Source organism: Ambystoma mexicanum, chromosome 7q (assembly GCF_040938575.1).
Source record: "Ambystoma mexicanum isolate Mex_15411 chromosome 7q, UKY_AmexF1_1, whole genome shotgun sequence".
NCBI classification, from domain to species: domain Eukaryota; kingdom Metazoa; phylum Chordata; class Amphibia; order Caudata; family Ambystomatidae; genus Ambystoma; species Ambystoma mexicanum.
In genome coordinates, this window is record NC_090941.1 from 228,571,768 (window position 1) to 228,715,946 (window position 144,179).

Below are 144,179 nucleotides of genomic sequence, written 5' to 3' on the forward strand. Positions count from 1 at the left end.
GTTAAAAACAGGGAGGTCGAAGTCTGTTGTTTAAGAGACTTGACAGTTCCAGTTAGGACTTGGTTCAGCATCCAAAGAAGAGGAAGGGCATAGAGTCTGGGTCCGGATGCCAGACAGGAACAGGAAATAAGGAGAACTACAGAGACCATGGGGAGAAATGTAAAATATAGTTTTAAGAAGAAAAAAAAAAATAAAAGAACTGGCAACTGAAAGTTGTATGACATTTTCTGTTATTTGTTGAAACTGCTGAAGAGTGGAAAGTAAAGATATTGAAGTATAATGCTCGCCTCCTTGTCTTTGATAGAATCAAGACTCACTGTGCAGTATGCAGGGGTAATCTCCATTAAAATGCTCGTGTGCTATTAGCAATAAAACACAAATTGGCTGACCCAACCGGATTTTATTGCTCTAACATTCATGTTTTGGTACTTTCTACCCTGCCACTAAACAGTGGATACGAAAAAAAAAACATCTTACAGCCGCCGCATTGACATTTTTGTGCCCAGTTATTTACCACTAAAATTCTAAATGGCAGGCTATCATTTGTGAAGTAAGAGGCTGAGTGTGTCTCTTAAACATTCTATGTAAAGTTCTCATTTGTGTACAATACAAGAGTGGAATTCTGTGGATGCGGACAGGCTAAATAAAACCGGCAGGCGTAAAGTGAGCAAAATTAATATTAGTGAGAGCACGGAAGTGGTGATTCTAGTGAAAATTCACAGATTATTTTAAACTACAAAATATGATGAAAACAACCTGCTTGCATGATGTTTTTAATCTTCAAACTACAGAAGGACATCAGTCTTTATTAATCACTCCACCAAAATGTATATTTCTGTTCATCCACGTTGAGTAATTTGACAACAGAAACATATTTGATAAATCATACAATGGACAAACACCTTTAGATGCCACTGTGTACATGTTGGGAAGGTGAAATAGCTGTTCTGGAAAATCAAAGCAGCTCTAAGGATGTTAGCCATGAGCATGATATAAAGATAATTTTACCAGTAATTCATACATACCTGCAGGAAGGTACAGAAGGAGAAAGTATATTTTTTGCTTGCTTGGCAGCTGAAAAGGGAGACATGCCTGTGACTGGTGACATGTTATTTTGGCATCTATTCATGGCTCCACTTTGCTCATAAAATACAAAAAACAAGAAATCAACAAGAAAATGTTGCAAAGGGAAAACAGAACCCACTTTTCCAATGAGGCTCATGTCTGAAAAGGAAACACAAATGAAGGAAGATATAAATCACAAATAATAAGAAATGCATGGATTTAGGGTGTGCTAGGTTGCATGTGACGGGATCAGCCAAGTCTGTATTGATTGTAGACACGGACAGTAGTACTTATGATGCTATAAACGGCAGCACTCAAAGATAAAGATCTTAGTCTAATAATCATCATAGCAAGCAAAATAAGACTACGGGTGGATATTTGAGGGTTACATGGGTTTCTACAGACAGTTTGGCTTCTTCCATAAAGTAAGAACATTGACGCACAAAATTTTGGTGGATCATCCACAAACAGAAATGATTTTGGGCAACCAACCAGAGTAGGATTTAGAAAATATCAGTAAATTAAGTGATCTTTTCCCTGTTGTCAGTAAATACCAATCTTCAAAGAAGTTCTGTAGACAATAACAATCCTTCCTATTGTTCAGAACCAGCAACTTTAAACTGAGGTTTTAGGTGCAAGTCAAAGGACAATCCATTTTATGCTCACTTGGGGAAAACCAAGAGCCCTATTTTTTGTGTGAAAACCAAACCCATAGGCATTCTAGGCCTCTACTCCTTGGGCAGCGGTAAACTTTTGAGGTCCTATGCTACTATTGGTGAGCCAACAGGGCTGGCAAACAGCCCTTTCTAATCCTATTTGTAAGCACACTGCTTGATAGCATATTGTGAAAGTTCATCTAAACAGTCATATACTTCAAGTAACTCACTGTTTACACCTCTCCGAAAGTTGGTTTGTATGTTTTTAATATGTTTATTCTTGGTTGCTTTTTCCAGAGTAAGTAATTTTCTTTGGGCAGTCATCGAAGCATATGTGTTGTAATGATTTATTGGATGGCCACTCTCAACTAGGGGAGATCCTTCCGTCCCAAATCAAGATGTCGCACAGTAAAAGGCTTGACAGATTTAGGTTTGGCTAGGTTCCAACCTGTCTAATACCACCCAGCTTCCTCCCCCTTTGCCACCAATAAGCCAGGAGCCAGGCAGATGTATAGAAGAAGGTAACCTTGATTTATTTAAATTACAGAATTAATAATAGCTACAGGACAATAACACAAGCCACCCACTCCGTGGCACAACACAATCACATATGAAATGTACCTGCCATTCTTTTTCACCACTTAGCAAGCCCTGCCCACATGGTACCCCCTGCTTGCTGCTCTTTTTCACCACTTAGCAAGCCCCGCCCACCTGGTGCCTTCCTGCTTGCCGCTCTTTTTCTCTACTTAAGGATCCCTCCAGCCTCTTTTCCTTTGCAGATGGGGAGCAGGTGCAAGTGGATCTAGGTCAACTGGCCTAAACCCCGCCCACCTTCTTAGACCTGCCTCTCCCTTCCTGCTCTTAACTATTAGATCAAGGGCGTCTCTCACCCGGGCATCTGCAGTGATGGGCAGACAAAGAAAAGGGCAATTCCTGTTCGGACCAGGAGGACCCAGGACCGACCCCTTGCTCAGAGAGCAGGTAAGCATGCACCAACATGTGTTACCCCCTCTCTCCACACAGGCCATCCGCACCCCCTCTGGTCCGCCTGTGATGTTCCCTTTTGCCCCCTCACTTCTCGCACACAGGTGTTGCCTGTTTTGCTTGTTTCTTCTACCCTGCTCCCCCTCAAACCCCAGCAGCCTACTTCTGCAGGAGCCTGTTCTGATACATTCTGGTTTCACCATCACCGTCTTGTGGCCAATGCTGGATTTGACTTTTATGGACTTCATTCATTCACGGTGAGTCGCCCTTTCTCAACTCTCATGCTGGACTTTCTTTGCATCTTGTACTCATGGTGGCCCCAAATCATGCTGTTCCCATCTTCATCTTGTATCCTGGCTTGCAACATTATGTGTTACTACTGACTTCTGCAATTATATACACTCTCCCCTCTTCTCCACTATTTTTGACTGCTTACTCTCTGTTCTCTCCTCCTCTATTCCCTTACTTTCTTCTATGCACTTACTCTATCAGAATTGTCCCTGGAGCTAATATGATACCAACCTCATCTGTTTCCTCCACCCTCCCGTTACTGTGTTTTTCCTTCCCATCCCACTCCAGCACTATCTGAAATGTCATCAGGCCTACTACAATAGTTAATTTCACATCCTTACTGTTCATGACCTGTAAGAATGTCATTGGGCCTCATTCCGAGTACGGCGCTAACCAATGGCGCTATTAACGCCTTGCTTGACGCCGTACCCAGACCGGCAGCGCCTTGGTGGATGGCGGAATTACCGCCCCATTCCAAGGTTGGCGGGGCGGTAATTCCCCAATCCCCATTTACCCTTCCCCATTCCCATTTTTGCCCCATAGGGCATAATGGGAGTGGGGAAGGCGTTAATTACGCCACCGTAAATTACGGTGGCGTAATTAACATCAAGGTCCCTTAGGGCCATGGTTTTTAACACCTGCTAAAAGCAGGTGTTAAAACCTCCATGGCGCAAAGGGAACTCGGAGTATGGCGGTAAGGGATTACCGCCACCGCTCTCGTTAGCGGTGGCCGCTATCCCTTACCGCCATACTCGGAATGAGGCCCATTGTATTTTCCCTTGTTCCCTCCCTTGCCTTGAAGCGCTTTGAAACACATTGTGTATAGGCGCTATATCATATCATATCAAACTATCATATCATATCATATCATTCGTAGGTTGGCATGTATTTCTTAGTAAACTTACAGTTGCAACAACAAAACACTGGTTGAATTTTAAATCAGATCACACATTGCATTTCTGGGCACATTAACACATAGGAAACTTTAAAACTACACATGTATTAATTTGTTTATCAAAATTGTATTTTCTTCCAGAAGTCCCCCAGGCATCAGTTATATGTGACACCCTTCAGTTCAAAGGCAAGATTTAGGGACTGGGAATATATTGGGAATTTCGTTTTGCTTTTTAATTTGAAAGGCAAGGTTTTGGAAATGAAATCAATGAGAACATGTGTTTGGGAACACAGCAAATTCAAATGAAAGTCAGGACTTTGTGTATTTGAAATGAAAGGGAAAATGTGTTTGGGAACACACACATTCAAATGAAAGGCATGTTTTTTTGGATTCTTGCTTTGGGACCCAGGACTCCCATCTTCTGTAAGGAAGTTATGGGTTACAGGAAAATAAGGTCACCCAATGACTTTATCAGCTATAGTGACTATGACACACTGGAATGAGATGTGTTAATTTCACATTTTTACAAGAATCATCCTGTGATCTTTTCTATAGGGTAATTAATGAATTATTTGCAATCAAATGGGCTAAGGGTCTACACAGTTTTGCTGCCCCACCCACAATTTAATGCACAGGATTAAGGCATGTAGTTTCCCCACACATTTGATAGTTTTGAGATATATCTACTTACATGGGAACTCTTGGTTGTTAGCTCAGGACGTCAGCCAGTTTTTAGGACCCTCTTTTGGGGATAGGTAGGAGTCAGCTCACACCACAGGTATGGACAGATCAGCTATTCTTAGCAGGGCCCAGTCAGGTTTGAAGGCGGTCTCCCTCAGACAGGGCTCCCACTTTTCCAAGCTCCAAGCACATGTCTCCTTTCTTTTCTCCTTCTTTCTCTCTGTTTCTTTCTGTCTTTCTTTTCCCTGCTCTTTCTCTCTCTCTCTCTCTCTCTCTCTCTATATATATATATATATATATATATATATATATATTTTTTTTTTTCTCTATCTGTTTGCCTTGTCCAGCCTCTTTTGTCCCTGGGTCATAAGGTAATGCTATTAATTAGTACTTAGGACACACCACATTATGAATGTTCTCACTCATTGGATTGGATATTCCTTTTCTCCCCCTCCTCTCTAGTCTGGCCTCTGCAGGCCGATAGGGCACGTGTTTTAGGAGGTTTGGTTTATGGATAATGAGACAAGGAGAGAATGCATCCTTTTAAAATTACACTTAAAGTTGCATTTTTCTCTATCAGAAAGTCACAACATGACAACTTTCTTCAATGTAACCCCTTAACTGCCAGGCTATAATGCAAGTCTTTACAAAAAGGACAAGCATATTCATCCTTGGCACTTAAGGGCTTAAAGATAACCACCATAAAATATATATTTTCTGATTCAACAATTTATATCAGGTCTGGGGACACCGCAAGACCTTCCTGGAGTGAGATATCATTTTTCGCAGCATATTCATACACCCAGTTATGAACATCAAACTTCACAAAACACACATTCATTTTACATTCTATCAGCTCACCAAGTTTTGGATTTCTGTTATTTATAGGAGTGTCACAATCCCATGTTTATCTGTAGCTCAAATTACACACATTGCATGCTGTTGATATTTACACAGGACAGACAGCCTTTTGTGATCCTTAATATGAGTCCTGGATGAGCTCAATGGGACGCACAGTTCTCTTTTTATTAAGGAACATGAGGCCAATGTTATTCAAATGGCAATTAATTGATAAGGGCATCCATAAGTTTCTATTCTGCTTGGTGTTCTGCATTTCCATGAAGTCACATGTGTTTTGCTCAATGTTTATGTAACAGTCATTGAAGTTCCATTAGAATTCTCTGTTTGAAGCTGAGAGCCAGTTTATTTGGGCCATAACAGTCCAGGAGGTCAGGTCTGTATTTCCTTATCTGCCCTCTCCCATGGATTTTATCTTGCAAATGTATTTTCTTGCATTTCAAACAGCACTGGAAACCACCAGGGCTGCACTCCTGTCACACTGGCCAAAGGTCTCTGGGGTCAGAGATTCAGATATACAGTCCAGAAGTTCAATGGGGAAACTGCAAAAATAAGCCTCAATCACATTTGCAAGCTGAAAACAGTGTCCTTTTTAAATCAATGAGATGTGTTTTATATGTCATACATTTTTTTCCATAGATTGCATTTGGGGTCTTCTTTCCATGGGTAAATATATTTCCTGGATACTCTCATTCAGGGCTTGCCTCACACTTAAGGTGATACTCCCTCCCACCAAGTGAGGATATCAACCATATATATAATATATTTATGAGAAATAATATTTTTGTATTGTGTACAATGTGTTTTTAACATATTTTGGTGTTTTCTTTAAATAATGAATTAATTAAAAATTGATGTTTATGTTATATTGTTTGAAATGTATGATGTAATATACATGGGTTTTAAAAGATGTTGTTGTGACACCTAGTTTTTTGGATATATTCTGAATATCACACCTATAAAGAGTTATTTGTCTCCTTCCTTTGGTTATATATATAAATATATTTCCTTACATAACAGTTGAAAAGACATGAGTGTTTATTCTGAATTGTTCACACATTGGCCATTATTGAACATGGCAAATCAGTGTTCATTTTAAAACAAAGTAGGCCTTTCCATTTAAATAATGTCAGTTTGTGTGTTGGAAAGGAAGTGTTTTTGATAGTGTTAAATGAAATATGTCACTTGGCTTCGCTTTCGGATATAAGTCACTTTTCTTTTTTATTTTCCAAATGCACTGCATTTTAATGTAGGGCAGTCTCATTTATCATGCTGATGTTTATTTTTATCAGTCAAAATGCCCCTTTTCCCATTTTACATGAAGTCAACATATGCAGTAGCACATGTCTTTGGGAATCCATGGGGCACATTCAGCAGTATTAAGTTCTAAGGCATACTTTCTTTTCACCTGGGTGCCTTCCCATTTTAGTAATGTTGAGTGAGACTTACTTGTCGCATTCACTAGGCTTCATGTTGGGAAGTGTTTTGGGCTGACCTGCATTTTCCAATGGGTCTCATCCATCAGCAGGTTTAATCTCGCAGTAGTAGCCTTGATTGGCCTCTCAGCTCATATCATTGTTTTTCTGAATATATACCCAACAAGTCCCCCAACCCCCTGCCTCTTTGATTTGGGTCACTCATAGAAAAGAGAAGGGAATAGTGTTTTTTTTTTCTTTTCTCTGTTTTTATTTTGGCCTGGCCTGTCTTTGGCCTGCATCCCTCTCTTTGGATTTTTGGGGTATGGTCTGGGAAACCCTCCCTTTTTAGAACCTGCTCCCCCCAGGCTGTGAAGACAATGGAGTTATTGGGTCTGTACAGAGGAGTAAAAGAGCTTAAGAATATTTTACACTACCCCTTTCCCAGGTAAATAGGCATACAATTTGAAAAACAAAACAACATTGCATAACTATAACAACCAAACAACACATTGATATGTATTTGAATTACATGAAACCTTTACCTAAAACATTATTATGTTCAATCCTTATTAAGGCATTTAAGCATGTTGTATACTTACTCCATCTGGGTTTCCATTCTTCCCTTTCATCCTTCAGATGGTTGCTTGGCTCTACCCTAACTGGACTCCTCAATTAGTCATAAAGCTTGTCTAGGGTGACAGCTCTTTAATTGATTGATATGGTCCAATTTCTCTTCTGTGTGTTCTTCTTTACGGATGCAGATCTTATAGGCAACGGGTGAAATTGAATCGAAACTTTCAAAGGCACCACACCAAGATGGAAGGAACTTCCGCTCCTTGGTTTGGCTCCTTTGAAAATTATACAGGTAGACCATATCTCCTATTTCTTACTGCTTCTTGGTGGTCTTTGGGTCGTAGTAGGTTTTCATTCCTTCTGCTGATTTTTTTAGGTTGCAATGAGCATAAGCAAAATTGTGCTGGAGTTTTTTCTTTGCATTTTCAATGTACTCATGGGTAGTTGAAACAATTATCAGTGTCTGCTCTTGATTTCTGTAGAGCAGGTGGCGAGGTTGCACCATCTTTAATCCAGTCATGAGCTCAAATGGCAACACTTGTGCTGCATCAGAAGGTGAGGACCTAATATCCATCAGGACAAGTGGGAATCGGATGTCCAAACAAGGCCCAGATTAAACCACAAACTTGTTCTAGATGCCCACACTTGTCTTACTGTACCTCTCAACACTCCCACCCGAGGCTGGGTGGTGGGCAATGTAGAGTTTTCTTTTTACCCCTAGAATCTCCAACATCTTGGTCATCAACTCGCCGGTAAAAACACTTCCTCAGGCCAACTCAATCCTTTGTGGAAAGTCGAAATGAGAAAAGATGTGGTTGATCATTAGAGCAGCAGCTGTCTTCGCCTTACAATTTGGGGCCAGAAGACATTCTACCCATTCTAGAAGCATGTTATGGTAAGAATGTACTTGTTTCCTCTAGAGGAGCGAATCACTGGCCCGATGAAATCAACTTGCAAATCCAACCAAGGCAGTGACAATCCACTTTTCTGTAGGGGAGCTCTGTGTGCGAGAGAGACTGAGGCTGGAACTGATCACAAGCAAGACACCCCTTTCAGTAGATGTCGAGGTCCTGACCCATGTGTGGCCAGTATGCAAACTCGCACAAGATTTCCAATGTCGTACAAAATCCCCTATTAACGGCAGTGGCTGTGTCATGGGTGTGACTCAACATCAGGCTTCAGAAGGAGGTAGGTCCCACCCACTGGTCACATCCAGATTGGGATCTCCATACCAACAAACTGTCTTGGATTCAGAACATTCTGGAAAACTTCAGGAACACCCAAAGATCCTCTTTCCCGATATAATCCGATTTGGTCAGAGGAAAATTCATTGGGTCTTCAATATGTTGTTATAATTTTCAAATGATCTGGTCCTCTGTTTCTGTAGTAATGGAATATGAATCTGGGGTTTCTTTACTCCACTGGGCAGTTTAGAGTTCATTGTTGGCATGGGTTTGGGACCTGGTGACAGCAGTGACTTGAATTTCACCCAGCAGGGATTTGGTTTCTATGAAATCACATGGAGAGCTTTGGTGTTAGCCAGTTGATCAGCCAGGTCATTTCCAGTCTTCTCTGGTCCCTCTATTTTGGAGTGACCTCTGATCTTTTTCCTATGGATGGTCATCTCATTAGAGGTTACCAGATCATCAATTTATTACATTACTTTTCCATGTCATAATGGTTTATTGTTTACACACAGCATGCCTCAATTTTTCCAGTTAATCAAGTGTTCCGCAAACCTATTCCTGACGTAATCAGAGTCAGTGATTATGACCAGTTCTTTGAGTTGGTGTTGTGCTGCAGTGAGGATGGCTGGATGTACCACCGTCAACTCTGCTACCTGACTATTTTGGGGACCAATTTTGTAACCAGTAGAGTGCTCTGGGGTATCATTCACCCAGGCATTCCCAATGCTAGCAACTAATTCCTTTTCCCCGTTATTGTCAACATTGTAGGAGCACCCATCCACATAAACTGTGGGTATCCACTGACATGTGTCTTCTTCATAGACTTTGAGCAGGGAAGTAAGGTACGCCTCCATATTGTCCTTGGTGATTAGACTGTCATCCTCAACAAAGTTTTCTTGAGCACAGTCATGCAAGACAGCCAATCCTTGTGCTAGATGACTCTTCTTGTTTTGGCCATATCTGGAAAGCCTTGTATTGACAGAATCCAGGAAGTACTTTTAGAAGTACTTATGTTCCCTGCTCAGATTCAGTCACTTTGTAAGTATTTCAAGGGTTGGTGAGGAGTCTCCACAATGATGTGCTCCCCTGGATGAAATAGTGGTAATTTTTCAATGCCCAGGCTGTTGTCAGGAGTGCCTTTTCACAATCATTGAATTTTTCCATCCACAGAGGAAAACATTTTACTCATGTACAAGATTACCTTGTTAATCTTGTTGTGTTTTTTACACAATACCCATGTTAGGCAGGTAACTGATAACCTTGTCTTCAATAAGAACTCCCTATTCTTGATGGGGTAAGCCAAACAAAGACCTTGGGAAAGGCATCTTTTTAGTTGTTTAACTGCCTGGGTTTGTTTCGTACCCCACCTCTACTTGACTCCGACCTTTAACAAATGAACCAAAGGTTGATTGAACTCTATGTAGTCTTCAATGAACTTTCACATATAACCAGTGAGTCCAAGAAGGTTTCTCTATTCTCGAAGAGTTGTAAGGTCTTTCACTTTCAAGAATACTGCCACCTTATTTGCCTGGGAACTGAGACCCTCGGGGTGATCTTTTGCCCTATGAATTTCACACTGGTCTTACACCACTGTGCCTTCTGGAAGGACAGTTTTGATCTGGCTTTCTGCAACTGGGTCAGAACATAGCACATTTCTGCTATGTTTTCCTCCACATTTGAGCTTTTGATTAAGACATCATCTACATAGGCCATGTTTCCCCTTTTGCAGAAATCATGCATGGCCTTATGCAGAAAGATGTTGAACTAATTTCCAGAGTTTATATATCCAAACAGAGTTTGGGTCCACATGTATTGCTACCTCCGAAGGTGAAGGCAACCTTCTATTTATCTTACCTACTCACGTTTACAGTCCAGTAGCCGTTAGTCAAATCAATGGTTGTGTACACATTTGACCCTTGGATCTGTTAGCCCTTGATCGATGTAGGGAAATGGCAACCTTGACATGTGGACCCATTTGTTCAACTCCCTCAGGTCTGCACATAGTCTCAATTGGACGTTGGGTTTGAGTATCCCTAGTAGCGGGTTGTTAAAGGTTCTGTGGATTCGTCGAATTATCCTACGGATTTCAAGATTTTTAATAATCTCTGTGAGTGACTCCATGGATGCAAGAGGTAACCGGTATTGTTTCACAAATACTGGAGCCATCTCAGGTTCCCTAAATATGGTGGTTGAATGCTTATCTGTGAGTCCACAGTCATATGAGTTCACTGAAAAGATTTAATGGAAATCCAGGAACACCTGTTTTAGATTCTGTCTTTGCTCCTCGGTCTCACAGGCATCAGCAAGATTGATCCATTCTTCAACCATCTGATTGAAGCATGGGAAGAACTCAGGCTTGGCAATTTCAGTGGTATCCTCCAGTTGGGTGGGTAAATGTCTTGTTACGGTTTTGAGCTCGACGTAAGGTTCCAAGGATGCAAAGTAGTCATTGTTGAGTCGGAATACCACCTCATCCTTCCTGATGTCACAGGTCATCTCGTCCACCCCATAAGGGCAGGAAGAGTACACCAAGAAATCCCCTCCTTGTCTGGTGAAAATCTTTTCAGGAGGGATACCGTTGTTGATACTGAAGCAGCCATTTGCATTTCGGATTGGTACAATGATTTAATTCTCTAAATCAATAGAATAATGTTAGGCATCAACCGCCATTCTAATAAAGGTGTCTGCACCCAAAGTGATACTACAAGGGTCGCTATTATCCACCAATATTCAAATGGTGTTTTGTTCTAGGTTGACTTGTTTGTTGGATGTAAATACAAACCTTGTTGTTGGAGATAACAATTTAAATGTATATAGCTGTCCTGAATTTTGAGGTTCTGTCCTTGATTAATTTTTAGGGGAATTGTAAATGGTCACACCTCTCCTGGCATGGTGACCTCTTCTCTCACTTGAGCTTCAACCACATAAGGCAGCAATTGAGGTGACTGGAATGCTTTTTAAGTGTTGTCAAAGTCCACAGGCTTGCCCCCCAGTAGTGACCGGGCTTTATAATTAATCAGGTACAAATTCTTTGTGAATGGGTTGAGAATGTCACTACCTAAATAAAAGGAAGAAGGGACATCTCACAACCCAACAATTATGTTCTATGAGTTTGTCACCAGTGGGTAGTTTTAGCATACACTTGCTAAGCAGGAGATGTTTGGAATTTGGGGTTTCCAGACCTACTTCCCATGTATCAATCAACTTTAATTTGGGATTGCTTTGATCTTTTGGGAATCTTCCTGAATAATCTATTTCTGATGAAGCTTCTTCCCTTATTCAGGCATACTATGGGTAGAACAGGCTCCGCCCCCTCATTTATCAGAATGGGGAGAAACAACAGTCCATCCTTTTTCTTAATGTAGATCAGACTTTGAGTCCGTTTTTCATCGTCTTTTATCATGGAATTCGGGTTTTCTTCTGATTTTGTATCTGTATAGCATTTCATAGCATTTCCTTACTGGGTGAAATGCCACTTAAAACTGCGAGGAAGGTTCATTTTTAAGATTTGAAATTAAATCCCATCACCAGTTTGTTTTTTGATTTTTTTGTTTGTTTTTTAAATTTTTTATTTGTATTTGGTTTATCATCAAGCCTTTACAAAACCTAACATAAAAAAAAAACATTTACACATTCTTAAAACAAAAACATTTTCCGATAGTATGTAGGTTCACATAAAACAATTATTAAAACAATTATTAAATTGATATATTGTGAGTCTCTCAGATTCAATTTAAGTTCATTTAACTTTTCGAGGTTTCAGTCACTCAATCTTGGGTTAATTACGTCAAACAGTGATTTTGCATATCTTTAATACTTGAACCACTGCTGATGTTAGTACTGCATTTTGACCTAAGATTAACTTATACCAAAAGAATTATGAGAATAAGTCTTCCTCATGGCACACACATTTCCTGAAGAGCATTAATCATGAACTCCATGTGCCTTCGCATTCCATATGTAAATGCCTAAGCGATTGTTTTGCTGGAACAATGCATACTTTACAACGTTATTTTGCTCCCCCTGATTGCATCTTTCTAGCACTTCTCCACAATGTACCAGGTTCAATCGAATCCTTAGGAAGTTATTACGCAATGCTCTGTCTGGGAATTTCATAAGATAGAAGGATAAACAACCAAGTTTCTTATCACCCCGTAAAAAAGGCTTTTTAGATGGGGACATTCTGACCTTCTCTATGTTCTCAATCCAATCTATAGCTTCCAACTTCTTTTTAACTTTTAATGGATTGCAAATAAGGGTTTCTAAATCTAGATCAACCTTATACAGAGCCGTATTCACTCTACTTTCCAAGGCTGCTAAAATTGCAGACTTAGATTGCAGCATGTGACCTCTAATGTCTCCATAAAGACTGGACTCCTTTGCAGTAATGATTTCCCGGTATAGCAAAACTAACTTCCAATTGGCAATACAGTCCAAAGACTTCAGTCCTAGTTCGAACCTAATACATGAACCTAGGGCGCAAGCAGGGAGACCTAATGCCTTCTTCCACAATTGGGCTTCAGAAAAATGCCAATTAATGGACCAAATCCGCGGTTTTGCCTCCAACCAATAAAGGATTACAGGAACTACTTTTACCAAGTAAAATTTAACCAGCAGCAAAATTGAAATCTTGCAAAATTTGGAGTTCAATTTACGCATTTGCAAAGCACTCTGCACTATCTTTGCGGCAACCTTGGCCTCCAATTTTTAAACAACAGGGGAGGCATAAACATTATATCCCAATTTTTTCACCATCTCTACCCTTTGTATCCTTTGGCCTTCTAAAACCCAGTTTTAGAATTTAACCTTACTTTGTGAATGTCTGAAAACTACAATTCTCTATTTTATGGGATTTATTGAGAGATTATTGTCTCCTGCATACTCAGACAAATTTGTTAACAGTCACTGGAGCCCAATTGCTGCTCTGTCTAACAACACAATATCATCTGCATAGACCAGCCAAAAGATCTTTCTGCCATTTAGTGTCATGATGCCTACCCCCAGGCATCCAACAAAGCCCATCAGCCCCGGGAGCAGGCATCTAGATATTTAGTAAAACCTCAGCAGCCCCGGCTAGGGGCTATCTGGGTTCAGTCCTGGCGCCTTAGCCGCCAGGCTCATAGAAGGAATCAGTCCTGGCGCCTAAGACGGCCGGCTCATAGTCATTACTTACCTCAGGCAGACCATGCTGCAAATGACTCCAATCCAACATGAAGCCTGAAAGGGACTATTTTTCTACAGGGACTATTTTTTACTCGGGTGTGGTTCTAGGGACTTCTTACCTGGGACTACTTTTGAGGCTATTTAAACCACGCCCGACCGGCAACACACGCTTCGCGTTATTCTGCATCCAGCAGCGTAACACTCACCGTGCCTGCAGCCTGCATCCAGTCTTCTACCACGCCCGCCTCGAATCCGGAGCTCCTAAAATAAAGAGGAAAGAAAAGGACAAGGTTAGAAAACAAACTTATTTCTATTCCACACCTGATTCTAGATCGATCTTGTCTCTGGACCTGTAAAGAACATCATTTCTGCACGCACCGCACCTCCAGCTGCAGGGCCGCGCCATACTCACCAGTCTTCACAGCATCCTTCGGGTCAGCGCTGCCTCCATCATTTCTTCACCGAACTTCGGCACCTAGGAGACAAAAGAAAACCTCAAGGTGAGCCGAGAGAACCAACAAATATCATTCTTAACACCATAGACTTACCTGATTTACCACCGGAGGCATCCTTTTGTGACTATCCATATTTTCTCCATCTGTAAAGAGAGACAAAACGACACATTTTCCTCGTGCAACATTTACCGGACAGCGCCGGGTAATACAGACTCTTACCTGAGCGCCACCAGCTGCCACAAGACCATCTTTTCACGAGCCAGCTGCAAGACAAGAAAGGAAGGGGGGAACAAGAGTGAACATCGGACATATTGAACTCTATGAACTTAATACTTACTGGTCCTCACCAGGAACCTCAGAGTCAATACTCTCCGGAACTCACCTGAGCCTTCAAACCAGTGAAGTAACTGGAATCGACGCGCCCCTGCAAATCCACGCAGGATGGAGAGCTCATCTTTCAAGAATATAAGGGGAGATTGCTGTGAGGGCATTTCGGAGGTGATTAGTTGGGGAGGACTGTGGGGGTGCCATTGCTTGAATCCACAAGTGGCTAAATCGATCTCTCCACTTGCAGGAGAATATTTCTACGGGTTAAGCAGACAAGATTAGGAGGGCAGATCCAGTCAGTCATCGCTGCACTACGCATCACGTGGGTGGAGACCGCAGCTGTCCGGGTCCGACCGATGCCCCTGTGGGAGCCAGGTGAGCGTAACATTTAGCATAGGACTGGTCAATGCAGATGGTTCCAAGGCAGTGCCCATATTTGCAAAGAAATGCCACTTAAAATTGTGAGAAAGCTTGATTATTAAGATTTGAAATGAATTCCCATCACCAGTGTGTTGTCCTATAGAGATGACAGTGATTGTCTGGGGCCCGATTGTTCTGTAAATGAAATTCCACATTCGCATTTAGCTTGATTGGTCGGTTAGTCTGAGTCCAGAGAACCTTGTTCACACAGTCAATCAGGGGTGATAACCACTGAATGAGGTAATTCCCCAGTAGACAAGGTGTGCCTTCTAGAGTCACAGGGTGTTTACACTCTATATCGCCTGATTTTTTATTTCCAGATCCGCAGTCCCTTCGACGGAAATATCATTCCCGTCAAAGTTTCAGAATTGACTGGCAAGAGGAGAATTTGGTGACTCTCCCCATTCCTGAGTTCGGTAGGTCAGATCATCAAATGCCTTTTTTGATAGCAGGGGGGCTTGGGACCCAGTGTCCACCAGTTCTGATAATGAACCCTGACCATGTACCTTTGACCGGAGCATAACATATTCCTTCTTTCTCCTCAAGTGGGCAAAGAAAATTAGAATAATGTGCCAGTTCATTGGTCAATGCATTTATATTGAACCCTGACAAGGTGTGATCTTGGGCAGTTTTCTGTGCCGGAGTTTGGGGGTATCTGTCAAAAAGATTTTGCACCCAGAAACAGGTGGAGTTTGGGAGTCCCCTTTTTTCCCCGATTCTTGGCTGCCCCCCTTATCCTGGAGACAGTCTCCAGATCCTGTCTAGGGTGAGGATACCTCTAATATTCCTGGGTCATCTGGGTGACATTGTTGGGGTTTAAGAATGTCTTGCCCTGAATAGGTCTCCATGTTTACCCAGTCAAAATCAGGGTCTTTTGGGACCCAATTTCTTTGGGAGGGTTCCTTCCATCCCAGAAAGAGAAGATTGTGTTGCAAGGGCGTAATCTGGAGTTCCTCCATAAAGTGGGTTCTCTATTGCTTTCTCCAACTTACCCTCTGTTCTTTAGGTTCCAGCTTTTCAGGGGTAGAAGATTCATATTCAGGCTCAGAGGTTTCCGGGTTTTTATTTTCTGGTAAAGACAGGTAGCACCCTCTAGGGTTTGGCACCTCCCCTCCTCCTGGGCCCCATTCTTAGGAACCTGTTGGTTGTCCAAATTTTCTTTAAGTCATTTCCCGCTGGGGCATCAGACCTGGGCGTTGGATGGTTCTGAGCATCAGGTCTTAGTTGAGGAGTTCGACTGAGCTCTCAGCATGCAACCCAGGTTTTTGGTTAGTTGTTGGACCTGTCTCTCCATCTTCTCTGCATCCATCTTTAACTGATGCACCTCCTGAGACCTTACACTATTCTCTTGGTGTAACAGGTCTTTCTCCTTCCTCAGCTGCTTTTTCTGTGTTTTCGAGGTGTTCATACCTTGGTGCATCTGATCAAAATCACTTTATGACTCAATACTATTTTCAGTTTGAACTGTTTTATTTGTAATTGAAAGGCCATATTGTCCTCCAACAAAACTCTATTATCAGTAGCCTGCTCATTTAGCTTTTGCTGCAGTGCGCTCCGATTTTCTACACACTCTCATGCTCATCTTACAGTGCAGAAAAATGCATTGCACGCTCTGCACTCTCTTTTTGCTGTGTTTATAACTCATTCTTTAATTGCACAATGATGCTTTGTTGTTTTAGCTCAAATTTTGGCACTGCTGTGCTTTATTTTCTAATTGCTTGAGTTCTTTCTGGGATTCATTCAACACCACCATCTGATTCTGCACACAGGCCACACTGTTTTGATGTTGTTCTTCGCTATCAGCAAATGAAAGTACATATAAGGTGTGGGCTGAACCATTTTAGCCTGATCATCTCTAGTAGTTTGTGTCATATTAAAGTCTATTAGAGCTTGATGTAACAGACCATTATCCTGCCACATGTCAGCGTTAACTTACACAGTGACATCACCAAGTGTATATAAAGGGACACCTCAAAAATAGCAGACAAACATAAGGAATACTGACGTAACATTCAGACTCTTTATGTGGTTTCCAAATGGTTTCCAGATTGTGCTTATCCCCTCGTAGTTGTATCCCCTTGATATTTTTCTCAGACCCCCTATCTAAAACGGATAATCATCATTTTAGTTACATTCAAATAATTGTGAAGTCTTTCTCTTAATAAAAGGCTCCTATCCCATTCATGATTCAATAAACACAAGATGAATCTGCCTCATTTATCCAGAGGTATGTGAGTTAAGAATTTAGCTATGCTTCACAATTGTTTACATCTGTAACAAGATTCTATGCGCTTGGCTATTTCATTTTTGTTATAGCCTTTTAGAAATTATAGATGTATCAGTCACAGATAATAGGCCTACAGAGGTGACTTGGGCAACCAAACATATTTTGAAATACTTCACAATGATTACCTCTAAAATTAATGAATGACCAAAAAAGATATATATTAAATGAACTGCATTTGAAGACCAAATAGATGTTTTTCTGATTCTGCATAGCGTCCCTGATATTACACTTTTGGTCCTGAGGAAGGCATGCAAAATGCACTACGGCAAAGCTTCATAGTCTTGTCGACACTTATTTGCCAACTGAAAATCATCTGTAGAAGAGGAACACATATCTTTGCTTTGAAATTCGTTGTAGTTTTTCTCTTTAAATATTAAGATATAACAGCCTTTTGACGTTTCGCATATGTAAATATATTTTGGGTATTTTCATGTACTTTGAAGAAAATCTGTATGTATATTGTCATCACTGTATCAAATGTTGGTTTGGCAATGCCTTAGATGGAATTGAATGCCCTTTGATAATACCCATTTGGTTTATCAAATTGTATCATTGCACCAGTTCTCTTTAATGGAAGAAAACAGATCAAATTAACGTGATTTGATTAAAAACATTCCTAATAGGAACCAACGTGTTGTGTTTAGATGACATATGACAAGGGATCATGCAAATTGTGCACTGCATTTAAGTACTCTGCAAGGCATTGATAATTCGAACAGCACAAATCACATGTGAGGTTTAGTATATTTAGACATGACATAGACTTCTTTCCAAAAGATTTTCTGACAGCCTCGAAAAGCAAAATTGGTCAATAACACACTGGGTTTTGTACGTCACCTTTTTTTTTTGAATTGGGACCATTATGGCTAGTTTCCATAAAGTGCGATAATAAAGGTATTCACAATTGCATTGCATCCAAAAGGACATAGCAGGCTTGTATATATTCACCGGGCACACGTTTGGGACTGGGCTTTTACCTGGCATGTGTTTCTCAATAGCCATCTTGATTTCAGTAGCGTTGAAGCTTAGACTGTCTGTGAAGGATGCCACTTGCCCGCTAATCCCTCGGTTTTTCAAATCAAAAGTATCGACGTTAGACCTACAACCATAGAAATGGGAGACATGCCCCCCCCCCCAACACTTCAGAAACATTAGCATTAAGTCCTTTGAAAGAATTTGGTTAGCTAGACGTGTCCCCTACCATGATCCTGACACAATGGGAATCTTTTGTATCAATGACTTGCATAAATAAGGGCGCCACGTGCTTTTCCTTTCCCCAGGGCATCGTTCAGGAACATTGAGTTACGTGCTTGGAATGAAACACTACATACACATGTGTTATCATTCTGCTGACCTCGCAGTAACTATCTTTAAGTACAAAAAGAAAATTCATGAACCACCTGATTTGCTGAATTCATTGCAAGTTCAGCTATAACGTGAAACGTAAAAAAGATTCCGTTGGCTAAATATTTAGTTCACTTGTCTACCCATCTAATGCAAAGCGTTACTCTAAAGAAAGTGGAGGTCAACCCTGTATGACCCGTTTTACGATGTTGTAGCTATTGGCCTCGAGTTTTCATCACTGTACGCACGGCATGTGCCCGTCTTTTTCATACAGCTAACTAAACATGGGGGGACATCTTGTGGCGTGGTGCGGGAGGGGGGGGGCATGTCTCCTTTTGAAAGACTGTTTCCATCCCATCTAGGAATCTGGACTCAGCGTGTAGGCAATAAAAAGTCGTGCAATTTGGCAAGCACATTTCAAAATACTGCCTTCACTGCTTAACTGTTCTCTTGCAGGTAAAGAACGCGAATTCTCTTTTGCAGCCAATATGGTGGGAGTGATAACTCAGCGAGTTAAGTGCTCGCTTAAGAGATCTATGTGCAATATGAGGTTCCATGTTTTTCTCACAACTGTGCCTAATCAGCCCTTCATCCTTTTGATGTTGTTAATTGAGAAGCATTAAGACGGGTAATAATACCAGCCAGCATTATTTTGGCTTCAAGTGGAAGGAACCTGGTATTTGGCGTTATGGTGTTAGCAGTTATCATAATGCACAAAAGCAGTAAGGAAGAGGTAGAGAGCTTAATGAGGAACAGCATCTCTACAGATAAGGGGAGAGAGATCAACAAGGAAGGATAACCCTACTGATAAGCGCTCTACTCGACACTGTTACTCCCTTAAAAAAAGCAACGACCCCCCCCAAATAAACATGGAGTAAACATACACCGAACAAAACGGTGAAATAGCGGACATATGCCTCCACTGTCGCATCTCTAATCTTTTTTTTTTATTCGTTTATGACTCGCAAGTCTTTACAAAATGATTAAAACAAATACAATTAGTATAACAACATTTTTCACCAGTACATAACAATCGGACAAAAAAACACAATAGCTAGTTAATTTCACTTTATAATTGATGTTACTGCACTTGCCATAATTTATTTTTGGATTCTCTTCCCTTGCTAATATTAAAGTCTTGGAATTTTCGAAAAGATGATATGGTAGGTTCGTAACACACGTACCACCGCTGCTGTTAATGCGGCATTGCAGCCCATGACTATCCTGTCCCAGAAGAAGTCCCAGACAATATCTTCTTTGTGCTGCACAAACACTTGAAGTGTGCTAGGCGTGGGCTCCGTGTCCCTTCACAGTCCATAAGCAGGTGTCTGAGTGTTTGCTTTGCTGGATTAATGCATATTTTGCATAATTGTCTTGCTCTGTCTGCCTGCTTACGCCTTTCCAGTACTTCTCCACAATGGACCAGGTTTAATCTGATTCTTCGGAAGTTATTGCGTGATGCGCTGTCTGGGGACTTCGTAAAATAATTTGAAAGGCAACCTAGTTTTTTCTCGCCCCCGTAAAAAGGGGTTTGCAGGTGAGCTCGTTCTCACTGTTTCTATAGTTTTTACCCAATCCATGAGTTCAAGTTTTCGTTTGATTTTTAATGGATTGGAAATAGGTGTGTCTAGATCAAGGTCGACACTAGAGAGGAGCTCTTCGCCATGCATCCCAGAGATTTTAAGCCAAGCTCGTATCTCAGACTCCAACTAGGCATGCAGGCAAGGAGACCTATTATTCTCTTATGGCCGACCTTCAAATATATCCCAATTGGTGGTCAAAAGTCGAGGTTTAGCCTCCAAACCATAAATAATGACTGGTACTATTTTTGCCAAATAGTATCTCACTAATGGTAAGATAGAGAATTTACAAAGCTTCTGGTTTAGTTTCAGCATTTGCGCTGCACCCTGCACCACTTTTGCTGTAACTTCGGCTTCAGCTTTATAAAGGGCTGGTGAGGCATGGATGATGTATCCCAGATATTTGATCACCTCCACCTTTTGTATCTTTTGTCCATTTAGTACCCAGTTAGCGTATTTGATTTTATTTGTGTGGATGCTTAAAAACCATAATATTTGAGTTGGCAGGGTTTATAGAGAGCTTATTGGCTTCTGCATACATACTCAATTTAGTTAACAGGTGCTGTAGCCCAATTGGCGTCCTGTCCAGCAGCACTATGTCAACTGCATAGCCCAGCCAAAAGACCTTTTTCTCATTCAACACAGGGTTTGCCAATGCAGATGGCTCCAAGGAGATGCCCATATCTGACAGGAAGAGGTTGAAAAAAAGTGGAGCTCCTAGGCACCCTTGCCTAACCCCTCTTTGTACCTCGATGGTTTCTGACAGATGCCCTAATCGTCCAAGCGGACTCTTAGGTTGGTCTCTCTATGCAGGCCCCACTGTCTCAGTTTTTTCCAAAGTAGAGCCATGTCCACCTGATCGAAGGCTTGATCAACCCACGCTCCAAATAGGGGCAATGATCTATCTTCTTATGCTTGTTCACTTACCAGGTTTAGTATAAGGCCATTTAAAGCTCTCGACATGCCTTTCCAAAAACCTGTTTGGAAGCGAGGCAAGATGCCACGATCTTCTACCCACTGTGTTAGCTCATTCAACAAAAGCTTCATGAAGATCTTACTTTCTATGTCGAGCAGGGCTATAGGTCTATAATTAGCCGCTGCTCGACGATCACAGGATTTGAAGAATGGAATAACCAGTGCAGTTTTCCAGGATACTGGAAATAGATGCCTCTCGAGGATCTCACTAAACAGGCTGAATAAAAGTTAAAACCACAATACCGGCTCTTTTTTGAGTGTTTGATATGTCATGCCGTCAGGTCCTGCTGCTCTTGAAGCAGAAGACTTGTTGATTACCTCCTCTATGTCCCTCTCACTAAACCTCAATTGCCAAGGTGTGTATGGCTTTACTACAAATTGGGAATCACTGGTGTTTCTAAAAACCTCTGTTAAATATTCTACCCACCCTTTCTCGGAAACCAGGTTGCACAAGGAGTTACCAGTTCCACCCTCAAAATGATTGATAAGTGCTCAGAAATGTTTTGTGTTCCCTTCCCTGAGTAATTTAAGCACTTGTTCTCCTTCATTCTGTAGTTGGGAGGCTTTCTGAAGAAGTGACCATGATCTATAGTTGGTCTTTTCACTACAAATTTCTACTTTATAGGCCTCTCGTGAATGCCCTGCCAGCTTGAGTCTCCGCACGGCTCTTCTGTGTTCTCTTTTCCTTTTCTGTGTTTCTTCATCAAAAACATGGGCATGTGTTTGCTTAACCAGACTTGCTGTCTCATTGGGAGCAGATGTAGCCCAAAGGAATTTGATAAATATTTGTGGGTGGCATTTTGTTTCCCAAATACTTCTTGGAATCTTTTTCAGCTGTGAGTTTAAGTTTTCACCATCATGCCTATATTTTACCAGCCTGACTTTCCTTTTTTTCCACGCAACAGCTGTTTATTTACACTTTGAGAGGAGATGGATAGGTCAGGAAAGTATAGCTCTAGCCTACTGTGATCAGTCCCTCCATCATGCTTCACTTGCATTGTCGAGGGCAGCGTATACAAATACTGAAAAACAAAGATATAGGGCCTCATTACGACCCAGGCGGTAAGGGGTTAAAGGCAGCGTTAACAGCGCCGACCCTTACCGCCTGAGTACGAGGTCCCTTAGCGCCATGGCGCTTTTAACACCTGCTTTTAGCAGGTGTTAAAATCCATGGCGCTAAGGGACCATGGAGTTAATTACGCCACTGTAATTTACGGTGGCGTAATTAACGCCTTCCCCACTCCCATTATACCCTATGGGGCAAAAATGGGAATGGGGAAGGGTAAATGGGGATTGAGGACTTACCGCCCCGCCAAGGTCGGAATGGGGCGGTAAGTCCACCAACCACCATGGCGTAAACGTAGTTTACGCCATGGTGGTAAAGTCACGGCCCAGGCGGTAACTTACCGCCTGGGTCGTAATGAGGCCCATAGTCCAGAGTGGAGGAAGAATCCCCTCTATGCCATGTTTTGGATGCCACCACATCTTCTTCCGAGCTACCATTCGTCATCTTTAGATCCCAATGTTCCATGAAGTCCACCCAGAGTCTCCCATTTTTTGATTTGCTTAAAGTGGAGTGTTCTCTTTTGCCCTCTTTTAATTGCAGGCCATCCGCATTTTGGTCACCAGCCAAGATTATATTACTATTTGGTGGGCCTAGTTTTATTGTTTCTAACAATGAGCCCAGGAGCTCCAAAAACACCGCTCTTTCCTTTGTTGGACCTTTGTGGTAGACTCTACAATCCCACCACAATGTTCCGGATCCACTTTGGACTCACTAATCAAGATTTCCAAACCATATATCTCCAAGTCGCCTGCTTCATTCAGGATAGCATTTCTTGCGCTAGATGACGTAAATACCACTTCCACTAGGTAGGGATCTTGTGCCAAGGGGAACGTGGCACTTTTTGATATCGTCTGATGAAAACAGATACACATTTCTGACTTTCTAAATTATTCCCAGGATCACAGAACGGCTTAATGACTTATGTTGCTTCACTTTTTTGCAAAGTCTAAGCCATGCTCTTTGGGATAGCATAGTCCTTAGAGTTGTTTGGTGGTTGTAACTTGCTTGCTTGAGCTTCTACATGAAGCACTGACGCATGTTTTGCATGATTATGTTGAGTAATGAGTGCCACGGATTTCCCATTCCCATTATACATGCAATCAGTTTTTAAAGATTTTATCTAGGTTGGGTCCTGAGCTACGGCAGATAGTAAAGGTGTTTGTGCTGCCGAGAATTCCACCGCATTCTTTCTTTTAGCTGGTAAAAAGATTGGGGCCAGGTTAAGATTATTTTCAGTTTGGGTAGATAATAGCTCACTTGAGGATGCAGTCTCCTGCGTAAGAAGGGAGCTTTTCTGTAGAAAGATGGGTGCCCATCTGACCTTTTTCGCTAGGTTGTTATTTCAGCGAATTACAGGTGAAGGATTCGTGCTCTGGTGTCTTTTGTCAGGTCTTCATCCTCTTGTATTATTCTCAGCCAGGTCATCCTTTGTAACACTGCATTGTTTTTGATCTTTTTGAGAGCCAATGCTTATATTTGTTATTTTGACAATCTCATCCATGGTGGCTTGCATAGTACTTTTGGGCCTGCTTCTACCATTTTTCATTGTTCCCTTAGGTCTTGCTTTTTCTGGGTCATCGTTTTTTCCTGGGTAAACAGACTCGTCTCTAGGTCCGACTGCCATCAGTTGTACATCATCTCCATGCTTAGGGGGTGTCGTTTTCTGTTGGTGAGGGAAATTGTCTGTTATAATGGCATTTGCATCTTTACTTGTCACTTTTTTCTTATTCTTCTTGGAGATTGATTGTACCGTTTTTGATATTTTCATTCCTGCTTGGCGCTTTCTCATATTCCGTCTGCTTCTTGACCTTTGGCAGTAAGCCGGTTGTCAATTGGGCCCGGCCCCGGCCTGTTTTTTTGTTTCCACTGCAGGTTTTGTTTGCACTGTTGTTACTGAATTTTCCAACTCCCCATCTGCTACATTTGCCAAGCACCGAAATTCCTCCAGCACTGATTCTGAAAGAGGTGTATTATCGAAAAGTTGAACTTGGGTAGCGTCATCTGTTCCATCTGGAATTTGCAACGGGATGTTTTCTTTCAAAAATTGTGCCATTTCAGCCCAGAGTTTATTATTTCCCTCGTATGTTTCCTTCCGATTGTTTAGCATAGACTGTATTGAGGAAATGTCAAGACCCTGTTTGACTACTTCTAGTCTTAGATCTCTTAGAGGTAAGGGCATGTTTGTGTTAATGGTTGAGACCAACCCCGCCAAGGTTGAATCGCAGATGCTACTTCGTTTGTCATTTCCAGGAGTGTTCGCCCTTGTGATTGAACTTCTGTTTTCAGTAGTTCAAAAACCGAGACTAAAGAGTTCAAAACAAAATTCAAAGCCATCAGCATATCTGTACTTGGCTCAGGTTTTTCTATAGACAGTTCTAGCTGAGTTGCATTCTCTTGAGGGAAGATAATGCAGTGAGTTTTTTTAGAAGCCCCTAATTAAGGGAGGTGGAGATTCTCTGCCCCTTTCCAAGCATGCTGTATCCATTTCAATGTCCAAGTTAGCAGCGGACGAGTGTATTTCAGAACTAGAGGATGGGGTTTGCAGGGTTTGTGGCACAGTCCAAAGGATAGCAGCATTTCTCTCTGCATCATTATAGCTTTTGTGCATTTTCCTCCCAAAATGGGTTTGAATCTTTTGATGGATCCTTTTAGTTGTTAATTGTTAATGTATACTCCAGACCTCATTGCCATTGTTGCAGAAGCGTAGTTTGATGATTTCGCTCATCTTCTCTGCCCTTCGGTGTGGTAATTTTAGCCTCAGTGTGGATTTGGGCATGAGTTATTGATTGGTTGCTGAGGCACGTGCTCTGAGCAAACACTTGGGTGGAGATGGATCCCGCCTGCTCTAATTCTAGCAGGTAGGAACCATCTCCTTCCACCTCCCTCTCCTTGTCTGTAAACAGACTGCTGCGCAACTTCATGTCAGGTGCTAGGGTGTAATCACTAATGGTGCTGCAATGAGGGTTATCCACGTGACTGTCACAGCACTGCACACAAAGCACCACTGAAATCGCAGGGTTTCTTGTATATTTTTGGCGCAGCTGTAGCGGCTAAGTGGTGCATGTGTAGCTTTTCGCCAAGAAGTAGTACCAATGGGATCAAAGGAGCAAAATTCTCCAACAGTCTCCAGAACTTTCACTGAGACCTCTTTGCAGCTCTTAGGTGCTAATGGTTTCTGGTGCTTGTATTTCAAAACCTGCCTCTTGTTCCACGCCCCCTCACACACCTCCAATACAACAACAAATATTGCAACACAGTATGTCTGCTCTGTACTCCTTTCAGAGCCTTAAGAACACTGTTCCATTCTGCTGTGCTTACCGTAAGTTGTGCGGATCCGCTCCCCTGTAATGGAGTGTCTGGTAATAGAGACTGGGTGCTCCTATACCTTTTTGCCTCGCCAGCCTCCAGAGCCAAACAGCAGAAAAACAGCACAGGAATCCAAAAGTGCAACGCCCTTTACTCCACGCCCGGGCTTCACGCCGCAAGAGCTCGGTGCACTGCTTTTCACATTCCTGTTTTTCGAGGGTCGTGGCTTACACCTCCGATAGCCTTAAAGGCAAAGGCACCAGATTCAAGTTCTGAACTAATGCGCTTCCACGCTCGAACGCGCAATGCGTGTTATAATACTAACACCTAGTGCAGAAAAGTAAAGCGGGCTCCAACAGTCTTCACACCAGAACCACAGCCGCAAAGCAGCACAGGAATCCAAACGTGCACTGCCCTTTACTCCGCGGCCGGGCTTCACTAATATTGATGGAACTCTTACATTATTATTGCCTGATCTGAAGGGGAACTTCATGTTCAAAAGTGATAATTTAATCTGCATTGATAACTAGGAGTAGAGAAGCATGGATTTCAAATAGGTTTAGGATTTAGACTTAAAATATATTTTACAACTATACACTATTTTCACATGCGTAAAGTGCATCATTTCTCTAGTCCCTAAAAAATAATTGTATTCCCAATTATATAACAAAATGGCGATTAAACGTTCCCTCTTTGAAATCGTATAAGGTTGCTGTTTCAGGATCAGGGCTGGGCAAAAGCAGCAAACACATTTTTCTCCCACCCTTTGTTATCTGAAACATGTTTGCACCATGTCAAAAAATATTCAGACTGGTTTTTTATTTGTACTATATTTGCTTTGTTAGGTTAAGATAAATGTATTTACTATATTGCTTTTATGGTCCGCAGAGAACATTACATTGTGTGGTTTGGGGCAAAAGCTGTTTGCTCCATTACCTTTCATACAAGCAGCACGATTGTTGCTAAATTAATTTGCTCTATATTGTTTTTTCACAGGGGCGACGTTTATATATTTGGCCCCTTGGGGAATTGAAACGTGCTGACAAAGCGATGTTCACTAGATGCTGATATTCTACCTTAAGTAGTTTGCTCTCATTTCAGCGGGTCATAAACTTTGCTCTAAATAACCACGTTTTCGACAATGCTTATTTTAAACAGGAACTCTGTACTCATTTCTATTTTGACTGGAGTTGGTTTACCTTGTTTTCCAGAATACACAAATGGCAGCATACATTGTTCGCACGAGTACGCCAATTTATTATTACCCTAATTAAAGCATTTGATTATCCAACATGTCTATCTGTAGACTGGCACAGAACATACACTGTGCAGCGCTCTCAAATGCAGCCTGGTGTTTACAAAGTGATATATATGAGGCATCATTTGGCCGAAGTAGATATGTGGATCAGCCTTTTGAGTGCAATAATGGGAAGATCATGTAATCTTGTTAAAGGGTCTTTCATTTGACCGATTCAATTTATATTCAAAGCCACACAAGATTTTAGAGGTGGAGTCAAGTACCCGCACCAAAAGCTCCACCCCCATGTTGCCTATATATTGGGACCTAGAAATTGTGACACGTGCAGTACCAGTGAGGGTTCCTGTACCACAGAAAATCCTGGAATCAAGGTATCCATTGAGAAAACCCTATTTGCATTCACAAAGAAGTAATGGCCTGTTGGACAAAGTTCCAGAGGAAGTATGAAAATTAGTGAAAAAGAAGGCTGGTGATGTCATGCAGAGCAGAGCTGACACACCTAGAAAAGATGCACAAGATAAAAGAACATAGACGTTCTATAAGATCCGAAGATGAGATGAGCAACATTTCGGGCTTGAGATGAAGATACTCATGCTACAGAAACGCTGAAGAAAATACAAATCTGTTTACACTTGTACAGATGCAGTAACGCAAGTAGATAAAGTGATCTTAAGGCTGGCTACGTAGTGAAAAGTTGCGGCAATGCTCCAATGTTTAATACATAGGAATGTATATAACCTGAATATTCGACAGTGCACTTTAAGCAAGGCTTCTAACCGCGTCAGTGTGGCACAGTTGGAAAATAACTAAAGGCGATGGAGAAATACAAGAAAGGCTTGTCTGGCCCAGCACCAAGAAGTGGAGGCCACCGTGAGCCTGGTTGTCCATCCAGAAGTTACATGAATGTGAGAAAGAAACAAACTTCTGTTTGAGGTGGAATGGAAAAACACTGAAGGCATCAAAAGTTCATCATTTAATAGAATTAAATGCTGCAAAGAGCTCGAAAATGTGGTCTCCAAGTCACATGGTCAGATCAAAATAGACATTGGGTCGAGCTACACTGAAACCAGAAGATACGCACTTTTATTCTCAGGCACAGATAGCTTCTACAAGGCCAAGGTCAAAGCCTTAATTGACTGTCAGACTGCAAGAGTGATGATAGATGTTGGGCTAATTGGAGGGGAGGCATGATCAGGCCGGCCCTCACTGCACCTGGTATGGTAGCCTGCGTGCTGCTAGCGTGTGGTATATTGCAGAAGGGTAGAAGGGTGCCAAACCAATGGTAGAGGGCCATGTATCAAAGGTATTGTACAAAATTACCTAACCCAAAATAACCGACCTCACCGAAAGATTTACACACCACGAAAAGTTCTAACTACCAAACGTTCAAACCTTTTGTGGTGTGTGTTTAAGTATTTTAGTGAGGGCAGTCAAAAAAAAAAAGCTCGGGGCTGCAGCAGTGTCCCCCGCAACACCCCGCAGCTGCATGACTAAAAAAAAAAAAGTAAAAAACAAAAAAAAAACGGTGGCTGCAGTGGTGTCCCCTGCAACACCCCGTGCACTATGCTATAAAGTATAGTGATCGGGGGTTGCAGGGCACACCCCTGCAGCTGCACAACTAAAAAGAAAAAGTTAAAAAAAACAAGAAAAAAAGAGCCAGGGGCTCCGGGGATGTCCCCCGCAATACCCTGCTCACTAAACTACACAGTATAGTGAGCAGGGGTTGCGGGGGACACCCCCACATCTGACCTGACTAAAAGTTTAAAAAAAGAAAAAGAAAAAAAGAAAAGGACTCTGCCGCGCCGGTTCCCGATCACGGAAGTGAAAGGGAACCGACGTTGCAGGGACACAGCACATCAGAAGGAAAGGTAAGTAGGGTGGTGGGGGTATGTTGGGGGTGTGGGTGTGAGTGGGAGTGTGTTGTGGGTGTGAGTGGCAGTGTATGTTTGTATGGTTTTGTAATGGACGTTTGCATGGGAAATGTATGAACATTTTGTGTTGTGTACATTTCCCATGCAAACATTTCCGTCGCAGGTAATTTACCTGTGGACAAATCACACAGATCCGTATCAAAGAGCCCTGTAGTTTGTAACCAATAGAGTGTCGAGTATTATTGTGACACGAAAGATGACGTGCAATTGGGATGTGCTTAGTTGCCCACCTGACAGTAGAGACCCAATCACTTCCCCGTCAGTATGGAACATGTAATTAGATGTTCCATGTAGCCCTATCACATTCCAGAGTAGGCTTTTGGAGTTTGCCACATGATGTGATGTCACTTATGACAAGTTGTTACTATAAAAGTTGTGTTTTTTATAATATGCGCTGACAGAAATCGAGCGAACGTCCGTTGATGTCTGTTGTTACTCCCTGTTTTAGACAATTGCAAATAAAAAAGTCCAAGTTATGCCAACTTCCTGAATTGGTTTTGATTATTGATGTTTGAGTAACTTCTGCATCCCCATCTATCTCTACGTATTGCTACATTGTCTTAAAGGGCCCTAGGTCTATGGGTTCACAATATCTGTGTGGGATTTGTTATGATTTTGCACCACACCACTGTTATGCATTGCCACACCCTTTTTTAGATTGTATGTGTTTTGCACATTTACAATACAGACATACATTAGATTCAATCCAGGGTCTCACACCTGAGTCTCACACTCTTGCTGACAAATGGGATCAGTTTTCAACCTTGTTGAAATTTGGAGCCTTGGTTAAAAACTTGGAGCCCTCTCTTTCTACAGATTCAACGTTGAAGATCGGTACTATTGCTGATGCTCACTTGCTTCATGCTATTTTGATTTAATAAGAGCCTATATCAGCATGCATGATATGTGCTAATTCCTGATGGGGTTGAAGTGAAACAATATTATTATAATTAGGGTATTTATTGAACATAGACCTAGCATCTGGAAGCAACATAGTGCTTTATGATGATAGGGGGAAGAACAGGGTGAAGGAAACATATAAACAAGGGAGCATGGAACTACCAACAGAGGAGCAGGTGGGCAGGCAATTTTGTAGCAAGCGGCCTACAAGCAACAAAGGGAGGAAACAGTAGAGTGCAGATCACCCATGGTACATGTTGCACTCCCCATCCTACATGTTGGCATGCAATATGGGGAATGCAGAATGTGTGGACCTAGATGTTAGGGAGGAGCATTTTTTTGAAGAGGAGTGTCTTGAGCTCCTTCCTGAATTATCAAAGCAAGGGGATTGGACAGATGTTGATCTAGAGAAGGTTTCATAGTCTTGGGGCAAAGACAGAGAAGCCTGTCACCTTCTTTCCTTCCTGCATCGGCAGAGTTCAAGTATGCACATATCGTTACTTCTTTTGGTTCGCAGCCCTTTGGAGATGCTGAGATTTTCAGTGAGGTGGCTTGCGGAATACAGGCTGACGGCCTTGTAGATGATGTAGCAGCGTTTGAAGATGATACAGGCTTGCAGTGGGTGCCAGTGAAGTCTGATGAGGGCTGTGGTGATGTGTTCAAATTTACAGAGTCCTTTGATGATTTGTGATGCAGCAGAAGTGTCTTGAGTACAGAGGCTGGATAGATGTTATCCGCAAAGAATGTGGCCTTGAGGGACGCTAGTGTGGCAGATAGGTATTCCATGGTGAGTGTCTTGAAAGTTGTTAGGCAGTTATGGTTTTGCAAAAGGAGATGTGCATTGTGCTGTCAGTTGCAACTCTGGTGCCCTTGTTTTAGCAAATCATGCTGACCATGTTGATTAAGAAAGAGTTGATGGCAGTGGTTATTCAATGGACTAGGGGACGGGTGGTTTATGCAGAGGGTTTATGCAGTGCTTGAAAGATTTGAAGGAGGCTATGCTTTGATTGCTGGCCTTGGTTTGGTGTTTTGGTACGAGTTGGCCTTGACAGTGGTGATCAGTCGTCTGCATGTCAATGGACTACCTTCAGCAGGGCAAGGTCAGTTGCACTGCAGGATTTCCCCCAAGTTTTTCTTTTTTTTCTGATGGTTTGTTTGCTGAAGTTGAGTACCTAGTGTGCCAGGGTATGGAAGGATTAAGCTTGTGGGTGTTTTGTTTCACTGGGGCATGGCAGTTGATATTGGTTTTGAATGTGATGTTGAATGCTTGGAGTCACAATCCTGGTTCTTCAAAGGTAGATCAGCCCATATAAGATGGAGGTTAGCAAGGTCTTCCTTGAGTTCCGTTACTAGGATGTTCTTCAATGATCTGAAGGCTTGTTTGCTGGGTTTCCAAAGGGTTGGCTGAACTGGTGTGGTATAACTAATATCAAAGGGGATAAGCAGATGGCCTGAGCATTCGAGCGGGATTGGTGAGCTCTAATGAATGGTGGGCTGGGCAGTGATGATGAGGTTGAGGATATTACCTTTCCAGTGAGTGGGGTGTTTTATGTGCTATGTGAGGTTCAACATGTTCAGTAGGCAGTGAAGATCTTCCTTCATTGACTGCTGGGTAACCTGGGATATTGAAGTCACAGAGCAAGATGTTTCTAGCATGCACGAGAGACATAGCAGTGACCAATTCGTGAAGTCTTCGATGAAGGAGGTTTTGGGCTTGGGTGCTCTCTAGATGAGGTGAAAATTGACCGTTGGGGAGAAGGGCAAATTGCAAGAAAGGTTTTTGAAAGACCCAATTGTGGCTTTGTCTAGTTGGGTGCATGGGCCATGATGCCTTGTGAATGATGGCGAGGGGTCCGCCTATCTTTTTTGGACAGCCACAAAGTGCAATTCTGCAGATGTTGGGGATGAGGACATTGATGATGTGGGTGGAGGTGGATGTCATCCAGGTCTCAGTAATGAAGATGGGATCCAAGTCATGTGTGGTGGTGAGGTTGGCAGTGTCTGATGAATGGACATTACTGAGCATCAGTTTTCATGTAGTGGTGGGTGATGGCTTGCTGATGGGATTTACAGTGACATGGATGAATTCGTTGGGAATGTTTTAGCCATGATGTTCCCGGTGAGTGGCATGGTAGTCTATGAGTGGTGATAGTAGGGATGGGCTGGTTAGACAGAGGGGTGTGTATCAGGGGTTCTCCCAAGTCAAGTAATGACTGGATCATCAAAGTAATCCAAAAGGAGCGTACACTAAGGAAGTAACACAGTTTATTATAGGCCAAGAGGTAGCTGGGAGAGCATGGTTCAAACAGCACAGTGGAAACAAAGCTGAGTGAAGAGAGCTGTGGATGCCGCCTACATCAGGCAAACTGTTTATACATTTCTCACATGATTAACATAAACACAATTGTGGCAATTGTTGTATCATCCTACAATGCTAATTGGTGGTACTGTGTCAGTCCCCTACAGCTAAGCATACAGTAGCTACTCATGATTGGAGCAGGCCAATGTACCAGGGGTCTGAAGGCATGTCCCTGAATGCTCATGCCAGAAATGATGCAACCCGCTAGGGGAAAAAGGCAAATAAATTCTTGCAAGGATAAGTTTTAATGACACAAAAAATAGGTAGTCCAGCAAAGAACTCTGCTGCTCCAGAACATTCTGCCAAAATGTAGTGCAAGAAGAAAGTTATAAGGAAACACATTGTCACTACTGATGTCACACATGGAGTAAAAACATACGTGGCTGGTTGATGTGACCTGATACATGGGTGGCATGCTCCATAGGGGATACCAGACTGCTATTGGTCCCAGCCCCGTCCATCCATCTTCCATCACATGGGGTTAGCTGAGTTCATTGACTCCAATGAACGAAGGTCACGTTCCTCATTAGCTACTATTGCAAGACAATGCTATTTTATCATTATGGCAGGCACCTGAGAAGCTCTGTCACTGGCACACGGGGAGGGTTAAGATCATGCTGACCCACACACTCTTCTCTTATTACATGTCACACTATCTGCACCAAAGGTTTCCACCCTCACTTTGGACTATAAATTATTCCTCCCTGTACCCCGTATTACAAAGTGTGTCTTTACGAAATAAGTTGGAATGGCCATGTTCTTTTAGATATTTTTATGACCACTGGGTTTATGGTTGGTGGTCTGGAGTCACCTACTATCATGGAATTTAGAGGTCGTGTACTGGGGCAGTTGTGGGTGTCATAACTCCTGGTGTGCTGGGTGGTGGTTGGAGGTCTGCTTTTGGCCTGGCTGTGATAAACGTGCATGGTGAGGCGCCTGGTGCTGTCTCGCGGCCTTACAGGGCACATTCCTTCTTGCATTAATAAATATTTGCAAAAGTTATGGAACAAAGAGAAACGTCTATGGGACTTAGCAGCATGGGCCTTTCTGCCATAGGTGCTTGGGCCTGTTCAGGTTTCTTCGTGGGGCTTGTGTTTACCGTACAGACATGCAGGCTGACTGTTTCTACCATCGCTACAAAAAATGGTGCTTACTTCTATGAGTGCACTAGGTCTATACATCTGTGTTTCATGTAATATTGTGCTTGTGCAGGGTTTCTTAGCACAGCCTTCCCCCGTCCCCGTTACATCGCAAGTGTATCTATGGGATTTGCCTCGCTCTAAGGTCGGGGGAGGTAGAGGTTAATTTCCTTCCCAACAGGTCCTTCAGTGGCAGGTAACGGGTGAGACACCAAAGAAATCCAAAAGGGAGCGCACACTAGGCAAGAAGTAACACTGTTTATTACAGGCCCAGATGCAGCTGGAAGAGCACAAACAGCACGGTGGAACAGAACTGAATGAAGGGAGCAGTCAGCACCGCCTACTGTGGCTAAACTTTTTATAGGTTTTTACATTATTAGCATGGACAAAGTTTGCAACAAATGTTAAAACATCCTACAAACCTCATTGGTGGGACTACGTCAGTCCCCTTTGGCTAACTATGCATTACTCATTCATGACTGGAGAAAGCCATCTTGACCTCCTCTGTCCAACATCACCCCGTGTGATGTCACAAACCTTCCCACACTGCCCCATAATGACAGTCATTACATTAAATGATTGTGCTGACCACTGGAATTTTATTCATCTGCCAGTGGCCAGTTCTCATGATACATACAAACTAACCTGAGTTTGGCAATGAATAGACATTCACATGGCATCTAACCATTGAGGTGCCCTGCTCACATTGACAAGGACACAAAACACTTTTGCACTCTCCGGGACTCTGAAACATTTCAGCTGATTGACCCCCTCCTGGCTCACTACCTCACCTCATAGCCCTCTTCCCATGCACATCAGCCCTGAGGCAATTTGATAGTGATTACACCACCGTGAATTTCCATCTATTTGCGCATCTGTATTAATTAAAGGTCTTTCTTTCCCAGCGAGTGCCCTAGAACATGGCTCACTGACCTCAAAAGTATCGGCTGGACCCCATCTCCCAGCAGTCTCCTGGAAATGGTTGGCTAGCAACATTTCTCTAGCACGCTGCTGTGGCTGAGCGCTCGAGAAATTCATGTTTGCCCCAATACATGGGGCCTGTCAGTGTGAAAAACCAAGTGGCTTACTTACCTGTGGCCTATGTCTTAAGATGGCTGTTGCATGGATGTCACAAGCCTTCCCCCACAACCCCATGATGAAGTTTATTAATATTACGTGATTGTGCTGACTGCTGGAACTTTATTATCCTGCCATTGGTCAGTCCTCACGAGACACACAAGACAAAATGAGCTTGGCAAAGGGGATACATTCACATGGCATCCAACCAACGAGGTGTCCCGCGGACATCAGCAAGGACACAAAAAACGGTTGCACCCTAGGGGCACTGAAACTCTCCCGATGATTTATCCCCTCCCGGCTCACCCCCTCGTCCCACAGCACTCTTCCCAAGCCCATCTGCCAAGGGGTGATTTGAAACTACGTACCCCACAGTGATTTTACTTTTATTTGCCTGAATTGATTTATTGAATTCTTGCATTTCCCAGCAAGTGCCTAGGCTACACCTTGCTTCATGCCTCTCCCCCTCAGAAACCAAAACCCATACCCTGTCTACCCAACCCTCCCACATAAGAACCTCACTTGGCATCCTGCCTCCCCACTGGTATGTTTCACATTAATGGTTACTATGCATTTGTGGAATGACTGTATAAAGTGTAAACCCATATGTTTGATATTATCACTACAGAGAGTTAAGAAAAACAAGGCACAGTGATGAAAACTGATTTGCTCAAGATCGTGTAATGTGTCAATTGTGGAATGTGGGAATTTGAGCCCTAGTTTCCTGAATCCACAATTTGAGATTTAGATAATGTAGTTTTTAGAGTCTCCTCTCACATCTTCTCTATTAGAACCAACAAAACTTTCTGCAAAGTTGTTATTCAAGAGCAAAACTAGAACACTTTTCAGGACACTATCTATTTTAAGGACAGCCTCAACCTTCAAAGCCAAAGAAGAACAACTAGATCAACAGACACCTTTCGGCTCCTGTGCCCAAAGGTGAAGAGGGTAAGAGGAAAAGGATGTTCCTGTACTGTTCAAACTGCTCAGGTCTGGAATGGATTGCCAACTGACTTGTGTAGGGTGAACTGTCTCCTTACCTTCCGGAAATGACTGAAAACCTACTTATTTAACTGAATCCCTCTTGGTAGAAGTCCTGAGCCTGTTGTTGTTAGTCCATTTTTGTTTTTGTCTCAATGTGCGCCCTGATGCCTTCGGGCTGGGGTGCATAATAAACACATGAATAAAATAAATTAAATCTGCACTTCAAAGGACCAACTCACATAATAAAGCAACCTGACAAAATGTAAATGAAGTCTTAATTTAAACATATGTGCATAAAGTAAATATGCATCACTTGGACAGAATAAAAAGAGGTTGAGCCAGTCCCACAATTGGGTGCAGTGGTATGGCACAGACATTAACAACAGTCACTCAATATGCTGGCCTACCTTTCCAGATGTGAACCTCTGTCTCATTGACCCTTTTTTCCCATCACCCTCCAGTGTCCTTCACTTACAAAACATGTTTCATGTTACTTCACCACCCCTCTTACATTCATGTTTCCATTGCCATTTTTCTCCATATCTTAACCCTTAGCTCAATCCCCTTCCCTTGCCACACTTACCTCCCTTGCCACATTTAGACACCAATTCCTTGTCACTCACCCTATATTGCCCTGGCTCACATGTAAAAGTTAGACCTCCTTGATTTATAAGTCAGAGTCTGTCAGATATGACAAGAAGCAGTGTTACTCGTAATTGTGGGTCTGGTTCTGCACTTGGGCAATGCAGACCCAAGACGCTGAGGGACATTGGCTTTTATTATGCTACCAAGATGGAATTTTTGGAAAGTGGACTGCAGATTTCAGTTAATAATAGCAGGGGGAACTGGAAGGAGCGTCCATAAAGCATCTGATGATAAAGAGTGAGAGCAAAGTATCTTATGTATTGTTTGCCAGGAAAGTGCAGTGTGTGTGTGAGGTGAGTGTGTTTATATTAGGTTTGTGTGATGTGTTTGTATTTGTGATTGGGTAAAGTAGATGCATCTGTGTTTATGTGATTATGTATTTCTACATATGAATATGTTGTGGATTTGTCTGTGTGCCTTTTTTGATCACATAGGAGTGTCCTGACAAGAGAACAAATTAAAAGCTTGGGGAGTTATTCTGAGTTGGGTGGTAATGGTAAAACTAATGGTATTTGGCAAATGCTGCAGATTTGACCATCTACCAAATTCACGGTTTGATCAGATACCACTGCCTGTATTCCAAGGTATTTTAGGCAGACTTTCTACTGAAAATCTGCCTATTTGTAGCTCTGCTGACAACATCCAAATTGGCCCAAATTTGTTTTGCTTGTACTTCCCATCAATACAATGAAACTTTTTCTATAAGCAACATAAAGTAACATACATGGTACCATTCAGGATGCTATTAAATTCTTTGTTTAATGAACTCACCAGTGATCAAGACATTCCCCAAAGCACAGGGGACGCATTCTTACAGAATTATAAGGACAAACTCTAAGATATGGGGTCATTATGACCCAGGCGTTAACCATGGTGCTATTAGCGCCATGGTTGATGCCGGAATCCGCCATGGTGAATGGCGGAATTACCGCCCTATCACAAGGTTGGCGGGGCGGTCATTCCCCATTCACCATTGGCCCTTCACGATTCCCATTTTTGCCCCATAGGGCTCAATGGGAATAGGGAAGGCAGTAATTATGGTACCGCAAATTGCGGTACCGTAATTGCCTCCAAGGTCCCTTTGCGGGCCCGTTCCTTAACGGCTGGTAACACCAACCGTTAAGGTAGGGACCCGCAAATGGACCTCGTAATTAGGCAGTAAGGGGTTAACGGTGCCGCCACCTTTTAAGGCGCCGATAACCCCTTACCGCCTGGGTCGTAATGAGGGCCATGGACTCTTACCTCCTTGGCAAGTTGGAGTGGTGATGAGATTCTAAGGATTGTAAGTGACCAATAGAGTCTGGGCCACTTTGGTGCCAATATTACCATCCAGGACAGAACCTGTCATTTAAATGCATACATTGCCATGGATAAAATATCCATGCGCCTGCATCATAGGCTCTTCTCCATCTTACTAAATACCATTTGTGGGGGCCACCCAGATACATCTGCAACATTTCTGAAATCAAGACAGAGTTTGCTGATATCTAGTAATGGAATGCAGTTTAGATAACTTAACAACAATGAAAGAACTGGTTGCACATGAAAATATATTCTGGTTAGGTATATTCATCTTATTAGGGGCCGATTCATTTAAATGTGCGCAGAAATCCTGCAAGGGTCGCGCACCAAGAAAGACACTGCACAAGCCTTCATGCAGAATAAAAAATGTGTGCCCACGGTATTCATGGAATTTACTGCACAAAGTGACTTTATTCGCAAGTCGCACCCGGAACAAACCCAACACGCCCACACGCAAAGCACAAACAGCCAGAACAGCTACCTTTGCCCCCTTCACCAGGCGTGGATACATGCACCCTTCAAAGGTGCGTGGAGTCCCCCACAAGCAGGCCTGCATCTCGAGGAGCCTGAACAGAGTCCCCCGTAACTTTTGCTGGTACCCCGACAGCATGCATATGAAAAATCGTAACTTGGTCTAAACTCGAAAAAACTGCGTGCCAACCCCGGTAGACCATTCCTTCACCCCGCTACACTGCTTATGCGCACCCCTAAGTTAGATCGGAACCCCGGCTGTGTACACTCACACCCAAATCCGAAATGCAAACCCGCCTCTGTGCTTTGAATCCTATGCACAAGTGTACTTATGCCTGCCTTCGGGTGGCATAGTGATCGAGGGATTTGCATGGCTATTCCTATGCAGAGAGGCTGCGTGGATGTTTCCGTGAATACGTGTTGTTTTGACACAATAAGGGTGTGCGAGGGACCTGCCTGCATGTTCTTCCCCGTTTTCTGAGATGACCCCTCTTCCCAGTCCTCTGCATAAGCCACGCCCATGCTCTGCGTGGTGTCTCATTCCAGGTCTGCGCGAACTGCACGCAAGTCCCAAGAAAGTCCCACGAAGTCTGTTACATGAATCGGCAAATGCTGATTTGCATGCAGTTTGGCGAACCAGTCCACTATTTCCCACGCAAATAATTCCATGAATCGATACCTTAGTCTATTCTCTTTCCTTGAGTATTAATTAGAAATGTAAAAAATAGCAGCAAGGCTACTGATTGTACAAGTTAAGTTTTCATGTTGGCTATGTTCTCAGGAGGCCACAGTTCAACAATTCTACAGGCAGTGGGCCGGATTCATTGAATATTTGCGCGGTTCTAACTGAATTTGCACTGCTGAAAAGTGACTTGGCACTGCAGACACAAACCCTGATTCATGGAACAGTGCAAAGTGTGTTTTTGTAATGCAAAGTCCTTGCAAAGTCCTTTTGTACTGCAAAAATGACTATGCGCTGACCTTGCCCGTACTTTGCACGTCAGAAATACACTTTTACACGGTTCCATGAATCAGGGTTTGTGTCAGCAGTGCAAAGTCACTTTCCACCAGTACAAATTCACTTTTAACTGGACAAATAGTCCGTGAATCGGGCCCAGTGTGTTTTACTTTTAACATTGGTTTCATCAATTCGGTTACAGAATGCTACTGCAGGAAACAGAACTGCGCCACATACAGTGTTATCACAACTACATTCTGAAAATCCCCATAATGCCATAAACCATGAAGAGAAACAATGACTGTTTACTCTCAAACATCCCACAACATAGTAAATTATTCCTTGGATGCACTATTGAGCCTATAATTTAGAAGGGGAATCAGGAAAATGCTGTTATTAACATAGGGGACAAAGGAGTAGATTTCGAAACAATGACTTCACTTTGTTATATATTGTAAAGTGTTGTATATTTCTACAACGATTATGCACGTTTTAAGATGCATTGTGCATGTCTTGGAAAGAAAAATATATGTGTGTCATCAAGAACGAAGACCTATTTAAAAATGACTCATCGTGTGGATTATATTCAGAATCACCCACAGATTAAGGTGTGTTGTATAGGAACAGGGTGAGCAGCGCGTGTATTCTGTTTTTGCAGTCTCTCATTTGCATGCAGTAGTTGCATTCTTATTTCAGGTTTTGCATCAATGCAAATGTCCACCTCACAAACCAACACAGCATTTCCATTGATTTCAGTAACCAGTCAGTGATGAACACAGGGACTGAACACATTTGTATTTACAATTTTCATCTGAGTTTTTGTTCTGGACAGCACCTATGCTCCAACGGTGTACCCTCCATCCTCTTTACTTGCCAAACACATTGTAGTGTAGGAGGATGGTAAGAAGACATCTGTATTCAGGTAAGGCACAGGAGACTTATATATATAAAAGGAGCACATTTATTTGTAGTTACAGGGCTAGTTGGTTAGAAAGGCAGGGAGCTAAATAGATGACATCCTTTCAGTAAGGTCCTCCCATCCTGTGTTCTCAACTGTGGCTCTTGGAACCCTCAGGTCCCACAACATTCTATATGGCATAGCTGTATTCTACTACCAGCACTGTGTGCACCCAGTGCAGATAGATAACTACAATACTACACATTTCCCTCTCTTCAATTGAACACACAAACATCTCCCTCTCTTCAATTGAACACACAAACAAGATATCACAAATCAGGCATTCAGAGACTATAAAAATTACACACTCCTGCACATCTGTAAAACCCATACAACATTCACAACCAAGAAAGCGTATCCACATTCACGTAACTAACAATCAAAACAATCAAGTACACAAATCACCACCTGTCGGGACTGCCACTACCGGGCCTCACAGCTGCCACCTGCGAGCACATACGTTCCTTGCCACACTCTCAACCATCAGAGCGTATCTCCTCCCACTCCATCTGCCACCTGGAGACAAGTGTCTGCCACACCCAGAACAACCGCGTACTCACACAACAATCAGGAACTAGCTAACATTCATATGAACCATATAATTTATCCTTATCACAACTACATCACAACCATAACTACAATACACCACCATTCTTCTCAGAAACACCTGTCATTTGCGCCTTCCAGTTATTCATTCACATACACACCCCTGCCATAGAAAACAATGAAAAGCCGGAAAAGAGAAAATAGAACTCACAAAACAAAGATCACATCAAACCAACGCAGCTGGGAAAGAACAGCGCGAAAAAGGAAAACACTGTGACAGAGATCTGAGTCTAAGTGCAAATGATCTTTTAAAAAAACTGGAATGCAGTCAAAACACGAAAGCATTCAAAGTTTAAAACATGTATGGCCAAGGAAAATAAACTGGTATCATATTATATCATGCATGGGATGAACAGGTGTTTGCCGATTCCAGATAAACTGTTGAACATAGCCTGTTCATCCCAAGATAAAAGGACCCACTGAAGAAATTCTGCTGTCTCTTGACATGATGAAAATGTTTATGGCAGAGGTCCATGATGAGCCCAGCAGTGATGATGCCCAGCGCCAGTTTCCTTTGATGATGCCCAGTGGCAGTTTCCTATGAGAGGATTTCATTATAACCTATTCAAGATATGAGTCCTGCCACTTTATATGGCAGGCAGCCAGCACGCAAATACTACTGAGGATTATCCCATCCTCGTCGCCATTTGTAGTGTAGGAGGATGGTAAGAAGACATCTCTATTCAGTTAAGGCACAGGAGGTTAAAATATATAAAAGGAGCAAGTTTATTTGTAGTTACTGGGCTAGTTGGTTAGAAAGGCAGGGAGCTAAATAGATGACATCCTTTCAGTAAGGTTCTCCCATCCTGTGTTCTCAACTGTGGCTCTTGGAACCCTCAGGTCGCATAAAATTCTATATGACATAGCTGTATTCTACTACCAGCACTGTGTGCACCCAGTGCAGATAGATAACTACAATACGACACACATTTTAAAACATAGGCCTCCGTTTACCATTTCAGTTTGTGGTATTTTTCTTTAGTTATCACATTCTGCCTTCCTTTGAAGTGAAATGCGCCATTTAGTCATGATCAAAACTTTTAAAACACATCCTAAATTACCTTAGAAGCGATGGGTTTGTCCAGGTCGAATAACAGAAAAACGGTTTAAGAAGTGTGCATGAGATCCTCGCATGGGCTGTAAAGGACACACATGGTTGCAGTTTTCAGTCTGAGCAACTTTCAGAGAGGCAGGAGTTTTCTGCTGTTTGCAGGCTTACGAAATGTAAAGGAGAGTTGATAATCTAAAGTTAGATTCATTGTGTGAGTAAAAGGATAGGCAAAAAAGGCAGTGCGAATTACAAGTTCCCTTAAAGGTAGGCTTTGTGTGGGCATATGTTTGATATTGTTCAGCAGTTGTCGAAGTGAGTGGGAACGGTGGGGAGCAGTGTTCCACTACAGTGTTCCACTACTTTTATATTTTAATCCTAACAGTTCCACTACTTTTTGCAACACTTTCCAACATTCTGGAACTGTTCTTTGTGAAGTTAAAGCACACTTCCCCACTTTACTACCCCCTGGCAGTTACAGATAAACTGACATCTGTTTCAACTCAATTACCTGTCAATCAGCATGGCTGTAACCCTTTGAAAATTGTGCTGCACGGTGCTCCGTTCCTCCCTACTATGTCCCCCGCCAGGGTCACAGTTCCACTACTTTTTTTGGTATACTTCTAACACTGGTGTTCAGGCTATGCTCTGTGACACATTCAGTGATTTGAAGTGAGGAAAATAAACATGTCCCACTTGGCTGGAAAAGAGGAGCAGAACATCCCTGTGGCAGCTTATGTGAGATATTCGCTTACATGATGTTTGTGGGAGAATGTAGCTGAGACATGGCGAGGTTGGTAATGCCATTCAGTTTCCATCTCTTGATGTGAGAATATTGTTCACATGGCAACAGGTGACATTTAGTTTGAGAAAGAGGTGATGGAGGAACACGGAATTGCAGAGGGCACCTGGTGTGAGACACACACTCACACACGTACCAGAGGTTCAGAGAGGCGTGAGATACCAATCATTGTCTGTTTCTTTAAATCAATGAATGATACATATGCCATTGGATGTCGCTTGGGTGGAGGAGAAGGAGCAGAGACTCCGTGAGGGAAGCTTGTGTGAGACACATATTGACATGATATTTAAGGAGGAAGTAGAATACATTTGGGGATGCAGGTGACACCATACAGGTTCATGAAGAGGGATTTGGGTTGAAAGCCTGTGGCTGAAATGTACTTCGGCGAAAAGGCTGAAAGTTATTTTTCCGAAAATAACTGTTGGTCTTCTCTCCCCTGAACATTTCTGACTTTGCCCATGGCCCCACCCTCTACTTACGTGTGGGTGGCACACCTCCTTGTGTGCCGCCGTCTCCAACATCCCTCTGCGACACCGGTTCCCTTCACTTGCGTAAGGTCTGCTTTTCTTTTTTACATTTTTATATATACTTTATTGAGTCAGAGGTTGCAGGGGACACCCCTGGAACCCCCGCTCACATTACAGTGAAGTTATTTGTTTGAATTTTTAAGCTATACAAGCTTTTCCTGTAGCCACAATTTGTGCAAATATGCCATGCAGTCTTTTATTTTATGACTTGTTGGATGATTCCCATGAAGAGGCGGTAGTCCCTGAGGGCAGATTGTGTGAGACACAAACTCACAAGATGCTCATGTGAGAAAGTCCCGGACATTCAAGTAGGTAGGAGATAACTTTAATTTTCCATGTCTTGACTTGATTGAATGATACACGTTCCATCGGGTGACACTTTGGTGGAAAGGTAATAGGAGGAGCAGGGATTCTCAAACAGCAGCTTGTACGAGATACAGACTCACTTGGTATTTGTGAGAGAAAGTACCAGAGATTGAGTTAGGTAGGAAAGACCATTCAGTTTACATATTTTGAAGTGAGTGAATGACACATATGCCATCAGTTGATAATGTGGTGGAGGAGGTTGTATGGGAGGAAAGGTCTTTAGGACCCCCTCCCCTCCATTTCTTACCAACACGCAGTCTATGACTCGCCCGGCAGCGATCTATGCACCTGGGCCCGGGATGTGGGATGGCTGCGGGTCGACACATGGGGCTGCACGGCTCATCCTGTAGTATGATACAGACTCCATTTTGTGACACACGTAGACTCCATTTTGAAAATAACTGATTTAGGCCTCACTGGCACAAGTAATCTGTAGGACTGCAGCTCTCCCCTTCTGACCGTGCACAGCGAGCCCAGCGCTTCCCTCACCCTCCTCCCATCTGCAGCTCTGCTGCAGGCCTGTTCTCATGGGAGACTAGGCATGAAAAAGCTACATTACAAACATCTTTCACCTTCCACGGACCATCATTGACCTGCAGATGACTGGGCTTAAGCTGGGGTCTGAGAGAAACAAGCTGCTTCCATAAAACTTGTCCTGTCCTCTCTCAGACCCCACATTTATGATATATGCTGTAGATGACCCCCCAACCCTGTTCCCCGTTTGAAGTGCCAGACATGTATGCTAAGCCTGTGTGCCACGCTGCTTCACCCATGCAGCTAAGCTATCTGAAGGGACAATAAATTTGCTTTGAGTCCATGAGATTGATTGTATATATTGAAATAAGATGGCCTTCACCCATCCCAGATCACACACAAAGTTATGAAATGTATGTTAGAGCTGTTCATTACTAATCAAGGATTATTGTTGCTGCGCAATACACAAAGCAATGTATGATATCCATATATACTCTATGATTTTCTAAAAATGTACAAGTTTACAAATAGACAATTAAGTGTTGCAATATGTTTTTTTTAAGGTAATGAGTGCTGGCTGTATAATAGAGTGTCATTTGTGGCATTTGTTTACCCTGTGAGTATTGAGTTGGGCAAGTCATGTTATAAGTACAACATTGTAAACTCTTCCCTGTACCAATGCACACACTAACCTGTTTCTGCCTCATCTTGAATGCCAGCTTTCTGTGCGTGTCCCTCACAACGTAGAGAATATAAAGCCCAACATGTTACGGGGCCGTTTCTCCTCTCACCCCTCTCCGATACCACCGTGCACACAACAGCCCCCACCAATCTTCCCACTCTGGCTGGGCCCAGATGAGAAACCCTAGCCCTATGAATGATGCGATGCTAACAAAACTGTTGTTGTATTGTTGACAGAAGTTATCTTGTAACATGATATTCATAGAAAACGTAAACCTGTAATATATACAATGTTCATAAGCTTGCATAATGTTGGATGTAAGTGCAACTACACTGGTTTAATTCTACCTCGCATATTAAATGATGTGCATGCAACCTTATAACGTAGGCGAGATAGAAGCAACAGGTCACTCTCTACCTTCCCCTCCAGCGCCACAAGCTCAGCCCCCTTCGCCCACCACTGCCTCAGGTCGGACTGATAACTAAAGGCCCTTATTTCATTGATAATGTGATGCTGTAGCTGTAACCTCTCACCCCTCTGCTAAACCTGCACTCAGTATCAGACCTCCCCTAAGCTCCCAGACCCACAATAAAACCATAAAACATGTTTCACACCCCAAGGCCTTGGTAAAAAGAAATATAGCTAACAAGCATCTCATCCCGCTGCCTTTTAGATATACCAGCTATGTGCCCTCTGACCTGATAGTCTCCAAGCTCACCCCAACCCCGACTGTCCATGGTGGCAGTATATCTAGTCTTGTACTAACACACTATAAATATGCCCCCCTTAGATCTAACAAAGCAGAATAATGGAGGTATCCCAGACAGAAATCAGTAGGAGTCTCGCATAAAGGGAAGACTCGGAGTACAACTTAGAAACGCTTTATTCTTTTTCCTTTCCTAAATCTACAGGAAGATATTCAGACAATCTAAGGAGTAAGGGGGCGTAATGGGCTAGGGTAAAGGAGATCTTTTGCATAAAGAGTAGTTGTAAAATCTAAAGGAAAACAGTTACAAAATAGGAGAGAGATATTAGACCTATGGAGGTTACTTGAAGAGGTGCCTCCAATGAAAAGAAAAGAGCAAATAAAGGAACAGATTGCATCTCCCCTGGCAACAGAGAATAGCGAACTGTCCAGGTTAAGAGATATGTTTGAACAAAGTGGATCAAGTACTTCAATCACACACTGAGGGCACACACACCCAACAGGTCCATAGAAGAAGGGTGGAAAAAGGAGGAGATACTATTCCCAATACACGATGAGCCCACAAGAATAATAGAACTAGAGCAACACACGCCTGAGTGAGACACAGTCGGAAAGGCATGACTTCGGGATGGGCGGAAGAGTTATGGTGTGACATAGAGGAAGATGAGTTGGAAGGAAGAAGAATAGGGCTCGCATCAGGAGGGGCGGCAGTGAGGTTAGATGAAACACCTCTGGGAAGGGCAATGGAAGAAGAATGGAATGGAAGACTAAGAAGCAGAGTGGGAAGAATGGCTGTAGTGGGAAAACGAGGGACAAAGGTGAATATGGGAAAGGGGACAAAACGAATGTTACAGCTGCCCCTGATAAATCAGGGAGGAGGAAGGCCAAATTATATACCCTTGGTACAGATGGATAAGGCCACTTTGTTGAAATTACTGCCCCCACTGTCAGGAGGTGCGAGTAAATGGATATATGCATTCAAGAAAAACACTGCAGTTGTTCCTTTGGCAGTAGGTGACGTAAATGTTTGCTGGTTTCTGCATTGGGTGATCAAGCTGATCGGGTTTGGGCAAAAGCAGGCTTCCCAGGAATAACATTAGATTGTGACAGACATGATGGTGCTTCTTTTAACACAGTAAGAGCAAGGATATGGGACGTATTGAGGGACACATTCCCAGACACACCCGACTTACAGTCAGTGATGCAATGCACAATGAATGATGAGGAAGATGCAATGGCTTTCATTTTACGCATGCAGGAAATGTGGAGAGCGGAGACAGGCATGGCCTGGGATCAGTCAACCTCCCTGTTTTACTTTATAATAAAGAGAGGTCTCCCGAAGGAAGTTCAGAAAGCGCTCAATAAAGTAGCTGGGATTGAAGCCAAAGGCTGGCCCGAGATACACAGCATCATAGTACACCATTGCAAAAGGATCAAAGAAAGGGAGAAAGAGATAGGACAGAGAAGACTGGCAGATGAGGCAAAATGAATCCAGACGAAACTAGTGAAGGTCACAGCAGCTGTAGCCGCGCTCCCACAGACAGAAACATAGAGTAGGAGGAAGGGTCAACAGCAATACAAGCTAGAATGGCAGCTTATTGGGCGGGAAACGGACAGGAGCAGTGGAACAGTGAGGAACAATACGGAGGGCCACAGTGGAAAGTGTGGAGCACCCATAGAGGAAAAGGTGGGTACAGATGGCAAAGAGGGGGTGGTCCAGGGTACGGAGGCCCAGGCCCAGGGGGAGGATAAGGGAATTGTTGGAATTGCAGAAGGTGGGGAAATTTTTCAAGAGAGTGTAGAAGCAGACCCATAAATACTTATCAAAATGGACAGCAGTATGGCCACCCCCCCCAGGGAGCCCATATGGGCTGCCAATGGGAGGTGGAGGGAGAGAAGAACAACAAGATCCGAGATACACAGATGAGCGCAGAACACGGCCGCGTAATGTTCAGCAACACCAACAATACCGCAAACACATGGCACATGTACAAGGCAACCCTTTTGTCACAACGGCAAATGGTGCACCTGCACCCTTTGGTGGAGTGGCTGTGGTATCGGGAAATGTTTTTGACAATGGGGGAACAACAAGGCATCCAGCATAGGACAGCCCACAGAGAGCACTTGCATGTCCAATACTATCAACAACCCTTGATGCAGCAGAGAAACCATTGGTGGGGGTGGAGATAGGGAATAAACAATTCATTTTTATGGTAGATTCAGGAGATGAAAAATCATGCCTACGAGAAGGCAGGTTTACGCTATTTAATCGTAAATTGGAAATGCAGGCGTTCTTTGGGGCGGTGGTCGAAGTAACTTACACAGAAGATTTGGATGTAACAGTAGGGGGGAAGACAGTAAGAGCACCTTTACTGTACTATGAAGAATCCCCAATCAACTTGCTGGGGCGGGACCTCCTCAGCAAGCTCAATATGACTATATCGTTCATTGAAAGGGGGATAGTGTGCTTGACCCCAGGGATCTGCCCATAGCGAGTGATGTTGGTAGTACACACATGAGCCACAGCACCGAAGGTACACAGCATACAAGTTGACCCAGACATGTTCATACAGGGGCTAAAAACACTAGCACAAGTGGCCCCTGAGTTGAAGCGCCAAGAGTGGAGAGTACCCGCAGAATTTGTTTTCCGCCTTGTAGCACACCCAGAAATAATGCCAGGAACAGTGATGTCATTAGACTTGCATGCGGTAAAGGTGTCAGAGCAACGAATAGAGGTAATAGGAATGGATATACATGGATGTCAGTGGTGAACGGTGTTGTCCATTAATGCTAACATTGCACTGCGAGACTTGTCCGATGAGGACCTTTTTACAGATTCAGACAGCGATGGGGAAATAATAATGGAGATAGTGATCCCCTGCAATATCATGATACAAATAAGGCAGGTGACATTACAGCTAATGGCAGTGGTAGGGGCGCCACCTTCCTTTTTCAATGACGACATGCAACTGGTGCCACATGAACTGTGGACCACAGGCCCACATGATGTGGGTCTGCTGCGCGAGGTGACACCAGTAAAAATAAAACTTAAACCAGGAGCATTGCTGCCCCGGGTAAAGCAACACCCCCTGTCCCGAGAAGCAGAAGAAGGGATAAAAGAAACAATATATGCCCTGTTAGTACAGGGGATAATAGTGCCCTCAAATTCAAGATATAATACTTGTATCTACCCCCTCAAGAAAGCAAAGGGTGGGGCGTGGAGGATGATCCAGGACCTACGCCCACTTAATGACATCATCCAAAAAGAATTTCCCCTGGTCCCAAATCCCGATCAATCTTGTGTAGCATACCAAAGGATGCTTCATATTTTAAAGTGGTAGACTTGAAGAATGCATTCTTCTCAGTCCCACTGGACCCTGAGTCACAATATTTGACAGCATTCCCCCTGTAGATTAGCTCAGGGATACTGTGAGAGCCCAAGTATATTCAACAGAATTTTACATGAAGATCTATGCAATATCGTCACAAAGAGCACAATCATTCAATATGTGAATGATCTCCTGATTTGCGGGAAAAATGAAGATGAGTGCAGGAAAGATTCTATTACACTTCTAACATTACTGGCCCACAAAGGTTACAAGGTAGACAAAGAGAAATTATAATACTGCCAAGAGGAAGTGTTGCACCTGGGTCAGTTGATGTCAAAGGATGGTAAAAGAATCATACCAGACAGGGCGGCTGCAGTACGCGCTGTAAATGAGACAAAAACAGTGAAGGAAATGCAGAAATGTCTTGGCATGTGCAATTACTGCCTTGCCTGGATATCAGAATATGCAGGCTACACAAAGCCATTACTGCAGAGACTCAAAGAAGCACAAAGAGAAAACACAGAAATAGAATGGACAGTAGAAATGCACGAAGCCTTTAGCACACTTAAAGAACTGATCTCAACAGCACCAGTACTCGCAAACCCAGACTATGAACGCGAGTTCTACTAATTTTCAAATTGCAATGGGACACTCATGACAGCAGTGCTAACACAAAAAACATCTTTGGGTCACAAGCCTCTGGCGTATTATAGTGGCACGCTAGATGCAGTAATGCAAGGACACTTCGCTTGCGAGCAGTCTCTCGCAGCCACAGCATTTGCAATAGAGAAAAGCGCAACAATTGTGATGGGGTGTTCTGTGACACTGTTTGTGGAACATTCACTATTCGCAATATTAGAAAGTTCAAAAAGCACACTAACAACGCAAAGAGCCACAGCCTATGATGTTATCCTATCCAGCGCTAACATACACATAGTGATATGTAAAACAGTTAACCCTGCAACATATATCACAGAAGCGTGCCCAGTGGAAGACATGCAAACACATGATTGTGCTACATACAGAGGACAGGATGGAGACACACCCACAGTGAGTGAAAATGATTTATCTGAAGGAGAAGTATATTTTATAGACCGGTCAGCATCAATAAATTCAGAGACTGGAGATAAACATGTGGGGGTGGCTGTTGTGAGACTAGAGGAAGGTGAATATGAAGTACCTGTCCAATAGAGGCTACCTGCCCACTACTCAGCACAAGCAGCAGAGTTAGTAGCACTAATCGAAGCATTGCATGCAGCAAAGGGATGTGCAGTAACAATCTATACTCACTCTGCATACATGACAACAACAGTACATCGGGGATTAGCTAGATGGGGGAGAAGAGGATTTCACAGAGCAGACGGATCCCCAGCGCAAAACGCTGAACTACTAAAAGAGTTTATAGAGGCGCTAAAGGAACTTACAGCTGTGGCAATAGTGAAATGCCAGGCCCATACAAACAACAATGACGTCATCTCTCTAGGAAACGCAGCAGCGTATGCTGCCGCGAAAGAAGCATCATATTTAGCCAAGGGAGAAGGAAGTGAGTACATATTACAGAAACATGTGGAAGAGGACCGCCCTGATTGGTATAATTTGCTGCCTATTACCAGATATTAGAATTGCAAGAAGGGGTGACAGGTGAGGAGAAGGAGTTAGGGGAAAAAAGAGGGTGTAGCCAGTCATCAACAGACCTCCTTTGGCGTCAAAACAACACAGGTAAAGTAGTAATGCCCTATAAATTACTAGAAATAGCATTCCAACAGCTCCACTTCCCAGCTCACAATGCCAAACAACACATTGCCGCAGAAATACAAGACAATTGGTTTGCACCAGGCATGCACAAGCAAATATCGAAATTGGCAATAGAATGTACAACTTGTAAAATATATAATTCAGGAATGACACTAGAACACTACGAGGAACATTGCCCAAACCAACCCGCCCGTTTAGAGAGCTGCATATTGATTATGCAGAATTGGGAGAAAGATGCAATGGGTCACGCTACATGATAGTGGTGGTTTGCCCGATTTCAAGGTGGGTGGAGGCAGGGCCATGCGCCCACACAGATGCAAATTGGGCTGCAAATTTCCTAGTGCAGGAAGTGTTTCCGGGCTGGGGAATATGCAACGTAATACGTTCCGATAATGGGACACATTTTGTCAATGATCTGTTCAGAGAAATATCAGCAATGCTGGGAATAGCCCATAAACTGTGCACTATTTATCACCCGCAATCAAACGGTGTGGTTGAGAAGATAAACAGCCTCCTGAAGGGGAGACTGTCGAAATTAAGCTTCACGCTAAAATATTATTGGGTTTACTGCTTACCCCTGGCCTTGTTCGAACTGTGAAATCAACCCAGCAAGGACCACCATTTGTCCCACCATGAAATTGTAACAGGAAGACGCATGCATACAGCCCACTCCCCACTCCGCAGACACTCAGATGCTCACAGAAGTGCAACAGTACTAGGGGAAGATTTTAATGAATACTTGACTAAGCTCACAAAAGCAGCCTGTATGATCTCCAGGCAGCTAGCAACCCCGTTCACACAAGAAGCAACAAATGACACAATAACACCAGCGACAGACAGTCCAACAGGTCAGTTAATGCAAGGGGAGATGGTATATGTGAGATGTTTCGTACGTCGGTGTAACTCTACAAGATTTCATGGCCCATATGAAGTGGTGTACTGCGGTAAAGGTGAATCGGCTGAGATATTGTATACATTTGACAGACGTACAAAAAGCTTATGAGAGTGTAACACAAGAAACAGAATTGAAAATGGCAGAAGAAGAAGAAACACAAACTCAATAGGAGAGGTGTAGATTCAGAGGTACAAACGTGGCAGAAAGAAGAAGCATTAGATGAAGAAATATAATGATGTATATAATAACGTTAATGAAACAAAGAAATATTATTCTGTCTCTCTCTCTTACTCTATCTTTCTCCTTCTGTCTCTCGGTTCTAAGTAATAATATGCTAATGATAAATAGGATCAGAAAAAGATATGTACAAAAAATGAAAATAAGAAAGAAAAAAAAAGAAAATGTTATGTATATGAGTTGCTTAATACACTTTTATGTCTCATTATGTGGGAGAAACCATGGCAACGGAGGGGACCCCCGCTGTAAACAACATTAGAATAGATAGAAATGGAAATAGTAACTTTGACTTGCGTAAATACAGTTATGAGTGTGGTCTGTTTGTGTGTGCTGTGATATTTTTCTCAATGATGTTTGGACTAGAAATGTATTGGGCAGTAGCATTTAAATCGATTGATATAAATAAGCGGGGAGGGAATGGGACAAGCATGATAAAACAAGGGACCCACTTCATAAGGGATGGCTTAAAACTAACATGGGGACATGGTACACACCATGGTGGCACACGGCACACAAATGGTACAAGTGATGAACAGGTAGCACCATGCCTTACTGCCCCGTACAATGCCTCTGAATACATTTATGAGCTGAACGACCCGAATTCTTCTGAGTTACCTTGGTTATATGATGACACCACCATTAGTGTAACACCACTATTTGAAACTTCTATAGGTAATGAATCCCCCACAAGTGTAAAGGAAGAAAATGGATAGACAGACGAGAGGTTTATTGCCTTGTACAATGAATGGGAAAAGTGGGTATCGGGGGGATTCCTTTAATGCAGCATGATGTAGAAAAAGGAAGAGTGAATCCCAAGAGCAATAGAAGGAGAAGAAGGGATGCGGGGAGGAAGAAGCTTGATGAATACTCTGGACTGGGATTAGACACAATAGAAGATCCACGACACCCACACCAGTCCAACACGTGGTATGCAGACGTGAGTTCTACTGCAAAACAAACCACTAACAAGAGCGGTTATGTGTGCTCTCTAATACCCCATGCCTCAGGTATCCCCAAGGTGCTCCTGCCACAAGAACCGCCTCTTACAGATGCCCAGTGCCTCCTTCATCTCACCTTATGCAGAATAAAGAACACCTTGCAGGCACACACAGTTTCTTTTGAAATGCTGCAGAACAAAAAAAACTTGCTATTCAAGAACAAAAGGAGTGGTGTGCTTGAAGGAACCATTTTTAGTGATTAAAGAGACCTTGTATTCGGACAATAAATAGCAAGAGGAACAAATTACATGCAAAGCAGAAGTGCTACGATGGTTGGCAGCAGAAAAGTTGCAATGGAACGATATGGACCCAACACATCACAAAGCTCACTTGGATAACAGCCGTGGAAAAGCCCTTCAAACTGCAAAAAGAAATTGCCTACAAATTGTGCTTTGTCGGAGAAGGAGAAATTAACATGGGCACAAATAAGCACTGTAACAAAGCACTCATCATCCCAGACATGAAGAAAGGGACAGCTGCCTTAATGGACACTTAATGAGTTTGCGGTAAACAAGCATACTTGCACCTCCCACAGTCATGGACAGGCTTGTGTTCTCTGGCAACGCTGCATTCTGCCCTAATGGTGGTCCCGGAGAGTTATATTCAGGAAGGGAAGGGGCTGCCAGCTGTCCAAGAACACGACGCTCCACAACCAACCGATGAGACCCTAGTGTGCGCCCTATCCATGGAGAACATGCAAAGCCCGCTATCCAGAAAAGAAGGTTGTCCAATTACATATCCAAGGCATCCACAGAACTCTTGGCATAGATTCCAGAAAGGTTCTGGTTGTTCAGTTCCGCTGAAACATTTTTCGCCTCCCTCGTCCCAAGTATCTAGACATGAGCCAACGCAAAATGGCTCCAAATTACGCGCTAGGAGCTGATCCAACTGGCCAACGACACAGAAAAAGGATTCAACGTGATCAAGGTGGAGGTAAGGGTCCTACGGCTAATGACAATGCAGAATAGGTACGTCCTAGACCTGTTGACAGCCATGGATGGAGGTGTTTGCCGAAAAATCAGGAACGCATGTTGCACGTTAGTACCTTCTGCAGACGCGGAAAATGAGAGCCTGTCCCACAGTATTGCAGCGGTGTACAACCTGTGGGAGCCGATGAAGGCAGAAGGAGGGGTGTAGCCAAGATCATGGTTCAATGACATTTTTTCTTGGGTACCTTCCTGGCTCGGGATGACAGTCAAACTATTGATACCCATCATCATCTTTTTGCTCCTGATTTTTGTGTGTGCCAGCTAGGTCTTCGGTGCTGTGCAAACACAGTCCCTAATGGCGCAATGATGATGGTGACAATGGGCAACACTAGAGGAGTGGCACAGATGACACATGAAGCACAAGTAGAAACAGGTGAGGATCCGGGACCCATATATAGAATGGTAGCATTGTACTATGACAGGGACATAGTGGACAGACTATACATATAAAGGAGCCCCGCAAACTAGAATGGAATAAGGAAGTATGGGTGGACTTGGAGGGAGATGGGGGTTGTATATACATGACCTGCACTCCTGATGAATATGCTAGAGCAGGACAGAGCCTCCGGGGAGTTTGTAGGACCTGGATGCTAATCAAGGGAACACCTGCTTGGGATGAAGCAGCAGCTGATGAGAAAGAACAAAGGAGTTGGGTGAGCTGCAATATTAGTTACTTAAGTAACGAAAGGGGGGAATATATGGGAAGAAACGTCTTTAGGGCCCCCTCCCCTCCATTTCTCACCAACATGCAGTCTGTGACTCGCCCGGCAGCCATCTATGCACCTGGGCCCGGGATGTAGGATGGCTGCGGGTCGACACATGGGGCTGCACGGCTCATCCTGTAGTATGATAGAGACTCAATTTTGTGACACACGAAGACTCCATTTTGAAAATAACAGATTTAGGCCTCACTGGCACAAGCAGTCTGCGGGGCTGCAGCTCTCCCCTCTAGACCGCGCACAGTGAGCCCAGTCCTTCTCTCACCCTCCTCCCTTTGGTGGCTCTGCTGCAGGCCTGTTCTTACAGGAGACTAGGCACGAACAAGCTACATTACAAACACTGTATCTTTCACCTTCCGCAGCCCATCATTCACCTGCAGATGACCGGGCCGAAGCTGGGGTCTGAGAGAAACAAGCTGCTTCCATAAAACCTGTCCTGTCCTCTCCCAAACCCCACATTTATGACATATGTTGTCGATAACCCCCAACCCTGTTCGCCGTTGGAATGCCAGACATGTATGCTAAGCCTGTGCGCCACGCTGTTTCACCCATGCAGCTAAGCCATCTGAAGGGATGATAAATTCGCTTTGAGTCCATGAGATTGATTGTATATATTGAAATAAGATGGCCCTCACCCATCCCAGATCACGCACAAAGTTATGAAATGTATGTTAGAGCCGTTCATTACTAATCAAGGATTATTGTTGCTGCGCCATACACAAAGCAATGTATGATATCCATATATACTCTATGATTTCCTAAAAATGTACAAGTTTACAAATAGACAATTAAGTGTTGCAATATGTTTTTTTTAAATGTAATGAGTGCTAGCTGTTTAATAGAGTGTCATTTGTGGCATTTGTTTACCCTCTCAGTATTGAGTTGGGCAATCATGTTATAGGTAGAATGTTGTAAACTCTTCCCTTTACCAATGCACACACTAACCTGTTTCTACCTCATCTTGAATGCAAGCTTTCTGTGTGTGTCCCTCACAATGTAGAGAATATAAAGCCCAACATGTTACGGGGCCGTTTCTCCTCTCACCCCTCTCCGGTACTACCATGCACACAACAGGCCCCACCTATCTTCCCCCTCTGGCTGGGCCCGGATGAGAAACCCTTGCCCTATGAATGATGTGATGCTAACAAAACTGTTGTTGTATTGTTGACAGAAGTTATCTTGCAACATGATATTCATAGTAAACGTAACCGTGTAATATATACAATGTTCATAAGCTTGCATAATGTTTGATGTAAGTGCAACTACACTGGTTTAATTCTACCTCACATATTAAATGATGTGCATGCAACCTTATAACGTAGGTGAGATAGAAGCAACAGGTCACTCTCTCCCTTCCCCTGCAGCGCCGCAAGCTCAGCCACCATCGCCCACCCCGCCTCAGGAAGGACTGATAACTAAAGGCCCTTATTTCATTGATAATGTGATGCTGTCGCTATAACCTCTCACCACTCCATTAAGCCTGCACTCAGTATCAGACCTCTCCTAAGCTCCCAGACCCACAATAAAACCATAAAACATGTTTCACACCCCCCAAGGCTTTGATAAAAAGAAATATAGATAACAAGCCTCTCATCCCGCTGCCTTTTAGATACACCAGCTATGTGCCCTCTGACCCAATAGTCTCCAAGCTCACCCCAAACCTGACTGTCCATGGTGGCAGTATATCTACTCGTGTACTAACATATTATAAATATGCCCTCCTTAGATCTAACAAAGCAGAATAAGGGAGGTATCCTAGACATGTGTCCCCTGATAGAGTACCTGCACTCCTGAAGCAGCCCCCTTATTGTATAGTGTTTTTTAAGATGATGAGAGGCGAGCACCCAGAGTTATGTGCTATTTCTCTTGTGATGTTAGATCATCAACTTTTTAGGATTTACAGGGCATCATGATTTATAATTTATACTGAATGAATATGTGTGGCCACAAGGGCAAATGTTAGCATAGTCCAAGATGTATCAATCAACTATCTTCTGACCAGAGCTCCACCCGATGAGTTTAGCTGACCTGCAAGCAGCACGATGACACCTCAAGAAGCCTCGCCAATCCCAGAGCTTCACCCCTATGGATGTATATGTGCCCCAACCACACTGCCCGATCTCAACAATTCATGTATAAATTAGCTCCTACGTCATAGGTGACATGGTTTTGTAACACAATGTGAATTGTTTGCTGATGTTTGGCAGAGCGCTCTCGGAGTTTGCAGAGTTCTCTGCTTGCCCTATATTGGTTAGATAAACTTTTACTCTTAACCTCACCCGCCCTTGGTCTTGGCCTCATTCCCATCTGGGGTGTGTCCAATATTGACTCTCATTGTGGCGTTTTAAATGCCTTTTTTGAGGGACGCTCACTTTCAAAGTCAAGAGAATCCCTGAGGGCAGCATGAGCGAGATACACATGTAATATTTATAGAAGGACACAGCAGAGGTACAGTGAGATAGGATGTACCCTTCACTTTACAATTCTTGAAGTGAGTGAATGAAACACGTGCTATCAAGTCACACGTGGGATGAGAAGAAAGAAAAGCAGAGATTTCCTTTTGGCTACTTGTGCACGACACATCTGCATGATGTTTGTAAGTGAAGGTACCAGGGATTCAATTAAGAGGGAGATACCAATCTTTTTTTATCTTCAAGTATCCCATCCAGTGACAGTTGGATGAAGGAGGAAAAGCAGAGTCCCTTAGAGCATCTTGCATGAAGCACACACAAACTAGTTGTGGGGGATATCAGCAGAAAAATGGGGAGGTTGGAAATTATTTTCAGTTTGTATTATGGAAAACAGTGAACAAAACACATACCATCGGGCAGATTGTTTTAGACTCATGCTCACGTTATATTCGTGGAAGAAAGTTTCAGTGATTCGGGATGTGGGTGATACCCCTCAGTGAGACAATGACAAATTTGGACAGCTTGATTGAGCAACCAAAAGGGGCAAAGTTGAACAGAAGTGGGAGGAGAGATTGACAATGCCAGTGCTCTGCCTCCTCCACCCCCATCAACTAATCAGTCAGGCAATCATTTTCAGGATGAACATTATGATGCATCAGAGCCTATGCTGGGGTATGCACTGTTACTGCAAAACAATGCTACTAATGAGGAGTAAAACCATGCCACCACAGAGAAATAATCGGACATAGAAAAAGAAACTTCCCTACCTGTGCACCGACACTTCGAGAAACAGCTTACTCATAACAGATCTAAAAGCACAACACATCCTCAAATTGCACTTAGAATGCCACCAGCAAAATAATACACAGATGTGACAAGCCTGTGAGCTGGTATGCCATGCAGAACATCAACATTCTTGAAGTACTTCACACAGAATAAATTACAAAGAATGTGGCCACTTGCACACCCTGGTGAAAAGATATTGCGATAAGAAAATGAGAGAACCAAGTCAAGTACTACAAGTTTTTGCCCTATATGTTCTGAACCATGCACAAACATGTGAAGAAGTCACAGTATGTGAAGTGGGTCCTTCCACATGCCATCTGATAGGCGGTATACCACTACCAGTTCAAACAAATGACCCTGAACATACAGCTGTCTCATTGCTTAGGAAACCAAGACTTAATCCTAACTGTTATCCCCTTTGTGTCAGCCAGTGTCCTGGATGCCTTGGGGCATGAACAAACATATCACACGTCACTTGAAAGACAGTAAATAGACAATGCTGACCCATATATAATTAAGAAACATACTACTTGCCATATTCCTTTGCTGAAAGAAAATGGATTACTGCAGCTTTTGAATATATATGATGACTAATGCGAAATTCATGCTGTCATTGTCTCTTATAAGACAGTTCTGTAATTTTACAACATGGCGATGGCTATGCTGCGCTATTTACTGCAATAGTCTGAGTGGCAAAACATCAATTTAAGCATGGACACATGTATCAGTGGTCAGAGGGTTGACTACATAGCCATCACAGCACACGGATAGGCCTTTCCTTTCTCCGCCATCCAAGTGAGTTCCCAGAGTGTTACAATAATGCAGCAAGTGTATACAGTTCGGCATTTGGCAGCACTGTTCAAGCACAGATTTCAGGGCAGGAGCCAGAGGGGAGTTTACATCTGGGGGAAGCTGGAGGAAAAGTGAATACAGCCTTAGAATTTGGCTTTGGGGTTTGTTATAGCCGACAATCAATAAGATGATTTTGCTACCTTAAGAAATAGCAAGAACTTGAGCGCCCTGTGCTTTGTTGCTGCCCTTCAACTCATCGTCAAACCCCTTAAAAGCAATTGTTATACAGTGAATGCAATGACCCCTGTGGCCCTGAAGATCAGCTGACATGTCAGCTTTGTTTAACATATGCACTGGGCTAATTTCAGGCGGACCGCAGATCGCACTATACAATCTGAAGACCTCAGTTGCCGCCCATTGGAACACAATCTTGCGCATGCTGCAATACACAGAAGAGCTGCATATTCTGTTCACCAAGATAGTGGCAGCTGATGTCTAGTGACTGCTCAGCACTACACCCTTTTGTGTAGGCCACCAAGTGGATAGCTGTCACAATGTGTCCCTCAGTGAAGTTCTCCCTCTCCTGTTCCTGCTTGAGGTGAAGCTGTCCAACATCGTAAGTATCCATTTCTGGTTAGTAGATTCAAATTTGGTACCGCTGGTGAGTGATTGATTTCAAACCTTCTTGGTGATCCAAGAACGGTAACTTTGGGAACTTTTCTCGCTTCCTATGTAGAACTATCTTTTAAGGTAACAGCCACCACTTCTTATGCTCATGTTCCAAGAAAGAGGACACACTGCAAATATCACAAGGAGGAAACCATATGCAAATATGGAAGAATACATTTCTGCACTGCAACATGATAACGAACACAAACAGCTGGAAAACATTTACCAGCACATTCAGACATCACACTGGGAATGCCACTTACTAGAGTGATGGCCTACATGGACAGTATATTACTGGTAACATTTGAGAGCTGTGTAGGCAGCATGAGTGCAGCCTACAAGGAGGATATGATACACGTTCTCCATTGACTCAGTTATTTTGAATACAGATGGCTCATAAATAACAAGAGACAGTTCCCCATCAGCTGCAACTCTAGGCGTTTATCTATCATAGATTTCAACTGTGGAAATTGAGAATAACCAAGTACATTAGTGGTATAGCAAACAATGCACTGGGCCAACACACATATGCAAATTCCCATTGAATTGCTAAGCTGCCCCCTGAAATCGTGCAGTTGTTTTTTAGTGCAGCTGCTGCCATTATCTCTAACTGCAGCGGAAGCATCTAGAGTCACATGTTGAAATACTAACATTGATAAAAAAAAGAAACAAACATTTCATTTCAGCTGACTATTGAATGACATTTATCCAAAGGTTGCACACAAGCTTGGATTATGATAATGGCTTGTTACCCAGTACTTGTCAGAAAGTGAACATGCAGTGAGTTCCTTTCGTGGTGGATGTGGTTGGGAGACAGATAGCTAGAGTATTTATCTGGGGTCTACACCCCTCATACAAAAGACTGACTATGCAGAAGGAAGCCACAAAACCCTCTTTCCCTGTAAGGTCTGTCCCATGACTCACTCCTTTTTCCCTCTGTCAATTTAGGAAGCATTCTGTGTCGTTAGTAGGTCTACAAGGGGCACAGCCTATAGACCACAATCAGTAGCAGTGGTTAGGAAGACCTGACCAGCTGTTGACCTGCTGATGACAACATACAATTACGGTTTATTGACTGCACTGTTTTTGAGTTTTCCTCTTGTCAAGAATGCCTACTTGTCAAAAGTGCTCAGGTTCTCCTACAGAGTGCAACAGCAACCCTCTAATGTTCATGAACTCACCCACTGTGAACCACCACTCCTACATGCATGGAGTTCATATGAGAGGGCAGTCACTTTCCCTAACTGCCTCATTTCCGCCCCTTGAGCCGCCACCTAGAGACAGGCAGGGTGGCACTGCTCTATGTGCCTCTTTATTGCAGCCACAATCGCCTTGTTGCCCAGCATGCCTCATTAACTGGCCCCATGGATGTTATTCAAATGTGGGTGCTGCCAGTGACATACCTCCTCAAACCTATAGTTGTAGTGCCATCAGTAACGCAGGATGGCACCTACTACCAGTTGCTGGTGCCACTGGCAAAGAATGGCCAGTCATGAAGGGTGTGGCACGTGCTTGATTATTGCCACCACTTTCTTGACATTGTGCCTTGCAGCATGGTGCTGCAGATTAGCCCACTGATATTTTATCATTACATCCTTAAAACCACTCAAGGGGGCTATGTTGGCAGCTGGCTCATTATTGGGATCAGTGGTGGCAGTGAACTCAATAGGTGTGTAAATCTCTTGATGCCACTGCATATGTGATTTCACAATTCTGCCATCCACCGGATGCAGCTCTTTCTTGTCTGTCCTCTTCATCACCATCTATCCACAGATGTCCACCTTGCAATAGACCGCACACTCCTCACACTATACAGTACAGTCTTCCCCGTTCGCAGGTCACACCCAGGACAGGAGGTATGTGAATAGGATGATGAGATGTTTGATTTCTGCTCAAGTCCTACCAGGGACTCGTTTTTCTGAGTTCCCCACTCTACACTCATAGTTGCAGGGTGAGGCTCTTTCTTCATCACCCACCTCCACCTCCTTTCACACCCACAGCAAGTCGACCACTCAAGGTAGGTCAGATGCCATTTGGAATGCCTCCACAGTCTGGGTCTCTTCCTGAGGATCCTAATGTCACGAGGCTCCTCCAGGATCGCCTCTTCATTTGAAGCCTTGCCTTAGCTTACTCAGACAATATTCATCTCCTAAGTCACGTCCTGCCATGCTAAGAAAAGCCTGTGTCCTCCACCTGCACTCCTACTTTCACCATGCCCTCCTGCTCCATCACTTGACCTGCATAACCTGTCTCTGTGCTCAATGGGTCCTGCAAACGTAAGCTCTGCCTTCCCAGCCTCAAACACAAACTCCCTCCACCTCCCACAACAGATTGGATGCCTGGTAATGGGCGTGGACCATGCCTATGAATGGGCATCAGCAAGCAATATTTCAAAGCTCCTTGTCCATCATATGGGAATTCTTCTTCTTGATTGAGGAGAAGCACGGCTCCTCAATATCTCGTACAATGCCATTCGCTTCCAGGAGCTACAATAACCATGGGGCAACGCTTTCGTTTTGGAAACGGAGCAGCATGAGTTTGATACCCAATGCTGGTCCCGCAATTAGGATGCATTCCAGCATGAAGTGCGATGAAAGAAACTAATGTAATTAGTATTCTTTTTTTTTAATTAGGTGTACTTTGACCACACTTGGTTTTACCTGGCGTAATCCTAGGCTAGATTTCCACTGACCACTTACATTTGTTAATGGCTCTGTGTGTAACTGCCCACGGTTTGCATGTCCAGTGGCTCAAAAAGGTGTCATGTTTTGTACCCCCAGGACACAGCAAAAGGAAATAAGTGGTGGAGAAACGCTGGTCAATGGTTAGCAGGCTCAGATTAAGGTGCAGCAGAAAACACGGAAAGGCGGTCTCTTGTTTAGTATGGCGAGCAGAAGATACAGGTCATATTTTTTTCCTATGCTACGACCTGAGGGTCTGCATATTCCCAAGCTCCAACTCAGGATGGTGTGCATTCCAACAGAAACGCTTAGTGATTGGTAGTCCAAAAGAGGGTATGGGTATACTTCCAAAGTCCACAGATGGCAGAATACTAGTGCACGATTTAGAACTAGGTGATCCAACTACTCCAAGAGAGGAAGTCACTGAAGAAGTTCCTCTCTAGTAACAGAGGAGACAGCAAATGTTCACTGGCAAATGTTTGGGCAATGTTGTTATGCTACTGACGCAGTCCTCTGATACTTCAATGCAGTCTTCACATCTTTGTATTCTTGGCTCTAGTGAGAGGCCTCAATAATGGAACCATAAACTCTCCTCATATCCAAAATCCAGTCAGGTGGGTTGACGCAGCCCATCAATAGCAAGGATCTGAATCATTCAAGCAGGCAAGGGAAGGACAGCCCCTTAACCCTCAAGTGCTAGTAACAGGCATCCTCTGGGAAAATATGGATTGGCACTAGACAATCCCCATCCTAGTTTAAAACCATTCAGTCACACAAAACAACTGCCCACCCTCAGAGGGTAGGACGGTGGCCCAAAAATAAGATGTTGAAATGACATGGATTCCACCAAGAGGAAGGTACATTTTGAGCATACGGCACTCAAAACAGAATTAACGCAGTACAATGATGGTGTATGGTAGTCCACCAAAAACAATTGTAAACACAGTTCACTTCCACACACCTGTCCTAGGCACATACAGTGGGATACAAATGTTGCCATAAAAAAGTTGAAGAGGGTGCAAAATACCACGCTTACATTCCACTTATGGTTTTGTGTGTTGTATGTACATACAGGAAAACATAAATAGGAGAAACACTCTTCTTGCTCTCATGGCTGACCAGAGCCCCAAACATAAAGGAGTTGAGCATATAAGAGAAGCTAAAAAATGAAAGCAGGGGATTGGAGTCTTCTCAAAACTCTTTCTGGTAAAGAAGGTATCATGTGCTTAGAGATCATTATTCACCTGCAAGAGGGTCAATGCCTTTGCTAAGACCTTCCATTTCAGAATAAAGATTGTCCGATCCACTGTTCAAATGGTGTCTCTGGGCATTTTGTCACAATCAACAGCCTACAGGATACATACTTGCACATTCAAATTAATTGTTCTCATGGTGATTCCTTTGGCTTGTAGTGGATAGGGTTGAGTTCTAGTTTCAGGTATTGTTTGGGGTCTAGAACTGGTGCTAAGAGTTTTCTCAAATGTGCTGACACCCCTTGTGGGGATACTCTATAAAATGATAATAACTCATCATATGTACCTGTTTACATGGCTGATGGTACAGCCTTGATCTACGTTTCAAGCCACCTGGGAACCCATCTTGTGTTTTGGAGTGCTCCTGAGAGTTTGGGAGTATTCCCTAAAGCACTGTCAGAAGTTATAAGTCATTGAATGTATCTTGAAGATGGAAAATAACATGGTCTCTCTTCCCCTAGTCACTATTACCAAGCACAGGTCAAGGATCTACTCACTTTTGACTTCAGAGTGAGAATCTGTCCTACAATGGGTGATTCATCTCCTTCACAATTGGTACCACACCACATCAGAGGGTAGAAGGAGCAGAACAGCAGATATTGGAAATAGAGTGGAAGAAGAACAGCAGGCAGTGGAAGGAGACCATCAGGGGATGAAGGGAGGATAACATCAAAGGATGGAAGGAGAAGGAAAGCAGAGGTGGGAATGTGGAAACGAGCATAGGGTGGAAGGAGGAGAGTAGCAGGGAGTAAACGCCACACAGCTGTAGGGGGGTAGAAGAATTAAAACACCAGCACTTGTTAGAAGGAGAACAGAAGGGATTGAAAATAACAGGTGCTGAAAGAAGGAGAACAGCAGAGAGCGGAAGGAGGAACACATCAGAAAAACAACAGGCGTTGGCAGGGGAAGACTGTCAAGTGAGAGAAGGAGCATAACAACAGGTGGTGGCCAGTGAGAATCATTCAGAGGCACCTAGAGAAGAGTGGGAGAAGACTGGTAAGGTTAGAATTAGTTTGAGGCAGAGACCTTTGAGGCCATGCATTGCCCAAGACAGGTGGTAGTGCTGAAACCCTGATCTGAAAAGTTTTGAGATATAGTGGGAGGAGGCACATGTATGTGGTAGATAATAAGGAAGTTCAGCATCAGTGCAGGAGAAGATAAACATGGCAGAATGTTGACATTAGGACAGTTGATGTGTCCCTTAATGCTCTCAATGTGAAACCTGGGTAAGTAACCTGGTAGTGATCCTCCATCAGGTTTCATATATTGCTAACGCGTGTGGCCAAGAAGCAGCAACAGTTGCAGTTACTGGTGCTGGTATCTTTCCAATAACATTAGGAGTGATGGCCAGGAATATACTTTGTTGACCCCTTAAAGAGAATGGGTGTAGTGGAAGACGCTGAGTGTATGGAAAGTGTAAAGAAAAAAAAGTAATGTTCTCTTTGAGCAGATCCAATGGAAGAAAGACTGTATCTGAATGCATTATATTTGCACACTACATTTTGAAACTGGTGACACTTAGAGAATAGGGCACCTTGTCATTGCTCACTACTATTAATATGGGTATACATCCATATGACCTCTAGGCTTTTTCCATTCTGGTTTCCTCTGTAGTGCCATAACAAAAGATGGGGTGCATGGCAATAGCTCTGTGTTTTCCAAGCTCTCAGATGATTTGTGTGACTGCTTAATTATTTGTTCACACTTTTGGCTAGACTCTGCAGTTTGACCTACACTTGGAGTCTGGTGCCTAGAAACAGCCATGCTATGATCCCTTTGTTTCTGTAATGTGACAATCATTGCTTTAGTCACATTGCATAAACACTGTATGAAGGTGACTCCAAGTATTCTATTTATTATGTACCCGAAAGCTGATTTTATTAAATGAACATATAAAAAAATGTGACACCCACACATTTTACCTACAGGTCCTATGTTAGACATTGTGGACTCTTGTGGCTTGTAGGAAAATTCATGTTCTCCGATTTTACAAACATGTGGGAGTGCCCTTAATGAGAATGAACATAGACAAACACACCTTTGTATTGTATGGTTCCTAAATATGAGGTTAGAGAACAATGTTTCTGCGCACTGTACCTCACTAGAGGAGAAATATCTATTTGCATATCTGTCTGGTCTCACCAACAAGGGCAACCCAGCATCAAAATTATTGTAAACATTTGAACGATTAAAGGGTTAACTGGATTTGGACCCCTTGCTCTCTGCACCTAGAGAGACACAGCATCATAGAAACACCTCATTAATGACACCCAACAAAGCACACAATGTGTCTGTGGTTGATTTTGATGTTCTTGTTGTTTGTTTGTTTATTTATTTATTTATAGTGCGTGCAAAGACCCAAAGGTATCCGGGCGCGTGTGCAAGAATACTTTAAGCTTACAGGTTAAAGTTACACATTCCAAGTAGATACAGGATACACTGACAACAGATAATGATTACCCTACAAGTTTGTACACAGAGTTATATGCAGAGTTATATACACAGGTGTTTGTACACAGAGGTGTTTTCACAGTATACATTGACAGTCAAAAAGCAAGGTGGAGTAAGCAGGGGAGATGAGCATGTAAGTATGCGTTTAGCAACAGATTAACAGATGGGTAAGACGTAGGCAGTCATAGTGTCGGTCAGTTATAGGTTGTTTTCTTTGAGCCATTTAATACAGTTAAGTCTGAAGTGTGGATAGGATGGTCAGACCTTAAAGAGGATGGCAGGGAGTTCCACAACTGGGCTTCTTTGACAGGGAAGCTGTTGCCTCCGGCAGTGCTCAGTTTAAATGGGGGCACAACTAGCTGGTTGGTATATGCTTCTCTGGTAGGTCTATTGGAAGTTCTTCTTTTGAACCTTTCAGTTAGTTATTTGGGGGCTAAATCATTAATACTTTTGAATGTTAGTGATACTGTTTTAAGTTTAATTTTGTCCGCTGTAGAGAGCCAATTAGATTGTCTTCTGACATCTGAGATATGCTCTCTTCTTGAGAGTCCTAATGCGGCTCTGAGGGCATTGTTCTGCAAGGTTTGGATTTTTGCAGCGTGTGTTTATTAGACCCTATGTATAATGCATTACAATAGTCCAATTTGGATAATACCAGAGCTCTTGAAAGGGTGAGGCAGCTGGTAGCGGACAGGTATCGTTTTGCTGCTCTAATCAATTTACAGGTGTATGTGGTACTAGAGGCCATCACACTCACCTGCTTTGTTAGAGATAGGCAAGAGTCGAGGTAAAAACCTAATGTTTTTACCTCTTTTGCTACTTTAATGGTGTTGCCATCTGTAACAAATGATGAATAGTCATTGTTCAGTCTTTTGATATTTTGTGTATTCCCCAGTATGATAAGTTCCTGTTGAGATGAGGATTGCTCAGCATTTTAGTACAGGAATTTTCATGTGGAAATTATCAGACTGATATGCAAATTGATATTTCACCTGCAGTAAGGCACAGTTGATTTAAACATGGAGACCCTCTTGAGAGGACACCGTCCAATACAACAGGCAACAGATGTGCTCATTCTCAGTAGAAGGGATCTAATATAATTGGCATATCTTTTCTCTTGAGTGTACACTTTTACTGTGGCCTGTCCTAAATGGCACCTCAGAGAAACTAACTAAACTTTGACAATTAGAGTTCAATGGTTGAATTAATAACTCCTGGTCACATTGATCCACACATTCCATTTCTGTAGGCTTGTAAGGTTTCGGATGATAATAACACAAAGATGATGGCCATCCTCTTATTTACTTATGTCAGAGAGCCCTGTTTCACGCTTCAATTAAGAATGATGGTAAACAGAGGTGATTTACTATTTGTTTTACAAGTCATGGAACACAGACTCACGAGTTACCATAATAGATCAAAAGTCACCTGACGAAAGAAGGCTTAAGAAAACCTCCTACTAGTGCTCATGGCACTTTTATCATGCCTCTACATAATGCAATAACCCTATTCATTCAGAGATTGAGTGTGTCTACAATGTTCATTAATGGAATTGATGTATGGTGACATATGTCCTTTCAAGCGTGACCAGACATTTGATGGAGACCTTTTTATACAAGAGTGTTGGCAGCATTAGCTCTTCAGCTGAGGGAAATAGTTCCCCCATGGGAATATACTTTCTTACAATAACTCAATGTTTAGTCCACTTCATGCCTTTTTGTTCCACTGAGCTCAGGCCACAGCCGTGCTACAATAACCCCACCTCCCGTCCGGTCATGCTTGAATGGCATTTTCATTAAGTATTGAGTATTGATTTACCTAGTTATTCAACCTGGATTGCACATTCCTTCGTTGTGGACTGTTATACTATACTGTTTGGGTTGCTATTGAACCACATTTACACCCCTTTTGAGAGTATAGCCTTCTCTAATCCCACATTACCACAAAGGGCAAAGGAGGTATATCTCTTAACTGTCTCGATTTCACATTGCTGATTATTATTAGGGTATTTATTGAGTGTGGACCTGGCTTCAGGAAGCAACAGAGTGCATTGTAATTATAGAGGGAGGAGTAAGGATAGGGAGCATACAAACAAGGGAGTGATGCTATAACAACAGGGGATGGGAATAGTCAGCAATGGGTCTACGAGTAACTGGGGGAGGAAACAATGAGGTTCAGATCGCCCAGTCTAAGGTAAAGTGGGGAACCGACAGTGTATGGACCAAGGTGTTAGGGAGGAGCCATTCCTTGAAGAGGAGGGTCATGAGCTCCTTTCTGAACTGTAGAAGGGAAGGGGTGAGTAGGATATTGCTGGGGAGGTGGTTCCAGCATCTTGTGGCATAGACAGTGAAGTCCTGTCTTCTGTTCTTTCCTTCCTGCAGAGATGGAGTTCATGATTGTGTTGGCTCGTGATTTGTATATGTTTATGGGCTGAGTGGACATTTTAGACTCTACTCATACTTGTACTTCAGCAGGGCAGAAGTCCATTTGTCATGCAGATAAACATGTGTCCTTAAATAAATCTTAATATAGTGCAAGCATCTTTAATGTTTTCCTTTATTTTGGCTCTGACACCTTGTGGTGAAATCCCTGACTGTTGTAATGAGTATGCATTCCTTTCATGCAGTAGTGTCTTCTTAGGACATGTTTGCATTCCCAGATAGGGGTAGTCAATTTCAACACATGGACATCGAAAAAATAAATGTAGAGCAGCACATCAAGTCACCAGCATATTTGCTGCCAAATTAACCACCAAACTGACATGGTTAATAGTCACCTCATTGTATGTGCATGATCAGTATGAAGGAGAAACTCCATATTCTTGCACAGTCATTCAACCTTCCTTTAGCAAGAATTTACATGCCCTTGGACAAATGCAGTCCCATTTGTCTTACTGTGCCTCAGTGCTTAGACTTGCTGCAATGTTATATTACTGCCATCAGGTGAGTTTGGAAGAAATCACATTACAGTGTGCACCATGGCCGGCATCTTTCTTTAATTGACCACTTTCACTGCCGGCACCTTCATTTAACCCAACATCGCCTTCGTGTGAGCAAAAATCCACAAACACAAAGGGGGGCAAATATAAGTCAATTATAATGATAACATTATTTGATTTGGTCGACAGTGTTGAACCAGGTTTCACGGCATTGATCATGGGTTCTTTAAGTATGAAGATGCAGCAGGCGCTGTGGTCCAGCAGCAAGCTGGCATTGAGTCAGGGTCTATTGGGAGGTGGCTGTGGTCTTGAATCACCTACTCGAGCTGTACAGATTGGGTGGTCACCAGGTTCAGTTGGCGGATAAAGCTCAATGGTGGTGAAATGGTACCAGGTTGAGCAGGCAAGGCGATTCTATGTGGTGGCTCAGAAGTGGCTGTTTGGGAGACACAGGGGTTGTGTAGATTAACTTACAGGCACATCGATGACGAGGCTGGTGCTTCAGGTGGAGACTCAAGCAATGCAAGGCAGAGGTTCTTCGATGGTTCGAGCCAAGGCAACAATGAGCTTCACCTGGAATGGTGTGGCAGCAAACCGAGTCAACATTATAGATGGTGGTTCAGTGAACAATGATTGCCAAAGGCAGCACCAACCATTCACAGTAGTCCACTTGGTGCCTGACACACTAGATTCAAGGCTTGCAGGGGGTCAAAATTGTTGTGGGTTTGAGGTGCTGTGAGTTCCACTCTAGGGTCTCAAGGGCCAATGTTTTTCCTTTCTCTGGCTCCCAAACATGGTGCTCCTTCAGGGTTCCAGCAACATGGTGAGATCCTGGGCAACAGTATGGTTGGCAGAGATGCAGACCTGGTCCAGCAGCAGGATGGTTAGTGGACAGAGCTTGCCTCTGCCTTTGAACACTTGCTTGCACCTCACAACTGAAAGGTTCTGGAAAGGAATGCTCTCCCAGCAGGGTCCAATGAATTCTTCTTTCAGATTTGGAGTCCAAATGATGCTTCAAATAAGTGGTGTGAGGCCCCTTCATTTAAAGGTAAAAGCCCACAGGTGATTGGTTAAAAGCTAGCCTGGTGTAGGGGTCCATTCCATGCATGTTTGCAGTTCAAGCCAAAGTCCCAAGCCAGGGGCTGCTGTTTACACGTGCACCTCTGTGCCAAGACCCAATCATTATGAGTTTACTGTCCTGGTGGCATGCTCACCTTTTTAAATAAGCCATGCCTGAGTTAGAGCATGGTGTATGGTATTTATATTGCAGCCACATTCAATTGATATCACACAAGTATCAGCCCTGTGAATCCAGGTGAGCAGTGGGAAGGTTATCAGAAAGACTATAGCCTTGGGGTTTGCCTCTCTTTGTTTCTTTGCAAGGGCAGGCAACACCATCCCCAGAGAGACAGCCCCTCCACAGAAAGATGTCCAGGAATCAAAGTCAGAACCATTCACAAAATGAGTAGACTCACACCAGGGTACTGCGTGCCAGAGGTGCATTAAATTCTATTTATGAGGCTCAGGGTTTGTGTGGACAGAGGTAGCTCTTTCCAGCTTAAGGAATGTTCTACTTTCTTGATTCTCTTTTCCAGTACTTTGAATTCCTGACCCCCACCCCCACTTCCTATAGAGAAAAGCACTTTTGGTGTGATGCGAGGAGATAATTCAACTTTATCAAAGAACATGGATTAGACCCCTACATCAGGCTAGATTTAGTCCAATCATCTGTGGGTTTTTGCTTTCAAAAAGAAGAGATCTCCAACTCCTTCTCAGATTCACTTTGGAACAAACACCTAAGGAAGAATCTTGTTGGACCTTGGTTGGGAGAGTTAACTTTCCTAAGCCCTCCACAAGTAAAGTGACGACTGAGTTAGCAAGGCATAAATGAGCTATGTTTTCTACCCATCACCAGGGACCATCGGGGTTGAACCCGCTTCTGGAACAAGACCTGCATCTTTGCCAGTTACACGGCTGCCCAGACCCTCATCATAGTGAAGGGCTTCTGGAAGTGTGCACCAGCCTCCCTTGTATTGGGATTACATGAACAAGGTCTACCCTTGTCCCTAAGACCCCTCATAGAGACTCACAGCATCTGAGAGCCAATACAGACAGTCTTCCTGCATTTAACACCATCAAACCACCGCTGACTTTCATTTGAGCCTGTTTGACCGCATTGAACCATCAGGACCCTCCAAAAATTCTTTCAGCACTCACCCACTCTTTGAACTGCTGAATTGCATGTACATACCTGTTCACCACTGCAAAATCGCAAGCTCAGCATGTTGTTGACTCGGCTCACATTGCAATCACTTTGTTGCATCTACCACCTTTGATCTGCTGCTCACACCTCCACTATCTTTGCTCGTCATTGCTAGTTGAACTGACACTGGTGGATCATCAAGCCCCTGCCATCAGATGCCACCTCCAATTTCTCAGACTATACTGTGCATCCAGTCTCCAGCATCTTCGCCAACAAATCAACCCTTGAGCCAACCCTGGTGGCACCCATGACCTGCAGTACCTCCAGCACTTCATTGAACAAATAAATGTAGAGCAGCACATCCAGTCACCAGCATAATCACTGTCAAACCGACCATCAAACTGTTGCTGGTGGCCCTCGTGATCCTCCAAGCATCACCTTTGAACTGAAACAAGCTCCTGCTTGACCATTGCTCAAAACTGCTCCCTGTCTAGACCAACCTGACCGCTGAACTTGTACTGCACCGAACCGCATGAACAGGACCAAGATGCCAGGTTGGCAGTACTCAAACTGCCAAGTAGGTACTATTGGCCCATAGCTTCCACCTCGTTCAATTTTGGGCCATATTGATTCATTAGGTCACTTGTGCAACTTTTTCATCAAAGACATATCCTTTTAAAATAACACTGTGGTCATTGAAGGGCCTTTGACCACTGTATTCTTGCACAGAATTCTGAATGCTCTTGTTTCTTGCACACTCTCTTTTCTTTCCACTGCAGTGTTCTTTTACAGATGGTGGGTTTTATTAAATTATATATTTTATAGAATCTAGTTTGGACATTACTTTTATTTTGTACTGTTATATCTTGCTGTTTGGGTTGCTACTGAATCACATGCACACCCCTCTTGAGAGTATAGCCTTCTCTCTGCCCACGTTACCACAGACAGCAAACATGGTATATCTCTTAACTGTGTCTGTTTCCGCTTTATGATTGGAATCACTGTTGGATGTGTGGAAGGGTGAGGGCTGAGTATGTGGTTTATTTTCTTATCACCCCTATAATTTCGTCACAGGCAGGTGTCATTTTATGGGGATACTTCATCCTAAACATTGGACCTTTAACAGGACCACTGAGCAACCTCACAAATGCCTTGTTTCCCTGAGCCCCCATCCACTCAAAACAAGAAAATAAACTCTCACAGTGCAAACCTTTGTTCATACTTTTTTAAAACCAAGTAAACACAAGTTGCTGTGGATACAGGCCCCCATAATCTGTGGGCAGTATTGGTCCAAGTGGAAGACTGGAGATAAAAATAAACTCTTTGCCCAGCCAGCTACACTCTCATTCCTAAGAAACATGGGTACACACATATTTAAATTGAGGCCAGAACTATACTGTTGCAATGAAACGTTTGAAACCTAAATCTACGGGACCTGTTCATGGTGGTTACGGTGCAAAAACTACTGCTCTTAATCTTTCAAGGCGTCATACAGAAAAATAAGCAGGGGTAGATAAAAAGAATCTCTAGCTGCAGGCTTATGAATCTTGTGTTACCAGTGGGCTTGGAGAAGAAACCACAATATATTTCATATCTTGCCATCAATTCCCCGCCACTAAAGAGGAATAACTAGTACGCCAGTAGCATGAGGAACATGTCACATTTGTTGTAAGCCATGCTATCCAACCACTTTGATGCTGGAGTTGTTGCTTCAAAATAAAATAATAATGAGTTTCTATTAGATTTGAAAGAAGACCCAGGCAGAAAATGTACCTACTTGCTCGAACAACATTTCACAGAGACTTGCCACCACACACTGAATGTTTGTTTTATTCATGGTATAACCTCTCATCAATCATTAAGCACATCATTCTCATCTTGTTATTCCTTCTAGAGACAGACAGGCTAGACTCAGCCACATGCTATGAATTGGACAAAAGAAGGCTTGCACGTATTACAAAAATATGGTTTCAATGCAACTAGTCATTGGTGGTGGAACTGGTGTATGGCTGCATGCTATGCTAGACCTCTGGCCATAAAGAACAGTTGGGACCATTCAAACAACATTGTTTGAGCATTCATGTGTCTTTCCTTCAGGTAAAAACATCCTTTTAGTGGTCGGAAACAAGAAAAGAAATTGCAAAGTGAGAAAATAGGGAGAAAACATGTTATCAACATTTGAGAAGTGAGGCGTGAAAGGTTTTAGGGGATTTGGATACAGAAATGTAGATAGTGATAAAACCTATCATGATGATACCGAGTGGCATAGACTGGCTGAGACTATGGAACGATTGGATGCAATCCTACAGAGATGACCAGAAAAATCATAGCTGAGAAGTTTCCAGAAGGAATAGGAGGAGGTTTTATTTTCCAAACAAAAATATGAATTCTTAACTCACAAGAATACACGAGTAAAAACATTTACACTATACCTAAGATATACAGAAACTTACAAAAGATACTGATCATCCCATTGCTTTAGAGATGTTTTCACTTTTTGAAATTATATCCAAGTATGCAAGATTATTTAGACAACCCATTCCATAAATGAAATCATACATATTAAAAAAGATACCACCCATATTATAAGCCTACAGGAATTAATCCGTTTTGATCAAGAACATAATGTGCTAACAAGGCTGTATTTAGAATCACTGTATAGAAGGATACTCCAAGAGTAAGCTGTTCATATAGTGAGGCACCATTTAGATGCACATCAGGACGCACTGCCAGCATCTAGGAAATAATGTATTAGTCGTGCACCAAGGTTACCTTAACAGGACATTTCATCTAGGAGATTTTTGCCATTAAATTGAGGGTACAGCAATAGTCTCCATAGCAGCCCCATACACTGTAAATGTATACATGACACACTATCAAGAATCATGTCTACCCCATGTATAATTGGAATCAATGACATGTAAGATTTGAATCAACAACATATAAGGATATGCAAGAGTTTTATAATTGACAAAGTGATTCTGTAGGAAGGTACAGAAAATAAAGCAATATACTTTGTTGAGTGTCTCAATGCACGACATGAACATTTAAAATTCACATTTAGTATGAGAAGAAAGAATAAAAGCTTTCTGATATCATAATTAAGGAGTCAGCCAGCATATGTCACTTGGGACCATACAACAAACCTATGCATAGGAACTTACTTCTTTGTAAAAATACCTTCCATCCAAAATCAATGAGGTGCAATTTAACAGTGGCCAAATATCTGCACCTCAGGTGCAACAGCTCCAACAAACACATTTTTAAGAAGGAGGTAGTGGTATTTTAACACAGATATGTACAGAGAGGATATTCCATAAAATCCCAAGGCACTCCTGGAAAAGGTCCAGACATAATTAAAGGGAGGCATTGTTAGAACAGATTGGAAAATCAGAAAGTAGCAATCAATTGATTGTTCAAACAGCCTTTTCCGAATCTATCATTTAAGATCCATAACATGTTTAGAAGGAACTGCCGCTGAAAAAGGGCCATTATACCACATCGAAACACACATATTAAAAGAGTAAAAACATTAAAAACACATTGGTCAATACAGACATGTAAAATAAAGAGAAGAAAATACCACATATGGTTTCAGAGATGTGACGCATCCCATCTATGAAACGGCAAATACCTGCGTGGGCAATGCATGGCATGCAAGTTTACCACAGACTCCACGGAGGTAGAAATAGGGTTGGGAATGCCATGGAAAAAAAGAGTGATTCCGAAACGGTAAAATAAACACTGTTGTGCCAATGATAACATGTCCATGCTTGAAGAGGTGCCATGATTGGCAGGAATACTGATCCTTTTCCTGCACAGTTGCATAAGAACAAATCATGCAAAATCTCCCCTCCTTCCACATTTCCTTGAAGGCAGACATGATGAGAACAGTATTAAGTGAACTGTCCTTTTTACAATCAAGCAAGAGTTGCAAAAATTGGAACAACAACTCATAGGCCCTCATTACGACCCTGGCGGAAAGTGACTGACCGGACCGCCACAGCGTAAATAGCGTTTCCGCCATTGCACGAAGGAGCAAAGTGCGGCCCATTCCGACCCATCGGGCACGAGCACCACGGCATGGCGGAAGTGCTAAGTCCGCGATGGCGGAAATGACCCCAAAACGGCCCACACCGCCGCCGTACGGCGCCCTAGGTGCAATACCGCCACCCATCACAGCGGACACCGCAGTGTGCGCCTACCGGAAAGTACGGTGACCGGAAATATACGGAAACGGAAGTAAAAACATGGGCCCGGAACGGGAAACATCCCGCTGTACACCTATAAAACCACTAAAACCACACAACCACCAAAAACACTACCCTGAGACACACCCCAACCCGTCGTCCACCCTAGCGAAACCAAGAAAAATGGGAAAAGTAGCGAAGAAAGCGTGCGACCGCAAGCGGCAGGTCCACTTCTCCCGTGAGGAACTCACCGTGCTAACAGAGACCCTCCAGGAGAATGCAGCCGTCGTCTTCTCCACGCAAATGACCAGGACGGCACTTGCGAACAAGAAGGCCATATGGGCTCTGGTGGCACAGCGGGTAAGTGCGGTGGGGACCGCACCCCGCAACCCACAGCAATGCAGAAAGCGATGGGACGACCTGCGGATACGCGTCCGCAGCATACTCTCTGCCAACCGCAACATTGCCACAGCCACCGGGGGAGGTCCTGAATCACCCATCAAGTTGACCCCCTGGGAAGAAATCTGTGCCTCCACCATCGGAATGGAGAGCATAGAGGGAGTCGGAGGGATGGAGAAAGGAGTGCAGACATCCGAAGATTCAGGTAGGTGGGCCAGATAAAACAATGCCAAATCCACAAAGTCCAATCATGTGAAGTACCATGTGTCCACATAGTGCAACAGAAACACATGTCCAGGAGAACGTCCACACACATCGGCCTGATAGCGCACGTTAAAACCCACAATAAATACATAATTAATTAAAAACCCCTAAAACACGCACTACACGTGCAGCAGGCACACCCTAACTGCAGGCTGCCAAACAACTGCACCCTCACTCCACACACAAATGAAAGCACCTCCAAGGCCCCGACCCAAATCACCCTCAGGTACCACCCCAATGCATGTGATACAATGCCATTCCAATTCCCACAGACCCATTAATAACCCTCGCCCTCCTTTACTCCACCACAGGGTCCGATCCAAACGACGAGCATCAGGACACCCCTACCAGCACACCTGCAAAGAGGGCCAAGACCAACGGCCAAAGACCCTCCACCTCAGCTGCACGCATCAAGACACGGCAGCAGCACAAATCAGGTGGCAGCACAGAGGAGGGAACATCAACAGGCACCCCAGCAACCAGCATGCCCACACCACCACCACCACAGGTCCCCCCAACGGATGCCACAGAAGGCACTGCCTCTGGTGGCAGCAGCACCATAGGTGACACCCCATTGATGGCAGCATGCTCTGACACAGAAGACGGGGATGTCGAAGTCAGATCCATCCATGACCTGTCCCAATCCCCCTGTCTGTCCCATCCCGTACAACATGAGGATACCACGCAGGGGCACCCACAAGACGACGACTGGCCATCCCCCACAAGCCCTGTGGCAAGGCAACATGAGGTCAACAGCCCCTCTGTGACACCCCCGCAAATGGCCATGGCCCAGCAGAGGCAACAGTCCCTCGACCAGTTAATCGTGCAACAGCAGCAACTGGCCACGCTCCTCAAGGACCATGCCGATGAATGTGGGGGCACTAAGGCAGACATAGAAACATCAACTGAGACACTTAGGGCAGAAATGGAGAGAGGTACAGAGAGACTAAGGGCACAAATGGAGAGTAGCACCGAGAGCCTGAGAGTCCAAATGGAGAGAAGCACCGAGAGCCTGAGGGGGGAACTGCATGCGACGTCCAAAGACGTATGTGCCGAACTTGCCGCAGTGCGCCGTGTGCTCACTGAGCTCTCGCAAACCCTTAGGGACATGCATGGACGTGAGCAGGCAGAGACATCATCCGTTGCAAGTTCCGTCCAGGGCAGCCCCCAACGTAGATCTGGGAGGAACCTGCGCTCCACAGGCAGGGGTGCCCCTGATACCCGCAGAGGGGGCTTGCAATAGCGACAGCCCACTGACAATGAGCATCTTTGGACACTGGTGTTCGGGGGGGAGGTAGGAGGGTGGAGGGGGTGTGTTGGGCTCACTTGGGTGGCGGGTCGATAGGGTGTTCAACATGATATCACATATGCCATAAACAGTGCACGATCAACCAATGAGATGTGTGGACATTGATCTTTGTGTACTAGGCCATCATAGGCGTACAGTCCATATTGTGCATGTCCCAGACACACACAGTGCCACGAGTCCCGTGTCCATGTATCAGCCACCAGGCGTGAGTGCTAGAAGCATGCATCAATGAGATGCTGACGAATGTCACGGCCCTCCGGTGCCTCGCAGACTCCTTGAGGTGCTGCCACATCCCCACCCTCATCATGACCATCATCAGGTGCTTGCAGTTCTGCGTCAGGGGGCATGGGCACATTTCTACGTACGCACATGTTGTGGAGCATGACACATGCCATCACCATCTTTGCAACCTTCTCATGGCGGTACAGGAGTGCCCCGCCAGACCTGCTGAGGCAGCGGAAACAAGTCTTCAGTAGGCCGAATGCCTGTTATATGACTACACGGGTACGTGAGTGGGCATGGTTGTAGTCCTCCTCATGCTGGTCCCGTGGGTTCCGGACTGGTGTGAGGAGCCATCTCTTCAGTGGATACCCAGCATCACCTGTATGTGGACGAGAAACGTATGATGTGGAATGCCATTGCTACGTACGCACACCCCCCCCCCCTTCCTGCCAGGTCATTGCCGCATCACATACCCCACATCATCATGCATGAAATGAGACTCACCGAGTAGCCAGGATCTGTTCCCTGCGTGTCGCTCCATGTAGCGTGGTATAGTAGAGTTCCTCAAGACCATAGAATCATGGGTTGATCCAGGGAATCTGGCACAACAATGTGTAATGATCCTGTTGGAGTCACACACCATTTGTACATTCAGGGAATGAAATTGTTTACGGTTGCAGTACTGGGCCTCCATGGCATGTGGGACGACCAATTCCACATGGGTGCAGTCGATGGCACCAATGCAACCCGGTATGCCGGCAAGTGCATGGAATCCCACTTTTGTGTTTGTAATTTCCTGCTCCGAGCGTGGTAGAGAGATGTAGTCGTCTGCGTGCTGCAGGAGGGCATCGAGCACTTGCAATAGTGTCCGTGAGAACAGTGGCTGAGAAATGCCATGCAACTGTCCGACTGTGTGCTGGTAGGTGCCTGTGGCCAGGAAGTGGAGTACAGACACCACCTTCAGTAGGGGTGGGATGGCGGTTGGGCTATCTATCATGCTGACAAGGTCAGCCTGTGTCATGTCCACAATGGCGGCTATGGTGTCCCGGTCCAGACGGTAGAGGGTGTGGATCTGCTCATCAGTGAGGTTGAACGGATGTGCTCGGAGGCGTGGGATTGCGGGCTGCCTGCGTGGTGGTAGTGGCTGTGCTGGCGGCCCTTGCTGGCCCTGCCTTGCCCTCCTCCTCCTCCTGCGTCTCCTCCGTGCGGCCGGTTGTAGTTGGTGTTCGTCTTCTTCTTGGAGTTGGAGTACTTGCAGTGCTATCAGGTCCCCCAGGGCCAACATCGCGAGTCCTGCCGGTAGCATTTCGGAGTGGGTGTGGTTGTGGGAGGAGACTGGGTGTGCAATTTATGTGTTTTCAGGCTGTATGGCCTCCACCTGTGGTGATTCATTCCACCTGTGCAAACTGCTCTCTCCTTTGGCCGAGCACGTCCCGCACACAACGCTGCAATTCGAGGAATGGCATCTTGCTATTGCAATCATGTATTTGTACCCGATGGCCGTGTAACATTGGTTGATATGTTCATTCTGCTGTGGTCCCATTGTTTCACATACTATCTGTGCAGTCGCGAACAGACTTGTGAAGGGTCAGTGGAACCTAGTACTCGAGTAACGGTGGGCCCTCATGCATCACTGTACCGAGTTGCAACGACGGGCGGGGCGTCCCATTTGTGGGTGAAGGCAGTTGCCATTTTCACACACAGCCGCACTAGATGGATTAATTAGTGATTTCAAACGGCCACAGATGCCTCTTCGACGTGATGTTGCAAATGAGGAATTCGAAGGGCGGCGCTTTCGGTTTTCAGCTAGCGGCGAGGAAATGCCCACAGGTCTGACTGCAAATATAACGTTCTATTGTTCAATGTCCTTGAGACAGGGGCCATGGCGAGGATGCAATGATTGATATGAATGATTTGGGATGCGCAATAGCGACGTGGGCGATGAGGCCGGACGTTCCCAAATACATGTTACTTCACTACACTGGAATTACGGGCTGGGGCACTGTGGATTTTGCAGGCTGCATAACGCACAGACTCAATGGATATTTCTAATGTTATGTGAGTAAATATTCAGGCGTTTTAATCCCGGGATGAGGGAATGATGAATGGATGCATGGGCAGGTGATTTGATACAGAGTTTGCCATGTACAGGGCTTCTTGGAATCTATCCACCTCCCCTGCGCTATGTGATGCAGGGCTGCCATAGTGGGACCATCGTCTATCTGGCCTTGTTGAGCCCTCCCTGTCTCGACGCGCCCTCAGACACTTGTGTCCATGCACGTTACCAATCCCATCTGATGGATTCTGTTTTGACAGACGCATGCACAGGTACACTCGTTTGTGATGGTGTTTACACCTCGATATAGATGGTTATGAGTCGCAAGTGGTTTTGGGGTGGTGATGATCCTTTGGAGTGGGCTAGCATGCATATGGCTGTGGATTTGGTGTGATCATTGAAGTGAGTAATTCAAATGTAGTTCTGATGGCCATACTATTCTTTTTCATTTCATTTGGTTGACAGGTATCTCCTCCCCTTTTGCCACTGCCATCTGTATGCCACTCCTGCAGATGGCTTTTACTCCCGACACCTGCTGCTTCGTGTTAATCAGTGGAGCAGCATTACGATCTTATGGGACGATCGCCAATGGGCCACATGCCCTTACGCAGTACTGGTGGCTCGGAGCAACATTTCGGCCTTTCAGCTGGACTAGTGCCTCCCCATTGGGACGGCCCTGCGGTTCTGTGCGCTTCCATGTTGCCTTTTCGTACGTGAATGTGGCTCTGTGTACCATGATGGAACAGGGCGTCACACAAGTAGTGGCTGGTCATTTCTTGCGGATGCAGCCCACAATGGTGAAATGTGTTTTGGAGTTCATGGCCTAATGGCTGTATGGGCTTGGTGATTTTGTTGTGCATTAAATTTCTATTCTGATTTGGCCCGTGTAGCGTTCTTCTTTGCAAGTGATGTGGCATATTCCTATTTGGGGAGCGATGTATTGGGAGGAGATCTGCATTGGGTTCCAGCTTCGGAGTTTAGTTGCGTGGTACTGTACTGGGCGCGTTTGCCTACGAAGCCCAGTGAGGTCAGGGATGGGGGCTGCCAATATGACTGTTTGAATGTTGTCATGCTCAGGGGCGGGGGATTGGGTTTTGTATAACAGATGCCGGTCAGCCAGGTGGACTGGTGGAATGATGTGATTTTCGGAATATTGCTGGTCACAGGTGCCTGTGTTTGCGTGCGTTTCGGGGGGGGGAGGGACTGTGGTCATGTCCATTGGATTGGCTTCTGTATTCGTGCCATCTGTGCCCTGCAGCTCCCATTGGCCCCTCTTGTGTTTCTTTTGTTCGTTGGCATGCATGGGTGACTTGTACATTTCACTGGTTGCATTGTGACTTCATTGCACCTACGGGGAGTTGTACTTTGTGGGCAGGGAGCGGTGTACAGGCACTCAGTGGGGCCGTTTACGGTTGATTCGCGATGCCGTACTTCTCACCATGGCGGAATGGTACATTCCGCCATGCTTGATGGCGTTAGGTACATGTCCGCTAGGGTCGGAATTAGCGTACCCTTGCGCCATGGTGGTATTTACGGTTTGGCATGGCGCGCGCGCGCGTGCTTGGTGCAGTTAGCGTTGGCGTTCACTACGGTGTCACTAATGGCTTCGTACTTTGCGGTGACGGGTCATAGTCGCACCGAGCGCTATTCGATGGCGGTATTGCATTTCCGCCATCGTTTTCCGAATTCCGCCAGGGTCGTAATGAGGGCCATATTCAGAAATAGGAGTCTTGAAAAAGCACTCACTGAGGATAATGAACGGGTAACTAAAGAGCACTGAACGTATGTAAAATGCATATTGACTTTAATGTTATCATGGTTATGAAAATGTCCTGCAATGATCAACATATATCATGTTGACCATGTAAGTAGAAGAAGTGACTTAAGTAGGCAATCCCTATAATGGGAACTGAGGCAGATGTGTTGAATCTTTCTTGTAAAAATATATGTATGTTATGGATGTGCTTTCATTATGCTACTGACATTAAGTAATATACATATTTGATGATGTAATACGAAAATGTAATTTTCAGTACAGACTCATAGATATGTTGCAGATGTCTAATGGTTGAGGCCTTTGAAGGTATTTAGATTAAGGAATTTAGCATTTGTGAAATCATGTGATATTCCCTCAAGATGGAGGTCCAGAAGTGATTTAGAAAATGGACTACAGACCAGATTGAAGTGATTTTGGAAATGTTTTGCTTAGCGGACTAGTTAGTAGTAACAAACAGATCCAATATACACAGATCATGCATGCGCATCATGCATTGGGGTAAGATACAGCACTACTAAACAGTAATGATGTCAACTGACAAATATAGTCCCGGTACCTCCAGAAAAGTTATACTCATACTCTAAAGGGATAGATTTTGTGATTTTTTTAAGGCAGACTTTCTTTAGAGGATAATAATCTTTGTAGAAAAGATCATATATGTATGAAATTGAATCAGTAGTACATGGAAAATGAGAAGACAGAACCGGGACCCGGTTTTGACATTTGCCATCCCAGTGAAAATAGGGAATATTAAGGGATTCTATGAAGGGTTATGCCAATAAGATCAATGTGAGTGAATTAAAGAAGTGTTTAACCTATACATAAAGGATTATTTTGTTATATGAGTTAATGACCCATGCTTACATCTCCCCTAAGGCAGATGAAAGCAGAAACAAGGAATTGGGACTGTAACCAACATTTTAACTGGGACTAAGGGGAAGAGTACATACATTGAAACATTTAGTAAACTGTATAGAATTATTCTAATTGTATACATGTGTAATTGCAGGAGATGTTATATCCATCAAATTTGTTGAAAGCATACAGTCCCCTGAGAAGATATTGCCTGAAAAAGGTAGAGCAAGATCAATACCCCCTCCTAAGTAAGGATAGTAAAGAAAAAGGAAATCACATTATGTTTTAATAAATTAATACATGAGTGATGTGAATTTATTGGATTTCAGATTATTTTGTTTATGGAAAGATGAATGTTTTGTGAATTCATTAAGTATGTTTTGGGACTTTCCACCCTCAGATCCCCTGCCAGTGTTCACTGCACTGTCCTGATGACACGTAAATCAGAGGATGCCATTTGGTGGCATTGGCAGTGCTTCGAAGGGGATCCTGGGTTTCCAAACGCTCAGTGATCTCTATTTGGGAGTCCTCTCACTGTCATTCTGACTCAACCTGGATCAGTGTGTTCCCAATGTCCCCTCACCAGGGCAAGGGGTAAGTGTTAACTGGTCCTTCACTGCATGAAACTCTGGGGGGCAGGCAGCGTAGGTGTTGTGGGTGGGGAAGGTGTCACTGTGTGTGTTGATTGAATTGCATTTGCCTGAGGTGTGTGGATCTGGCTGCATGGGTGGGGGGGCATGGTGATGGGTGGCTGGGGTGTTCTTGCTTTTTATTTGTTGCATGGCACTCAGTGGGACACATGTTACAGTGTAATTGGGTGCATGGATGTGTTACATGCCCTGACCTTGTGTTTCTTTTCTCTACTGAGGTATTCTGCAGGGGAAGATGGTTATTGTAATTGAAGGGGACAGTCTGTTGGATGCGTGCATGCGACACATCAGCAGAGTAGGGACGTATGCAGACCAATGGAGTGGAGCATCAAAGAATTGGATGGTACAGCTGGTGCCGGTTCAGTAGGTGAAAGATGTGAGGTAAGATGTGCATCATTCTTTCAGTGCATTTGCATTCCTCAAAGTAAACCTGATTACTTTTATGTGGATGTGTATTGTGAGCATACTTGTCACGGAATGGGGTGGCCACTACACCTGTATATTGCTGTGTGACATGCATATGGTGGCCAGGGCAGTCCTGGCATGTGATACTTGTTTTCCATTTTGTGCTGTGTCTCCCTATTTGTTTCCTCCTGTGTATTGTTCAGGGTCTACAGGCACAATAGTCTGTGGTGTCCACGTGACAGTGGTCAGGAACTTTGTTTCTCGTGTTGTATGCTTTGTTGTGGACAATGTAGGGTAACCTCACAACAGACAGACACTGAACAAACAACCCACAGGGGAAAAAGGTTAGGTGCACCCTTTGTCGGGAAGAACAAGGGCTTTGTTTTGTATACAAAAAGGACAATGGCAACAGGGTATTATTAGTCCACTGCCACATAGCTCTCTGTCTTAATCAAAGAAAGTAGCACGTTATAACCATGTAAGTCATCATGTGAGACATATTTCATGTACAGTGTTCAGCCACCACCCTCGTTGACTAGCGGCTATTTACATACTTATATTCTCATATTGTTCAATCTCCCATTAGACATGTCATCTTATCGTTCAACTTCTTCACGCATGGATGATGGTCACTTCACCTTGGATCACTGTGAAATGATTGGTTAGGCTTTTTTGATTACTCCACCCTATCTTTGGGACTAACCACTTGATGTGCACATGGCCAACAACAGGCGCTCAGGAAACAACTTCAAGGTCATCTGGGTACTTGCAAACAAGGCAACTGTTTTCTCATCCCTGCAGGCACCCCCATCAGGCCTCCCCTCCGCAATCTTATTGACGTTGGCATCACCCTTTGTTTTGCCTGGTACAAATCATCAACCTTGTTGTTCAGTGTTGCCCCCTTTGTCAGGTACTCCTTCCAAGGTGTAGGCCTTGTGCTCCTGCATGTCCCACTGATCCATTTGATTTATGATGGATTTAATAGCTTCAGCCCTGAGTGTCTGTTGATTCAAAAGGGAAGACCATTATCCTGGGGTTGCTGGTGTCCTAAATCTTAGCTTGTGTTTTGGTAGCTCAGGACCTCTGCCCTGGCTCCCATGGGTATGACCTTCACAATCAGCCACAACCCCTCTCCCATTTGACTGATCTCACCCTTGTCTAATTGTACAAAGTTGCAATTTGATGTATTTATATGTGCGTGTACGAGGGCGTTTCCCACCTTGCCTGCGGGTTAGTATGTGATAGTCATGAAAGAGAAGAGGCCTTGTTTGTTTGTTTGTTTGTTTATTTATATAGCGCCCCACACCCTGAGGTATCTGGGCACATTACAAGTTACTTACAAGTTACAACCTACAGGTCATGTAGGAACAGGTACAAAGTGTATGGTTGCAATACATTATAAACATTATGCACCACTGCTTTTAAGACAATGGGATAACAGGGATATACAGAAGCTAATTTACAAAAGTTACTCACAAGTTACAATCTACAAGTCATGTAGGAGCAAGTACAATGTAGATCGGTTGTAGTACATTAAATACATTATTGCCCAAATATTTTACCACTGTGATACATCAGGAATATAATACATTATATACATGAATGCCCAACGATTTTAACACTGTGATACATCAGGAATATACAAAAAACTATTTACAAATAGAGAATCATAATGTTCTGACATGTGACATGGGAATCTGCCTAGTGCCTTGTTGCTCTGTGTTTCCAACACAGCCTGCGAGGATTGAGGCATGCTGTTGAATACAGTGTTAGTTTGTGTTCTGTATATGATGCGCATGCAATGTATTGCACGTGACACTTCTGCAAAACAATACGTTCTTTTCACTTGAATATGTATGTGCTTCTACAATAAATATGTCTCCCGCCATTCGCCTCTACCCACATGATCACCTCTCCCCCTTTGCTCACCTCTATGCAATGCCCATGTGTGAGTTTTCATTCCACAATGTGAATCATTTGGGAGGGGCTGGTATCTGAACGTGGTCCCAACAACAAAATTGATACAGTTGTTTCCATTTGCTATGTCTGTGTCGGTGTTCGGTGCATGTTATATTATGTCTAATGGACACACAGTTTTTTCTTGCAGACACACATTCTCAGGGTATTGTTATGGGTACAGAGGATATGCCCCAATTCATTATTGAATGGCAACATGGCTGTGGCCTCACTCTGTGTACTCCACATGTGCAGGTAAAGTATTTTTGCACCATCTAGTTGCTTGCAGCCTCTTGCTGTGCCCTTTGGCAACCAAGGGCAAGGGTGTTGCCTGTGGCTGATGGCAATTTCCCACCTGTGTATCAACTGGTATGCCAAGGTGTGTGGCTACATTGTGCAGTACAAATGCTGAAACAATTATTTTACAGACTGCTTGTGGGGCATTTAGCAATACCCGCAAGAGTTTTCTAGGGAGCAGAAACGTAATTTAAGCACCCTGAATGTGCACTCCACTATGCCCCTTGTGGCCACCTGTGCTGCATTATATCTTACCTCAGCTGGTGTGGCAACATCATGAACGGTGATAGCGGGTAGGCATTGTCACCTGAAAATATTTACATGGTTGTTATTGGCACTCATTGTCATGGTCTGCTGTTCAGTGTGTGAAGTGCATGCATGTGTGTATCAGTTACCATGTTTTCCCGATGCCATTGCCCGGTAGAGTTGTGACTAGCGGTACATGTAGCTGACATGTGTGCTGCCAGGGAATTTCGCATTGACTTGCATGATCACTGCATTTGCATCACAGATGACCTGCACGTCGATGGAATGCCAGTGCTTACGTTTGCAGAATACGTGCTCCGTATTTTGGAGGGGGGGTAGCACAACATGTGTACGGTCGATGACTCCAAGTACACGTGGAAAGTGTGAAGCCACATAGAAATCCTGCCACACTCTCTGCTTTTCCTCAAATGTTCTCATCATATATATGTGGCTATGCAGACACACACTTGCTGTTATGCAGGCCAAGACCTGGTGGGGACAGTGGGATTGTGTGGCCTGCGCTATCCCACCAACTATGGCAGTGGTGCACTGGATGGAGCCTGTCACAATGAAATGTAGTGCTTTCAGCACCTTTTCAAGGGGGCCAAGGGCCTGGGAGCAGATTGTGGGTGATGCTAGGTCTTGCTGCAGAGGCGTTGCTGGGGGGGGATAAGGGGGCTATAGCCCCAGGTCTTTTGGTTGTAACCCCTGATAGAAGCTCTAGGGCTACAACCAAAAGGCTAGCTAGCCCCGAGTCCCGACAGTTCTGACATTAGCTTAGCCCCGGATCTTTTCCAGGCCTAGCAACACCTCTGTCTTGCTGCAACTCTCTGACAAGGTCTAGGATGACATGGAGTGGGAACCGGTGTGTGGTATAGACCTTGTCATCAGGCATCCCAAACAGCATTGTGTGTGTTGCAAAAATCCAGGGCCTGGGAATCCTCCTCCACCTTCTGTGTCCATGTACGTTGGCTCCGACTATTGCAGCATTCATCGTGGCTGTGCAATATTTGTATGATGTGCATTCCGCGCTTTATATGCATTGGGTCCTTTGCGCATTGAACTTTACGCCTGCTATCATGTGGCAGCTGGATCACGGGGTTGGTGTGTGACTTTTCCCGACGTGAGTTTGCATTTTGGAATCCATGAATTTGGTCGGGTTTCCGGTGGATTGGGCGTGCCATTGCTTTGCGTGTTCGTCCCTCAACAGGCTTCCATTATTCATCATTCTGCGTGCAAAATGGGTATATGCATATCCCGCCCCCTATTTTTATATCTGTGCAAACCCCACCCAAGCTCTGCAAGGAGTCTCGCACAATGTGCTCGAATGCACTCAGAGATGTGCCAGACCAGCGCAGAGTCCCAATTAGGTCCAGAAAAGTCCTGCAAAGTTGATTCCATGACTGCCCTTCCCACGAAGGTACCTGACTCAACCTTAAAGAGCTCCAAATATCAGTGAAAACCGTCATAAGGCAGGGCAAAACCCCAGGGACCAAAGAATCCACCCTCAACCTCCGCAAAGTCCTTATTTTCCCTACAAAGTATTCTATGAATCGGGCCAAAATGGATTGTATGCACCCTGTGCAATAACTTGTTCTTTGCCAATGAATGGAAGGAATCCTCTGATTGGTCCCTTTTCCCATTTCTAATTGAGCATTGTGCTATAAAGATATGCATCGTACATTCACAGGGATGTCACTAGTTCCTGTTTTGTTTGTTTGTTCTCTCAAATACCAGCCCCATGGGGCCCCCGTTAAGCCCGCATCCATCCCTATCAAGATAAATGGCTGCACAATACGGGAATGGCCGCTCTCACTGAATAGAAAGAGAGCATCCATTGGCTTACCAAGGAATGTTCAATCACCATGAATTGCAGCGCTATCTATTTTCAAGATCTGGAAGCACAGGAGCAAGCTTGGATTGCCATTTACACTTCACTCATTGAAAGTTGAGGCTTTGAAATGAACCTTGATAAAGGCTGCAAAGTAGTCCTTGATTTTCACCGGGAGGGCCTCCCTCACAATTCAAGAAGAGTGTTCATTGACTCTATCAGTGTATTACGTGTGCCCTGCAGGTACCCATGCACATCAGATGCCCACAAGCAAACAAACATGCGTTTAGCATTCCTGAATGAGTGGATGGTTGCACCAGGAGATGACAATGGTAAGGCTAGCGTTTCCATTTACACGCTGTTGTCCTGCTTTTCCTGAATAAAAACAATGTGAGCAAACCAGGATACATGTTTTTGCCACCGAATTATTAAAAAGCATTGACAACATCTCCTCCATCCGAAAGGGAAGTCCAAAGGATTTAATTCATGGAACTTTTAGCGCGCTGCAAAGTCACTTTGCACTGGCAACAAACACCCTGATTCACAGAGCGGTGCAAAGTGTAATTTTGCAGTGCAAAGTGACGTTGCACTGACTTTGCACTAGTGCAAATTCACTTTGCACTGTAAAAATACACTTTGCAGCGCTCTGTGAATCAGGGTGTTGGTTGACAGTGCAAAGTCACTTTGCACCAGTTCCAAGTCATTTTGCACCGTGCTAGAAATTCTGTTAATCAGGCCCAGGGTGTTTGTCGGCAGTGCACGGTGACCTTGCACCATGGAGTAAAAGTTCCAAGAATTAGTACTAAAGAGTTTTCAAACACGCTCCACATTGAAACAGCATTGCACCCCTTCCTTCATTTCATAATGAAAACCTAAGAAATGTGCTGCTTTCTACTGTTTCCCACCAAAGTTAATTTGGCTTTCCATTAAGACCATGTCCTCTTCCTGAAATAATGCTAAACATTTATGTAAGATTGTGACTGGAACTGTGATGGAGGCTAGTCCACACGCATGCCCGGATACTGGCAATTTGTGTCAAGGGCACCATCATCTGCCTAGCGTGGTAGGTAACCATCTTCAAGTGATGAGCAGCCTGAGCCAATCTTTGGGGGGAAAAAAAAAAAGCGCCTTTGGCATATGCCTGCTTCCCTTCCTGGAACTTCAACACGCTGGAGTCTAGTAGGAAAAAGCACCGAAATGCAGGGTGATCTCCTAAAATATGCACCACATGGTTGGAAATGAGTTCAGCTTTGCAGGAAAAGTGTTGAACAAGCAAGTTTTCACTAAAATTCAAACTGAATGCTTTACTCTCGGATCGCTATCACTCACTCCCTGGATGATTAAATGCAGACAGCATGCTAGCACATCTGAGAAAAGGCCTCGCAACATAATTGGAATACAAACCACAAGACCTGTTTTTCATCAAACGTTTACTGCTGTATCTTTTTACACGTTTCATTAAATACGATTCCTTCCCGGCTACTGTGTAATGACAGCTTGAACTTTTCAGTGGCAGCACAGAATGCGCTTCTGATTTCTTCGACTGGAAACATAGACACGTAGCAGGGATACTTCAGCTATGGGCACGCGCAGCGTACACTTTCTACTGCTTTCCATGTTTTTAATGCAATTAGAGTTCCCCTGAGATGGCCAAACAAATGTCCTGCTTTAAATTCGTTTAGCTCACCTTAGCTCGTTTTGTTACAACTTCCACATTTTGTCATTACTGCTTCATAACCATTGTTTCTTCAATTTAACGAGGACCCTTGATTGTTTCATTCCGGTAGTTCCTACTTCAGCAGCATGTCCATCACAATCATTACGAGGTGGGCGGTAAGGGATTACCGGCACCTGTAAGGGCACCGTTGCCGGTAATCCCTTACCGCCCTACTACAAGTTCTGGTTTTACCAGGCGTTAAGGCCGGGCCCGCAAAGGGACTTTGGAGCTAATAACGGTACCGCAATTTGTGGTACCGTTATTAGCGCCTTCCCCATTCCCATTGAGCCCTATGAGAGCTCAAATCGGAATGGGGAAGGGCCCTGGTGAATGGGGAATTACCGCCCCCAGCAACCTTGGAATGGGGCGGTAAAAGCTCCATTCACCAGGGCGTAGTCGGTAAGGATTTGGAGGCAGCCATGGCGCTAATGGCGCCATGGTTACCTCCAGCCTCATAATGAGGCCCCATGTAATCTATGACAGCGCATACTAGTTTGACATTATGGCCCAATAAGAGATGCTTCCACCACCCTTCCATATCGTTATTCAGTGGGGCAAACTTCTGAAGGTGCATTTTGTGTTGGGTTATAGTTCCTGTACACTCGATTATTAAGTGTTTAGAGGTTTCAATCTCTGACTTGCAGAATCTGAATTTGCTATCATCTGTGGCTTTGGGGGTCATTATGTACAATATATATATTATTACTTGTAACATACGCCGGGCCGCCGCAAGTACTAGCGATCACACCGCGGAGGAGTGTTTACAGATTCTTTCACGGCTGTATACAGCCAAGGAAAACATCAACCTCGTGATAGTGTTATCTGTGACTGATCAGCAACGGATACTCTTTTCCAAGGGATTCACTACAGGGAACTAAACAAGTCCTCAATTTATTCTACTCTGTGGAGCTGGCACTCATAAGAACTCTTTAAATTTGCTTGAACCCACAGCTCGGTTACTTTTTCGAGCCCATCTATTATAATTGAGACTTACGACGTGAAGCTCATTATTTGAGATTTTTCATGCCGGGATTTATTCCATTGAACCGACACGCAAGCCACTGAAAAACCCAAGGCCTCTTTGCCTTACACACCCCCACTTTTCTGTGAGACTACGCGGATTTGGCGAACGTCTCTTGTCCTGAAGAAGGTTGAACATAATATACAAAGGGAATTAATTGCCCACGTTAAGAACTCAACCGAAACATGTCGACAAACAGTTTTTCTATCCTCTGAATGCTGTCAGATGGACACATTGTAAATCAATTAAGTGTTGAATTAAGAAATGCTTTAACCGCCACTGTTATTGTGATATGAACAAAATATCATTTTCTATCGTTTGTGAATATGATGAATGCATGAAGAAGTTGTGAATGAAGTTTGTATGGAGGGATGTGTTTGTTCTAGGTTCAAAGAGCCACATTTTATCCGAATATAACTGTCATTGTGTAATTTGATATACAGTTTGTTGCAAAATAAATAGCTAATGATTACAAATTGAAAGAAGTAATTGGATGTTATCTCTGGTCTGGATGGTCTAATTTTCTTTAGGGTTACATATACAGACCCAAGTGCCAAGGTAGCCAGGAAGCAGTGTGGGTGTGCAACTGGGCGGTTAGGGACCTGGGCCAGAATTCACAGGGTAGCCAGGTGAGCAGTGCAGTAACAGATGTTTGATCAACAGGGGAGAGGAACAGAGAAGGTGAAAGCAAAGAGGAATGTCTTGAGATGCTTCCCGAACCAGAGATGGTTCTTCTCAAGTTTCAGAGAGGCAGAGAGGCTGTTCCATTGGGACGCCCCAGCTGAAAAAAGAGATCTACCACCAACTTGTTGCTTGGAGAAGCGACTGACCCTGAGCAAGTTGAAGTGGAGGAGAGAAGAGCTCAAGTAGGAAGGTATTTACAAAGAGAGAGTTGCAGGTATTGATCAGCCATGCCCCAGAAGGCCTAGTGGACAATGCAGAGGGTCTTGAACTTAATCCTTGCAGCCACTCAGAGCCAATGAAGAGATTTCAGTGCTGGAGAGATACGATCCCTCGCCTTGAGGCCAAGGACAAGTCTCGCAGTCCTGTTCTGGATGAGTTGCAGAGGGCTGAGAGTAGAAGCAGGCAGATTTAGAAAGAGGCTGTTGCAGTAGTCCAGCCTAGAGAGAACCAGAGCTGCAGAGAGAGTGAGCATCTGGAGGAAGGAGAGGAAAGGAAGAATACCTCTGAGGAAGTGCAGTTGGTAGTTTGACTTCTTAGAGACCTCAGAGATGTGAGGAGAAAAGGAGAGTGTGGAGTTGAAGATGACCCAGAAGCTCTTAGACTCACAGGTGGGGGCAGGTGGGGGTAGGAAGAGGGCCAAGGGAGGCCGGCCAGAGAGTTACAAGAAAGGAGGGTGCAGGTGTGCCGATGAGGAGAATGTCCATCTTACTGGCATCAAGGCAGAGATTATTGCTCGCACACCACTCCTGAATAGCAGACAGACAGTCAGAGTTGAGAGAAGGAGAAGAGGTGGCAGAGGGGAGCCTGAAAACGAGCTGTGTGTCATCCACATTGCACTGAAAGTTGTAGCAGAGAGCGGCAATGTGGTGGGCGAGAGGTGCCAGGTATTGGTTGAAAAGCCAGGGAGAGACGTTAGACCCCTGGGGAACACCACAGATAGAGAGTGAGATAGAGGAAAGGAAGGATACCCAGGTTATCACAGAGACGACTGAGCAGGATGGCATGGTTGACCGTGTCAAAAGCAGAAGAGAGATTGAGTAAGATGAGGACAGAGGGGAGATTAGAATCAAGGTTAGAGAGCAGGTCTTCACAGATGTTCAGGAGAGCAGTTTCCGTGCTTCTGGCTGCTCTGAAGCCAGACTGATGGTCATGGAGACAAACAAAAGATTCTGTGTGAAGATTAATCTGGGAGATGGCCAGCTTTTCCACGTGTTTGCCCATGAAATGAGTAATGGAGATCAGGTGATAGTTAGCTGTGGAAGGAAGGGTCTGCTGAGGGTTTCTTCAGAAGAGGGTGCACAAGAGAGTGCTTCAGGGGGGAAAGGAAGGCTTCAGTGGTGAAGGAGTGATTGGAGAAGTCAGCTTTGGCAGGAGCGAGGGTGTCAATGTGGTCCTTAATGGTTTTGGAAGAACAGGGAAGAACCTGTTTTGACAAGACTTTCAAAGATCGGACTTGTCTAGAAACCTTGTCTGGGAAGAACAGAGGAAAGGAAGAGAAAGGGGGAGGAGAGGTGACAGCAGGAGAGCCGGAGGTAGAGGAGGGAGTAGAGGAAGGAAGCGGAGAGGACGAGAGGGTGGACGGGATGTCGTGGGTTTTAGAGGTGAAATGAGAAGCCATGCAGAGGGTCTGGGAAGGGAAAGGAGAAATAGAGACTGCAGCAGAATTGACAAGCTCCTTGCAGATTTTGAAGAGTTTGGCCGAATTGTTAGATGCCGCAGACATACAGGCTTGGATGTGGGCTTTCTCCTTAGTGCAAACAGAGAGCCGGAATTGCCTTTGGAGCAGGCGGCAGGCCAGTTTGTCAGAGGATGCACAAAATGCTAGCTATTTCCTCTCAGACACCCTGCACTTGAGTATAAGGGCGACGAGGTGAGAGTCGTACCAGGAGTTGCACTTGGTTTGGGGCTTCAAGCAGATCCTCATGACAGAGACAAGGACATTAAGTGTATCAGATATAGAAGAGTGGAGCATAAAAAGGGCTGTGTCAAGATGTGAGTCAGCCAAGGTGGAGGAGGGGGAGAGAAAGTGGCCGTGAAAGCCTCAACTGACACACGCTTCATGGGTCGGATGACCAAGAAGGTAGGTGGCAGTGCTGGAGTTGGCTTGGCCTGAGGGGTAGAGAGGGAGACATGGGAGGAAAGGACAAAGTGAACACTCCATGACAGAGGAGTGGCGAGGGGGATAGAGAAGGGGAGGTCTTAGGAGATCAGAACATCCAGAGTGTGCCATGCGGAGTGAGTGGGGCCAGAGGGGAGAATAGAAAGAGAGAGAGAGTCACAGAGGTTGCAAAAGAGTCCAGAGGAGGGACAGGAAGCATCCAGGTGGATGGTGAAGTCTCAAAGGAGGAGGAGTTGAGTGGTCAAGGCCAGGAGGGAGGAGGAAAGGTCCACCCACTCAGAAGGAAGGAGGTGATCTGACCAGGTGGCCAATAGATAGTAGCCACAGTAAGAGGCTGGCCAGGAGAGAGAGAAAGCCTGCAGACAAGGCATTCAAAAGAGGAGTAGGCCTGCATAGGAATGACAGAGGCAGGAATTCACTTCGGGAAGGTCAAGGCTACACCCCCTATGGAATCGTTGGATCTGGACGCAGTGAGGATCTTGTAACCCTCAGGGAGGAGAGTATCAAAGCTTGTGTCAGAGCTGGCTGTGAAACATGTCTCGGTGAGATCAAGTTAACAAGGAGGGGGTCCTGTGAGTCCCTCTGCCAGACATTAGTCCTGGTTATGAGAGACTTAACAAGAGTCTTTAGCTCACTATCTTTCACATAGAAGAAATATCCCAAACATATCAGTCTTTGTCCTGCCCTGGGGCAGTCCAGCACCAAAATTCTAGGCAATTCTCCTCTGAACAAGAGTACCAACAGCAACCCCAGACACGTGTTTCGATCTGGTTGGACCTCATCAGTAGGGTGGGGCTTTGAGAATAGTGAGCAAGGAGTCCATGTCTGGATTCCCCTAGTAACTTAGGGTGAGACCCAAAGTTACTTAAATATGTAATAATAGGACATCAAACTCAAGTTTTTCCAGGAGGTGGCATATCTCAGAGGAGTGTTTGACGGCTCAGCAAGAGTTGATAGTGGCAATATGGAGAAGGTTGCCAACCTTGAAAGATGTCCGGGGAGTAGTACAAATTAGAGGTATGCCCTGCGGAGGTGTATCAGGAGCCAGAGGGAGTGCAGAGGAGGAGGGAGGAGAGGTCAGGGTAGCCATGGAGCAGGCACAGGGGGGAGACAAGGGAGCTGAAGAAGGGAGAGAAGAAGAGAAGAAAGGAAATTGGTGAGGCTGTGGGATGTATTTACCCATGCTTACGAGCCCTACCTCAAAACTGTGCAGTACTGACATGAAAACATCATGATGGCCAGAGCTTCCCAGAAAATGCACAGGGAAATGCAGGAAGAATAGGCTGCCACCCATTTTTGCCGATGTTATGGGCACAGAAGGACACTGCATAAAACCACCATTGGACTACCCGCACAGTAGTCTGAAACCATTGGGAATGGCAATGCTGATTGCCAAATGCAACTAGAATTGTGGGGAATTCATTCTTAAATCCCAAAAATGGGTGCAGTAACAGTACTCACCACTATCCAAAAGCCGGCAATTTAAAACAACACCAGATTTTACTTTTTTGTAGAAAACTGAATAAATGAACCCAAAACATGCCAAAGAAAGACTTACTGAGAGGTGGATACAATGTAAAGTGATATTCTGAAGTGACTTGAAGGTTTATAACAAGACTGGCTGAGCTGTGGATTGCAGCAGTTTAAGTTGCACTGGATTTAAAGACACTAAAATCGAAAATGTTTAGATGAAATGAGTGACCTATGTTTGGTGTCACATGCCTTTGTAACTGTTGAAATGCCATAGTTTTGCACTTAGAATCAGCATTCTAGCTGCATATGTAAAAATGTTTAGTTTTATTTGAATGCAGGAACTGGGGAACAAAAAATGACATTTTATCTGAAACTGGCTTAAAGAGATTCCAATTCTGCCTGGCAACTACCCCCATCAGGAGTGAAACTTGAGTCACAGCTGTGTTCCCAGGCCTAGCTGCCCTTTTGCTGCTCACACTAAGGATATGCCATCTATCTGATAATTGAATTACCTGTGCTCTGCAGGAAAGTGAACAAAGCCCTGTCCTGGCTCAGGCAAAGGTTTTATTGGCAGGAGTCGTAAATGGTCGTAAAAAGTGGCTTCCTCCTGAGGAAAGGGGAGGGGCACTGCCTGTGAGAGCAAGCTGGCTTGGCAGAACTGGAAAAACCAGTATTTCTACCTTGTGCTGAGAGGAAACCACACCCCTTTGGAGCCAGAACATAACTCTAAAAAGATGAATAACTCATAGAGAGGACATGTGAAAATTTTATAAATGACACCATAACTCTTGTGATTTTTCTGCCCACATTTTAAGAGGTTTTTCGACCCGGTGGCATGTTCAGGGGGGTGTCAGCGGAAAAGTGGATATTACTCTAAATGTATGCATGTTAAAAATCTGAAACTTCATCAGTTAATGTCCATACTCCCTGCGCACATGTATGTAAAGTTGGGTAAATGTCAGAAATTGAAAAATCAGTTAAAAAGTCAATTATGTGCCATTTCTGAATGCAAGCTCTTAGAAACAGCAGATTTGGACAGAGACATGGCTAAATTCAGCCACACCATGTATATGTAATTTCAAGCAACTGTGTAACTGTGAAATATGTCTTTTATTATCAAATATAGAATGTGTGCAATCTGACAGAGGAGTGTCCTATCTGCAAGCCATAAAATGACATCCCTCTGACTCACAGTTCATTCCCCAATCAAATGATAAATGGAAGTTTGACCAATTAGAAGCTGAGAGAGAGGTAGGGTCAGTGATGCTAGAACACACCCACATTCTAAACACATAAAAGCAGACAGACAGGACAGATAGGGACCTTCAATTCCATCTGCAGCGGGACGCTCTGCCGGAAAAATCCATACTTACCTCCATCAACCTCCAGGAAGCCAAACTAGAGACTTCAATCTATCCAGAACTAAGAGACCAGACCAGAGAGAAAGCAGTGCTGTACCCAGAGAGACCCAGACCAGCAGAGAGAGCTGACCCAGATCACTGTGAAGTGCAGAGGCCAGACCAGACCAGACCAGAGTCCAGTTTAAAACCCTGACCAGATCCGTGACGAGGCCCATTTCACTCAAGAATATAGTGTGAGTACCTAGAAAACTGTGCAGAACCAATCTCCTAGTTAAAATAATATAATTCAATCTATTTAATCTAAGTAGAACTGCCTCCTAACTGTCACCTGTCATTTGCAAAGCTGTCACTTGTCATTTTCTAGTTCCAAGCTGCACTTGTCTTTTTGAACTTTAAAATTTCAAATCTGAAAAACGACCTTCACTAAATCGCTCATATCTCCGCGACCGTTTGTGCTAGAGACTTGCAGTAACTTTTATTTGAGAGCTTAGAATCTTAGCTTTGAATCGCACTAAGAACCACCTTCCTACCCCTTATAGTTTTACCGCAATCGCGGAACACGCATTCGCGAATTTTACCGCGATTTGCAAATTTCTTCACATGTAAAAACTGCTGCTGCTTGCCTTCCATTTGCCAGAAATTCGTTTAACCTGCTAATCATTCCTGAATCATTGCAAGAGTGAGCCTGGACTAATATTAACTAGATACCACTCACCCTGAACCTCTGAAAGGGAATTAAAAGCATTTCCAGCATATTTCTCATCCATTGCTAGCACATATCAAAGCATTTTGCCTGTGTTTTCAAAACTCCTATCTGTTTTCTGTAGTGTAAGCTTGCTGGGGTGAACTGATTTACATTGATTGCATTTCTGAGAACTGTGTGTTTTCCTTCCATTTCCTTGCCTTGCATCAAGGGGGGGAGGGGATTGCCAGAGAAAAGTGATTACATTGTTTGGTTGAAATCATATTGAGTATTTTCTGTACTGCATTCATTGAATATTGCATCCACCTGAGCTTTCATAAAGCATCCTCTACCACATTATACTTTTGTTCCTATTTACCAGTGTGCTACCTTATCCATTTCATGTCAACTCATTAGTGATTATAAGAAGTGTGCTAGTGCCAGATTCTCCGTTGTTGATCTTTATCATATCAGATTAAGTGTGCTATTCAATTATTAATTTATTATAAAGTGTGATATATATATATATTTTAAATTATCAAATAAACCTTTTAAACTTGCAAAACAGAACTACTTCTTGGCTCAGTGGGGTTAGGGGGATTCCAAGAGAGGGGTGTTATATAGGGGTAGTCATCCAGAACGCATGAACTGGACATAAAGATATATCAATAAGGGTTTTCATTCAGTATTCTAGACTAGGCGTTAACTTAGCTGTAGTGCTGAATTGAATCCCCTTACAAATTGGGGGCTCGAGCCGGACGTTTGGGTTAGAATACCACTTGTGCAGCTTAATACAGTGTGCTAACTGACGGGATACATACATCCGGTCGGATCACCACGCTGCATTACGCTGTGAAGCATTGCTCAAAAGGGACACTCCAAGAAAAGTTCTGTTCTGCAAAAATAAAATACTAACTTCTGTAAGTCAGGACAGAGACCAATCTCTAGAATGACGACCTTAGTAGACATGAAAATAGCCAGAGAGCACCTCTTGCATAAGCTATTTGTGAGAGGTGAATGGACCGAACAGGGCCAGGATGCGTGGTTGCAGGCCATCACACAACAGGTCACTGAAACAGGGTCAGATATATATAGAGATCAGGGTCCCTTACATGTGGCCCTGAGTGAGCTATATATGGCTCCTAAAGCCAAAGATGAACACAATAAGATTGCCAGGATAGCAGCATACCTGTACCTATATATGGGAGACATGCAGGATAGATGTGCTGAAAGCCAAAATCTGGCAAATAGGCAACAGATGGTGTTAGAGAAGGCCCAATCTGACCTGGTCTCTTCTGAGCAGAGGCTGCAGAGGAGCCAGGAGTCAAAAGATGATAGTAGGCAGCACATCATTAAAATAAAGAAGGATATGGATGTGCTGCAACAGGAAAAGGTAGAACAGGATACTAGATTTCTGGCCCTGCAGAAGGATCACCAAGACAGTTTGGACTCCTTACTGCAGAGCCAGAAAAAGCTGGAGCAACAATTAGACTTTAACAGGGCATGCACGGAGCAGGTAGCCACCCTGCAAAGTCATCTAGATAGAGTGAAGGTAGAGAGCAACAAGCTGATCTTGAAAGACCTGGATACCCAGGCAGAGTTTGATGAGGAGCGCCAAAAAGCTGGTACCCTTCAACGGCAAAGGGACGACCTGGCGGCACAAATGCAGGCTCTTAGTCAGGAAAGAGACGCCATAGGCCAGGAAGTCTGCCACTTAAAAAAGGAAATTGAAGAAAATCACCTGGCCCTCCAGGGGCTGGGTGATCTCCAAAAAGAAAACCAGAACTTGGTAGAGCACACCAGAAGGGTGGAAGATGCTCTAGCAAGAAAGGAGCAGGCCAATAGGGACATTGCCCAGGAGGTAAACCTCCTGCAGCAAAGACTGGCCCAGTTCTCCAGGACCAACCAGGAAGCACAGAGGGAGAATGAGGCCCTCTGTCAACACAATGATAGGCTCCAGCAACAGGTAGCGATGCAGGAGAAACTGATAGAGTCGAGTAAGGCCTTAACAGAGGAACTGAAGGCACAAATGCAGGCTCTTGCATTGCAACAGGGAGCAGGGGCGGATAGAGATGAGGTTCGCTGGGAAATGGAAACTCCGGAGCATAACCTCAGGAGCCCTAGTACCAGAGGCCCTCATACCTCTCAGTCCCTGGACTCTGCCACCCCATGTCCCCTGGTGCACATGAGCACAGGGCCACAGGGATGGCAGATTACTATCCAGCTAAAAGTATGGGGCTCATAGGCCAGTACCACTCAGGAATGGAGGGGTGGGCATCCGGGTATGGGCACCCAAGTACAGTACAGTTCAGTGGGGAACCCCTGGAGAGTAGGCCCATTAAGGGCATCCTGAAAACCTCTGCCCAGTAAGGTCAGTGGAGGGGGTACCCATCAAATCCTGGCAGCAAGGAGGAATCTGAAGACTCCTCTGAACTGCGCAGGACACAGGAGACCAGGTCCCCACATTCTGCCAGCCATTCCCAGGCTCGCAGAATCCGGGAAAACCTGGAAGATCAGACGGGAACCTCTGGGAGCAGTGCCTCTGAGTCCGAGGATGAATGGACAAGGGTTACCCGAACCAAAAAGGCCAATAAGGCAAAAAGGGCCTTGCTCAAGGACCCCTTAAAGCAGATTAAGGCGATCAGGAGCGTCATCACGCCTTACCATAAGAACGCTAAGTATTCTGTTTGGGAGCACTTAGAGTTGTTTGAACAAATGATGGAGACTTTCCATTTGAAGGACAGCCAAAGCTGTATTCAATATGTAAAGTGGACATTCTCCCCGGAATACTCCAGTTTCTTTGCGGGGCTGGAGGATCAAAATCATTTAAGATGGTCCACATATAAGGCGGCCATCCTGAAACATTTTTCTGTCACAGAAATCCTCAAGAGGCTCGCAAGGCAGCCTACAATTTGCAATGTGGGGAGGATCAGGCCCCACAAGAATTCGTGCAGGAGTTAAAGCGTGCTTTTGCACAGACCACAAGAAGGGTGCGCACAGACAGTCGAGAATTTGTTAATACATTTTTTCATGCCTTGCCCAAATACATCATGACCCAGCTGGTGAGGGATTTTCACGAGAAAAGATCCTTAGACTGGGTCATTGAACAGGCTACCCGGATCTATGAGGTGCAGAAACCGATAGATAGCAAAAGTAATGCCCAGAAAAACCCCAAAGCCAACAGCACCCCTGCTGCTGCCAAGGTGGCAGAGGTAAAGGTCACCCCCGTTTTGGATTTGGAGATGGGGGGGCCTAAAAACCTACCTGCACCTAATAATGCTAGGCCCAGAAGGTCCTCGGGCCAGTCACAGACAGGGAGCCAGGGAGGCAGCCCCACAAATGGGGTCCCTCGCTCTCCTGATTATGTAAGTCCCCGTTACAAGGGAAACAGACCCATCCTGGGTTATGTGTGGACTCCTCCAGCCCAAGGGGGGGGATCCAGCCAAGCACCTAACCCAGGGAACTTCCCTCCTAATTTCCCACCGGAGGGCAGAAACTCTCCAAATCCTGGGCAGAACTTTTTCCCCAGGTATCCACCCAACTTTCAGCCCCAAAACCATCCATCCTTCTTTCCCCAATTCCCTGAGCCCAGACCACTGAATCCGGGAGAGGGGAGGCCAAGGGTGGAGGGGTACCCAAATCTTCCCAACCCGGGGTATTACCAGAGGAGGGATAGCTACCCTTCCCGGGATCAGCCCAGGGGAGAAAACAGGGCCCCGTATCAGCCTGAGCGGGTTTCCCAGTTAGAGCGCCAGGTTCAAAACATGGCGCGGGATATGGGTCATATACTGAGGGCGCAGCAGAACCCTCAGATCAGCATGCCGGCGCAGAACGCACCCAACTCTGGACCTGGTGCTCCAGAACAATGACGGGGGCAGCACCCCGATAACTCACCGGTTCCCAGGGAGGAGGCACAAAGGGAAGGGGGGTGTAAAGCCTTGGAGGAAGCTTCCTTCCTCACTTGTAAACAGCCCCTGGAAACCCAGGAACCGGAAACAAAATCTCTTGCCCCTGAAAGTCTGCCTCCTAAGGAGCAGAGGGGGGGTAGGAGAAACAAAAGACCCAAACAGACTCAGTTTGAGGAGGAGGTACAGATCTTCCAGTGTGAGGGAGAGGGATCCTCAGAGGATCCTGGGAAAAGGATCTTCTCCTTCAGAGAGGGGGGAACTCCCCCCAAAGAAAAATGGGTCCCTAGGGATGCAAATCCAGACTGGGGAGATGTGGAGACTGAGCTACCGCCGCCCACCATCTCATCCCAGAACCAACAGCAAGAAAATCCCCGGGTTCAAACCCATACTGGGGACTGCCTCCAAAAAGGGGGGGGCAGCCCAGAACCGGAACCAGGGGAACCCACAATGGCTCTGATCTCCAGTTGCCAACTTTTTCTTTCAGATTCCCAAGACTCTCCACAGAATTCTGCCCAAATCTCTTCGCTATCGATGTCCAAAACCAGAAAATTAGCCCACCAGTTGTCCAAAAATGTACATTATCTGTGCCCCCTTGAGGAGAAGGAGGGAAGATATTATGCCCCGGTACAAGTACAGGGGCAGGGTACAATCTCGGCACTGGTGGACACTGGATCTCAAGCTACCCTTCTGTCCAGAAGGGCCTTTGATGAACTGAATGCAGGAAGGGGAGAGAATTACCGAATTCCTCTCACCTCTCTTCCTGGACAACTGCAGAACTTTGACGGGAAGGAAATTCCTGTTGAGGGGACTGCAGACTTGGACATTAAAATTGGGCGACATAAGTTGAAACACCCGGTCATAGTTGTGACCCCGGAGGGCACCCCTTGTTTACTAGGGAATGACCTCCTGAGAAGGTTGTCACCCCTAATAGATTGTGTAAACAAGGTCCTCTGGACCCAGACTAGCCGACCAATAAAATTAAAACAGAGTGTCAACCATGTTAGTTTAAACGGCACCTGCCACATGGTTGAACAAAAATCTGACCAAGTAGAATTTCACTTCCAGAACAACCAAATTCCAGACGTGACAGTCATAGCAGTAGGACAACAGACTGGTGATGGGGGGTCCTCTCTATTTCTGAAAATCAACCTTCCTTCCAGTCTAAAGTGGTATTCCACACTGGAAGGAAACACTTTGAAATTCTATACCAATCCACAATCTGAAACTCCCACTCCTATAGTCCAGAAAGATGTGAAATCAGCTCAAAGCCTGGCTGATATTCAGCAAATTGGAGAGCAGTTGTTCATCCCTGTTCAGTTAAATGATGGGAAGGACTCTGTTCTCGCTCGAGTGTGTGTGAACAACGGTAAGAGCTTCATCAGCGAAGCCATGTTCCGCCAACTCCCAAAAGATCCAGCCATTCCCACCTTCAAACTGATAGACAAGTGGGAAATGGACCTGGAAGCACCTACTTCAAAACATCTCCTGCCAAGCAGGTGTATGCTCAAAATCTCCATTGGCAACAAGAGCATAGTCCATAATTGTTGGGTCGTGCGAGACGTCACTGCCGCCTTTTACTTAGGCAGTGACATTCTCAATCGCTTTGCCATTAGTTTGGACCTAATAAACTTCAAAGCTTGGTCCCGATTAGCGGATAATCCCATGGGCTTTGATGATCCAGAAAAAGCATTTAGGTCAGCTCAATTGCTACCTTATGCAGTTGAAATTCAGGTTAAAGAGGAAGTCACCATCCCAGAAAGGACCCGACAATTCTCCCTGGAAGTGAAAGTTAAAAGGGGACAAGAGTTGAAAAACCCTGATGCTTACATACATCTAAATGCTTCTTTCCAACAGCAAGGGTTGGGGGTAAACCCAACTCCACTAGTCAACATAGAACATGACACCATTCTAATAGAGGTGGATAACAGCGACTTAAAGAGTATTACTCTAGCCGCAGGCACCATTATTGGAATGGCGGTTGATGACCGACATTTTTCCATCGACTTATTAAATGAACTGTTAGGACCCATCCCCAAGGACTGCTTTGACAGTGACAGTGATGACAATACAACACCAGACAGGATCTTTACCCGGCATGGGGGGAACTTCCTGGTGAACACTTCCTGCCCTTATGGTAAGGAAGATGTGACTTGTGAATTCAGGAGGGATGAGGTGATTTTCCAGGTTCATGAAGGCTGCCTTGCCCACCTGAAGCCTCCGGTCCAAATCAGCACTCTGACCAGGGACTTCTCCACCCAGCTGGAGGAGGCCGCGGAAATAGCCAAACCAGAAGTCTTTCCAGGCTTCAGGCAGATGGTGGAAGAGAGAGTCAACCTAGTGGATGCCTGTGTGACTCTGGACAAAAGCAAAAGTTGAAACAAGTTTTCTTGGATTTCCAAGATCTCTTTGCGGTAGACTCATATGACTGTGGTCGCACTGACATCCACACAACAACAATCCCCACGGACCCTGGCATGACTCCTGTGTTTGTGAAGCAATATCGCTTGCCTCTCGCATCAATGGAGTCCCTTACTGAAATAATTAAGAACCTTGAGTCCCGGGGAATAATCCGTCCAGTCCACAGCACCTTCAATAATCCGGTGCTGGGAATATTGAAGCCAAACGGCCAGTGGAGACTCTGCGCCGACCTTAGGGAGCTCAACAAACGGGTCCATACTTCTCGATGGCCTCTGCCCTACATTGACCAAGGTCTGGCCCAGATTCAGGGGTCACAGGTATTCACTGCAATAGACCTGACCAATGGATACTGGACTGTGCCTGTCAGTAGGGAGGACCAATACAAGCTGGCTTTTACCTTTGGGGGCCAGCAGTACACCTGGACCCGGACTCCCTTCGGATACCTCAACTCCGGCAATGAATTCAACATTTTTCTACACAAGGCCATGCCTGACTTGGGTGCAAGGGGTAACCTGGCTTATGTAGATGATGTCCTCATCAAAAGTTCATCTGTGGAGGAACACATAGCGGAGATCCGTTATGTTCTGACACAGTTGAGGGCCGCCGGAGCAAAACTTTCCTTTCAGAAAGCACAGTGGTGTAGAACCCGTGTTAATTTCTTGGGGCATGAGATTACTCCTCAGGGTCTCTGTCCCCAGGAAAAGAAAGTGGAAGCACTTCAGAAACTGAAAGACCCCACAACTCTGCGGGAACTACGGAGCCTCCTTGGACTGACTAATTACAGCAGAAAGTTCATTGAGGGCTACGCAGAGATCACCAGACCCCTGATTCATCTCCTGAAGGGGGGGGTCAAGTGGGAATGGGGTCCAGAACAAGCCGAGGCGGTAAAACAACTCAAAAGAAGCCTCTCACAAGCGCCTTGCCTAGCTTACCCTGTCAGAAACAAGGAGTTCTTCCTGGAGACGGGGTTCTCTGATACGTGCTTGACGGCAGTATTATACCAAAAGCATGACAAGGTCAATAAAGTAATCTCCTATGCGAGCAAAACTTTATCCTCTGTGGAGGAAAAATTCAACGATTGTGAGAAGGCACTCCTGGCAACGGTGTGGGCATTGAAGAATTACCGCCCGTTTATCCAGGGGGAACACATCATAGTGGAGACTCCACACCAGCCTCTGCAATATCTCCAAAGTGACAGAATCCGGGCCGGAAATGTGAGTAATTCCCGAATTACTTCCTGGATTCTGTCAATGCAAGGCTTTCCTGTGGAGGTCAGATATGGCCAAAACAAGAAGAGTCCCCTCGCGCAAGGTCTGGCTGACTTGCATGATTGTGCCAGAGAAAACTGTCTCGAGGACGAAAGTCTGAAAATCAAGGACAACATGGAGGCATACCTTAATTCCCCACACAAAGTCTTTGAAGAGGACAAGTGTGAGGGAATGCCCACTGTCTATGTGGATGGATGCTCTTACCATGTTGACAACAACGGGGAGAAAGAACTGGTGGCCGGCGTAGGGAATGCATGGGTGAATGAGTCCCCAGAACCCTCCGCTGGATACAAAATTGGTCCCCGAAGTAGTCAGGTGGCGGAATTGATGGCTGTGCATCAGGCCATCCTCACTGCTGTCCAGCATCAACTCCGCGAACTGGTCATAATCACAGATTCGGATTATGTACGGAACGGGTTCGTGGAGCACCTGGTTAATTGGAAAACCAGAGGCATGTTATGTGCTAACAACAAACCCTTGAAACATGGGAAGTTGATCCAAAACATTGATGATCTGGTCACCTCGAATGAGATGACCATCTATTGGAAAAAGATCAAGGGTCATTCCAAAGTAGAGGGACCAGACAAAACTGGAAACGACTTAGCTGATCAGCTGGCCAAAACCGGGGCCATCCAAGGGGATCTAATTGAGATTGAGTCCCTGTTGGGGGAAATCCAGGTCACTGCTATCACTAGGTCCCAGACAAATGCTCACAACGACCTTTCAATTGCACAATGGAGTAAGGAGACCCCTGATGATGATTTGATTACTGCTCAGAAGGGGGATCCAATTATTGGTAAATTTTACCAGCACCTTGAGGACCCTGAGAACTTTCCCCTGACGGATACCGATTACATTGGGAAAGAGGACCTAAGAGTGTTGATGAAATGTCCAAAAATGTTCCGGATTCAAGACGGTTTGCTGGTAAGGAAATCCAAAGCTGGCCACGATCAGTGGGTGGTTCCTACCTCATTCCGAAGCCTGATGTTAAGTCACGCCCATGATGCGGCCACCGCCGGTCATAGGGGGTTTCACACAACATTGGAAATCTTAAGAGAGGTTGCATACTGGCCACACATGGGGCAGGACCTCGACCAATACTTGAAGGGGTGTCTTGTGTGTCCACAATTTCAGCCATCATCCCTCACGCACCGCGCGCCTCTCCAAAAGAGGGGGATGACACTGCCATGGTCAGATTTACAAATCGACTTTGTAGGCCCTGTGATTCGCTCGGCTAGGGGGAATAAGTACATGTTGACTGTGACATGCTTGTTTACCAAGTGGGTGGAATGTCTCCCAGCCCCAAATTGCAAGGCAGAAACGGCAGCTGCCTTGATGATTAACCACATCTTTTCCCGTTTTGGTCTACCTCAAAGGATTGAGTCAGACAGAGGTAGCCACTTCACCAGTGAAGTAATGACAAAGATGTGGGAGATACTGGGGGTCAAGAGAAAGCTGCATATTGCTTATAGACCAGCTTCTTCTGGGGCAGTAGAGAGATATAACCGGACAATTGTGAGCATATTAAAGAAGTTTGTGGCAGATTCTGGGCCAAGTTGGGATATCCGATTACCTCTGGTCCTAATGGCCATCAGATCTACCCCTTCATCTGCAACCAAAATGTCACCATTTGAGTTGATGACTGGGCGCAAGATGGTGCTTCCTCAGCATTTGCTCTACAGGACCCAAGAGCAGACACTGATAAATGCCTCCACTACTCATGAGTATGTAGAGAATTTAAGGAAACACCTCCAACATGCTTTTGCTTATGCTCAGCGGAATCTAGAAAGATCAGCTGATAGCATGAAGACCCATTATGACCTGAAAACTTCCAGGAAGGAATATCAGGTGGGAGACCGGGTCTATCTATACAACTTCCAAAGGAACCAGGCCAAGCAGCGCAAATTTTTGCCTACATGGAAGGGACCCTTTGAGATCGTCGATAAGATCTCCCCTGTGGCCTACAAAATCCACATCCCCAAAGGTCCTTTGGCAGCGGGGGAAGACAAGTGGGTCCACATAAACCAGTTGAAATGTTGCCATCCCAGGCACACTCTGCAACAACTGGAGGAATCCTCTGGAATCCTAGCGGGTACTGTCTCAGACTAATTCAGTTCCAACCATAAAACATACCACATCTAGTCTCTAAAATATTGTGATTTGCATGAAACTGTCTCTTAGTTATACTGTTTTTTTTTTCAAAATAAGAATGTAATGTTTCGTGATGATGAAATGCATATGCTGCCCCACTATCTCAACGGTGGTGGAAAAACGTCTATGAATAGGTATTGCCGCTCTTCCTTTGTCGTCTAGGAGAAAGAAAACCTTGAGACGGGCCAAGGAGGACGATCCGGAGACCGGGAGCTGAGACGCAACGGGCTCGGGGTACCGCCCAATATTCCCATCAGGACCGGCGAGGAGAACCGATCGATCCGACCGGATGGAGGAAAAGATGCTGAACTGTGCCATCTATTGGAAGAAGATGAGGAAACATCCCAGATCTTGCGAGTCCCATCAGTGAAACCGAATGGCCATCGCAAGAGGGAGGCTTGTGGGATGTATTTACCCATGCATCCGAGCCCTACCTCAAAACTGTGCAGTACTGACATGAAAACATCATGATGGCCAGAGCTTCCCAGAAAATGCACAGGGAAATGCAGGAAGAATAGGCTGCCACCCATTTTTGCCGATGTTATGGGCACAGAAGGACACTGCATAAAACCACCATTGGACTACCCGCACAGTAGTCTGAAACCATTGGGAATGGCAATGCTGATTGCCAAATGCAACTAGAATTGTGGGGAATTCATTCTTAAATCCCAAAAATGGGTGCAGTAACAGTACTCACCACTATCCAAAAGCCGGCAATTTAAAACAACACCAGATTTTACTTTTTTGTAGAAAACTGAATAAATGAACCCAAAACATGCCAAAGAAAGACTTACTGAGAGGTGGATACAATGTAAAGTGATATTCTGAAGTGACTTGAAGGTTTATAACAAGACTGGCTGAGCTGTGGATTGCAGCAGTTTAAGTTGCACTGGATTTAAAGACACTAAAATCGAAAATGTTTAGATGAAATGAGTGACCTATGTTTGGTGTCACATGCCTTTGTAACTGTTGAAATGCCATAGTTTTGCACTTAGAATCAGCATTCTAGCTGCATATGTAAAAATGTTTAGTTTTATTTGAATGCAGGAACTGGGGAACAAAAAGTGACATTTTATCTGAAACTGGCTTAAAGAGATTCCAATTCTGCCTGGCAACTACCCCCATCAGGAGTGAAACTTGAGTCACAGCTGTGTTCCCAGGCCTAGCTGCCCTTTTGCTGCTCACACTAAGGATATGCCATCTATCTGATAATTGAATTACCTGTGCTCTGCAGGAAAGTGAACAAAGCCCTGTCCTGGCTCAGGCAAAGGTTTTATTGGCAGGAGTCGTAAATGGTCGTAAAAAGTGGCTTCCTCCTGAGGAAAGGGGAGGGGCACTGCCTGTGAGAGCAAGCTGGCTTGGCAGAACTGGAAAAACCAGTATTTCTACCTTGTGCTGAGAGGAAACCACACCCCTTTGGAGCCAGAACATAACTCTAAAAAGATGAATAACTCATAGAGCGGACATGTGAAAATTTTATAAATGACACCATAACTCTTGTGATTTTTCTGCCCACATTTTAAGAGGTTTTTCGACCCGGTGGCATGTTCAGGGGGGTGTCAGCGGAAAAGTGGATATTACTCTAAATGTATGCATGTTAAAAATCTGAAACTTCATCAGTTAATGTCCATACTCCCTGCGCACATGTATGTAAAGTTGGGTAAATGTCAGAAATTGAAAAATCAGTTAAAAAGTCAATTATGTGCCATTTCTGAATGCAAGCTCTTAGAAACAGCAGATTTGGACAGAGACATGGCTAAATTCAGCCACACCATGTATATGTAATTTCAAGCAACTGTGTAACTGTGAAATATGTCTTTTATTATCAAATATAGAATGTGTGCAATCTGACAGAGGAGTGTCCTATCTGCAAGCCATAAAATGACATCCCTCTGACTCACAGTTCATTCCCCAATCAAATGATAAATGGAAGTTTGACCAATTAGAAGCTGAGAGAGAGGTAGGGTCAGTGATGCTAGAACACACCCACATTCTAAACACATAAAAGCAGACAGACAGGACAGATAGGGACCTTCAATTCCATCTGCAGCGGGACGCTCTGCCGGAAAAATCCATACTTACCTCCATCAACCTCCAGGAAGCCAAACTAGAGACTTCAATCTATCCAGAACTAAGAGACCAGACCAGAGAGAAAGCAGTGCTGTACCCAGAGAGACCCAGACCAGCAGAGAGAGCTGACCCAGATCACTGTGAAGTGCAGAGGCCAGACCAGACCAGACCAGAGTCCAGTTTAAAACCCTGACCAGATCCGTGACGAGGCCCATTTCACTCAAGAATATAGTGTGAGTACCTAGAAAACTGTGCAGAACCAATCTCCTAGTTAAAATAATATAATTCAATCTATTTAATCTAAGTAGAACTGCCTCCTAACTGTCACCTGTCATTTGCAAAGCTGTCCCTTGTCATTTTCTAGTTCCAAGCTGCACTTGTCTTTTTGAACTTTAAAATTTCAAATCTGAAAAACGACCTTCACTAAATCGCTCATATCTCCGCGACCGTTTGTGCTAGAGACTTGCAGTAACTTTTATTTGAAAGCTTAGAATCTTAGCTTTGAATCGCACCAAGAACCACCTTCCTACCCCTTATAGTTTTACCGCAATCGCGGAACACGCATTCGCGAATTTGACCGCGATTTGCAAATTTCTTCACATGTAAAAACTGCTGCTGCTTGCCTTCCATTTGCCAGAAATTCGTTTAACCTGCTAATCATTCCTGAATCATTGCAAGAGTGAGCCAGGACTAATATTAACTAGATACCACTCACCCTGAACCTCTGAAAGGGAATTAAAAGCATTTCCAGCATATTTCTCATCCATTGCTAGCACATATCAAAGCATTTTGCCTGTGTTTTCAAAACTCCTATCTGTTTTCTGTAGTGTAAGCTTGCTGGGGTGAACTGATTTACATTGATTGCATTTCTGAGAACTGTGTGTTTTCCTTCCATTTCCTTGCCTTGCATCAAGGGGGGGAGGGGATTGCCAGAGAAAAGTGATTACATTGTTTGGTTGAAATCATATTGAGTATTTTCTGTACTGCATTCATTGAATATTGCATCCACCTGAGCTTTCATAAAGCATCCTCTACCACATTATACTTTTGTTCCTATTTACCAGTGTGCTACCTTATCCATTTCATGTCAACTCATTAGTGATTATAAGAAGTGTGCTAGTGCCAGATTCTCCGTTGTTGATCTTTATCATATCAGATTAAGTGTGCTATTCAATTATTAATTTATTATAAAGTGTGATATATATATATATTTTAAATTATCAAATAAACCTTTTAAACTTGCAAAACAGAACTACTTCTTGGCTCAGTGGGGTCAGGGGGATTCCAAGAGAGGGGTGTTATATAGGGGTAGTCATCCAGAACGCATGAACTGGACATAAAGATATATCAATAAGGGTTTTCATTCAGTATTCTAGACTAGGCGTTAACTTAGCTGTAGTGCTGAATTGAATCCCCTTACAAGGCACAGGAAGCATCTATCAAAGAGGAGAAGGTTGGCCTGAGGGCCTTGGACCAAGACAGTGCCATTCAGGTAAACATTAATGATGACCTTAGAGGAGTGTAAGGGGGCCAGGTGGGCCTCCCACCCGGTTCCACCATTAATGGGACAAGCAGAGAAAGGAGAGAGCACAGAGACCATATGAAGAGTCCCTAGGACTGACGAGGGAATGACAAAGAGGGTGTCGGTGAGGGTCTGTCTGGAGGAATCACTGGTGTAGGTGTCAGCGATACGAAGGCCAGGGTTGGAGACCAGATTATCCTTTTTGAACTTCTTCCTACCAGATTTAGAGAGAAGACAGGATAGACAATACAAAAGCAGTTTGAAAAGATAGGAGAAACAGAGAGCACCATATAGTAGGTGGGGGAAGAGGAGAGAGGGAGAGGGGTTGAGGGGAAATGTAGGGGGGCACTAGGGGAGGACACAAGGAGCGGTAGAAGCAGATGAGACAGAAAGGGACAAGACAAATAGTGGACAATTTAAACTAAGTAGACAAATGCTCAGACGGAAGAGCAAGGCAGAAGAAACGCCATCCGGTAAACAAATCAGGTCACCAGGGCATCAAGAATGGAGCAGTCGCTAAACGGAAACCTAGAGTATGGGGGAGCAGAGCAGAACACAAAGTAATATACAGACAAACAGGGCACCCTTCATTCCAAAACACTTCTAATACGCAATTTCAATTCTTATACGAAAAAACATCTTCTAACCTCTAACGTTGTTAGAATACGTCAACAGGTATCTAAGGATTTCAAGCATTCCCTTAATCACAACATTCTTCAATCTTTTTTTTTATTCAGTATGAATTTTTGTTCCCAATGACCCAATGATTATTTAATGTCAAGACAACAGCAGTGTGTCATACACTACAGACTAGAGCAGTGTGTCTTGAGTGCAAAGCATTCAAGACACAACTCTTCACTTAACCAACAAGTTGTTCTGGTATGTCCTCTAAAAGTAAAATGTTATGAATGCTGTACGTGCAACTAAGAGACCTGATGGTCAGATATAACCTGCCTACTGAAAATTCCTTGTGAAATCCTGTAACAAGCGCCACGATGCCCCCGGGCTGTACGTGCGCACTACAAATGCAAATAAATAAATAAATAAATAAATAAATAAATAAAATAATGTTGTACCAAACATAGCACTAAAAATGTTCTGTTTATGAGGGTCTAAAAAATGTATACAAAAATTGTACACAACTACAGCTTTTAAACTATCCTGCTTAACAAATTGTATTGTTTTTTCACAGGAAATAAACCAGAGATTCAACTAAATAACCATAGCAATTACTATACACATATTACTGGTTGTGACAATTGGAAATATTCTTGGGGCCATGTCCTGTGGCCAGGCCTGCCTGAATCTGGCCACTGGTCTCAACCACCACAATACAATAACTATATACCTATATACCATACACTGTCATCTTATAAAACTCACACTAAACCCCCTCCAATCAAACCTATAGAAATAGCTGCATATCATCTTTATTCCACTCCCCTACCCTTTCCAAACCCTCTTTCACCCACCAAATAACTCTAAATGTGTTTACCAAGCTGTGCGTTCATGGTGCAGTCCACAAACTATCACAGTGTTAGCGGACCACTAGGACACCTGTCTGACCTTTTCCACCTACAAAAACAGCCCCATATCATCTTTTTCCCACTCCCCCACTGTAAAGACTGGAGGGGGGTGTCTGTGTTCCTGCTCTCTATGTGGTAGAGGAGAGGCACAGAGGACCCAAGCCAAGATTCTCTATTGTTGGTAGCAATGGACGAGCAATCAGGGCCTATCTTCTCAGGAGGTTATGCAGGCTAGTTCCTAAGTACAGTGTAATACCCAAGCACCTACAATGGAATGTCCACACACTGTATTAGTGAAAACACAGTCTTTATATAATTAAGGTTCCAGGTTATATACACAATCACAATAACTCAATTTGTGCTCAGTTAATCTACAAGGGAAAATATATAAAGTTCTAAGTGGTACCACAATTATTATCAGATTTCATTAAAGTGCATCAACTGTACTCTGGTCAAATGTCACTCAAATCAATTAATAAAAGTAACCAACAATATACCTAGTAGAAAAGCAGTTGGTTAGAACAATTGGTGGAATACTGGCCCTGTTTACCTAGACACAGCTCTGTGTGGAGATCCCCCCATCTGGGCAACCTGTAAAATAAATATATACTGCAAAGCCCAGTCCAAATATTGTTCAATTAGTCTTATTTCCTTCTAAAGTGTTTCTATCACCCCCAAAATACCCGAATAGCAGAGTTCCTCGAGGAGGCGTTGATCGATCATTCTTCAGTGACTCCCTTTAAAAGCAGGAGCCACGAATCATCGATGGGGCTCGAAGAAGGTGAACTTGGCGTCGATGATCTTTGACAAAAAGTTTGATGGCGTGGAGGTAGCAGCTTCTGTCCTGGCGGTGCTCATTGTCGACGAGTCAAAGACATCCTGCAAGGATGAGGCGTGCAGGGCACCTCAATGTCGATAGTTCATTACCGCAAAGAGTGTGTGAAGAACTTGGTTGCAGCAAGGGCGTCAAGTCGTCCGGCGTCTCTATGGTCTTTGGGTGGCGGGAGACACACCAGCGGATGCTCCTTGGTGCGTAGACGACCTGGTCTTCTCCGGCGGCATAAGACGGTCGGCGGGGAGGAGGAGCGCGTCCAGGAATCAAATGTCTTAGGTAAAGGAGCGTTATGGCTCCAGTCATCAACAGCACAGCGTCAAGTAGTCCGACTTCTGGGCAACTAAATTTGACGGTCCTCCAGCGGTTATAACAACCCTGCGAAGCCTGGTCGACGACGATGGACGGCAGTCTGGTGCTTCTCTTCGTTTCCCGTCGGCGGTCCCCATCTCCGGCTGACATTCTTTCGTAGGTTGACTTCCAGGGTGCTTCGGTGAAGGTTAGCAGTGCACGATGGTCCCTCGTAGCCGGAAAGAGGGCACCTAACCAGGTCCTCTCTGGATCAGTTCTTGAACATACAGCAGCTTTCAGATCGACGAAGTAGAGCAACATCAATACTTTTCTTCCAGCAGGGCTTCAAGGTTAAGATTCAGTTTCAATGTCAGTTTCAACTCCAGCTTCGGACCGAATTCTAGCAGTGAGAGGCCCCAGATATACTGTTGATGTCCCATTCATTCTGCTGGGTCACACTCAGGCAACCAATCACTCAGAAGGGCATTAAGGCAGTCAGTCAGCCAATCAGGGGCACAGTGCATTCAGGCCATTCTTCTCCATATAGACACTCACAACACAGAAAGTGGGTTCGGACAAGTACCACGCCATTCAACACTACACATTGCATTCATACCAGTTTCTGGCAGGGCTGTCTCAGTCATTGTGTCAAACACCAGATACTAGACATCCACAACACAGAATGCGTATTTGTCACACACTCCATTCACCCAGGTCCCACCCACAAGCGTACCCACAACATACAGTTTTTGGGAAGGTTCCAGACAGTCTGGTCGGCACTTCCCCAGAATACCAACTATGCAACTTCCACCCAACAGCCAGTCAGGGGGAAGGGACAGAGTCAGGGCTTCCCGGGACTTTGGGGAAACCAAGGTAACAGCCGATGGAAGGAAAGAGGCCACGGGGCCCATCTTTTTTCCATCATGAATCTACTGATTCCAAAACAGGGCCTGGACCTCCCAAATGGAGTATACTCAGAGCATCATTCAGTCAAATGCCACCAGCCCATACCCTGCTTTGTGGGCCAAACACAGGTGCCCAAAAACATACACCACCAGGAGTCCCACTTGAACTCCTGCATGGAAACATGACAGAACACATGATAAAAAGCAGTAAAGGACAAGGATACTGAGGCCCTGTCCCTCTGATACATTTCCAGCATCACACCCAACCTTCCCGTCCCCTCTTTCCACTACAAAATAACCCAAAATGTGTTTTCCAGGCTTTTCCCTCAGCGCGCTGTCTGCAGATCCAACATGGCAGGCGTTTCCAAAATATGACACACCTCATGCTTTTCACCATCCAATCAGCGTGCGTTTCCGTTGTCAGCGGACATCATTCTGCACTCTGGGCCAATCAGAGGCCTGTCTGCGGACCAAACAAGAAGTGGGTCTGTAGACCGATCCCAGATATCACTATTATTTTACCTACTTTTTGGCCGTTTAATAAAAAACTACTGAACGGAATTACACCAAATTTACAAAACCATGTTTTTGGGACCAAACAGCTGCTCCTGCTGCAAATTTGGTGAAAGTTTGTCCAGCTGTTTGGGCTGCAGACGCAAGCAAAATTGTTTTCCATTGCATCTATGGGAAAAACCAAACATTTTGGGACCCTCTAGAACTACCCCCCTCCCTTGACAAAACCTCACCAAACTTTGCAGAATCAATCTGACAGGGCCAAATACTTTTATTGCAAAGTTTTGTGAGGATTTGTCAGGGGGGGGGGTCAAGTTATAAGCTGGCCAAAAAGTCCTCTTCCTATGGGTTCAGGAACTTAACCATGACTACATGGCCACTATCACAGGCCCTGTAATACTTAGCTCCTATCACACTCATGAGCCATCTCTATGCAGGTTGGAATGGCTCAAGCCGAATCAAAACATTTTTGAACAGTTCAAATCATCATTCGAGTTCAGCATTTTAAGACATGCCCATACCTAGAGGGAAATCAGGTACAATAGGACCACGCTTAGCTCTGAGTTGGACCGAAAGAGACAGTAAACATTGGACTTAATATCAACTCAGCCAGAATAAGAGCAATTTCATATCATTGAATGTATCTTCTTTTTGAACCATACTCCTTCTTTTGACATGTATTTTAGATCGATGTTGCATTGCTTGCATGTGGCAGAAGGCCTGGTGTATGTTGGTTGCATCTGTTAAATTACATCTTGCATCTATGCACGTATTAAAGTGACTGGTGCCTATTGATAAAACACAATAAAGATCCTGATGTACAATGTTTTTTCATGTGTTCACGTGAACAATGTCTGATGTTTTCAGGGGTGAACGGTTTATTAACTGTTTCCTGTATAAGGAATTGTGTGTGTTGATTGAATATACAGACAGACTAACATGTTTCTTGCTTTCACTGGAGAGTCCAGTGTAGGTTGCTCATGTGTTTTCTTTTTCTTTCTCTTAGATTGCTCAGCAAGTTAAGCGCACACCCCAGTCATTGAGGTGCAAACCTGAATTGAGAGCTTTATATCCAGACAGAATCCTTCATTCTTAAGAAGTTGATCATTTGATTGTTTCACTTAAACCCTGGAGTAATCTGTCATGCAAAACTATATAACATCAGGAGGTTATTAGTATTTGCAGTATTTGCTGTATCTCAAAGTGGAAGGAGGAGCACAGTTGTGTAAATATACAGAGGAAACAAAGGTCAACTTGCATAGATCCATAAACATACAGCAACAAAGACGAGCAGCAGCATATGTGTGGCTGATACATTTTGACCCCGGCAGGAGTTATGCCATAATATGGCACAGTGATGACAGTGCCATTGTGTGCTGTTGATGTTCCAGGTGATTTATATGGTTTAGGTTTTAGCTTACAGTATTTCAGCAGGATTCGGGGGATGTTTCAACAGGATTTAAAAGTCTGAGCAAATCTTGATACCTTGTTCAAAAAGAGCAACTTTGGACGCAGTCGAGACTGAAGCGGAATTGTCGAAAACTACTACACCACCGTGGGAAAAATTACCAACAGGGCCAGTGGTTCTATGTCATTTTCCTGCTTTCTGAAGGTTGCACAACAAAAAGACAGTTTTCTTTCGGTCGATTGTGTGTGGCCATCAGAAAGCAAAAAAGGTCATGCCATGTTTTTTTTGTCTTTTAAATTAGGGGGGCTTAAACCCCCGGACCCTACTTTGATCCCCCCTCCCCTGCATACAAACACCTTTCGCACACATACACACACACGCACGGATTCACATAGCAACACAGACACACACAGTTAGAGACTTACCCAGCTATCCCCGCCTGTCAACCCCTGCGCGCACCTGTTTGCAGCAGGGGCGGGGCAATTTATTTTAGAAAGTCACAGAGCGGCCTTTCCAAATCAATAAGTTTTCCATTCGGAAAAAAGGTCATGTGGCCTAAGGCCGGAACAGTACATGATTCTGCCCTTCTTAAGCAATCCAACCCTGTTACTGTATCAACTCATGAGAAAAATGATTGTCACAATGTTCAAAAGATGTCCTTGGTTTTCTCCTCTATTAAACAACAAACAGCAAACCAAACTTCAAAAAGCCCTGCTTCATCACTTGCACTGGGTTTAGAATGTACTTTTAAAAACTCAGAGTCTACAACACTAAAGCATTCAATGATTATCTCTATTTTTGCATCGATACGAGTGCTCAGATTACTTGACTATAGGGATCTGGAACCAGTAGTTTACAGACTCATCTAGACTGGACTCTGTAGTTGTGAATCTAGGGCTCGAATCATGGAATGTTTTGCATGGTCCAATGTGACTTTGCACTGCTGAAAAGTGACTTTGCACTGCCGACACAACACCTGATTCATGGAACTGTGCAAAGTGCCTTTCTTTCAGTGCAAAGTCCTTTTTGCAATACGAAATGAACTTTGCACTGCAAAAATACACTTTTCACAGTTCCATGAATCAGGGTTTGCCTCAGCAGTGCAAAGTCACTTTTCAGCAGTGCAAAGTCACTTTGAACTGTACAACACATTTCATGAATCGGGCACTTCAAGTCGAGACATATATACAGGCTCATTCTTAATCAAACAGAAACTCTTTTATCTACAGTTATCAAAGTACCACCCCCTGTAGGCCCTGCACATAATCAGTGGTTACTAGAGACAAAACAATCTGGTCGTAAAAACATCAAGATTCTAGACATGAAATGCACACTGAACAGAAAGGGGCCACAGAGGGTCAATGCAGATCTTTCAGTGACCCCTGATGCGTCATTTGGAGAACAGGCAAGTAATTGGTCCTGGCTTCCGGGTGTGCTGTCATTTGATTGTGTTATCCGGCTGGGATAAAACATGTTTAACCGCACTAACTTGAAAGTTCTATCATGGAACACTACAGGCTACAACAGGATCACAAATGGGCTAAGACAAAACTGTAGAGTATCCAAATATGAATTTCCCTTAAAAGGGGTTTGGCTTACCGATAATTTAATAATATATGGATACTCAATCATTTTCAAAAAAGCTGTTAAAGGACCGGTGGTCTGCTAATTGGATTCTTCAATAACGTTAACTGTGCATAGGCATCTGAGTGGCCCACTAGGTGGGATGCTGTTTAGGTGGCGAGTGTAACATGGAATGGGACTCACATTTCAGTTAAAAACGTGTACTGGAACTCTGCTAAGTCTTCACAATCCACACTATTTTCCCAGCCCATGGAGCTTCTAAATGCTTGGCACAGCATCACTAGATCTAACCAAGTGCTTATAGCAGGCGACCAAACAAAGGTAGCAAGCCTTGTTGGATGTTATGATTGCATAGGACTCATATAGATTAAATGGTAAAAGGTTGGCGACTATCAAAGCCAAACTACTTGGTTCCATGGTTCAATTGTAGTACCATAGACTATATATACATGTTGTATGAGCTTTTCACAAAAGCCAACTCACTATATATTCTCAGGAACGATAACAGCGACCATGCTTAATTAGATTTAGGCATTAATTTACCCTTGCTATCCCCTTCCACAATTGCTTCCTTTTCGCAGCTAGAGATCATACATTCTGGAAATCGAATCCGATGGACACCAAAATGATATGAGCACTTTAATGTAAAACTGCTACATTTCATAGAAAGCTGTTATGTCAAACTTAACTTAGGTAACTACAATACAGTTATTGGGAATACAACACAGCAAATTGTCACCAGAAAGAATCCCAAACAACTTCATCTATAAATATGTCACCAATGCGCCATGCTTTCGATTTTAAAATACACAATAGGGAAACCATATTGAGAAGGGACCTCCGTAACGGAAGGAAACCAAGGGATACATTCCATCCAGAATTTGGAAAAGCTAAACAAACGTTTCTAATGCATTATAAGAACTGGCTGAAATTGCACAGAAGGGAGCCATTTTCAAAGGCTGGAGAGACAATGATTAGCTGCCATATATCATAAATACTAAAAGCACCCGGTATCTAGTTAACAAAACAAGTGACTCCCAATCAAAAGTTCAAATAAATCCCATCCATTAAACCACATGGTTTATTTTTACTACTCTGGTAATTTAGCAACAAACAGGTAGAGAAATCACTATTTGATCATTGAAATATACCCTTTTGGAATAAATAATTAGCTCTTGAGGAGAGTGAAAAAATGATATCAAAGGTAACACACTCTCAAGTCACCAGACCAAATTGGTTTAGTAACCTCTGTCTTAAATCTAATCCAATGCTTAAGTCCCCAGATTTATACAAGCTTTTTCTGATATCCTCATTAAAAGTTCACTCGCTGAAATTTTGAAGCAAAGCTACATCGTCCCGATTTATAAAAAAGGGTTAAGGGGGATCCAGGGAACTATCATGCAATAACTCTTCTGGACTCCAGTAGTACAATCTTTGCTTCCTTAGTCATGAATGATCTTAAAATCTGGTTGTAAGATGCTAACATTTCCAAATATCAGACTGCGTTTATTGGGGGTATTGGATGCACTCTGAATGAGCTCATTGTTAACCTACTACAGCAAAAGGCTCTCACAAATAAAGGCCCCTCATTATATATGGCTCATGTTGAGCTCACGTCAGCCTTCGGCTTGGTCAACAGCCATCTTCTCTGGAGCAAATTGAAAAATTGCAGTATTCCAGGCAGGCTTCTAAATATTCTGACTGCATTACCCATGGACACTTTGGTCCAGGTTCACCTAAACATGGTAAGAAATGTCCCTAAAAAATCAATACTTCGACTGGGTGGAGACAGGGGTGCATCTTGGCCCCCACCTGTTCAATTTATATCTGGCAGACATATTTGAAGCTTTATGGCTGTGAGACCCTGAGATCTTGTCACCCCAGAACTGTCCATCTAGTTTGCACAATTTAGCTTTGGCTGACAATATAATGATCTTCTGCTCAATACCCAAAGGTTTACAGCAATCGACCTTGGCATTGGAGCACTATACAAAAAAAAAATAAAACAGTCTGAAGATCAAAGAATAAGCGTTATGGGTAATGATCTTCAAGAACAATAGGAATCCGACAAGTTTAAATGGCCTTTATATAATAGCTTACTGGCTATCACGGACCATCTTATTTACTTGGGTGTCCCTCCATATTCAAAGAGGAAACCAAAACTTATATTGGAAAGGCTGAAGTCGAAATTGGTACTCTAGACCGAAATGCTTAAGATCTATCTCAAACATTGACGCCTTTTTGAATAAACCGTTATTGTAATATTATAATGGCAATATTATCCCCAGCTTCCTGGTTGGACTTGAAGTTATGAAGACTTCGACTGAGACCTCTCATTAGAAATTGGAGAGAGTTCTATGAAAGAAGATTCAACAGCATCCCCAATGCATTCCGATTTGCTGAATGCAAATCGAGTTGGGTCTACAGTCCCTTGATTCTATCAAACTATTCAGGAGGCTGATGATAGTCTATAACATTTTGAACCCTTTGCATATAAAACGCTAAACGAAGATCTCTTTACTGTCTGTCAGGCCGATGGTGCCCATGCCTTATCAAAGATGTGTAGGGCGTGCTTGAAAATGTTGAATGCCATAAGCTCAAACCTCGAAGAGCTGACTGCGAATCCCAATAAAGCCAAAATCAAAGTAATTCTATGGCATTGGGCGAAACAGCGTGACAAACTATGGGAGTATAAGGTCCAGGAGTATTACAGAGCGGCAATTAGAAGACTTGCAACCCAGCCCCACCATGTAGATATGTTTCCTGACCATTGAATGCGGGTGACAGACCTTACATTTCGATTCACTCTCGTATGCACCGTGGATAGAATGGGCCTTGGAGGGGCATTCCACCTTGTGATAGAATGTGTAGACTTTGTAAACTCAGGAATGAAACATGGAAACATATTGTTCTTGAGTGTTCAGAAAATGCCATGATTAGACATCCTTGGATAGGTAAATGTCTATGTGATATGAAAACAGATCTGACCGAAATATTGCGGAGACGTCTTTTTGTGGGAAGATGAATTATTTTAATGTTGCACTCGTTCATTTTATTAACGTACTGTATAGCATGTTAGAAGAGCCCCACATGCAATGTTATTAGTGTGTTTTTTCAGGATTGTAATGCGATCTAAATAATTTTTTTTAAAATAATATATTATTTATTTTATGTTATGATTAATGTATTTTTGGCAGTGAATGAGTGATAAAGTGGACCGAAAGCATGGAGGACAGAAGTTGCACAGTAGGGAGACCAAGGGACACAATAGGGAGAACAGAAATGCCTAAGAACAAGGAGGCTGCAGGATGGAGAAGATATATGAATGTTTGTACTGTTGAGAAAAGCAATTGGAGCATAGTAAAAGGTGGGAGAGCAGTGTGGCCTGAGAGATTGAAAGCCAGGGGATTATATAGAAAGTGAACCTCTTCTCAGAGCCAAGTGTGCTCATCTATAATGTTTCACCAGTTTTAGCCCACATTGACCATTTTCTCGTTCATGCTCTGGTGCGTCTCTCTCTGGGCCCATCTCAATCATATTGACTCCGTCCTGGCATATCTATTATATTCATACAATATGTGGCATTAATCCCTCTGCCCTGCTGGCTGTGAGATGTGGCACAGTTACAGGATTTGGAATGGTACTACCTAATGAAAACACACTGTTTGTGGTGGTTGTCATTGATGAAAGAAGGACACTTCAAAAATGTATCATAACCCTGACAGGTTTCTCTGAAATAGGGTTTGCAGGCCACTAAAGTAAACATTTTCCAGCCCAAAGTGTCATAACGTCTACATATAAATGGGATAAACAAAACACAAGTGGCTTCTTCAACACCTCAAAAGTATCTAAACGTGTTAAGAATAGAGTTGGCCTTGCACAAGCAATCCAATCATGACCAAAGAATAAACCTACACTGGTACCAACTACAAGAAAAATAAATGATCTAAGTAGTCAAACATATGCATAGAGGGTTCTGCCCCCAGCTCCCTCGTGGAAAACATAAATAATTATCATGCAATTTGCACAATGAAATTCATGTATTCTCCACACGTGCCAAACCTCTGCTCAATTGACAAGCAATGCCCAAAGAGGGAAGCCTCAACATATATCTTCCTGCGCAAAAATAAACAGTAGAGATCTTTGAAACACCAACCTTGATGCAATTCAGGGCAAGATTGAAAAAGTACATTTTTGTAATATTCCTCTTCACACACTCTTGCTGACTGGAGCTGTAGGAACCTCACTTGGACCCGTGATAATATCTGTACTCATGCTGCAGGGTTAACAATGGTACAATGCACACATGATATGATATTATACGTTATTTAAAATGTGCTTAATAACCAAAGGTTTCTAAGCGCGGACACGGGGATCAAACCTGTGTTGCTCCGTGTCGTCTTGCTTCCAAGACAAGCACGTTGCCGTGGAGCTATCCTCCCGAAACATGCACCTCAATAATGTGCAACCTTGTGAGCAGGAGATATAACAGATTGGGTGAGAGCTCACATACCTCTTCTGTTGTACAGAACAATTATTTCTGCTTTTGGGAGCCACCACACCAATCGCATTATTTATATCTATCTATCTGTCTTTTCTATCAATCTATCTATCTATCTATCTATCTATCTATCTATCTATCTATCTATCTATAGAGATCATCAGTCTATTTATAGATGTATAGATTAGTGCTAACATTGCTGTTCAGTCAGCACTGATTGAATGGAAGTAGTTTGACATTTTGGGCATGATTCATGGAATAATTTGCGTGGAAAATAGGGAACTTGTGTGCCAAACTGCGTGCGTAATCCCATTCATCTATCAATGGAATTAAATGAGCGGAAATTAACTTGGATTTGCATGGATTTCGCGTTGGCCATGCAAGGATCCCCAATCAAGATGCAAGAGTGGGAGGAGACATGTGCCAGCACCATTGGCATAGAATCAATCGAGGGAGTGGGGGAAATGGAGCATGGTGTGCCGTCATCGGCAGATTGAGTTGAGTGTCCACACAAAACACTGCAATGCAAAGTATGAAGTTCTCCCCCAAATGTGACCTTGTAACTAGCTAATGCATGGGCCATCACACACACATTTACACAACCATGCCCACATGCTGTGCACATCCCCACACAACCCCATGCATGCAGCACCTCAGACATGTGTCACCCAGGCTCATGCCTGTATGACCCACCCATATGGCAAGCAACCTGCATGTCCGATATCGAAGTCAAAATGCACAGAACTGCAGCAATAACAACACATGCATGATGCACGTTGACCCATCACCGATGCTATCCCTCTCTTGGTCTCCCACAGGCTCACAATCTGACATTGAGGAGCAGGACTCTGCGGCACAGGCCTCAACACCAAAGAAGAAGGCCAAGGGCATGGAGGAAGGCACCAGGCCTACCACATCGAGGGGCACAGGGAAACCTGGACTGCCGCAGAGGGCCAAAGCCACAACTGCAGCCACATCACCAAGGCGTGAAAGAGTGGCCAACAATGTCGTAGCACCCACACCTGCCACTCCCACCACAAAGGAGCCAGTGGCAGCAGGCTCACTGTCTGCCACCAACAGCTCGATTGGCAAAGCAGCTGCGATGACACCCCTGTCGGATGTCGAGGAAACATGCATAACACCCGTAGGACACCGCACACCCAGCCCGCAGCTGTCAGCCCTGCACAGCCCACCCCCCACATCCAATGCCAGCAGCCATGAGCTGTCTGGTGGTGACTCCTTGGCAGGGAGATGGAGTCCCATGGAGTTCTCACCTGATGGCGGACACATGCCGCAAGCTGCGTCAAAAACCACCAAACGCAGGCCCAGAGACCAGGGAATCAACATCATACAACAGCGCCAGGAGGAGTTCACTGCGCTGGTTGGCCAGCACGTGAGCGAGGGTGCCCTGGTGAGGGAGGAGTGCCGGGAATATGCCAAGGGAATAAAACAAGCTATAGAATCCAGCACTACAAGCATTTGTGACGAGTTGGCAGCTGTGAGGCAGGTCCTCACCCGCATCTGAGATGCAATGGAGAGCCAGCGTCACGCACAGGGACGGGACCAACCAAGCACCTTCTCCTCTGCCAGCTCCAGGCAGACCAGCCCCCTGCGCAGGTCTGCGTGGTCCATGTGGTGTCCAGATTGGCAACCACCCAATGCTGGTAGAGGAGGTGGGAAGTAGGGGCAGCCTGATGTTGGTGACTCTTGAACACTAATGCTGCACTGAAGTGCATGCCATGTTTGGGGCATTTGTGGGGGGAGGGGGGATAGGGTGTTTGGGGCATTTGTGGGGGATGGGGTAGGGTGCTTGGGGTGAAGGGTCCGTGCACTTCAAAATCACATTATGCTTAATACACCCGTTGTGTCAGGAACAATCACATGAGTGAACATTCTTTATTGTGTATGTGTGCTTTACTGTTGAACAGTGCACAGTGTTCATTTACCCACAACACCCAGTGCCCTGAGTCCCACATCCATTGCACCCTCTTCATCCATGTGTATTAGAAATATTGGTCTACCAGATGCTGGCGCACAGCACATCCCTCCTGTGCATCGCCACCGGCATGACGTGCTGCCCCATCTTCTCCCTCCTCCTCCTCACCAGGTGGTTGCAGTTTAATGTCAGGGGGCATAGACACGTTCCGTCTGACGCACATATTGTGCAGCATGACACATGCCATGATGATCTTGCCCACCTTCTCATGCCCGTACAGGAGTGCCCCACCCGACCTGCTGAGGCAGCGAAACCGTGTCTTCAAAAGGCCAAATGTCTGCTCGATCATCACACGGGTACGGGTATGTGCGCGATTGTAATCCTCTTCGTGCCTGTTCTGTGGGTTCTGGACAGGGATAAGGAGCCACCTCTTCAAGGGATAGCCAGCATCACCTGCATGGGTGCAACAATGGTTATGTTTAAGTAATTTCATCAAATGGAACCTGTACCTATCACACACAAGCAAGCATTGTTTCCTTGATCACATCCACATATCCCTGTATGCAAGGAGGTAATCAGAGTAACTGCAATGTGTGAAGGTGTCCTATTCCTTGCGAGTATTAATGCACTGTGCATGCCTATGGCAGTTGTTGCCATGATCTAGGTGTTGTGTAGTCATTTGTATCCTTTGGTCCTGTCACCGTTGGAACCAGACTCTTAGTGATCTGCCATTCCACGCTTGATGTCCCCATGCTGGCATGCTACACTTCTGTGGTGGTGTACGAGTGAGAATCCATATATTAGCTTAATGTGATTCCTTAGTAGGCACTCACGGACGCATTTCCGTTGGGATGCTGTTCAGCGGTCATTTGCATTGGCCAAATTGGCAGCATGTCGCTGCATTGTGTTGTAGAGGGTACGGTCTGATGATGTGCAGTGTACATGTGGATGGATATGGCATGGTTGCAGTAATGGCTTGTTGTCATTGCTGTGCAGCTTACGTCTTACATATGGCTTTCATGTGTCAGGTTCAGTCTGGCCTGCTTTGGGGGATGGTGTATTGCAGTATGGGCATTGTTCAGTCTCTCAACTAATCTCACCCAGTTGGAGTATGCATCCCCCCCAAACTCACCCAGTTGGAGTGTGCATCTCTCCCCCCCAATCTCACCCAGTTGAAGTATGCATCTCCCCCCCCCCAAACTCACCCAGTTGGAGTGCGCATCTCTCCCCCCAATCTCACCCAGTTGGAGTATGCATCTTCCCCCCCAACATCACCCAGTTGGAGTGTGCATCTCTCCCCCCAAACTACTCCCCACATCACACTGCCATGTGCTTGCCATGCAACTTACTGAGTAGCCAGGAACATTGTCCCGCATGTCGCTCCATGTTGCGTGGTATCGTTGAGTTCCACAGGACCATTGATTCATGGGTTGATCCGGGATATCGGGCACAACAATGGCCCTCATTACAACCTTGGCGGAGGACCATGGTGCTATTAGCACCATGGTCCATGCCGCTAAGGTTACGATTCCGCCATGGTGGATGGCAGAATTACCGCCCCATTCCAAGGTGAATGGGGCGGTAATTCCCCATTCACCATTTGCCCTTCCCCATTCCCATTTTTGCCACCATAGGGCATAATGGGAATGGGGAAGGCGCTAATTACGGCACTGTAAATTACGGTGCCGTAATTAGCTCCAAAGTCCCTTTGCGGGTTGGATTTTTAACGCCTGCTAAAAGCAGGCGTTAAACACCAACCCGCAAAGGGACACTTGTAATCCAGCGTTAAGGGTTAACGGCGCTGACGGCGCTGTTAAACCCTTAACGCCTGAGATGTAATGAGGGCCAATGTGTGATGATCTTGTTTGAGTCACATACCATTTGCACATTGATGGAGTGGTATTGCTTTGGTTTCAGTACACTACCTCCATGGCATGTGGGACCACCAATTCCACATGGGTGCAGTCGAGGACACTTATGCAACTTGGGATGCCTGCCAGTGAATGGAAGCCAACTTTGGTGTTGGATATCTCCTGGGCAGTCCATGGTAGGGATATGTGTGCTTCAGGAGGGCATTGAGCACTTGGTTTAGCGTGCGTGAAAATAACGGTTGAGAAATGCCATGCATATGCCCTACCATGTGCTGGTAGGTGCCTGTGGCCAGGAAGTGGAGCACTGACACCACCCTCAGTAGAGGGGGGATGGTGGTACAGATGTCTATGAGGCTGACAATGTCGTTCTGTATCATGTCCACAATAGTGGTGATGGTATCCCGGTCCAGACTGTACAGGGTGTGGATCTGCTCAGGGGTTAGGTTAAATGGACTTGCTCTGATTCTAGGGATTGGGGGCTGCCTCTGTGGTACAACTGCCTGCACTGGTGGGGCATGCTGTGCTTGTCTCAACCTCCTCCTCCTCCTGCGTCTCCTCTGTGCTGCCTGTTGTTGTTGTTATTGCAGTTGCAATGCAAGCATGTCCTCCAGCCCCAGGATTGCTACTAGTATTGGAATCATTTTGGTGTGTGAATGGGTGTGGGAAGGGGTGTGGTGTGCGGCTTTTGTGCTGGCCAAGTCTACATTGCCTCCCCCTGTGCTGATTGTGTGCACCTGTGGCAGTTGAGAACACTGCACATGGCCGTTTACGGGTGGTTCGCGATGGCGGTATTTCTGCCATGCCGGTATCCACTTTTGACGCCTGATTCATGGCGCTATTTACATGTCCGCCTGACTTGTGATGTACTCTTATTTCCGCCATGCCGCTATTGCCGGCATGTACGGTTGCATGCCTGCGCCCATGCCGCTGTTAGAGGGTAGAGGGTAGCATTGCTAATAGCGGGTAGGCGGGTCATAATAGGCCGGAGCGATAAGGTTTTTCCCTTACCATATACCGCGTAATGAGGCCCACTGACCTTGACATTTTCGCTCTTACTGAGACATGGTTCAATATCAGCTCAGTCACCGTTTTTGACTACCTTCTTCCTGATGGCTTTCAGATCATTTGAAAGCCACAACCTCACCGTACAGGAGATGGGGTTGCCTTAATCTTCCCGAAGTGGGTTCCCTCTTCCATCTTACCCACTAAGATCTACTCTTCCTTAGAGAGCCTAGTATGCAATCTGGTTATCTCTCCTTCCTCCACACTGACCATTGCTAGAATTTACCGGCTTCCTGGCGCTACCTCCCTGTTCCTCTCTAAATGGGCGGATTTCTGTTCTTCCTTACTTTCTACCTCCTCCAACCTACTGCTCCTGGGTGACTTTAACATCCAATTGGACTCCCCTGGCACAACATCTACTCTTTTCTTTGACCTTTGCACCTCTCTATCCCTCTCCATATTCCTGTCTGGTCCGACACACTCTGCTGGACACATTCTGGATGCCCTGATCCACTCCAACCTCTCTCTCTCATCTTCCATGGTCACCCCACTCTCTGGGTCAGATCACTCCCTTCTCTCCTCCCTCCTTGGTCCCTATGGCACTGTGACCTCACCTCCAAAACCCCTGCCAACCTCGTTCACAAACATCCACCCAATGAAACAATTGTCAGCTGCTGCCTTTACAACCATCTTTATCCCCCATTAAACCCCCAACTTAGACTCTATCACAGACACTGCTCTTAGCAAATTATGCCTGTCCATCACCAACAACCTTGCCATTCTTGCCCCAGTTATGAGGATCCACTTGAAATCCACCTCTAAGCACAGCACATCACCTGGTACGACTCTGAACTTGTAGCACTGACATGAAAGTGCAGAGATACGGAATGGAAGTGGCAAACCTCAGACGCACCCTCTGACAAACTGTCCTGCCGCCTGCTCCAAAGGCAGTACAGATTCTCTATCTGTGCCAAGAAAAGGGCCCACGTTCGGGCACAGGTATATGGCACATCCAACAACAGTGCTGAACTTTTCCAAATCTGCAGGGTACTAGCCAGCCCTTCCACAGTATCCCCCTCCCCTATCCCCTCTCACGACCTCTGCAACACACTCACCACTCACTTCACCACCAAAACTCAGGACATCCTGAACAGCCTTGCTACTCACTCTCCCAACCCATCCCTCACTCCCTTGCCTCCCTTGGCCACTCACTCTCCTCCTGCCTCCTTTTCCTTCTCCTTGGCCCATGTCTTGCTTGATGAAGTCACCAGAGTTGTCTGCTCCATGAAGGTTTCTTCCAAACAGGTTTCCCATTGCTCATCCAGAACCCTCAAGGACAACATTGGCTCTCTTGCCCCTGCACTCGCTGATCTCCGTAACCACTCCTTTGATACTGGTTCTTTCCCCTCCTCCCTCAAGCCCTCCTGTGTGGGCCCATCCTTTAAAAACCATCAGCAGGCCCTACCTGTCCATCCAACTACCACCCTATGTCCATCACCCCATTCCTGGGAAAACTGATGGAGAAGTTGGCCCTATATCAGCTCAACTCTCACACTGAACTAGTTCATGGTCTCCATGACCATCATCTGGATTCTGAGCAACCAGAGGCAAGGAAACTGATCTTCTGAACACCTGTGAAGAACTGCTCACAACCCTGGATTCCAATTGCCCAGCTGCCTTCATTCTTCTTGATCTCTCCTCTGCATTTGACATGGTCAACCACTCCATCATCATACAAAGGCTCCACGACACCCTTGGTATCGCAGAGCGGACACTGGACTGGCTGACCTCGTCCTTACTGACCGCTCCTCTCAAGTCAACCTGAGCACCAACTCCTGTCCTTCTTCCTTCTCCACATGTGGTATCCCCCATGGATTTATCCTCTCACCTTGGCTCTTTAACATCTACCTCACTCAGCTGGCACTCCTCATTTCCGTATTCTCCCCCAACTCACAGTGTTATGCTAATGACACACAACTCGACTTCTAACTTCCTACTGACCCTCTTGCACCTTCCATCATCCCTGACTGTGTTTCTTCCATCCAGGCATGGTGCACTGTCAATGATCTCTGCCTCAATGCCAGAAAAACAGCGATCCTTCACATTGGGACTCCTGCCCCCATCTTCTTCACTTCGCTCTGGCCTTCCTCCATGGGCTCGGCCCCTGCTCCTGCTCCTGAAGCCAGAAACCTTGGAGTCATCTTCAACTCCTCTGCCTCCTTCCTCTCTAACACTCAGGACATTGCCCAGAAGTCCCACTTTCAGCTTTTCCTTCTCAAAGGACCCCTACCTTTTCTCACCTTCCCTCAGAAGCTCAATGTTACCCAAGCCCTGGTTCTCTCTAGGCATGACTATTGCAACAGCCTCCTTCTGAAGTGTTTCTAGGTGCGACAAGACAAGAAAGGGGAAACATAGGGAGGACAAAACAATCTTACTATGCCCTGTGTCATTTGGATCGTGCAAGTGCAGGGAAGTGGAAGGGGAGAAATGCTGTGCGGACTGGGGGCGAGTGCAGTACCACAAAAGTGCAGCCAGCATGTGGCTCAGGGCAGGAACCCAAAAAGTGCAGCCAGCAGGTGGCTCATAAGTGCGGAGAGAAGGGTCTGTAGGGTTGCAGATACAGACCACAAGTGCTAGGGAGCCGGGAGGCAGTGCCAAGTGCAACTGGACATGCAGGAGCCTAGGCCCAAGTTCAGCGGGAAGCCAGGTGATTAGCGTGTGGAGAAGTCAGTACATCAGCAGCAGAGAGGAAGACTGAAAGCGGAAGCGAAGTAGAACGTCTTGAGTTGCTTTTGGAACTGGAGGTGGTTCTGCCCAAGTTTGAGAGAGACAGGGAGGCTGTTCCAGAGGGAGGCCCCCAACTCGTTTAAAAGCGACTGACCTTCAGAGAGTTGGAGGTGGATGAGCGGAGAGCACGAGAAGGGAGATTTTTAGGAAGAGAGAGTTGGAGGAAGTGCAGTCCGAGGCCCAAGAAAGCCTTGTGGATGATGCAGCACAACTCCCACAACACAGCTGTCACATTTACAGCCACCTCCTGCCAGACGGCCGTCTTCCTCCTCCAACTGGTCCTGTGATTGACAGCCCTGAACAGGGCCTCCGCATTTGTCACTACATTGTCTGTTAGGGGGTGATAAGGGGTGATAAAGAGTGGGATATCCAGGGCTGTTTGGTTGGTGGCAAGTAGAGCATTGTCCCATTGCCAAATCTTTAGATTATATCCAACTGTGGCCAGTTACTTCTCTTTTCCCATCAGTCATATGCAGGTTTTGGCAAAGGGCTCATCAAACACTTCTGAGCTCAGCTCTGCTGTGTCTCTTCCAATTCCAGATTCACGGTGATTTCAAGCCCACATTCAGGAAGATGTGGAACTGGTGCCCTGAATAAACCATCTTTCCAGCATTGAAAAGCTATTTGGCAGACTGAGTTCAGCTGACCTTTCTGTGCTAAATAAATAGCCAGAGACATGAAAATCTGGGAGATCCCAAGTGAGAGAAGTTCCATTTACTCCCACAATGTCAGCCAACCAAAGTTAGGGCATCTGCGAGCTTACGGGTTCATCCCCTGTTTTTTCAGACCCTTGTCAAGACAGGAAGGAGCACGCTGATTATTCCATTTTACGTCCACCTGGGGTTTGTGAAAAGCATCTGACAAGCTGTCAAATGTCCCCGCAACCTTAAAGTGACCAACAAGAGTTTCAGGTCCTACGTCTGGTAGAAAACCCCTGGTGCCTGGAAGGTCAAACAACATTTGGCTGTACCCTAGCACAGAGTTCTTGGGCTCACTGTCTTTGAAAAGGTCATGGCTTTCGCTTTGCCTTGCATCTGTTTCATGCTTTGGAAAAGGCCAGAGCTCTTGTACCACATCTGTTCCCCTTGTGGGAGTAGACTAAGGCTGGCAGCCGGTACCTGTCCCCTTTCTGCTTCCAGATACCTGCCAGAGAGGGAAAGTACCTCAGTTCCTGGTAAAAGTCAGCCTGACCTGAGCCGCTAGCTGAGCACACCTCACTGAGTTCTGGCAGGCACATCAGGACTGAAACTACCCTATCATTAGGTTGTGTGCTGTTTGATCGAAAGAAAAGTGCTTGCGGTAAAATGTATAAAAACAAACTGACCGCATGAGCATTAAAATGTGCAAGTAGATCAAAAACTGAGACGCGCATTTCCATGTTGGCTGTGTGCTGACAACCTGCCTAGTCTGCAGAAATATAAAGTATGTTAAGTCTTGAAAGCAAATGAAACCGTTGAAGGAGTTGAAGTAATGGCGCAGAAAGTGTGAAGATAAAAATATAGTTATTCATTGCAATCTTTCTAGTTTGTGGAATTAAAACACTATTGGAACAAAAATAAGCAAGGTAAGTGATGCAAAATAAGTGAAATGAAATGAAAAATAATGCAATTGAAATATGCGACATGACTGAAGAATATCTAATTTAATTTATTTAGGCAAAACGGCATGCAAAACATGAGAAAATAGCTGAAAAGTATGCAACAATAACCATGTCTGATTACTTATCTAGCATGGCCTTCACAGTGAACTTCATTACAATGTAAATGCACGAACACTGAATGAAGAAAATACAGTTACAAAAACTAATTATTAGTGAAGAAATGTTTTTGGAATTATTTTTAAATGTTAAATTTGAGTGTTAAAAAAAATTGTATTTTGTTCTCAGAGTATGCTTTGGTTTATAATTATTTAATAACGTGGTAATTGGAGGAAAATAGATCAATTTGGACCACACAACACAAAGGTCAATTTGGACCACACAAAAAAGGTCACTTTGGTCATTAGGTCAAATGTTTTAGGTCAAATAGGCTAATACAAATCAGCCAGTAGGCGACCTTGAGATCACTGAATCATGTGCTACATCTGTAGTAACCTCAAAGGTCTCTGGGTCCTCTCTTGTAGGAGCATGTTCCTCAAGGGACTTCAGGACTGACTGGGAGCTACCGGTAAAGATCGCCCTTTCTAGCTGGAAGCACCGCTGGTCCTCGGACCACAACCGCTTCTTACCTTTATGTTTGTAGACCTCTCACTCTAGTAACTGTTACAACTTTGTATGGATCAGGGAGGCCATTAGCTAAATAATATTCTAATGGAAATTCATCTTCCAATGCAACATGTTGCATGGAGTTCTTCACCTTCCAACCTGATTCTACCATTGCCAACAGTCAGTAACTAAGAGCATGAAACCCTCATGCTAGTTGGTATGATAATGGAATAAAGTGTCCTTCTTTCACCCATTGTTACCTGACAGCGGTGACGCTCGCAACTGTGCCATGCAAGGCTGGCAATTTTTCACCATGTATGGAGAAATGCATTAAGCATGTCTATGTGTTTGTGGGAACTGGGGCCTCTTATGGGGACCTGGTATTGTTCACACTCAGATTAACTAGGGAACATTTGGCGACTCCCTGACACGGTGGGACATCATCTGAGGAATATTGCAACCACTATTGCCTCTTAGATGAGGCCAGATGCTATGATGGCCTGTTTAGGTCAAATCTTGCAGGCCTGATCTCCCTTTCTATGTGCCAAGTCTCCAAACAGAAAACAACTTTTGAGTTATGAGAGTGCAGGTGCCTCAGTGCTAAAGGTGCATCCACTCTTTGTTTCTGCAGATGCTGACCAACCATGTGTCTGTGATTTCTTTTCATGTTTTGAAGAGCCTTTCTTGGAAGAAGGGTCAGAATGTCTGTGCTTGCCTTCCTTGGATTCAGTTTTATCTGAAGCCTTTGCCTCTGCATTGGGCGTGCTCACCTGAGCCTTCATTTGGATTTGAGTACTGACATGCCTGTCAGCAGTTTTTTCGAGCACCCTTTGTGGAGTGAAACTCTTGTCCATTATATGTTGTTGAAGGTGTTCCTCACAATGGTGAAGGAAATGCTTGCATGCAACTACATTAAACATTTCTTCAAAAGTGCCAACCTTCTTACCAGTTAACCAACCAAATTCTTTACAGCCAAATGTACAAAACCCTCAAATGTTTGATTCCCATTTTTGATTTGCTGTTCAAAGCTCCTATGATTTGTTATAGGGCCTCCGATGAAATTCCTGAGGATGGCAGCCTTCATTTTTTCATGAATGCCTCCCTCCTCAGGAGCCAACTGAATAATGACATCACTTTCAGCTGTCGTTGGTAGCTAATTGGATCTGCTCCCCACAATTCCTCTTCCACCTCCTGGAGGAAGAAAGCTAAATACAGAGCTTAAATAAAGTAACAGATATCCTTTCAAACCACATAAAGTTGGACTACGTCCTTGGGGTGGTGAAGGATAGGCTTTCATAGGGTGCCATCAGTGGAAGCAGTCCATGACCCACCAGAGGACCATTTGTGGTCCTCTCCTCTCTTCTAAAATTCCATCTTGAAGAAATCTAGCATCAGCACATATTTATTTTTCTTCTCTGCAAAAGTTGCTTCCTTTATCTAATCCATCTGCTTCTGCAATGCCAGGGCCACCCTTATTTCCTCTAGAATGTTCTTTCAAACAACTAGTTCTTTTCCGGTGACACTTTCCTGGGACCTTACTGAGGCTTTGGATCAACCTGAAGCATAAGACTTGACTGAAACCTGCGATGGTGGCAGAATTGGGAAAACAAACTTACCACCCGCTGGGGAAAATGGTGGAAACCGCTGTCACTACCATTATCCTCATCTACACCAACAGCCTGGAGAAATGGGAACCTAGGCTCTGGCAATCAGTTCACTAATCCACTTCCTCTACCCCGTAGCTTTCTCAAAATGTGGGAGGCTCTTAAGCAGTTCAGTCGTCCTAACCGTATTGCCTCTGGTTAGTCCGTTTTCCTTACCTAGCCCTCAAAGAATGCTGGCTTTCACGCTGTGAAAAAAGGTAATTCCTACTTCTATTGTTGCAATCAAAACATTTCTAGCAGTGTTTATAATGTTAACTTCACAATTATTTGATTATTTTGGAAGACTAAATTGTAGGAACAGTCTGTATCAAATCATACCACTGCCCACCCTTCTGATGAAATGACTGCTGCTCTGCAGAGGTACATGCGTGAGTAGTAGCCAAACCACCTACTCAGCCCCACACTGCTTGGAAACCAGCAGTGATCACAATCATAAAGATAAAGCCGGGAGAAGAAGGCTGCAGAAAAAGGCCAGCACTCCTCTTTGCAGCTCTGCTGCGAGCACACATGAAAGCTGTACCTAAATCAGCTGTTCGTCTCTGCTTCGGAGATGTGGATTCAAACTCCCCATTTTCCACCAATACAGAGGGGAATAAGATGGCTGTCGCCGACGACTCCCGCTCCATGGCAACTGCCCTGGAGCCCGGGAACATGACTGAAGGAGGCCCGTGTGCCTATTTGCTCCCCTGACTCACCGGCCCCTCCCCTCCTGCTTTAAATGGAGGAGGAGTGGGCCGTGAGGCGAAGCCATGAGAGGAAGGCTGCAGAAAAAGGCCAGCGCTCCTCTTTGCAGCTATTCGCTGCTCGCCGTCTGCCGCCTGCCACGATATGCTGCCAGTCCTCAAAGGTAAGAGGATCCCCACCGCCCCGCAGCCCCACTTGATCGCATCTAGTCGTGAGCGTCTACACTCACGTACTATCACTGCCTCCCCCAGATCACTACCGCAGCCCACAAGCATTCGTAATGCCCGCTTACCATCTAGACCGTTTGCTGCTTCCTGATCTGCCTGCCCGACTGCTGCAGGTCCACAGTCAAGGCACGAAACAGCGCTTGCTAATGCTCACCAGCTGATCTCCTCTCAAGGCTCCTGCCCCTTGCCCAGCCCAGCCACTAACACTGCTACAATGGTACCTAACACTACGCCCACCACCAGGGTCATGAAACTCCCTAGAAACGAACATACAGACTTCAAAACCTCTATATCTATGCCTGTGACCCTTGAAAATGGGACCCCCACTATTGCCAATTCTTCTACCTTATCTATGCAATGTATTGATGCACATGCCACTGTAACTATGCCTGTGACCCCTGAAAATGGGACCCCACTATTGCCAATTCATCTACCTTAACCATGCAATGTATTGATGCACATGCCACTGTAACTATGCCTGTGACCCCCGAAAATGTGACCACCACTATAGCCAATTCTTCTACCTTAACCATGCAATGTATTGATGCACATGCCACTGTAACTATGCCTGTGACCCCTGAAAATGGGACCCCACTATTGCCAATTCATCTACCTTAACCATGCAATGTATTGATGCACATGCCACTGTAACTATGCCTGTGACCCCCGAAAATGTGACCACCACTATAGCCAATTCTTCTACCTTAACCATGCAATGTATTGATGCTCATGCCACTGTAACTATGCCTGTGACCCCTGAAAATGGGACCCCCACTATTGCCAATTCTTCTACCTTAACCATGCAATGTATTGATGCTCATGCCACTGTAACTATGACGGTGACCCCTGAAATTGTTGCACCCTTACCACAAACCACTGCCCCTATACCCCCCACCTCAAATGTGCCCTGATCAACGCCCGGTCTGTCAATGACCATGCCCTAGAAATCCATGACCTCATCACCACCAACGACCTAGACCTCCTCTTGGTCACCGAACATGGCTGCATGAAGCCTCAGGCCCCGCACTCTCCCTTGCTCTCCCACCTGGCTATGCTGTCACTAGACAAGACCGCCCTACCAAAGGTGGAGGAGTGGCGATCATAGCTAAAGATTTCATCACCATCAGAAAAAATGATAAACCTACCAATGACAACAGTGACTACCTCCAACTCAAACTCTCCATCTCTCACCACTGCACCATTACGCTCCATCTTATCTACCGGCCACCCGGCCACCTAGGTGACTTCCAGTCCGCCATCACCCACCTTTTGGCAGACTTTCTAAAGAAATCAACCAAAGCTATTATCCTCGGTGATATCAACGTTGGACTAAATGACCCCAAAGACCTTGCTTTTAAATCACTTAACACATCCCTTGAAACTTTAGGCTTCATAAACACTGTCAGAGACCCCACCCATTCTTTAGGCAGGACACTTGACTGGATCGCACAGCACAACTGCCCTCTCACAATCACAGGCAACACCCCCACCCTGTGGTCTGGCCACCACATCATAACCTTCAACATCCACAGTACCTCTTCCCCACCCCACCCCCCATCCCCTGCCACCCGCCCTCACCTGAAGCGCCCGCCTACTCACCAAAGAAAGCTTTTTACTATTCCTTCAGGGACCTGCCTTCAGACCACCCTTCTCCAATGACCCAGAAACCCTTGCGCAGAACTACAACACTGCCATATCTGCAGCAATTAACTCCATTGCCCCTCTCAAGCCTCGGAAATCCAAACCCACCAGCCACACCAACACCTGGTTCACCCCAGACCTCCTCAAACTCTGTATGGACATACGCTCCACCCATGCACGCTGGCAGTCCTCCCAGGATGACAAAGACAAACTTGACTTCAAAACCCGCTCCAAAGCTTACAAAAAAGCCATCATCCAAGCCAACGCCAAATCATTCGAAGCTAGAATCACTGAAGCAAAATCCAACACGAAGGAAATGTTCACCATATTTAGGGAACTTGAAATCCCTACCCCCACACCCCAAAACCTCACCAAAGATAAGGCCTGGTGCGATGGCATTCAAACAGCCATGCGTAACAAACTTGACCTGCTTCAAGCTAAAATTATGAACACTAGATTTACTCTCCCTACCCCCCCACTCCTGCTCCCTCTCACACCTCAGATGCCTCCCCCACCTTCTCCTTCAAAACCATCCAGGAGAAATGCATCATTAACATTATGAAAGGCATCAAACCCTCCAATTGCAAAGGAGACCCCTGCCCTGCCACCATTATTAAGGACTGTGCTGACTCCCTCGCTCCATTTCTCACAGCCTCTGTCAACGCCTCCTTCACCACAGGGAAAGTGCCTTCAGCCCTCAAGGAAGCATGGGTCAGGCCTCTCATAAAGAAACCCACACTTGACCCCACCTCACCCAACAACTACTGGCCCATGACCACCGTCCCCTTGATTCTTAAAATTCTGGACAAAGCAGCCTACCTGCAAGTTCTACACTTCCTCGAAGAGAATAAACTCCTAGGTCTGAGACAATCCAGCTTCCGCCCCAAAAACGGGACTGAGACCCCCCTACTTGTCCTAAAAAAGAGATGGATGACGCAAGAGACCTAGGCCCTAGGCAAACCTGTCCTGCTCCTTCTCCTCGATTTCTCCGCCGCTTTGGACTGGACCTTGTTGATCATGACATTCTATACCACCACCTGACTTCCACGGCCAACTTTTCAGCCGAAGCCAGTACCTGGATTACCTCCTTCCTAGAAGGAAGAAACATGCAGCTTTTCTCTGATCTAGCTAGTGCCTCACCTACCATTATGCTATGTGGTGTACCACAAGGTTCATGCCTCTCTCCCACCATCTATAACATCTTCACGCTCCCCCTCTTCTTCATCCTTGATGCATGGGGATCTCCTACACCATCTATGCGGACGATACTCAGATCCTCCTCACCCTGACAGGTGACTATGACACTGACTCCAAGACCCTCAACATCATCTACAACACCATCCAAACATGGATGGCTGCAAACAGCCTCTGTCTCAACTCAGACAAAACCGAACTCCTGCTCGTAGGTGCCCCTGGCACTCTCAAAAAACTTGATGATCAGTTTAGCCACTTCATCATCGACTCCATCAAAAATTCCAGTATCCGAGTCAATAAAAACCCTAGGAGTCTACCTGGACTCAAGTCTGTCCATGACTAGACAAGTAAATGCCATTGCCTCCTCGGCTGCCTATCATTACCTATCATGCTAAACTCCTCAATGCAGTCAGACCCTTCCTCTCCATTGACACCTGCACAAACATAGCGAGAGCCATCACTGGATCCCGGTTGGACTACTGTAATGTTCTCTTCTTAGGGACCTCCACAAAAACCTTGAGAAACTACAATTCAAAACAACGCCTTACGTGCAGCACAAGGCATTTCCAAAAGAGAGCACATCACTGCTGCCAGAAGAGCATCCCACTGGCTCCCCATAAAGGAGAGGATCATCTTCAAAGCGCTGACCCTCACCCACAAATGCATACACCCCGCCGCAGCAGCATACCTATCGCAAATAATCCACCCTGCCTCTTCCTCAAGACCAACTAGGACTCCCTATGCAAACCTGCTCACCGTAGCCATGGTAAAAAGAGCAAAAGCAGGTGGCGCCAGCTTCCCCTACTTAGCCGCCCTGCACTGGAATGCCCTCCCCACTGCCCTGCGAGCTGAACCATCACTCACTGCCTTCCGTAAAACCATGAAAACCACCCTATTCGCCTCATCCCCCTACTTGCTGACATGACGTCCATCCCCTCCCCGAGATACTACAAACTGTGTACGTGTTTATGCATAACATGTATTACATCTCTGATCTCCAATGCACTAACGTATGCTGAATGTAACTAAGTCTACTGCAAGTAACAGCACCACAATGCCCTGGGGCTGTCTGTGCGCTATATAAATGTAAAAATAATAAACAAATAAAGAAAAAAAACACAGTCTGACAGGTATATCCCCTTCGCCTCTTTTGTTAAATTGGGCCAAGGGCAATCTATACTCTTACCAAGATTCCAAAGTAACAGAATGCACAGCAAAGGTTCTATACAAGTTTATATTATATGCTTAATACACTCAAGAAAGGCAAGCATCTAAATTAAAAATACAAACAAGAACCCACCCTTGTGGAAAGAACACAGAAAGTGTTGAACGGGTATGCAATATCACTATCGGTACTTGAGCAGGGATGAGCAAGCAAGTAATTGCAATAATGCAGTTTGAGAAGTATATGATTTTGTAGAAACAGGTGAAAAAGTAGCGGATTATTAGTCACTATGTTCCCAAAAGTGGACCAGCTAGTCTGAGCCTCTAAATCTGGTTCTTGTTCTTGGGCGGTTGAACAGAGTGAAACCGGAATTATATGTGCTCTCCTTGCAGGTTGAACCGTGTTCAAGATTGGTGAGTCATATTGGTCCAGGTGGCAAATTGGCATCGAGTCAGGTTTGCCGTGGCGCTATATGTGGTTTAGAGTGGTATCTGAGCAGGGCAGCTGTAAGTGTTCACCAGGGTCGGTTTGACAGTGGAACTGGTTCAAAACAACGGGCTACTGCTGGGTTGAATTGATTTGACTCCTTATCGCTTCCAGCAGTTTGAGTTTAGATTCGAGCCATGTTGATGCAGGCTCCTGTTTTTTCAATGCTTTGTTCACAGACACAGTGGCATGTGCAGTGGTGAGCTGGCTCTAGATCCAAAGCAATGACAATTGCTGTTGGTGCTGTATAGTGTAGAGCTGGTTTGCTGCAAGTAGCATTTTGAAGATGTGTTATGAGTGCCAAATTCAGCACTGTGGGGCTTCTGTGGTTCGAAGGCTTTAAGCACAATCAAATCAGTTTTAGGATAGTTCAAAATGGTGAAAAAAGGAGACCAGGCTGCATTAGGCTCCTCATGGCACTTTGAGTCCCACCAGTAACAGAACTTGATGCACCAATTTCAGGGAACGGTATAGATGCGGCCATATTTTCTGACGGCAGCATGATGAGGTGTAACAAGCAGCCTTAATCCAGATAGCAGTCTGTCTCCTGTTTTCATCAAGGGAGGTGGAGTCCTAGGACGTGCCTAGCTGTCTGCTACTACATAGATCTCAGTCCAGCACAGAGCATGGACGTGAAGTGGCCAGAAGTGTTGGTTACTACTGGGTCACTCCCTGCAAAGCAGTCTGTCTCCTGTTTTCATCGAGGGGGGTAGAGTCCTCGGACCTGTCTAGCTGTCTGCTACTACATAGAGCCCAGTCCATCATGGAGCGCAGTGCGGATGTGAAGTGGACAGAAGTGGTGGTTACTGATGGGGCAGATAGCAGAGAGCATGGCAGATTGGCAGATTGCCCTGGAGCCAGCACATATTCTCTACGGACTAAACCTTAGGGCATGCAATGGTAGGTGTATTAAAAATAGGCACTGGGAATACACCTTTTTCGGGTTTGAATGTTCCTCCAGGATTATCAAGTGGCACAGCGAGTAGAGCGCTTGCTTTGACATCCGTGCAGAGCTTGCTAACACAGGTTTGAATCCCGGCAGAGCCAAACTCAGCCTTTCATCCTTCCGAGGTCGATACATGAGCACCACACACCGTGGGTAATAATACGCACCACACACCGTGGGTAATAATAAGCAGCGCTCAGATACCTGAGGGTTCATAGCGCTATATAAATGCCAAAATATTATTATTATTGATTACATCTTGATCAAAATGGGTGACTGGGGTGAAGTGGAAGAGTTCCTTATTTGTGATCGCATGGACAGCGACTATAAACCACTGTCCCTCAAACTAAGATCGCAGGGTAAGCAGGATGACTGCAGCCTGCCTACTGCGCCGATTGAGATAGATGAGAAGTCCAGACGGGTTATCAAATGGGACGAAATCTTGATGGCAGGTTTAAAACACTCCATCTACCACTCAATTCTCCGTTCTGTTGAACATCTCTGTGACCACAGTTATGGGGATGATGAGATAGTGGTTGAATATGCCCATCTGACTTTAGAGCTTGGTCCTTGGTTTAGCAGCTTAACAATCCCTTCAAATCAGGGAAGTGTCCAGAAACCAGTTTTCTTTGACAGTGCTTGCAGGCAGGCCAAGGGGGATCTTATGCTCTACCTGACAACAGATGGAAAGCTGAACAAAGAGGTGTTGCACTTTAAGAGGAGCAACTATAAAAATATAGTGAAGATTTGGAAAATGGAATTCCACAAATCCAAATGGGATGCTTTCACAGAAGCTGCCCTTAATAAGGATAGCAAGGCTTTCTGGTCTCTTGTAGTTGACCGGAAGGAAGCCAACAATAAAAAGGGACATTGTATGAGCACTGCAAAAGAATAGTTCTCCCATTTTCGTGGCTGATATGAAGAAAAGACCTCCCCTGAAGGCCCTGATTTGGTGAGATTACTTGCGAGTGGACTGTCCTTAATTGATGGTAGTAGTTCATCGATTATTATTACCTTAACTGCCTTTAAAAGAGTTTTATTGAACTCCAAGGGGCGGAAGGCCCCAGGCCCAGATAAAATCTTGGTTGACCTCATGAAAGACGAGCCTAAAATCTGGTTGCTGTTACAACTGAGGCTATTTCAAGCAGTGGTTAACTGAGACATGGTCCCGGAATCAAGCCGGGCAATTACAGGCCTATCTCATAACTCGACACCACGGGCAAACTATTTGCTAAGGTGATCCTCCAACCATTGCAGGACTGGGCGACCAGCAATGGCCTAATTTCTCACCTACAGGCTGGGTTCCAGCATAGGTTGAGCACAGTCGATCAGTGCTTTTGCCTATCCATATTTTAGCAGAAATTCACTGTGCTAAAACAAATTCGGGTCTATGCAGTATTCATAGACCTTAGGATGGCTTTTGACAGTGTCCCCAGGGTACAGCTATGTCAGATTTTACTGAGGCATGGGCTGTCGGCACAACTGGTGTCTCTGATTGCTGAGCTCTACTCCAATAATACAGTGGTAGTGAGGTGGGGCCAGGCAGGGGAATCTATCAACCGGTTCCCAGTTGATAGAGGCTCGCGGCAAGGCTGTGTCCTTGCACCACTTCTGTTTTGTCTCTATATCAATGAGATTATTATGGATCTGGTGTCAGAATTTTCCTGGGGTGAGTTGGACCCCCCGAAACTTGATGCTGAAGTTTATCCGGCACTCTTATTTGCAAATGATTCAGTTTTGGAGGCCACAACTGCTATGGGGATTAAGGGTGGTTTAAAGTGATTTGTTTCCAAGTGCTCCCAACTGGACCTGACCCTCAATAGGAGCAAGACTAAGGTGCTAGTGTTTAGACCAAGGAGATCCAAGACAGTTGCACTTTGTATGGAGGTTGACGGTACTGCCCTGGAATAAGTCAGCTACTATGACTACCTGGGAGTGAGATTTACTGACACAGGCTCATGGGCAGCCCAGTCCACTAGGTTGCGGACCATCCTGGAAAGAAACAGTGGAGGCCTAAAGACATTTTTTGTTTCTCATGGAGAGCAAGCTGTGTACCCCATGATTAATATTCATGCCACCCAGACCACGTCTGCGGTGCTCTATAGAGCTGATATTTGGGGCCATACCAACTGCCCGAATTTTGGAGTTTCAGAAAATACATTTTTGGAAAAAGCGTTTTAGACTACTGTGTAGCCTTCCAAGTGCCCCACTGTTAATGGAATGTGGCCTCGAATCTATTACTTCCTAGCTGACCTGGAAACCCGTCTTTAATTGGATCAGACTTTGGGGGTCTCCGAGCTTGTAAAGCACCAGGAAGCATTTCTAGTCTCGTTGAACCATCCTGGAGGATGTGCTCTGCAATGGTCGGTTGATGTAAGGCACCAACTTAAATCACCAGGCTTGGATGAACTATGGCGGAATCTGCAAAACTTGCCCCATAGCCTAAAAAGAGACGTTAAGCTGATTGCCAAACTTGACAACCAAGAATGTCTCATAACCACATGCTTAAACTTGAAAATGGGGCTGGCTTTTTTAATCTCAAAACCAGTTCTAGGTTGAGAGAGATATTTGGACCTAATATCCCCAGCCTATGCATGCATCATATTCCTGGAATTCAGGACTGACATACTTCAGGTTGCGACCTTTACTCGTGGCTGGAGGGGTGCCACTTCTGAAATATGCACAACGTGTAGTCTGCATTCTGAATCTGTTACCAATTTCCTGCTTCTCTGTGAATGTTACAGTGACCTGAGAAAGCTGTATCTGGTGTCACTGCTCAGGAAATCATATGTCAGCTCAACCATCGAAGCCAACAACTTAGATTCAATGTAGCAATGAATGACGTATACTTTGTGGCCAAATTAATTTATCGTGCTTGGTAAATTAACATTTCTTTAAAAAAACAGGGCTTTCACACCCTTGCTACATAGAAATCCATCACTGCCAGCTTTCCATTTTTTTCATTGTCATTTCTTTTTGGGTTGCTGTCGGTTTAGGGTGCCACAGCGATATGGATATTTTAGCATTCTACACATTTTATTTATTTATGTTATTTATTTATTTATATACAGGAGCAACAATGCTACTTTAATCGCAAAAGAATGTACAATAGATAAGAATCAGGGATGAGCTTCTTATTATGGGGTGATTTGAGGGACATTCTGACCACGTTGTGGAGGGGAATGCATGGAACAGTCAACAGGGACAATACATAAGTGGGCATACAGAGATTAAGGACAATGGACATTAGACAGTTTTAAGTGCATGTAGGCATTACGGCCAGCTGTGCTTGGGCTGTAGCCATGATGGGTGAAGTGCTATAGTGGAGGCAGAGGAAGTGAAGGACAGAGGCAGGTTAGAGGTGTGGAACATATTTTAACTAGCAGGCAGATGAAAGGTGGGTTACAAGGGTCTCTTGGAGGCACAGAGGTAGGCTTTTCGTTTGTTTTTTTGAAAAATCCATGTGGACTGTTTCTCGGATGTCAGGGGAAGAGAATTCCATGCAAGTGGAGCAAGAAGAGAAAAAGAACAGAAGTGAGAGGAAGCACATGGAGGTTGAGGAGGCACAAGAGCAGTGGGGGAGGAACGGCATAGATTATGTGAATGTCTGTAGAGGTGGATATAGGAGGATAGATACAGTGGTGCCTTACCATGGATAGATTTGTGAACCAGGAGAAGACATTTAAATCTGGTCCTGTTTTGCATCATCAGCCATCCAACAGTGTGACGGTTCGAGGAAGTAGGTGTGAAGTAAGGGAGTTCAAAGAGAGTCCTGGTAGTGAAGTTAATTATCACGCCGAGAGGAAAGACAGCATAGTTGGAGAGATCTAAGAGGATACTTGCAGGGTAGTCCAGTTTAGAGAGCACAAGAGTGGTTAAGAAATGCTTGGCGGTGTTAAAAGGAAGGAGGTGCCTGATTTTACTAATATTTAGGAGGTTGAGACGAGCTGCTGTTCCAGTTTTGGAGATGGAAGTAGAGATGGTGTGACAAGGTTCATAGCTGATGCTGAGGTTTCTAACTGAAGAGGTGTAGGGGAGAGTGTCAGGTGGGAACTGCATAGCTAGAGAAAGATATGAGAGAGAGATTTTGGTGGGGAAGAAGAGCACCTCTGTGTTGGTTAGAGTTTAATATCACAGAGTGCAAAGCCATCCAATATTTAATGGCAGAGAGGCATTTGGTCATTCTGATAGAGAGATCAGAGGAGAGTTCAGGAAAGAGAAGAAGGTGTTGGTGTCGTCCATGAAGACTTGGTATGAGAACCCAAAGGAGGAGGTTAGTGCCCCAAGAGCAGAAGTGTAGAGTTTAATGAGAAGCATGCTCAAGACAGAGCCTTGTGGTACAGCAACAGTTAGAGGAGTGAGTAGAGAGTTGCTCCAGGAGACAGAGAATTGGCAAGGTGAAAGATAGGATTGAAACCAGGCAAGGGCTTACTTGCAAATCCCAAGAAGAAAGAAAGTATTGTAATTGTAATTGGTTATTTATAACGCGCTTAAAACCCAGAGGTTTCTAAGCGTGGACCAGGGGATCAAACTTGTGTTGCTCTGTGTCGTCTTGCTTCCAAGGAGAGCACGTTGCCTCTGAGTTATCATCTCGGCCCAAGGAGAGTAGAGTGATCGAGAGTGTCAAAGGCAACAGACAGGTCAAGGATAATTAGGATAGAGTATAGGTTGGAGCGCTTAGCAGAGGTGGTGAAATTGGACACATTCATGAGAGCAGTTTCCATGGAGTGACAGGAGCAAAATGCCTTCTTGTAGGTGGTCCTGAGGGTTGTGGATGTCTAAGAAATTGGTAAAACGGTTGAACACAGTGCATTTGGGCACATCAGAGTAGTGTGGCAAAAGACACAGGGCAAAAGTTAGCCGGTAGCTTTGGGTCAGCCCCTTGTCTTTTTAGGAGTGGGATGACAATGGTTGTTTTGAGAACAGAGGGAAAGTAAGAGAAGTTGAATGACAGGCTGAAGAGATCCGTGAGGTGAGAGGCCCCCAAAGGGCCTATAGGCTTGACAGTCTGAGTAGCAAGAGGGTCTTGTGGGGCACAAGAGGGGTTAACCGTCATGAGTAGAGATGTCACTTTCTCAGTATTAGTGTGGCTAAAGTGGGAGATAGAGGCAGAGGATGATGGTAGAGTAGCAGAGTGTAGAATGTAGGTTGAGGGAGTGTGAGGAAGGTCAGGAGAGAGTCTCTAATTTTGGAAATGTTTGTAGTGAAGTATTCAGCTAGGTCATTAGATGTGAGAGTGGAGTTGATAGTCGTAGGGCCTCATTACAAGTTTGCCGGTATCCCACAAGTAATTCTGTCGGGATACCAGCAAACTGCCCCTCCTGTTACTATTGCCTGATATCCCAGTATTACCGGGATATTCTAGGTGCCAGCAACAGCAGTACATCCCCAATCACCAATCTCCATTACATGGTTCCATGTAATAATGTCCCCTCAAAAATATCAGCATGCAAAGAAATCACAGAAAAATGGCAGTTTTTTGTGGGGACATAATTACATGGAACATGCTGGGGACACCCCCGCAACCCCCAAAGCCTTTTTTATTTTTCATGGGGACAGGGAGACATCCCTGCAACCCCCGCTGCCCCTGTCCCTATATATATGGTTACCTATATAATGTCACCATGACCTTTTCCCGGCGACATTATATACGGCGACCATATATATAGGGTTTTTATTACCTGATACCCATTGCATGGAGTACTATAGGACTCCATGCAGGGGAACGCCTGAATTACTGTCACCAGTAACACCAGTGCCATTAATTCTGATATGTGTTTGCTGGTAGGAGCATGATTTACTGGCACCTCAGGGCTCGAGGTAAATCTGTGACACCACCGGCAAACTTGTGTTTACCAGCAATGTTTTCAGATCGCTAAGGATAGTTGGAGTGAGAGTCAATGAGGGTTAGCTATAATTACTTTTTCACTCTTTCAAGAGTGGATTTGAGACAGTTCAGGCCAGAGAGGTAGAGTTGCAGGTCCTCATGCAAATGCAGTGCTTGCATTTGGGCAGCAGCCAACACAAGTGTGTGGGGACAGAGCATATGAATGGGTTGACACATGGCTGAGAATGCTGATAATAAGGGGTGAAAGTAAGCATTGGGAAGTGAGTGGAGAATTAGTCATATAT